General features: G+C 37.7%; 1 long non-coding RNA gene across 3 annotated transcripts; it reads right to left on the reverse strand.

The window, feature by feature from the left end:
- Nucleotides 1–248: 248 nt before the first annotated feature.
- LOC147336230 (uncharacterized) lies at nt 249–61,455 on the reverse strand. Of its 3 annotated transcripts, XR_015128228.1 has the most exons (7): nt 61,368–61,455; nt 61,055–61,135; nt 59,348–59,529; nt 59,152–59,253; nt 58,837–58,997; nt 58,124–58,280; nt 249–2,528 (listed from the first exon to the last, which is right to left on the reverse strand). It is a non-coding gene; the product is annotated as an uncharacterized LOC147336230 (long non-coding RNA). The 3 variants fall into 3 exon arrangements; XR_015128227.1 differs by having other exon boundaries at nt 58,124–58,275; nt 58,837–59,253; XR_015128226.1 differs by having other exon boundaries at nt 58,837–59,253.
- Between the last annotated feature and the right edge of the window lie 82,724 nt (nt 61,456–144,179).

Here is a 144,179-nt window from a genome sequence, read left to right on the forward strand (position 1 = left end):
TGTTACATGCATTTGAATGGGGAACTCGACCGAAACAAAGTATAGGTTTTCATTATGTGTATAACTTGGAAATCTTAGCTCAAACAGCTGCAAATCCTGTTTTCCCAGCACAGGGACCTTGAGTTCTATAAGATAAAGCCATAAACATGTGTATCCGAGTCTTCTAGCAAAAGTTACAGCTATTTATATGAAGTTGTACAAAAACGCTTTCTTTCGCCAAGACAGTGCGTTTCTCACTGTTACATGCATTTGAATGGGGAACTCGCCCGAAACAAAGTACAGGTTTTCATTATGTGTATAACTTGGAAATCTTAGCTCAAACAGCTGCAAAACCTGTTTTCCCAGTGATAGGTTTGTAGCTTGAACCCATCCGCTGGAACGTTGAAGACAATATAATTACACTGCTAAGCAAGACACAAATAGGCAAAGTTCTTCATGTTACTCGTGCACGGGAGAGACCGGACAGAGCGCCGTCCCTTCGCTTGACCCCAGTCGCTCTCGTCCGTCCTCCCGTAACACTGTCCTTTTATTGAGGTTACATGAATATGCATAGGTTCATTAACATACGACGTCTACATACAAACAAAGAGTACCTTGCCTGTGTGTGTTTGTGTGTGTGTGTGTGTGTGTGTGTGTGTGTGTGTGTTGCTGATCAAAGGGTCAAACATCCTTGGTCAGGAAGAGGGTAGACTAGACCCCCCCCGGTGAGGAAGTCCAGCAGTTCATCTAAACAGAAAAGCACTTGGACTAGAACAGACGTAGCTACGTTAATCCTACCATAAAACAATTAAGACAAGGTACGAACTTTCCCATGCTCCCAGGATATAGGTGTGCATTCTAGTGTGGAATACACACCAAGCCTCTGTAGCCTGTTAAAGATCACACAACTTATCACTACACAATTGATTATACACCTCTATGCATCTATGGTTAAATATTTCTAAGCATAAATAACAATCAACAATACAAACTCTAACATTCCCCCGTTTTTGACCTTTATGCTAGAAAGTTCCCAGTTATGCATACCTTATGTCTGACAGTTTCAATGCAAACATTTTTTTTACTCAGCATATGTCAAATCACCCTAAATTACTGTAAAAGTTACACAGTTTAATAAATGTATTAGCAGTTACCCCATTCATTGAGCTCATCTCATGGCAAACTGCATCTTACGAGCAACCAAAGAAATTGTTAATTTAATAGTGAAACTAAGAAAGTAACATTTTCAAAAACATCTCAGCTTGGTGATGCTTCCTCCGGGTGTGCAAATCACATGTCTCTCTGCAGAGTGGTTTGAGTTCTGCAGGGCGTCATGAATGTCTCTTCTAGTTGTTTCGTTGTCCATAGGACCAGAGTCCAAATGTATGTAGAATAAACATTCAAACATACCAGTTAGTTTTGTTGTTTGTCAACATGGGTCTCAGCTATTTCCAAAGCTGCAGACCTCTCAGCACTCTAGTTTTATGGCCTCCCATCACCTCACTTCAGGCCTTCATCCTGCGAGGGGGATATTTATGACTCCTTCATTGTCCACGCTCTGCAGAGAAACACCTCTGTGGAAAGGGTGCAGGGTTCAGTTGTCTTACTGCTGTTATGATCCCAGCAGCCTTCAGAGTGTCATCGTATGCACAGTATAGTGGCACAGCATTAGGTGATGTTCATAGGAAACTGCTGTCATCACCACCATAGCTTCTGGTTCCTGTGCTTTCACAGAATCATGATGTCATCCTCGAACTCCTTCTGCGCTGTCGATGGAGCTTGGCACGCTCCCCTCATCCCACGAGTTTTCATGTTCCAACGCTGCTGAAGGTTTAAGGCAGAGCACGTCGTACACCTTAGTTGTCTTCCTCAGCGTCAATATTGAATCTTTCATTTTATTTAAAATCTCCTGGAAACTCAGTAGCACAGCTCTCTGTGTGATGTCTGCTGTGCTGAAGATGATCTCTGATCCTCCTGAAGCCTCTCTCCTGGCCTCAGCTCCCATCTTGTGGACGATCCTCTCCTCTATTTTGCAGGCAGTTTCATGGTCCTTGCTGTGGCTCCAAGGTCTGATCTCATGATGGGCCCCAACCAGCTTGACCTTTGACCTCAACCACTGCCTGGCTGTCAGCTATGCCTGGAATGGTTCACGCTTCTCACTGGGCCTCTGAAGATTTCTCAGGAGATTACTGCTGCACCTGTATTTCCTTGCTAAGAAGAAAAACTTCTATTTGGAGAGCATGTCAACAATCATCAAACCACATTCTTTAGTTCAGTGAACTTCACTTATAGGCCATCAAAGCCTCATCTGAACATGGGTGCACCACTTGCATAGGTTTAATACTTGTAAATAAACGGCTAATCACACAAATCACTGCAACAATAATAGTAAACATTGTTTAATGTTAATCCTTGCACTCCACCTCTTGACGCATGGACATTCCCATGCGTCAACTCACCAAACCTGGATCCCTGTCTTAAAGAAAAAGATTAGCTAGATCACGTCCCAGGCAACATCAGGGCATCTCCTCTGGAGTAGCTCCGTAACCCTGCAATAAAAGATGTTAGCGTGTGTTGCATATTAAGTTTGCTTAACACCTGGCTCTCCCAGGAGCCTGCATACACACCATCACGGCCTGGAAAGCAAAATCTGGAAGTGAAATCAAACTTCATACCTGTAAACAATTGTATCATAAGAGTAATAAGCATTCAACATCAGCAAGACAAGTGTCATGTGCAGGTTTTCTCAAATCAGTAACTACAACTATTACCCTAATTCACCTCAGACATGGATTATCCCATGTACTCTGTTAACATTAATGTAATCAGTGACTTCTCTTAAGCAAAGTCACTCCACTCATATATTATTATTATGGGTTCAAAAGTGGCCAGCAAATGAGCCCATAATAAACTATTCCATAAATACCGTAATCTCTTATTTGTTTTACTCATGTCACTTGTCCGCTTCAGCTGAATCTTCTAAATGCAGTCTCAGAAAAACAAACATTAGCAATACACATTGACCATCCTGGTGGGCAGGCGTCGGCCATCCACATTCCAGAGGTGCCATAAAACACCATAAAGTTAACACTCGCTGTGGAAAAAGTAACACTGGTCTCATCACAGTATGTCTCAAACTATATTAATTTCTCCATCAACATATAGCCTGTAACTACAGTTTTCGTCACACATAAACCCAGAAATCTTGTAGTAGAGAAACATTAGCCAGTATTCCTATAAATCACATGATCAAACACATGAAGAACCGTAATGCTGTAAAAACGAAAATGCAAATGTTAGCGCTTGCGCAGGCGTATGCATACTTTGTCACAGCTATCTCTGTGAGCACACAAGCTAGTGAATGACGCACACATAGTAAATTCACAGACACAGAAAATGGCATTTAAAATGTTAAATCATCACGCAACCTCGAGTGTTGCTGTCATCTTTCTGCTCCTGTAAAGGGAAGCACACACAGACTCATCTGCACCCCTGCCAGGCGGGGGTCAACTTCACACAGTCGTGTTACATCAGTAAAGTCTTGTCAGCTTTTGTCAGCTTTTACCAGTCAGTCAGTTTGTTTTCCTTTCACTCACTCATTCATGCATTCATTCTTTCTTTCTTTGCTGATAGTGGAACCTATCGTCGCATTTAGTTTCCACTCTCAGCAAAATGACGTCATTTCAAAAAGAAAAAGAAGAACTTTAGTTTGGATTACATCGCTGAATCCTTTTGGACTGGGACTGTCATTTAATAATTGTCCCAAATAAGTGGCTTTCTCCAGAGTCCATTTAAATGTGGAGAACTCACTTGGCACAATTTTCTCGACGACGTGTAGCGCTTTTAATTCCCGACGTGCAGATCTGCTTAAAGAACAGAGATTATCGAACAAAACTTTCAGTGCACTGTGAAAGTATCAAAATAAAAAGGCCTTGCTAAGTCATGACACAAACTCCTCATCAACTTCACAACAGGAGAAGAATCATCAGCTAGATTCACTCCAAACCAACCATCAGCTGCACCACTCACAACATAAGCCTAATGTCTTCTTTAACTTATGAGTTTAATCACCAGGTCTGTGTTCTTCACTCATTTAGGCCACAGATCTATTTTATTCAGTTTTCCTTTTTTCCCTTCATCATAAAACATGTGACATGCTGTCATGCACTTCACAAAAGAAGTTTGTTCTGACGTATTCAGAGTTGTGTATCTAAATACAGGATTCACTCGCACATCAAAGCAGGAAACTCAGTGTTTTAGAGTCTCCACTCAACACACAACAACTCCAACACATCTCATTCACTCATACTAGAATTCAGTCACCTTTCATTAATCTAAAACCGATCAACTAATTTGCATATCAGCTATTAACCCACTAAGTTGACAGGACGACAGAAAAGCATGTTCAAAATAGTATCACAAAAGACAATTTCCCTCATACAGTAAATTACATGTGCTGCCTCAATCAAGCAGGAAGCTTCTCCCAATTTACCATTTTAACAACTAAATTTATTGTCTGATCACTGGTTGGTCAAACCAGGATCTTTTTTCCCCACAAAAGTTAAACTGTTGTCCTGCAACCTGGAGAGTCAATTTTTTGCATTGGATAAATTCAGTATTTAATAACAAGTGTCTGCTAAATTGACACTATTTTAACACTGATGAAAGATAACAAGCTAATTTTCATTGCATGGGTGTTTGTGCCTTTCCTACACATTTCTCTGCTATTATTTAATCATTTCTTAACTAATGTGCTATGAGTCCACTGGTCTTTGCATGAGCTCTCTTGTGTTTGTGTTAGTAGGGTTAATGCATGTTCTGCTTGTGTGTGTGATTTTGTATATGATGTATATGTTTTTTATATTTGCATATATCCAGACTCCTTCTCAATTTTCCAACTTAAGCAGTCAGTTTTCTTTTCCCCAAGTTTGCTAACCCAAATTTTGATTTCCCACATTAAATAATTCCTATGTGTTCTCACCTAGTCTTCTCACTCTGTTGTCCTCTCACTCTTTTGTCCTCTCCCACTTCAACAGTCCAAACAGCCGGCAGTTCTCCTTCAGCTTTGTCCTGTGTTCCACTGTCTCTTCTTGCCATTTTACTCCACAGGTGGCAAATGTCAAACTCCAACTGTTCAGTTCTCCTCAAACGTTTTCTTCACATGCACAGTGAAGTCACAGCCTGTTGTAAACACAGTGCCATCCATCCGATCAGTCAGGATGATGGGTTTGCTCTTCTTCTTTGATGCTGTTTGTCCACATTGCTGCTGCTTTGCTGGGACTCTTTGCTCAGGACTTGCTGCTGTCTTTATCTGCCATGTTATTGCTCTTTGGAGCTGCATTCCTCAGGGAGGAGTGAGCACTTGCTTGTGAGGTTGAGAGACACATGGCGCTGTAAATAAGTCAGCCAGAAACTTGGCCTGCATGTTTCCAATGATGTTAAACTATAACTTTCTTCCGACCGCTGCATGTGGAAAATTGATTCAGGTCTGCTTTTCACCTGAAAGTGACAAACTAAGACATGTTCATTATTATCATCACTGCTTAACCAACACACATCTCTCTCTCTCTCTCTGTTTTTGTGAACAATCCTTTCTTAAAAGCAGAAAATGAAATTATAGTTGTTTTTTTTGGTTGATCAACACAAAACCTTTTTCCTATGATTATTTTTTTTCTACAATATAAATTCTCCCTCTTATTCACTCTTTTTTTTTTAATTTACAATAGCTGGTGACCTGCAAAATCACCGCTGTCACTCACAATCAAAGGCAATTACTCTTGCACAGTGCACAAAAACACTGTGATGTCAGACACATTCACACTCACTTTGTCATCTGCATAAATAAATCACATTTATCAACGTGTCAGAGCACTCCTTACGTTGTGGTACATCTTATCTCCTGTTTATCTCCTGTGCCATGGTGATCCATAGGCATGATCACACGTTTATTTATTTTCAACCCAACAAAACAAATAAACAAAAACATGATGCTGATGCTATGAACACTCCACACACAAGAGTCAAGATTCAGGAAAACTGCTCATGGAAACGCTGCACACTCCAGTTATCACAGTTATCATAGCGTTGTTTCCCTCTCTTAGAGTAGTTCTCAGACAGCTCTCGATCTGATAATGTGTAGCCTGCTCATCAGCTCAGAAGAAAAAAAAAAAACCCGCAACGCAACATCACACAGTAGTTGCTCTGCCCACAGCGGCAAAGTCTTACACTTTCATATTCAACACAGCTTCTCCATCATGTACTTTTAGATGTTTCATACAGGGTTCAGCATAGTTGTTTTCACAGGTGTGCTGTATATCTCAACAATGGTTCATAATAAGACGACAGTCTTCCACACAGGTCAAGTGCCTCTATGCACTTCATTAGTTTAAATATTTATCTATATCACTTCACCTCACATGTCATCGTACTGAATTTGAGCAACCACAAGCGTAATGTAGATGACTTTTAACAACTATCCACCTCAATTACGTCTATGGTCTGGCACACAGGCTGAAGAGTTAACGTTTTGTGTCAGCAAGGGGTGGGGGGACAGCCACCCACCAGAGCATAGCTGCTGATGTGGGCTGGCCTTCTCCACACGCTCTTCAAGGCTGGTGTGTTTTCTGAAAACTTCTAACATTTTAATCTCTTCCATTTTTAAGCCTGCGATTAACCGCACGGCTCAGGTCCGCGTGAAACCCGCGTGACCGCGCTCACGTGAACCCGCGCAGCTGTGGAGCCGTCGCTCCCTCTCTTTTTTACATAAATACTTTGTGCTGCCAGGAGCAAAGTCCAGCACAAACGTCTGTCTCCCTCCGACTCACTCTTGGTTGCCTAGAAACCCATGATAACAACAACAGTCGGTGTCACAGACCACATGTTCTGCTCCGCACACACCCACACAACAACAACAACGACGACGACGACAACAAAAACAACACAAAATAGGCCTATCGTCCAGCACAGTCTGGACCCCGCGGAACTTCTCAACGCCCCACAAAGTGGCGGAGAACTCACCTCTCGCCACACAAAGTAGCGAGGAACCTCTTGCTCCACAAATTAGCAAGGAACCCGGGTATCGCTCCACAAAGTAGCGAACTTCTCAACGCCTCACACAGTGGCGGAGACTGCACAACCACATGGTTATAGAGTCGGGCTCTTCTCAACGCCTCACACAGTGGCGGAGACTGCACAACGACACGGTTATAGAGTCGGCCTCTTTAAACTTACTTGGCATTGCTTAGAGTGTAATATCAGCCCGAATCCCGCCGACCGTCATTCATCGAGGAGAAAAGACAGACCGCGAATCCACAGGAACTTCCTGGCTGACGTCAGTCTTTCAGCGTGCCTCTCCTCCCCTCGGTGAATGCGATTCCAGGGCTCCGGCATCGAAGGACCAATTAATGATAGGTTTGTAGCTTGAACCCATCCGCTGGAACGTTGAAGACAATATAATTACACTGCTAAGCAAGACACAAATAGGCAAAGTTCTTCATGTTACTCGTGCACGGGAGAGACCGGACAGAGCGCCGTCCCTTCGCTTGACCCCAGTCGCTCTCGTCCGTCCTCCCGTAACACTGTCCTTTTATTGAGGTTACATGAATATGCATAGGTTCATTAACATACGACGTCTACATACAAACAAAGAGTACCTTGCCTGTGTGTGTGTGTGTGTGTGTGTGTGTGTGTGTGTGTGTGTGTGTGTGTGTGTGTGTGTGTGTGTGTGTGTGTGTGTTGCTGATCAAAGGGTCAAACATCCTTGGTCAGGAAGAGGGTAGACTAGACCCCCCCCGGTGAGGAAGTCCAGCAGTTCATCTAAACAGAAAAGCACTTAGACTAGAACAGACGTAGCTACGTTAATCCTACCATAAAACAATTAAGACAAGGTACGAACTTTCCCATGCTCCCAGGATATAGGTGTGCATTCTAGTGTGGAATACACACCAAGCCTCTGTAGCCTGTTAAAGATCACACAACTTATCACTACACAATTGATTATACACCTCTATGCATCTATGGTTAAATATTTCTAAGCATAAATAACAATCAACAATACAAACTCTAACACCCAGCACGGGGACCTTGAGTTCTATAAGATAAAGCCATAAACATGTGTATACGAGTCTTCTATCAAAAGTTACAGCGATTTATATGAAGTTGTACAAAAACGCTTTATTTCGCCAAGACAGTGCGTTTCTCACTGTTACATGCATTTGAATGGGGAACTCGACCGAAACTAAGTATAGGTTTTCATTATGTGTATAACTTGGAAATCTTAGCTCAAACAGCTGCAAATCCTGTTTTCCCAGCACAGGGACCTTGAGTTCTATAAGATAAAGCCATAAACATGTTTGTCTGAGTCTTCTATCAAAAGTTACAGCTATTTATATGAAGTTGTACAAAAACGCTTTATTTCGCCAAGACAATGCGTTTCTCACTGTTACATGCATTTGAATGGGGAACTCGACCGAAACAAAGTATAGGTTTTCATTATGTGTATAACTTGAAAATCTTAGCTCAAACAGCTGCAAATCCTGTTTTCCCAGCACGGGGACCTTGAGTTCTATAAGAAAAAGCCATAAACATGTGTATCCGAATCTTCTATCAAAAGTTACAGCTATTTATATGAAGTTGTACAAAAACGCTTTCTTTCGCCAAGACAGTGCGTTTCTCACTGTTACATGCATTTGAATGGGAAACTCGACCGAGACAAAGTATAGGTTTTCATTATGTGTATAACTTGGAAATCTTAGCTCAAACAGCTGCAAAACCTGTTCTCTTTTCCCAGCACGGGGATATTGAGTTTTATAAGATAAAGCCATAAACATGTTTGTCTGAGTCTTCTATCAAAAGTTACAGCGATTTATATGAAGTTGTACGAAAATGCTTTCTTTCGCCAAGACAGTGTTTCTCACTGTTACATGCATTTGAATGGGAAACTCACCTGAAAAAAAGTATAGGTTTTCATTATGTGAATAATTTTAAAATCTTAGCTCAAACGGCTGCAAAACCTGTTTGCCCAGCACGGAGATATTGAGTTTTATAAGATAAAGCCATGAACATGTTTGTCTGAGTCTTCTATCAAAAGTTACAGCGATTTATATGAAGTTGTTCAAAAACGCTTTCTTTCGCCAAGACAATGCGTTTCTCACTGTTACATGCATTTGAATGGGAAACTCACCCGAGACAAAGTATAGGTTTTCATTATGTGAATAATTTTTAAATCTTAGCTCAAACGGCTGCAAAACCTCTTTCTTTCGCCAAGACAATGCGTTTCTCACTGTTACATGCATTTGAATGGGAAACTCGCCCCAGACAAAGTATAGGTTTTCATTATGTGAATAATTTTTAAATCTTAGCTCAAACGGCTGCAAAAACTCTTTCTTTCGCCAAGACAATGCGTTTCTCACTGTTACATGCATTTGAATAGGAAACTCGCCCGAGACAAAGTATAGGTTTTCATTATGTGAATAATTTTAAAATCTTAGCTCAAACGGCTGCAAAACCTGTTTGCCCAGCACGGAGATATTGAGTTTTATAAGATAAAGCCATAAACATGTGTTTCTGAGTCCTCTATCAAAAGTTACAGCGATTTATATGAAGTTGTTCAAAAACGCTTTCTTTCGCCAAGACAATGCGTTTCTCACTGTTACATGCATTTGAATGGGAAACTCGCCCGAGACAAAGTATAGGTTTTCATTATGTGAATAATTTTAAAATCTTAGCTCAAACGGCTTCAAAACCTGTTTGCCCAGCACGGAGATATTGAGTTTTATAAGATAAAGCCATAAACATGTGTTTCTGAGTCCTCTATCAAAAGTTACAGCGATTTATATGAAGTTGTTCAAAAACGCTTTCTTTCGCCAAGACAATGCGTTTCTCACTGTTACATGCATTTGAATGGGAAACTCGACCGAGACAAAGTATAGGTTTTCATTATGTGAATAATTTTAAAATCTTAGCTCAAACGGCTGCAAAACCTGTTTGCCCAGCACGGGGATATTGAGTTCTATAAGATAAAGCCATAAACATGTTTGTCTGAGTCCTCTATCAAAAGTTAGAGCGATTTATATGAAGTTGTTCAAAAACGCTTTCTTTCGCCAAGACAATGCGTTTCTCACGGTTACATGCATTTGAATGGGAAACTCGCCTCAGACAAAGTATAGGTTTTCATTATGTGAATAATTTTAAAATCTTAGCTCAAACGGCTGCAAAACCTGTTTGCCCAGCACGGAGATATTGAGTTTTATAAGATAAAGCCATAAACATGTGTGTCTGAGTCTTCTATCAAAAGTTACAGCGATTTATATGAAGTTGTTCAAAAACGCTTTCTTTCGCCAAGACAATGCGTTTCTCACTGTTACATGCATTTGAATGGGAAACTCACCCGAGACAAAGTATAGGTTTTCATTATGTGAATAATTTTAAAATCTTAGCTCAAACGGCTGCAAAACCTGTTTGCCCAGCACGGAGATATTGAGTTTTATAAGATAAAGCCATAAACATGTGTGTCTGAGTCTTCTATCAAAAGTTACAGCGATTTATATGAAGTTGTTCAAAAACGCTTTCTTTCGCCAAGACAATGCGTTTCTCACTGTTACATGCATTTGAATGGGAAACTCGCCTGAAAAAAAGTATAGGTTTTCATTATGTGAATAATTTTAAAATCTTAGCTCAAAAGGCTGCAAAACCTGTTTGCCCAGCACGGAGATATTGAGTTTTATAAGATAAAGCCATGAACATGTTTGTCTGAGTCTTCTATCAAAAGTTACAGCGATTTATATGAAGTTGTTCAAAAACGCTTTCTTTCGCCAAGACAATGCGTTTCTCACTGTTACATGCATTTGAATGGGAAACTCACCCGAGACAAAGTATAGGTTTTCATTATGTGAATAATTTTTAAATCTTAGCTCAAACGGCTGCAAAACCTCTTTCTTTCGCCAAGACAATGCGTTTCTCACTGTTACATGCATTTGAATGGGAAACTCGCCCCAGACAAAGTATAGGTTTTCATTATGTGAATAATTTTAAAATCTTAGCTCAAACGGCTGCAAAACCTCTTTCTTTCGCCAAGACAATGCGTTTCTCACTGTTACATGCATTTGAATGGGAAACTCGCCCCAGACAAAGTATAGGTTTTCATTATGTGAATAATTTTAAAATCTTAGCTCAAACGGCTGCAAAACCTGTTTGCCCAGCACGGAGATATTGAGTTTTATAAGATAAAGCCATAAACATGTGTGTCTGAGTCTTCTATCAAAAGTTACAGCGATTTATATGAAGTTGTTCAAAAACGCTTTCTTTCGCCAAGACAATGCGTTTCTCACTGTTACATGCATTTGAATGGGAAACTCGCCCGAGACAAAGTATAGGTTTTCATTATGTGAATAATTTTAAAATCTTAGCTCAAATGGCTTCAAAACCTGTTTGCCCAGCACGGAGATATTGAGTTTTATAAGATAAAGCCATAAACATGTGTTTCTGAGTCCTCTATCAAAAGTTACAGCGATTTATATGAAGTTGTTCAAAAACGCTTTCTTTCGCCAAGACAATGCGTTTCTCACTGTTACATGCATTTGAATGGGAAACTCGACCGAGACAAAGTATAGGTTTTCATTATGTGAATAATTTTAAAATCTTAGCTCAAACGGCTGCAAAACCTGTTTGCCCAGCACGGGGATATTGAGTTCTATAAGATAAAGCCATAAACATGTTTGTCTGAGTCCTCTATCAAAAGTTAGAGCGATTTATATGAAGTTGTTCAAAAACGCTTTCTTTCGCCAAGACAATGCGTTTCTCACGGTTACATGCATTTGAATGGGAAACTCGCCTCAGACAAAGTATAGGTTTTCATTATGTGAATAATTTTAAAATCTTAGCTCAAACGGCTGCAAAACCTGTTTGCCCAGCACGGAGATATTGAGTTTTATAAGATAAAGCCATAAACATGTGTGTCTGAGTCTTCTATCAAAAGTTACAGCGATTTATATGAAGTTGTTCAAAAACGCTTTCTTTCGCCAAGACAATGCGTTTCTCACTGTTACATGCATTTGAATGGGAAACTCACCCGAGACAAAGTATAGGTTTTCATTATGTGAATAATTTTAAAATCTTAGCTCAAACGGCTGCAAAACCTGTTTGCCCAGCACGGAGATATTGAGTTTTATAAGATAAAGCCATAAACATGTGTGTCTGAGTCTTCTATCAAAAGTTACAGCGATTTATATGAAGTTGTTCAAAAACGCTTTCTTTCGCCAAGACAATGCGTTTCTCACTGTTACATGCATTTGAATGGGAAACTCGCCTGAAAAAAAGTATAGGTTTTCATTATGTGAATAATTTTAAAATCTTAGCTCAAAAGGCTGCAAAACCTGTTTGCCCAGCACGGAGATATTGAGTTTTATAAGATAAAGCCATGAACATGTTTGTCTGAGTCTTCTATCAAAAGTTACAGCGATTTATATGAAGTTGTTCAAAAACGCTTTCTTTCGCCAAGACAATGCGTTTCTCACTGTTACATGCATTTGAATGGGAAACTCACCCGAGACAAAGTATAGGTTTTCATTATGTGAATAATTTTTAAATCTTAGCTCAAACGGCTGCAAAACCTCTTTCTTTCGCCAAGACAATGCGTTTCTCACTGTTACATGCATTTGAATGGGAAACTCGCCCCAGACAAAGTATAGGTTTTCATTATGTGAATAATTTTAAAATCTTAGCTCAAACGGCTGCAAAACCTCTTTCTTTCGCCAAGACAATGCGTTTCTCACTGTTACATGCATTTGAATGGGAAACTCGCCCGAGACAAAGTATAGGTTTTCATTATGTGAATAATTTTAAAATCTTAGCTCAAACGGCTGCAAAACCTGTTTGCCCAGCACGGAGATATTGAGTTTTATAAGATAAAGCCATAAACATGTGTGTCTGAGTCTTCTATCAAAAGTTACAGCGATTTATATGAAGTTGTTCAAAAACGCTTTCTTTCGCCAAGACAATGCGTTTCTCACTGTTACATGCATTTGAATGGGAAACTCGCCCGAGACAAAGTATAGGTTTTCATTATGTGAATAATTTTAAAATCTTAGCTCAAATGGCTTCAAAACCTGTTTGCCCAGCACGGAGATATTGAGTTTTATAAGATAAAGCCATAAACATGTGTTTCTGAGTCCTCTATCAAAAGTTACAGCAATTTATATGAAGTTGTTCAAAAACGCTTTATTTCGCCAAGACAATGCGTTTCTCACTGTTACATGCATTTGAATGGGAAACTCGCCCGAGACAAAGTATAGGTTTTCATTATGTGAATAATTTTAAAATCTTAGCTCAAACGGCTGCAAAACCTGTTTGCCCAGCACGGGGATATTGAGTTTTATAAGATAAAGCCATAAACATGTTTGTCTGAGTCCTCTATCAAAAGTTACAGCGATTTATATGAAGTTGTTCAAAAACTCTTTCTTTCGCCAAAACAATGCGTTTCTCACGGTTACATGCATTTGAATGGGAAACTCGCCTCAGACAAAGTATAGGTTTTCATTATGTGAATAATTTTAAAATCTTAGCTCAAACGGCTGCAAAACCTGTTTGCCCAGCACGGAGATATTGAGTTTTATAAGATAAAGCCATAAACATGTTTGTCTGAGTCTTCCATCAAAAGTTACAGCGATTTATATGAAGTTGTTCAAAAACGCTTTATTTCGCCAATACAATGCGTTTCTCACTGTTACATGCATTTGAATGGGAAACTCACCCGAGACAAAGTATAGGTTTTCATTATGTGAATAATTTTAAAATCTTAGCTCAAACGGCTGCAAAACCTGTTTGCCCAGCACGGAGATATTGAGTTTTATAAGATAAAGCCATGAACATGTTTGTCTGAGTCTTCTATCAAAAGTTACAGCGATTTATATGAAGTTGTTCAAAAATGCTTTCTTTCGCCAAGACAATGCGTTTCTCACTGTTACATGCATTTGAATGGGAAACTCACCCGAGACAAAGTATAGGTTTTCATTATGTGAATAATTTTAAAATCTTAGCTCAAACGGCTGCAAAACCTGTTTGCCCAGCACGGAGATATTGAGTTTTATAAGATAAAGCCATAAACATGTTTGTCTGAGTCTTCTATCAAAAGTTACAGCGATTTATATGAAGTTGTACAAAAACGCTTTATTTCGCCAAGACAGTGTGTTTCTCACTGTTACATGCATTTGAATGGGAAACTCGCCTGAAACAAAGTATAGGTTTTCATTATGTGAATAATTTTAAAATCTTAGCTCAAACGGCTGCAAAACCTCTTTCTTTCGCCAAGACAATGCGTTTCTCACTGTTACATGCATTTGAATGGTAAACTCGCCCGAGACAAAGTATAGGTTTTCATTATGTGAATAATTTTAAAATCTTAGCTCAAACGGCTGCAAAACCTGTTTGCCCAACACGGAGATATTGAGTTTTATAAGATAAAGCCATAAACATGTTTGTCTGAGTCTTCTATCAAAAGTTACAGCGATTTATATGAAGTTGTTCAAAAACGCTTTCTTTCGCCAAGACAATGCGTTTCTCACTGTTACATGCATTTGAATGGGAAACTCGCCTGAAAAAAAGTATAGGTTTTCATTATGTGAATAATTTTAAAATCTTAGCTCAAACGGCTGCAAAACCTGTTTGCCCAGCACGGAGATATTGAGTTTTATAAGATAAAGCCATAAACATGTTTGTCTGAGTCTTCTATCAAAAGTTACAGCGATTTATATGAAGTTGTTCAAAAACGCTTTCTTTCGCCAAGACAATGCGTTTCTCACTGTTACATGCATTTGAATGGGAAACTCGCCTGAAAAAAAGTATAGGTTTTCATTATGTGAATAATTTTAAAATCTTAGCTCAAACGGCTGCAAAACCTGTTTGCCCAGCACGGAGATATTGAGTTTTATAAGATAAAGCCATAAACATGTGTGTCTGAGTCTTCTATCAAAAGTTACAGCGATTTATATGAAGTTGTTCAAAAACGCTTTCTTTCGCCAAGACAATGCGTTTCTCACTGTTACATGCATTTGAATGGGAAACTCACCCGAGACAAAGTATAGGTTTTCATTATGTGAATAATTTTAAAATCTTAGCTCAAACGGCTGCAAAACCTGTTTGCCCAGCACGGAGATATTGAGTTTTATAAGATAAAGCCATAAACATGTGTGTCTGAGTCTTCTATCAAAAGTTACAGCGATTTATATGAAGTTGTTCAAAAACGCTTTCTTTCGCCAAGACAATGCGTTTCTCACTGTTACATGCATTTGAATGGGAAACTCGCCTGAAAAAAAGTATAGGTTTTCATTATGTGAATAATTTTAAAATCTTAGCTCAAAAGGCTGCAAAACCTGTTTGCCCAGCACGGAGATATTGAGTTTTATAAGATAAAGCCATGAACATGTTTGTCTGAGTCTTCTATCAAAAGTTACAGCGATTTATATGAAGTTGTTCAAAAACGCTTTCTTTCGCCAAGACAATGCGTTTCTCACTGTTACATGCATTTGAATGGGAAACTCACCCGAGACAAAGTATAGGTTTTCATTATGTGAATAATTTTTAAATCTTAGCTCAAACGGCTGCAAAACCTCTTTCTTTCGCCAAGACAATGCGTTTCTCACTGTTACATGCATTTGAATGGGAAACTCGCCCCAGACAAAGTATAGGTTTTCATTATGTGAATAATTTTAAAATCTTAGCTCAAACGGCTGCAAAACCTCTTTCTTTCGCCAAGACAATGCGTTTCTCACTGTTACATGCATTTGAATGGGAAACTCGCCCGAGACAAAGTATAGGTTTTCATTATGTGAATAATTTTAAAATCTTAGCTCAAACGGCTGCAAAACCTGTTTGCCCAGCACGGAGATATTGAGTTTTATAAGATAAAGCCATAAACATGTGTGTCTGAGTCTTCTATCAAAAGTTACAGCGATTTATATGAAGTTGTTCAAAAACGCTTTCTTTCGCCAAGACAATGCGTTTCTCACTGTTACATGCATTTGAATGGGAAACTCGCCCGAGACAAAGTATAGGTTTTCATTATGTGAATAATTTTAAAATCTTAGCTCAAATGGCTTCAAAACCTGTTTGCCCAGCACGGAGATATTGAGTTTTATAAGATAAAGCCATAAACATGTGTTTCTGAGTCCTCTATCAAAAGTTACAGCAATTTATATGAAGTTGTTCAAAAACGCTTTATTTCGCCAAGACAATGCGTTTCTCACTGTTACATGCATTTGAATGGGAAACTCGCCCGAGACAAAGTATAGGTTTTCATTATGTGAATAATTTTAAAATCTTAGCTCAAACGGCTGCAAAACCTGTTTGCCCAGCACGGGGATATTGAGTTCTATAAGATAAAGCCATAAACATGTTTGTCTGAGTCCTCTATCAAAAGTTACAGCGATTTATATGAAGTTGTTCAAAAACTCTTTCTTTCGCCAAAACAATGCGTTTCTCACGGTTACATGCATTTGAATGGGAAACTCGCCTCAGACAAAGTATAGGTTTTCATTATGTGAATAATTTTAAAATCTTAGCTCAAACGGCTGCAAAACCTGTTTGCCCAGCACGGAGATATTGAGTTTTATAAGATAAAGCCATAAACATGTTTGTCTGAGTCTTCCATCAAAAGTTACAGCGATTTATATGAAGTTGTTCAAAAACGCTTTATTTCGCCAATACAATGCGTTTCTCACTGTTACATGCATTTGAATGGGAAACTCACCCGAGACAAAGTATAGGTTTTCATTATGTGAATAATTTTAAAATCTTAGCTCAAACGGCTGCAAAACCTGTTTGCCCAGCACGGAGATATTGAGTTTTATAAGATAAAGCCATGAACATGTTTGTCTGAGTCTTCTATCAAAAGTTACAGCGATTTATATGAAGTTGTTCAAAAACGCTTTCTTTCGCCAAGACAATGCGTTTCTCACTGTTACATGCATTTGAATGGGAAACTCGCCTGAAAAAAAGTATAGGTTTTCATTATGTGAATAATTTTAAAATCTTAGCTCAAACGGCTGCAAAACCTGTTTGCCCAGCACGGAGATATTGAGTTTTATAAGATAAAGCCATAAACATGTGTGTCTGAGTCTTCTATCAAAAGTTACAGCGATTTATATGAAGTTGTTCAAAAACGCTTTCTTTCGCCAAGACAATGCGTTTCTCACTGTTACATGCATTTGAATGGGAAACTCACCCGAGACAAAGTATAGGTTTTCATTATGTGAATAATTTTAAAATCTTAGCTCAAACGGCTGCAAAACCTCTTTCTTTCGCCAAGACAATGCGTTTCTCACTGTTACATGCATTTGAATGGGAAACTCGCCCCAGACAAAGTATAGGTTTTCATTATGTGAATAATTTTAAAATCTTAGCTCAAACGGCTGCAAAACCTGTTTGCCCAGCACGGAGATATTGAGTTTTATAAGATAAAGCCATAAACATGTGTGTCTGAGTCTTCTATCAAAAGTTACAGCGATTTATATGAAGTTGTTCAAAAACGCTTTCTTTCGCCAAGACAATGCGTTTCTCACTGTTACATGCATTTGAATGGGAAACTCACCCGAGACAAAGTATAGGTTTTCATTATGTGAATAATTTTAAAATCTTAGCTCAAACGGCTGCAAAACCTGTTTGCCCAGCACGGAGATATTGAGTTTTATAAGATAAAGCCATAAACATGTGTGTCTGAGTCTTCTATCAAAAGTTACAGCGATTTATATGAAGTTGTTCAAAAACGCTTTCTTTCGCCAAGACAATGCGTTTCTCACTGTTACATGCATTTGAATGGGAAACTCGCCTGAAAAAAAGTATAGGTTTTCATTATGTGAATAATTTTAAAATCTTAGCTCAAAAGGCTGCAAAACCTGTTTGCCCAGCACGGAGATATTGAGTTTTATAAGATAAAGCCATGAACATGTTTGTCTGAGTCTTCTATCAAAAGTTACAGCGATTTATATGAAGTTGTTCAAAAACGCTTTCTTTCGCCAAGACAATGCGTTTCTCACTGTTACATGCATTTGAATGGGAAACTCACCCGAGACAAAGTATAGGTTTTCATTATGTGAATAATTTTTAAATCTTAGCTCAAACGGCTGCAAAACCTCTTTCTTTCGCCAAGACAATGCGTTTCTCACTGTTACATGCATTTGAATGGGAAACTCGCCCCAGACAAAGTATAGGTTTTCATTATGTGAATAATTTTAAAATCTTAGCTCAAACGGCTGCAAAACCTCTTTCTTTCGCCAAGACAATGCGTTTCTCACTGTTACATGCATTTGAATGGGAAACTCGCCCGAGACAAAGTATAGGTTTTCATTATGTGAATAATTTTAAAATCTTAGCTCAAACGGCTGCAAAACCTGTTTGCCCAGCACGGAGATATTGAGTTTTATAAGATAAAGCCATAAACATGTGTGTCTGAGTCTTCTATCAAAAGTTACAGCGATTTATATGAAGTTGTTCAAAAACGCTTTCTTTCGCCAAGACAATGCGTTTCTCACTGTTACATGCATTTGAATGGGAAACTCGCCCGAGACAAAGTATAGGTTTTCATTATGTGAATAATTTTAAAATCTTAGCTCAAATGGCTTCAAAACCTGTTTGCCCAGCACGGAGATATTGAGTTTTATAAGATAAAGCCATAAACATGTGTTTCTGAGTCCTCTATCAAAAGTTACAGCAATTTATATGAAGTTGTTCAAAAACGCTTTATTTCGCCAAGACAATGCGTTTCTCACTGTTACATGCATTTGAATGGGAAACTCGCCCGAGACAAAGTATAGGTTTTCATTATGTGAATAATTTTAAAATCTTAGCTCAAACGGCTGCAAAACCTGTTTGCCCAGCACGGGGATATTGAGTTCTATAAGATAAAGCCATAAACATGTTTGTCTGAGTCCTCTATCAAAAGTTACAGCGATTTATATGAAGTTGTTCAAAAACTCTTTCTTTCGCCAAAACAATGCGTTTCTCACGGTTACATGCATTTGAATGGGAAACTCGCCTCAGACAAAGTATAGGTTTTCATTATGTGAATAATTTTAAAATCTTAGCTCAAACGGCTGCAAAACCTGTTTGCCCAGCACGGAGATATTGAGTTTTATAAGATAAAGCCATAAACATGTTTGTCTGAGTCTTCCATCAAAAGTTACAGCGATTTATATGAAGTTGTTCAAAAACGCTTTATTTCGCCAATACAATGCGTTTCTCACTGTTACATGCATTTGAATGGGAAACTCACCCGAGACAAAGTATAGGTTTTCATTATGTGAATAATTTTAAAATCTTAGCTCAAACGGCTGCAAAACCTGTTTGCCCAGCACGGAGATATTGAGTTTTATAAGATAAAGCCATGAACATGTTTGTCTGAGTCTTCTATCAAAAGTTACAGCGATTTATATGAAGTTGTTCAAAAACGCTTTCTTTCGCCAAGACAATGCGTTTCTCACTGTTACATGCATTTGAATGGGAAACTCGCCTGAAAAAAAGTATAGGTTTTCATTATGTGAATAATTTTAAAATCTTAGCTCAAACGGCTGCAAAACCTGTTTGCCCAGCACGGAGATATTGAGTTTTATAAGATAAAGCCATAAACATGTGTGTCTGAGTCTTCTATCAAAAGTTACAGCGATTTATATGAAGTTGTTCAAAAACGCTTTCTTTCGCCAAGACAATGCGTTTCTCACTGTTACATGCATTTGAATGGGAAACTCACCCGAGACAAAGTATAGGTTTTCATTATGTGAATAATTTTAAAATCTTAGCTCAAACGGCTGCAAAACCTCTTTCTTTCGCCAAGACAATGCGTTTCTCACGGTTACATGCATTTGAATGGGAAACTCGCCCCAGACAAAGTATAGGTTTTCATTATGTGAATAATTTTAAAATCTTAGCTCAAACGGCTGCAAAACCTGTTTGCCCAGCACGGAGATATTGAGTTTTATAAGATAAAGCCATAAACATGTGTGTCTGAGTCTTCTATCAAAAGTTACAGCGATTTATATGAAGTTGTTCAAAAACGCTTTCTTTCGCCAAGACAATGCGTTTCTCACTGTTACATGCATTTGAATGGGAAACTCACCCGAGACAAAGTATAGGTTTTCATTATGTGAATAATTTTAAAATCTTAGCTCAAACGGCTGCAAAACCTGTTTGCCCAGCACGGAGATATTGAGTTTTATAAGATAAAGCCATAAACATGTGTGTCTGAGTCTTCTATCAAAAGTTACAGCGATTTATATGAAGTTGTTCAAAAACGCTTTCTTTCGCCAAGACAATGCGTTTCTCACTGTTACATGCATTTGAATGGGAAACTCGCCTGAAAAAAAGTATAGGTTTTCATTATGTGAATAATTTTAAAATCTTAGCTCAAAAGGCTGCAAAACCTGTTTGCCCAGCACGGAGATATTGAGTTTTATAAGATAAAGCCATGAACATGTTTGTCTGAGTCTTCTATCAAAAGTTACAGCGATTTATATGAAGTTGTTCAAAAACGCTTTCTTTCGCCAAGACAATGCGTTTCTCACTGTTACATGCATTTGAATGGGAAACTCACCCGAGACAAAGTATAGGTTTTCATTATGTGAATAATTTTAAAATCTTAGCTCAAACGGCTGCAAAACCTCTTTCTTTCGCCAAGACAATGCGTTTCTCACTGTTACATGCATTTGAATGGGAAACTCGCCCCAGACAAAGTATAGGTTTTCATTATGTGAATAATTTTAAAATCTTAGCTCAAACGGCTGCAAAACCTCTTTCTTTCGCCAAGACAATGCGTTTCTCACTGTTACATGCATTTGAATGGGAAACTCGCCCGAGACAAAGTATAGGTTTTCATTATGTGAATAATTTTAAAATCTTAGCTCAAACGGCTGCAAAACCTGTTTGCCCAGCACGGAGATATTGAGTTTTATAAGATAAAGCCATAAACATGTGTGTCTGAGTCTTCTATCAAAAGTTACAGCGATTTATATGAAGTTGTTCAAAAACGCTTTCTTTCGCCAAGACAATGCGTTTCTCACTGTTACATGCATTTGAATGGGAAACTCGCCCGAGACAAAGTATAGGTTTTCATTATGTGAATAATTTTAAAATCTTAGCTCAAACGGCTTCAAAACCTGTTTGCCCAGCACGGAGATATTGAGTTTTATAAGATAAAGCCATAAACATGTGTTTCTGAGTCCTCTATCAAAAGTTACAGCGATTTATATGAAGTTGTTCAAAAACGCTTTCTTTCGCCAAGACAATGCGTTTCTCACTGTTACATGCATTTGAATGGGAAACTCGCCCGAGACAAAGTATAGGTTTTCATTATGTGAATAATTTTAAAATCTTAGCTCAAACGGCTGCAAAACCTGTTTGCCCAGCACGGGGATATTGAGTTCTATAAGATAAAGCCATAAACATGTTTCTCTGAGTCTTCTATCAAAAGTTAGAGCGATTTATATGAAGTTGTTCAAAAACGCTTTCTTTCGCCAAGACAATGCGTTTCTCACGGTTACATGCATTTGAATGGGAAACTCGCCTCAGACAAAGTATAGGTTTTCATTATGTGAATAATTTTAAAATCTTAGCTCAATCGGCTGCAAAACCTGTTTGCCCAGCACGGAGATATTGAGTTTTATAAGATAAAGCCATGAACATGTTTGTCTGAGACCTCTATCAAAAGTTACAGCGATTTATATGAAGTTGTTCAAAAACGCTTTATTTCGCCAAGACAGTGTGTTTCTCACTGTTACATGCATTTGAATGGGAAACTCGCCTGAAACAAAGTATAGGTTTTCATTATGTGAATAATTTTAAAATCTTAGCTCAAACGGCTGCAAAACCTCTTTCTTTCGCCAAGACAATGCGTTTCTCACTGTTACATGCATTTGAATGGTAAACTCGCCCGAGACAAAGTATAGGTTTTCATTATGTGAATAATTTTAAAATCTTAGCTCAAACGGCTGCAAAACCTGTTTGCCCAACACGGAGATATTGAGTTTTATAAGATAAAGCCATAAACATGTTTGTCTGAGTCTTCTATCAAAAGTTACAGCGATTTATATGAAGTTGTTCAAAAACGCTTTCTTTCGCCAAGACAATGCGTTTCTCACTGTTACATGCATTTGAATGGGAAACTCGCCTGAAACAAAGTATAGGTTTTCATTATGTGAATAATTTTAAAATCTTAACTCAAACGGCTGCAAAACCTGTTTGCCCAGCACGGAGATATTGAGTTTTATAAGATAAAGCCATAAACATGTTTGTCTGAGTCTTCTATCAAAAGTTACAGCGATTTATATGAAGTTGTACGAAAACGCTTTCTTTCGCCAAGACAATGCGTTTCTCACTGTTACATGCATTTGAATGGGAAACTCGCCCGAGACAAAGTATAGGTTTTCATTATGTGAATAATTTTAAAATCTTAGCTCAAACGGCTGCAAAACCTGTTTGCCCAGCACGGGGATATTGAGTTCTATAAGATAAAGCCATAAACATGTTTGTCTGAGTCCTCTATCAAAAGTTAGAGCGATTTATATGAAGTTGTTCAAAAACGCTTTCTTTCGCCAAGACAATGCGTTTCTCACGGTTACATGCATTTGAATGGGAAACTCGCCTCAGACAAAGTATAGGTTTTCATTATGTGAATAATTTTAAAATCTTAGCTCAAACGGCTGCAAAACCTGTTTGCCCAGCACGGAGATATTGAGTTTTATAAGATAAAGCCATAAACATGTGTGTCTGAGTGTTCTATCAAAAGTTACAGCGATTTATATGAAGTTGTTCAAAAACGCTTTCTTTCGCCAAGACAATGCGTTTCTCACTGTTACATGCATTTGAATGGGAAACTCACCCGAGACAAAGTATAGGTTTTCATTATGTGAATAATTTTAAAATCTTAGCTCAAACGGCTGCAAAACCTGTTTGCCCAGCACGGAGATATTGAGTTTTATAAGATAAAGCCATAAACATGTGTGTCTGAGTCTTCTATCAAAAGTTACAGCGATTTATATGAAGTTGTTCAAAAACGCTTTCTTTCGCCAAGACAATGCGTTTCTCACTGTTACATGCATTTGAATGGGAAACTCGCCTGAAAAAAAGTATAGGTTTTCATTATGTGAATAATTTTAAAATCTTAGCTCAAAAGGCTGCAAAACCTGTTTGCCCAGCACGGAGATATTGAGTTTTATAAGATAAAGCCATGAACATGTTTGTCTGAGTCTTCTATCAAAAGTTACAGCGATTTATATGAAGTTGTTCAAAAACGCTTTCTTTCGCCAAGACAATGCGTTTCTCACTGTTACATGCATTTGAATGGGAAACTCACCCGAGAGAAAGTATAGGTTTTCATTATGTGAATAATTTTTAAATCTTAGCTCAAACGGCTGCAAAACCTCTTTCTTTCGCCAAGACAATGCGTTTCTCACTGTTACATGCATTTGAATGGGAAACTCGCCCCAGACAAAGTATAGGTTTTCATTATGTGAATAATTTTAAAATCTTAGCTCAAACAGCTGCAAAACCTCTTTCTTTCGCCAAGACAATGCGTTTCTCACTGTTACATGCATTTGAATGGGAAACTCGCCCGAGACAAAGTATAGGTTTTCATTATGTGAATAATTTTAAAATCTTAGCTCAAACGGCTGCAAAACCTGTTTGCCCAGCACGGAGATATTGAGTTTTATAAGATAAAGCCATAAACATGTGTGTCTGAGTCTTCTATCAAAAGTTACAGCGATTTATATGAAGTTGTTCAAAAACGCTTTCTTTCGCCAAGACAATGCGTTTCTCACTGTTACATGCATTTGAATGGGAAACTCGCCCGAGACAAAGTATAGGTTTTCATTATGTGAATAATTTTAAAATCTTAGCTCAAATGGCTTCAAAACCTGTTTGCCCAGCACGGAGATATTGAGTTTTATAAGATAAAGCCATAAACATGTTTGTCTGAGTCTTCTATCAAAAGTTACAGCGATTTATATGAAGTTGTTCAAAAACGCTTTCTTTCGCCAAGACAATGCGTTTCTCACTGTTACATGCATTTGAATGGGAAACTCACCCGAGACAAAGTATAGGTTTTCATTATGTGAATAATTTTAAAATCTTAGCTCAAACGGCTGCAAAACCTCTTTCTTTCGCCAAGACAATGCGTTTCTCACTGTTACATGCATTTGAATGGGAAACTCGCCCGAGACAAAGTATAGGTTTTCATTATGTGAATAATTTTAAAATCTTAGCTCAAACGGCTGCAAAACCTGTTTGCCCAGCACGGAGATATTGAGTTTTATAAGATAAAGCCATAAACATGTGTGTCTGAGTCTTCTATCAAAAGTTACAGCGATTTATATGAAGTTGTTCAAAAACGCTTTCTTTCGCCAAGACAATGCGTTTCTCACTGTTACATGCATTTGAATGGGAAACTCGCCCGAGACAAAGTATAGGTTTTCATTATGTGAATAATTTTAAAATCTTAGCTCAAACGGCTGCAAAACCTGTTTGCCCAGCACGGAGATATTGAGTTTTATAAGATAAAGCCATAAACATGTGTGTCTGAGTCTTCTATCAAAAGTTACAGCGATTTATATGAAGTTGTTCAAAAACGCTTTCTTTCGCCAAGACAATGCGTTTCTCACTGTTACATGCATTTGAATGGGAAACTCACCCGAGACAAAGTATAGGTTTTCATTATGTGAATAATTTTAAAATCTTAGCTCAAACGGCTGCAAAACCTGTTTGCCCAGCACGGAGATATTGAGTTTTATAAGATAAAGCCATAAACATGTTTGTCTGAGTCTTCTATCAAAAGTTACAGCGATTTATATGAAGTTGTTCAAAAACGCTTTCTTTCGCCAAGACAATGCGTTTCTCACTGTTACATGCATTTGAATGGGAAACTCGCCCAAGACAAAGTATAGGTTTTCATTATGTGAATAATTTTTAAATCTTAGCTCAATCGGCTGCAAAACCTGTTTGCCCAGCACGGAGATATTGAGTTTTATAAGATAAAGCCATGAACATGTTTGTCTGAGACCTCTATCAAAAGTTACAGCGATTTATATGAAGTTGTTCAAAAACGCTTTATTTCGCCAAGACAGTGTGTTTCTCACTGTTACATGCATTTGAATGGGAAACTCGCCTGAAACAAAGTATAGGTTTTCATTATGTGAATAATTTTAAAATCTTAGCTCAAACGGCTGCAAAACCTCTTTCTTTCGCCAAGACAATGCGTTTCTCACTGTTACATGCATTTGAATGGGAAACTCGCCCGAGACAAAGTATAGGTTTTCATTATGTGAATAATTTTTAAATCTTAGCTCAAACGGCTGCAAAACCTGTTTGCCCAGCACGGAGATATTGAGTTTTATAAGATAAAGCCATAAACATGTTTGTCTGAGTCTTCTATCAAAAGTTACAGCGATTTATATGAAGTTGTACGAAAACGCTTTCTTTCGCCAAGACAATGCGTTTCTCACTGTTACATGCATTTGAATGGGAAACTCACCCGAGACAAAGTATAGGTTTTCATTATGTGAATAATTTTAAAATCTTAGCTCAAACGGCTGCAAAACCTGTTTGCCCAGCACGGAGATATTGAGTTTTATAAGATAAAGCCATAAACATGTTTGTCTGAGTCTTCTATCAAAAGTTACAGCGATTTATATGAAGTTGTTCAAAAACGCTTTCTTTCGCCAAGACAATGCGTTTCTCACTGTTACATGCATTTGAATGGGAAACTCGCCCGAGACAAAGTATAGGTTTTCATTATGTGAATAATTTTAAAATCTTAGCTCAATCGGCTGCAAAACCTGTTTGCCCAGCACGGAGATATTGAGTTTTATAAGATAAAGCCATGAACATATTTGTCTGAGTCTTCTATCAAAAGTTACAGCGATTTATATGAAGTTGTTCAAAAACGCTTTCTTTCGCCAAGACAATGCGTTTCTCACTGTTACATGCATTTGAATGGGAAACTCACCCGAGACAAAGTATAGGTTTTCATTATGTGAATAATTTTAAAATCTTAGCTCAAACGGCTGCAAAACCTGTTTGCCCAGCACGGAGATATTGAGTTTTATAAGATAAAGCCATAAACATGTTTGTCTGAGTCTTCTATCAAAAGTTAGAGCGATTTATATGAAGTTGTTCAAAAACGCTTTCTTTCGCCAAGACAATGCGTTTCTCACTGTTACATGCATTTGAATGGGAAACTCGCCCGAGACAAAGTATAGGTTTTCATTATGTGAATAAATTTTAAATCTTAGCTCAATCGGCTGCAAAACCTGTTTGCCCAGCACGGAGATATTGAGTTTTATAAGATAAAGCCATGAACATGTTTGTCTGAGACCTCTATCAAAAGTTACAGCGATTTATATGAAGTTGTACAAAAACGCTTTATTTCGCCAAGACAGTGTGTTTCTCACTGTTACATGCATTTGAATGGGAAACTCGCCTGAAACAAAGTATAGGTTTTCATTATGTGAATAATTTTAAAATCTTAGCTCAAACGGCTGCAAAACCTCTTTCTTTCGCCAAGACAATGCGTTTCTCACTGTTACATGCATTTGAATGGTAAACTCGCCCGAGACAAAGTATAGGTTTTCATTATGTGAATAATTTTAAAATCTTAGCTCAAACGGCTGCAAAACCTGTTTGCCCAGCACGGAGATATTGAGTTTTATAAGATAAAGCCATGAACATGTTTGTCTGAGTCTTCTATCAAAAGTTACAGCGATTTATATGAAGTTGTTCAAAAACGCTTTATTTCGCCAATACAATGCATTTCTCACTGTTACATGCATTTGAATGGGAAACTCGCCTGAAAAAAAGTATAGGTTTTCATTATGTGAATAATTTTAAAATCTTAGCTCAAAAGGCTGCAAAACCTGTTTGCCCAGCACGGAGATATTGAGTTTTATAAGATAAAGCCATGAACATGTTTGTCTGAGTCTTCTATCAAAAGTTACAGCGATTTATATGAAGTTGTTCAAAAACGCTTTCTTTCGCCAAGACAATGCGTTTCTCACTGTTACATGCATTTGAATGGGAAACTCACCCGAGACAAAGTATAGGTTTTCATTATGTGAATAATTTTTAAATCTTAGCTCAAACGGCTGCAAAACCTCTTTCTTTCGCCAAGACAATGCGTTTCTCACTGTTACATGCATTTGAATGGGAAACTCGCCCCAGACAAAGTATAGGTTTTCATTATGTGAATAATTTTAAAATCTTAGCTCAAACGGCTGCAAAACCTCTTTCTTTCGCCAAGACAATGCGTTTCTCACTGTTACATGCATTTGAATGGGAAACTCGCCCGAGACAAAGTATAGGTTTTCATTATGTGAATAATTTTAAAATCTTAGCTCAAACGGCTGCAAAACCTGTTTGCCCAGCACGGAGATATTGAGTTTTATAAGATAAAGCCATAAACATGTGTGTCTGAGTCTTCTATCAAAAGTTACAGCGATTTATATGAAGTTGTTCAAAAACGCTTTCTTTCGCCAAGACAATGCGTTTCTCACTGTTACATGCATTTGAATGGGAAACTCGCCCGAGACAAAGTATAGGTTTTCATTATGTGAATAATTTTAAAATCTTAGCTCAAACGGCTGCAAAACCTCTTTCTTTCGCCAAGACAATGCGTTTCTCACTGTTACATGCATTTGAATGGTAAACTAGCCCGAGACAAAGTATAGGCTTTCATTATGTGAATAATTTTAAAATCTTAGCTCAAACGGCTGCAAAACCTGTTTGCCCAACACGGAGATATTGAGTTTTATAAGATAAAGCCATAAACATGTTTGTCTGAGTCTTCTATCAAAAGTTACAGCGATTTATATGAAGTTGTTCAAAAACGCTTTCTTTCGCCAAGACAATGCGTTTCTCACTGTTACATGCATTTGAATGGGAAACTCACCCGAGACAAAGTATAGGTTTTCATTATGTGAATAATTTTAAAATCTTAGCTCAAACGGCTGCAAAACCTGTTTGCCCAGCACGGAGATATTGAGTTTTATAAGATAAAGCCATGAACATGTTTGTCTGAGTCTTCTATCAAAAGTTACAGCGATTTATATGAAGTTGTTCAAAAACGCGTTCTTTCGCCAAGACAATGCGTTTCTCACTGTTACATGCATTTGAATGGGAAACTCACCCGAGACAAAGTATAGGTTTTCATTATGTGAATAATTTTAAAATCTTAGCTCAAACGGCTGCAAAACCTCTTTCTTTCGCCAAGACAATGCGTTTCTCACTGTTACATGCATTTGAATGGGAAACTCGCCCCAGACAAAGTATAGGTTTTCATTATGTGAATAATTTTAAAATCTTAGCTCAAACGGTTGCAAAACCTCTTTCTTTCGCCAAGACAATGCGTTTCTCACTGTTACATGCATTTGAATGGGAAACTCGCCCGAGACAAAGTATAGGTTTTCATTATGTGAATAATTTTTAAATCTTAGCTCAAACGGCTGCAAAACCTGTTTGCCCAGCACGGAGATATTGAGTTTTATAAGATAAAGCCATAAACATGTGTGTCTGAGTCTTCTATCAAAAGTTACAGCGATTTATATGAAGTTGTTCAAAAACGCTTTCTTTCGCCAAGACAATGCGTTTCTCACTGTTACATGCATTTGAATGGGAAACTCGCCCGAGACAAAGTATAGGTTTTCATTATGTGAATAATTTTAAAATCTTAGCTCAAACGGCTGCAAAACCTGTTTGCCCAGCACGGGGATATTGAGTTCTATAAGATAAAGCCATAAACATGTTTGTCTGAGTCCTCTATCAAAAGTTACAGCGATTTATATGAAGTTGTTCAAAAACGCTTTCTTTCGCCAAGACAATGCGTTTCTCACGGTTACATGCATTTGAATGGGAAACTCGCCTCAGACAAAGTATAGGTTTTCATTATGTGAATAATTTTAAAATCTTAGCTCAAACGGCTGCAAAACCTGTTTGCCCAGCACGGAGATATTGAGTTTTATAAGATAAAGCCATAAACATGTTTGTCTGAGTCTTCTATCAAAAGTTAGAGCGATTTATATGAAGTTGTTCAAAAACGCTTTCTTTCGCCAAGACAATGCGTTTCTCACTGTTACATGCATTTGAATGGGAAACTCGCCTGAAACAAAGTATAGGTTTTCATTATGTGAATAATTTTAAAATCTTAGCTCAAACGGCTGCAAAACCTGTTTGCCCAGCACGGAGATATTGAGTTTTATAAGATAAAGCCATAAACATGTGTGTCTGAGTCTTCTATCAAAAGTTACAGCGATTTATATGAAGTTGTTCAAAAACGCTTTCTTTCGCCAAGACAATGCGTTTCTCACTGTTACATGCATTTGAATGGGAAACTCGCCTGAAAAAAAGTATAGGTTTTCATTATGTGAATAATTTTAAAATCTTAGCTCAAACGGCTGCAAAACCTGTTTGCCCAGCACGGAGATATTGAGTTTTATAAGATAAAGCCATGAACATGTTTGTCTGAGTCTTCTATCAAAAGTTACAGCGATTTATATGAAGTTGTTCAAAAACGCTTTCTTTCGCCAAGACAATGCGTTTCTCACTGTTACATGCATTTGAATGGGAAACTCACCCGAGAGAAAGTATAGGTTTTCATTATGTGAATAATTTTTAAATCTTAGCTCAAACGGCTGCAAAACCTCTTTCTTTCGCCAAGACAATGCGTTTCTCACTGTTACATGCATTTGAATGGGAAACTCGCCCCAGACAAAGTATAGGTTTTCATTATGTGAATAATTTTAAAATCTTAGCTCAAACGGCTGCAAAACCTGTTTGCCCAGCACGGAGATATTGAGTTTTATAAGATAAAGCCATGAACATGTTTGTCTGAGTCTTCTATCAAAAGTTACAGCGATTTATATGAAGTTGTTCAAAAACGCTTTCTTTCGCCAAGACAATGCGTTTCTCACTGTTACATGCATTTGAATGGGAAACTCACCCGAGACAAAGTATAGGTTTTCATTATGTGAATAATTTTAAAATCTTAGCTCAAACGGCTGCAAAACCTGTTTGCCCAGCACGGAGATATTGAGTTTTATAAGATAAAGCCATAAACATGTTTGTCTGAGTCTTCTATCAAAAGTTACAGCGATTTATATGAAGTTGTTCAAAAACGCTTTCTTTCGCCAAGACAATGCGTTTCTCACTGTTACATGCATTTGAATGGGAAACTCGCCCGAGACAAAGTATAGGTTTTCATTATGTGAATAATTTTTAAATCTTAGCTCAATCGGCTGCAAAACCTGTTTGCCCAGCACGGAGATATTGAGTTTTATAAGATAAAGCCATGAACATGTTTGTCTGAGACCTCTATCAAAAGTTACAGCGATTTATATGAAGTTGTTCAAAAACGCTTTATTTCGCCAAGACAGTGTGTTTCTCACTGTTACATGCATTTGAATGGGAAACTCGCCTGAAACAAAGTATAGGTTTTCATTATGTGAATAATTTTAAAATCTTAGCTCAAACGGCTGCAAAACCTCTTTCTTTCGCCAAGACAATGCGTTTCTCACTGTTACATGCATTTGAATGGTAAACTCGCCCGAGACAAAGTATAGGTTTTCATTATGTGAATAATTTTAAAATCTTAGCTCAAACGGCTGCAAAACCTGTTTGCCCAACACGGAGATATTGAGTTTTATAAGATAAAGCCATAAACATGTTTGTCTGAGTCTTCTATCAAAAGTTACAGCGATTTATATGAAGTTGTACGAAAACGCTTTCTTTCGCCAAGACAATGCGTTTCTCACTGTTACATGCATTTGAATGGGAAACTCACCCGAGACAAAGTATAGGTTTTCATTATGTGAATAATTTTAAAATCTTAGCTCAATCGGCTGCAAAACCTGTTTGCCCAGCACGGAGATATTGAGTTTTATAAGATAAAGCCATAAACATGTTTGTCTGAGTCTTCTATCAAAAGTTACAGCGATTTATATGAAGTTGTTCAAAAACGCTTTCTTTCGCCAAGACAATGCGTTTCTCACTGTTACATGCATTTGAATGGGAAACTCGCCCCAGACAAAGTATAGGTTTTCATTATGTGAATAATTTTAAAATCTTAGCTCAAACGGCTGCAAAACCTGTTTGCCCAGCACGGAGATATTGAGTTTTATAAGATAAAGCCATAAACATGTTTGTCTGAGTCTTCTATCAAAAGTTACAGCGATTTATATGAAGTTGTTCAAAAACGCTTTCTTTCGCCAAGACAATGCGTTTCTCACTGTTACATGCATTTGAATGGGAAACTCGCCCGAGACAAAGTATAGGTTTTCATTATGTGAATAATTTTTAAATCTTAGCTCAATCGGCTGCAAAACCTGTTTGCCCAGCACGGAGATATTGAGTTTTATAAGATAAAGCCATGAACATGTTTGTGTGAGACCTCTATCAAAAGTTACAGCGATTTATATGAAGTTGTTCAAAAACGCTTTATTTCGCCAAGACAGTGTGTTTCTCACTGTTACATGCATTTGAATGGGAAACTCGCCTGAAACAAAGTATAGGTTTTCATTATGTGAATAATTTTAAAATCTTAGCTCAAACGGCTGCAAAACCTCTTTCTTTCGCCAAGACAATGCGTTTCTCACTGTTACATGCATTTGAATGGTAAACTCGCCCGAGACAAAGTATAGGTTTTCATTATGTGAATAATTTTAAAATCTTAGCTCAAACGGCTGCAAAACCTGTTTGCCCAACACGGAGATATTGAGTTTTATAAGATAAAGCCATAAACATGTTTGTCTGAGTCTTCTATCAAAAGTTACAGCGATTTATATGAAGTTGTTCAAAAACGCTTTCTTTCGCCAAGACAATGCGTTTCTCACTGTTACATGCATTTGAATGGGAAACTCACCCGAGACAAAGTATAGGTTTTCATTATGTGAATAATTTTAAAATCTTAGCTCAAACGGCTGCAAAACCTGTTTGCCCAGCACGGAGATATTGAGTTTTATAAGATAAAGCCATAAACATGTTTGTCTGAGTCTTCTATCAAAAGTTACAGCGATTTATATGAAGTTGTACGAAAACGCTTTCTTTCGCCAAGACAATGCGTTTCTCACTGTTACATGCATTTGAATGGGAAACTCACCCGAGACAAAGTATAGGTTTTCATTATGTGAATAATTTTAAAATCTTAGCTCAAACGGCTGCAAAACCTGTTTGCCCAGCACGGAGATATTGAGTTTTATAAGATAAAGCCATAAACATGTTTGTCTGAGTCTTCTATCAAAAGTTACAGCGATTTATATGAAGTTGTTCAAAAACGCTTTCTTTCGCCAAGACAATGCGTTTCTCACTGTTACATGCATTTGAATGGGAAACTCGCCTGAGACAAAGTATAGGTTTTCATTATGTGAATAATTTTTAAATCTTAGCTCAATCGGCTGCAAAACCTGTTTGCCCAGCACGGAGATATTGAGTTTTATAAGATAAAGCCATGAACATGTTTGTCTGAGACCTCTATCAAAAGTTACAGCGATTTATATGAAGTTGTTCAAAAACGCTTTCTTTCGCCAAGACAATGCGTTTCTCACTGTTACATGCATTTGAATGGGAAACTCACCCGAGACAAAGTATAGGTTTTCATTATGTGAATAATTTTAAAATCTTAGCTCAAACGGCTGCAAAACCTGTTTGCCCAGCACGGAGATATTGAGTTTTATAAGATAAAGCCATAAACATGTTTGTCTGAGTCTTCTATCAAAAGTTAGAGCGATTTATATGAAGTTGTTCAAAAACGCTTTCTTTCGCCAAGACAATGCGTTTCTCACTGTTACATGCATTTGAATGGGAAACTCGCCCGAGACAAAGTATAGGTTTTCATTATGTGAATAAATTTTAAATCTTAGCTCAATCGGCTGCAAAACCTGTTTGCCCAGCACGGAGATATTGAGTTTTATAAGATAAAGCCATGAACATGTTTGTCTGAGACCTCTATCAAAAGTTACAGCGATTTATATGAAGTTGTACAAAAACGCTTTATTTCGCCAAGACAGTGTGTTTCTCACTGTTACATGCATTTGAATGGGAAACTCGCCTGAAACAAAGTATAGGTTTTCATTATGTGAATAATTTTAAAATCTTAGCTCAAACGGCTGCAAAACCTCTTTCTTTCGCCAAGACAATGCGTTTCTCACTGTTACATGCATTTGAATGGTAAACTCGCCCGAGACAAAGTATAGGTTTTCATTATGTGAATAATTTTAAAATCTTAGCTCAAACGGCTGCAAAACCTGTTTGCCCAGCACGGAGATATTGAGTTTTATAAGATAAAGCCATGAACATGTTTGTCTGAGTCTTCTATCAAAAGTTACAGCGATTTATATGAAGTTGTTCAAAAACGCTTTATTTCGCCAATACAATGCATTTCTCACTGTTACATGCATTTGAATGGGAAACTCGCCTGAAAAAAAGTATAGGTTTTCATTATGTGAATAATTTTAAAATCTTAGCTCAAAAGGCTGCAAAACCTGTTTGCCCAGCACGGAGATATTGAGTTTTATAAGATAAAGCCATGAACATGTTTGTCTGAGTCTTCTATCAAAAGTTACAGCGATTTATATGAAGTTGTTCAAAAACGCTTTCTTTCGCCAAGACAATGCGTTTCTCACTGTTACATGCATTTGAATGGGAAACTCACCCGAGACAAAGTATAGGTTTTCATTATGTGAATAATTTTTAAATCTTAGCTCAAACGGCTGCAAAACCTCTTTCTTTCGCCAAGACAATGCGTTTCTCACTGTTACATGCATTTGAATGGGAAACTCGCCCCAGACAAAGTATAGGTTTTCATTATGTGAATAATTTTAAAATCTTAGCTCAAACGGCTGCAAAACCTCTTTCTTTCGCCAAGACAATGCGTTTCTCACTGTTACATGCATTTGAATGGGAAACTCGCCCGAGACAAAGTATAGGTTTTCATTATGTGAATAATTTTAAAATCTTAGCTCAAACGGCTGCAAAACCTGTTTGCCCAGCACGGAGATATTGAGTTTTATAAGATAAAGCCATAAACATGTGTGTCTGAGTCTTCTATCAAAAGTTACAGCGATTTATATGAAGTTGTTCAAAAACGCTTTCTTTCGCCAAGACAATGCGTTTCTCACTGTTACATGCATTTGAATGGGAAACTCGCCCGAGACAAAGTATAGGTTTTCATTATGTGAATAATTTTAAAATCTTAGCTCAAACGGCTGCAAAACCTCTTTCTTTCGCCAAGACAATGCGTTTCTCACTGTTACATGCATTTGAATGGTAAACTAGCCCGAGACAAAGTATAGGCTTTCATTATGTGAATAATTTTAAAATCTTAGCTCAAACGGCTGCAAAACCTGTTTGCCCAACACGGAGATATTGAGTTTTATAAGATAAAGCCATAAACATGTTTGTCTGAGTCTTCTATCAAAAGTTACAGCGATTTATATGAAGTTGTTCAAAAACGCTTTCTTTCGCCAAGACAATGCGTTTCTCACTGTTACATGCATTTGAATGGGAAACTCACCCGAGACAAAGTATAGGTTTTCATTATGTGAATAATTTTAAAATCTTAGCTCAAACGGCTGCAAAACCTGTTTGCCCAGCACGGAGATATTGAGTTTTATAAGATAAAGCCATGAACATGTTTGTCTGAGTCTTCTATCAAAAGTTACAGCGATTTATATGAAGTTGTTCAAAAACGCGTTCTTTCGCCAAGACAATGCGTTTCTCACTGTTACATGCATTTGAATGGGAAACTCACCCGAGACAAAGTATAGGTTTTCATTATGTGAATAATTTTAAAATCTTAGCTCAAACGGCTGCAAAACCTCTTTCTTTCGCCAAGACAATGCGTTTCTCACTGTTACATGCATTTGAATGGGAAACTCGCCCCAGACAAAGTATAGGTTTTCATTATGTGAATAATTTTAAAATCTTAGCTCAAACGGTTGCAAAACCTCTTTCTTTCGCCAAGACAATGCGTTTCTCACTGTTACATGCATTTGAATGGGAAACTCGCCCGAGACAAAGTATAGGTTTTCATTATGTGAATAATTTTTAAATCTTAGCTCAAACGGCTGCAAAACCTGTTTGCCCAGCACGGAGATATTGAGTTTTATAAGATAAAGCCATAAACATGTGTGTCTGAGTCTTCTATCAAAAGTTACAGCGATTTATATGAAGTTGTTCAAAAACGCTTTCTTTCGCCAAGACAATGCGTTTCTCACTGTTACATGCATTTGAATGGGAAACTCGCCCGAGACAAAGTATAGGTTTTCATTATGTGAATAATTTTAAAATCTTAGCTCAAACGGCTGCAAAACCTGTTTGCCCAGCACGGGGATATTGAGTTCTATAAGATAAAGCCATAAACATGTTTGTCTGAGTCCTCTATCAAAAGTTACAGCGATTTATATGAAGTTGTTCAAAAACGCTTTCTTTCGCCAAGACAATGCGTTTCTCACGGTTACATGCATTTGAATGGGAAACTCGCCTCAGACAAAGTATAGGTTTTCATTATGTGAATAATTTTAAAATCTTAGCTCAAACGGCTGCAAAACCTGTTTGCCCAGCACGGAGATATTGAGTTTTATAAGATAAAGCCATAAACATGTTTGTCTGAGTCTTCTATCAAAAGTTAGAGCGATTTATATGAAGTTGTTCAAAAACGCTTTCTTTCGCCAAGACAATGCGTTTCTCACTGTTACATGCATTTGAATGGGAAACTCGCCTGAAACAAAGTATAGGTTTTCATTATGTGAATAATTTTAAAATCTTAGCTCAAACGGCTGCAAAACCTGTTTGCCCAGCACGGAGATATTGAGTTTTATAAGATAAAGCCATAAACATGTGTGTCTGAGTCTTCTATCAAAAGTTACAGCGATTTATATGAAGTTGTTCAAAAACGCTTTCTTTCGCCAAGACAATGCGTTTCTCACTGTTACATGCATTTGAATGGGAAACTCGCCTGAAAAAAAGTATAGGTTTTCATTATGTGAATAATTTTAAAATCTTAGCTCAAACGGCTGCAAAACCTGTTTGCCCAGCACGGAGATATTGAGTTTTATAAGATAAAGCCATGAACATGTTTGTCTGAGTCTTCTATCAAAAGTTACAGCGATTTATATGAAGTTGTTCAAAAACGCTTTCTTTCGCCAAGACAATGCGTTTCTCACTGTTACATGCATTTGAATGGGAAACTCACCCGAGACAAAGTATAGGTTTTCATTATGTGAATAATTTTAAAATCTTAGCTCAAACGGCTGCAAAACCTGTTTGCCCAGCACGGAGATATTGAGTTTTATAAGATAAAGCCATAAACATGTTTGTCTGAGTCTTCTATCAAAAGTTACAGCGATTTATATGAAGTTGTTCAAAAACGCTTTCTTTCGCCAAGACAATGCGTTTCTCACTGTTACATGCATTTGAATGGGAAACTCGCCCGAGACAAAGTATAGGTTTTCATTATGTGAATAATTTTTAAATCTTAGCTCAATCGGCTGCAAAACCTGTTTGCCCAGCACGGAGATATTGAGTTTTATAAGATAAAGCCATGAACATGTTTGTCTGAGACCTCTATCAAAAGTTACAGCGATTTATATGAAGTTGTTCAAAAACGCTTTATTTCGCCAAGACAGTGTGTTTCTCACTGTTACATGCATTTGAATGGGAAACTCGCCTGAAACAAAGTATAGGTTTTCATTATGTGAATAATTTTAAAATCTTAGCTCAAACGGCTGCAAAACCTCTTTCTTTCGCCAAGACAATGCGTTTCTCACTGTTACATGCATTTGAATGGTAAACTCGCCCGAGACAAAGTATAGGTTTTCATTATGTGAATAATTTTAAAATCTTAGCTCAAACGGCTGCAAAACCTGTTTGCCCAACACGGAGATATTGAGTTTTATAAGATAAAGCCATAAACATGTTTGTCTGAGTCTTCTATCAAAAGTTACAGCGATTTATATGAAGTTGTACGAAAACGCTTTCTTTCGCCAAGACAATGCGTTTCTCACTGTTACATGCATTTGAATGGGAAACTCACCCGAGACAAAGTATAGGTTTTCATTATGTGAATAATTTTAAAATCTTAGCTCAATCGGCTGCAAAACCTGTTTGCCCAGCACGGAGATATTGAGTTTTATAAGATAAAGCCATAAACATGTTTGTCTGAGTCTTCTATCAAAAGTTACAGCGATTTATATGAAGTTGTTCAAAAACGCTTTCTTTCGCCAAGACAATGCGTTTCTCACTGTTACATGCATTTGAATGGGAAACTCGCCCCAGACAAAGTATAGGTTTTCATTATGTGAATAATTTTAAAATCTTAGCTCAAACGGCTGCAAAACCTGTTTGCCCAGCACGGAGATATTGAGTTTTATAAGATAAAGCCATAAACATGTTTGTCTGAGTCTTCTATCAAAAGTTACAGCGATTTATATGAAGTTGTTCAAAAACGCTTTCTTTCGCCAAGACAATGCGTTTCTCACTGTTACATGCATTTGAATGGGAAACTCGCCCGAGACAAAGTATAGGTTTTCATTATGTGAATAATTTTTAAATCTTAGCTCAATCGGCTGCAAAACCTGTTTGCCCAGCACGGAGATATTGAGTTTTATAAGATAAAGCCATGAACATGTTTGTGTGAGACCTCTATCAAAAGTTACAGCGATTTATATGAAGTTGTTCAAAAACGCTTTATTTCGCCAAGACAGTGTGTTTCTCACTGTTACATGCATTTGAATGGGAAACTCGCCTGAAACAAAGTATAGGTTTTCATTATGTGAATAATTTTAAAATCTTAGCTCAAACGGCTGCAAAACCTCTTTCTTTCGCCAAGACAATGCGTTTCTCACTGTTACATGCATTTGAATGGTAAACTCGCCCGAGACAAAGTATAGGTTTTCATTATGTGAATAATTTTAAAATCTTAGCTCAAACGGCTGCAAAACCTGTTTGCCCAACACGGAGATATTGAGTTTTATAAGATAAAGCCATAAACATGTTTGTCTGAGTCTTCTATCAAAAGTTACAGCGATTTATATGAAGTTGTTCAAAAACGCTTTCTTTCGCCAAGACAATGCGTTTCTCACTGTTACATGCATTTGAATGGGAAACTCGCCTGAAACAAAGTATAGGTTTTCATTATGTGAATAATTTTAAAATCTTAACTCAAACGGCTGCAAAACCTGTTTGCCCAGCACGGAGATATTGAGTTTTATAAGATAAAGCCATAAACATGTTTGTCTGAGTCTTCTATCAAAAGTTACAGCGATTTATATGAAGTTGTACGAAAACGCTTTCTTTCGCCAAGACAATGCGTTTCTCACTGTTACATGCATTTGAATGGGAAACTCACCCGAGACAAAGTATAGGTTTTCATTATGTGAATAATTTTAAAATCTTAGCTCAAACGGCTGCAAAACCTGTTTGCCCAGCACGGAGATATTGAGTTTTATAAGATAAAGCCATAAACATGTTTGTCTGAGTCTTCTATCAAAAGTTACAGCGATTTATATGAAGTTGTTCAAAAACGCTTTCTTTCGCCAAGACAATGCGTTTCTCACTGTTACATGCATTTGAATGGGAAACTCGCCCGAGACAAAGTATAGGTTTTCATTATGTGAATAATTTTTAAATCTTAGCTCAATCGGCTGCAAAACCTGTTTGCCCAGCACGGAGATATTGAGTTTTATAAGATAAAGCCATGAACATGTTTGTCTGAGACCTCTATCAAAAGTTACAGCGATTTATATGAAGTTGTTCAAAAACGCTTTCTTTCACCAAGACAGTGTGTTTCTCACTGTTACATGCATTTGAATGGGAAACTCGCCTGAAACAAAGTATAGGTTTTCATTATGTGAATAATTTTAAAATCTTAGCTCAAACGGCTGCAAAACCTGTTTGCCCAGCACGGAGATATTGAGTTTTATAAGATAAAGCCATGAACATGTTTGTCTGAGTCTTCTATCAAAAGTTACAGCGATTTATATGAAGTTGTTCAAAAATGCTTTCTTTCGCCAAGACAATGCGTTTCTCACTGTTACATGCATTTGAATGGGAAACTCACCCGAGACAAAGTATAGGTTTTCATTATGTGAATAATTTTAAAATCTTAGCTCAAACGGCTGCAAAACCTGTTTGCCCAGCACGGAGATATTGAGTTTTATAAGATAAAGCCATAAACATGTTTGTCTGAGTCTTCTATCAAAAGTTACAGCGATTTATATGAAGTTGTACAAAAACGCTTTATTTCGCCAAGACAGTGTGTTTCTCACTGTTACATGCATTTGAATGGGAAACTCGCCTGAAACAAAGTATAGGTTTTCATTATGTGAATAATTTTAAAATCTTAGCTCAAACGGCTGCAAAACCTCTTTCTTTCGCCAAGACAATGCGTTTCTCACTGTTACATGCATTTGAATGGTAAACTCGCCCGAGACAAAGTATAGGTTTTCATTATGTGAATAATTTTAAAATCTTAGCTCAAACGGCTGCAAAACCTGTTTGCCCAACACGGAGATATTGAGTTTTATAAGATAAAGCCATAAACATGTTTGTCTGAGTCTTCTATCAAAAGTTACAGCGATTTATATGAAGTTGTTCAAAAACGCTTTCTTTCGCCAAGACAATGCGTTTCTCACTGTTACATGCATTTGAATGGGAAACTCGCCTGAAAAAAAGTATAGGTTTTCATTATGTGAATAATTTTAAAATCTTAGCTCAAACGGCTGCAAAACCTGTTTGCCCAGCACGGAGATATTGAGTTTTATAAGATAAAGCCATGAACATGTTTGTCTGAGTCTTCTATCAAAAGTTACAGCGATTTATATGAAGTTGTTCAAAAACGCTTTCTTTCGCCAAGACAATGCGTTTCTCACTGTTACATGCATTTGAATGGGAAACTCACCCGAGACAAAGTATAGGTTTTCATTATGTGAATAATTTTAAAATCTTAGCTCAAACGGCTGCAAAACCTGTTTGCCCAGCACGGAGATATTGAGTTTTATAAGATAAAGCCATAAACATGTTTGTCTGAGTCTTCTATCAAAAGTTACAGCGATTTATATGAAGTTGTACAAAAACGCTTTATTTCGCCAAGACAGTGTGTTTCTCACTGTTACATGCATTTGAATGGGAAACTCGCCTGAAACAAAGTATAGGTTTTCATTATGTGAATAATTTTAAAATCTTAGCTCAAACGGCTGCAAAACCTCTTTCTTTCGCCAAGACAATGCGTTTCTCACTGTTACATGCATTTGAATGGTAAACTCGCCCGAGACAAAGTATAGGTTTTCATTATGTGAATAATTTTAAAATCTTAGCTCAAACGGCTGCAAAACCTGTTTGCCCAACACGGAGATATTGAGTTTTATAAGATAAAGCCATAAACATGTTTGTCTGAGTCTTCTATCAAAAGTTACAGCGATTTATATGAAGTTGTTCAAAAACGCTTTCTTTCGCCAAGACAATGCGTTTCTCACTGTTACATGCATTTGAATGGGAAACTCACCCGAGACAAAGTATAGGTTTTCATTATGTGAATAATTTTAAAATCTTAGCTCAAACGGCTGCAAAACCTGTTTGCCCAGCACGGAGATATTGAGTTTTATAAGATAAAGCCATGAACATGTTTGTCTGAGTCTTCTATCAAAAGTTACAGCGATTTATATGAAGTTGTTCAAAAACGCTTTCTTTCGCCAAGACAATGCGTTTCTCACTGTTACATGCATTTGAATGGGAAACTCACCCGAGACAAAGTATAGGTTTTCATTATGTGAATAATTTTAAAATCTTAGCTCAAACGGCTGCAAAACCTGTTTGCCCAGCACGGAGATATTGAGTTTTATAAGATAAAGCCATAAACATGTTTGTCTGAGTCTTCTATCAAAAGTTACAGCGATTTATATGAAGTTGTTCAAAAACGCTTTCTTTCGCCAAGACAATGCGTTTCTCACTGTTACATGCATTTGAATGGGAAACTCGCCTGAGACAAAGTATAGGTTTTCATTATGTGAATAATTTTTAAATCTTAGCTCAATCGGCTGCAAAACCTGTTTGCCCAGCACGGAGATATTGAGTTTTATAAGATAAAGCCATGAACATGTTTGTCTGAGACCTCTATCAAAAGTTACAGCGATTTATATGAAGTTGTTCAAAAACGCTTTATTTCGCCAAGACAGTGTGTTTCTCACTGTTACATGCATTTGAATGGGAAACTCGCCTGAAACAAAGTATAGGTTTTCATTATGTGAATAATTTTAAAATCTTAGCTCAAACGGCTGCAAAACCTGTTTGCCCAGCACGGAGATATTGAGTTTTATAAGATAAAGCCATAAACATGTTTGTCTGAGTCTTCTATCAAAAGTTACAGCGATTTATATGAAGTTGTTCAAAAACGCTTTCTTTCGCCAAGACAATGCGTTTCTCACTGTTACATGCATTTGAATGGGAAACTCACCCGAGACAAAGTATAGGTTTTCATTATGTGAATAATTTTAAAATCTTAGCTCAAACGGCTGCAAAACCTGCTTGCCCAGCACGGAGATATTGAGTTTTATAAGATAAAGCCATAAACATGTTTGTCTGAGTCTTCTATCAAAAGTTACAGCGATTTATATGAAGTTGTTCAAAAACGCTTTCTTTCGCCAAGACAATGCGTTTCTCACTGTTACATGCATTTGAATGGGAAACTCGCCCGAGACAAAGTATAGGTTTTCATTATGTGAATAATTTTTAAATCTTAGCTCAATCGGCTGCAAAACCTGTTTGCCCAGCACGGAGATATTGAGTTTTATAAGATAAAGCCATGAACATGTTTGTCTGAGACCTCTATCAAAAGTTACAGCGATTTATATGAATTTGTTCAAAAACGCTTTATTTCGCCAAGACAGTGTGTTTCTCACTGTTACATGCATTTGAATGGGAAACTCGCCTGAAACAAAGTATAGGTTTTCATTATGTGAATAATTTTAAAATCTTAGCTCAAACGGCTGCAAAACCTGTTTGCCCAGCACGGAGATATTGAGTTTTATAAGATAAAGCCATGAACATGTTTGTCTGAGTCTTCTATCAAAAGTTACAGCGATTTATATGAAGTTGTTCAAAAACGCTTTCTTTCGCCAAGACAATGCGTTTCTCACTGTTACATGCATTTGAATGGGAAACTCACCCGAGACAAAGTATAGGTTTTCATTATGTGAATAATTTTAAAATCTTAGCTCAAACGGCTGCAAAACCTGTTTGCCCAGCACGGAGATATTGAGTTTTATAAGATAAAGCCATAAACATGTTTGTCTGAGTCTTCTATCAAAAGTTACAGCGATTTATATGAAGTTGTACAAAAACGCTTTATTTCGCCAAGACAGTGTGTTTCTCACTGTTACATGCATTTGAATGGGAAACTCGCCTGAAACAAAGTATAGGTTTTCATTATGTGAATAATTTTAAAATCTTAGCTCAAACGGCTGCAAAACCTCTTTCTTTCGCCAAGACAATGCGTTTCTCACTGTTACATGCATTTGAATGGTAAACTCGCCCGAGACAAAGTATAGGTTTTCATTATGTGAATAATTTTAAAATCTTAGCTCAAACGGCTGCAAAACCTGTTTGCCCAACACGGAGATATTGAGTTTTATAAGATAAAGCCATAAACATGTTTGTCTGAGTCTTCTATCAAAAGTTACAGCGATTTATATGAAGTTGTTCAAAAACGCTTTCTTTCGCCAAGACAATGCGTTTCTCACTGTTACATGCATTTGAATGGGAAACTCGCCTGAAACAAAGTATAGGTTTTCATTATGTGAATAATTTTAAAATCTTAGCTCAAACGGCTGCAAAACCTCTTTCTTTCGCCAAGACAATGCGTTTCTCACTGTTACATGCATTTGAATGGGAAACTCGCCTGAAACAAAGTATAGGTTTTCATTATGTGAATAATTTTAAAATCTTAGCTCAAACGGCTGCAAAACCTGTTTGCCCAACACGGAGATATTGAGTTTTATAAGATAAAGCCATAAACATGTTTGTCTGAGTCTTCTATCAAAAGTTACAGCGATTTATATGAAGTTGTACGAAAACGCTTTCTTTCGCCAAAACAATGCGTTTCTCACTGTTACATGCATTTGAATGGGAAACTCACCCGAGACAAAGTATAGGTTTTCATTATGTGAATAATTTTAAAATCTTAGCTCAAACGGCTGCAAAACCTGTTTGCCCAGCACGGAGATATTGAGTTTTATAAGATAAAGCCATAAACATGTTTGTCTGAGTCTTCTATCAAAAGTTACAGCGATTTATATGAAGTTGTTCAAAAACGCTTTCTTTCGCCAAGACAGTGTGTTTCTCACTGTTACATGCATTTGAATGGGAAACTCGCCTGAAACAAAGTATAGGTTTTCATTATGTGAATAATTTTAAAATCTTAGCTCAAACGGCTGCAAAACCTGTTTGCCCAGCACGGAGATATTGAGTTTTATAAGATAAAGCCATGAACATGTTTGTCTGAGTCTTCTATCAAAAGTTACAGCGATTTATATGAAGTTGTTCAAAAACGCTTTCTTTCGCCAAGACAGTGTGTTTCTCACTGTTACATGCATTTGAATGGGAAACTCGCCTGAAACAAAGTATAGGTTTTCATTATGTGAATAATTTTAAAATCTTAGCTCAAACGGCTGCAAAACCTCTTTCTTTCGCCAAGACAATGCGTTTCTCACTGTTACATGCATTTGAATGGGAAACTCACCCGAGACAAAGTATAGGTTTTCATTATGTGAATAATTTTAAAATCTTAGCTCAAACGGCTGCAAAACCTGTTTGCCCAGCACGGAGATATTGAGTTTTATAAGATAAAGCCATAAACATGTTTGTCTGAGTGTTCTATCAAAAGTTACAGCGATTTATATGAAGTTGTACGAAAATGCTTTCTTTCGCCAAGACAATGCGTTTCTCACTGTTACATGCATTTGAATGGGAAACTCGCCTGAAACAAAGTATAGGTTTTCATTATGTGAATAATTTTAAAATCTTAGCTCAAACGGCTGCAAAACCTGTTTGCCCAGCACGGAGATATTGAGTTTTATAAGATAAAGCCATGAACATGTTTGTCTGAGTCTTCTATCAAAAGTTACAGCGATTTATATGAAGTTGTTCAAAAACGCTTTATTTCGCCAAGACAATGCGTTTCTCACTGTTACATGCATTTGAATGGGAAACTCGCCTGAAACAAAGTATAGGTTTTCATTATGTGAATAATTTTAAAATCTTAGCTCAAACGGCTGCAAAACCTCTTTCTTTCGCCAAGACAATGCGTTTCTCACTGTTACATGCATTTGAATGGGAAACTCGCCTGAAACAAAGTATAGGTTTTCATTATGTGAATAATTTTAAAATCTTAGCTCAAACGGCTGCAAAACCTGTTTGCCCAACACGGAGATATTGAGTTTTATAAGATAAAGCCATAAACATGTTTGTCTGAGTCTTCTATCAAAAGTTACAGCGATTTATATGAAGTTGTACGAAAACGCTTTCTTTCGCCAAAACAATGCGTTTCTCACTGTTACATGCATTTGAATGGGAAACTCACCCGAGACAAAGTATAGGTTTTCATTATGTGAATAATTTTAAAATCTTAGCTCAAACGGCTGCAAAACCTGTTTGCCCAGCACGGAGATATTGAGTTTTATAAGATAAAGCCATAAACATGTTTGTCTGAGTCTTCTATCAAAAGTTACAGCGATTTATATGAAGTTGTTCAAAAACGCTTTCTTTCGCCAAGACAATGCGTTTCTCACTGTTACATGCATTTGAATGGGAAACTCGCCCGAGACAAAGTATAGGTTTTCATTATGTGAATAATTTTTAAATCTTAGCTCAATCGGCTGCAAAACCTGTTTGCCCAGCACGGAGATATTGAGTTTTATAAGATAAAGCCATGAACATGTTTGTCTGAGACCTCTATCAAAAGTTACAGCGATTTATATGAAGTTGTTCAAAAACGCTTTCTTTCGCCAAGACAGTGTGTTTCTCACTGTTACATGCATTTGAATGGGAAACTCGCCCCAGACAAAGTATAGGTTTTCATTATGTGAATAATTTTAAAATCTTAGCTCAAACGGTTGCAAAACCTCTTTCTTTCGCCAAGACAATGCGTTTCTCACTGTTACATGCATTTGAATGGGAAACTCGCCCGAGACAAAGTATAGGTTTTCATTATGTGAATAATTTTAAAATCTTAGCTCAAACGGCTGTAAAACCTGTTTGCCCAGCACGGAGATATTGAGTTTTATAAGATAAAGCCATGAACATGTTTGTCTGAGTCTTCTATCAAAAGTTACAGCGATTTATATGAAGTTGTTCAAAAACGCTTTCTTTCGCCAAGACAATGCGTTTCTCACTGTTACATGCATTTGAATGGGAAACTCACCCGAGACAAAGTATAGGTTTTCATTATGTGAATAATTTTAAAATCTTAGCTCAAACGGCTGCAAAACCTGTTTGCCCAGCACGGAGATATTGAGTTTTATAAGATAAAGCCATAAACATGTTTGTCTGAGTCTTCTATCAAAAGTTACAGCGATTTATATGAAGTTGTACAAAAACGCTTTATTTCGCCAAGACAGTGTGTTTCTCACTGTTACATGCATTTGAATGGGAAACTCGCCTGAAACAAAGTATAGGTTTTCATTATGTGAATAATTTTAAAATCTTAGCTCAAACGGCTGCAAAACCTCTTTCTTTCGCCAAGACAATGCGTTTCTCACTGTTACATGCATTTGAATGGTAAACTCGCCCGAGACAAAGTATAGGTTTTCATTATGTGAATAATTTTAAAATCTTAGCTCAAACGGCTGCAAAACCTGTTTGCCCAACACGGAGATATTGAGTTTTATAAGATAAAGCCATAAACATGTTTGTCTGAGTCTTCTATCAAAAGTTACAGCGATTTATATGAAGTTGTTCAAAAACGCTTTCTTTCGCCAAGACAATGCGTTTCTCACTGTTACATGCATTTGAATGGGAAACTCGCCTGAAACAAAGTATAGGTTTTCATTATGTGAATAATTTTAAAATCTTAGCTCAAACGGCTGCAAAACCTCTTTCTTTCGCCAAGACAATGCGTTTCTCACTGTTACATGCATTTGAATGGGAAACTCGCCTGAAACAAAGTATAGGTTTTCATTATGTGAATAATTTTAAAATCTTAGCTCAAACGGCTGCAAAACCTGTTTGCCCAACACGGAGATATTGAGTTTTATAAGATAAAGCCATAAACATGTTTGTCTGAGTCTTCTATCAAAAGTTACAGCGATTTATATGAAGTTGTACGAAAACGCTTTCTTTCGCCAAAACAATGCGTTTCTCACTGTTACATGCATTTGAATGGGAAACTCACCCGAGACAAAGTATAGGTTTTCATTATGTGAATAATTTTAAAATCTTAGCTCAAACGGCTGCAAAACCTGTTTGCCCAGCACGGAGATATTGAGTTTTATAAGATAAAGCCATAAACATGTTTGTCTGAGTCTTCTATCAAAAGTTACAGCGATTTATATGAAGTTGTTCAAAAACGCTTTCTTTCGCCAAGACAATGCGTTTCTCACTGTTACATGCATTTGAATGGGAAACTCGCCCGAGACAAAGTATAGGTTTTCATTATGTGAATAATTTTTAAATCTTAGCTCAATCGGCTGCAAAACCTGTTTGCCCAGCACGGAGATATTGAGTTTTATAAGATAAAGCCATGAACATGTTTGTCTGAGACCTCTATCAAAAGTTACAGCGATTTATATGAAGTTGTTCAAAAACGCTTTCTTTCGCCAAGACAGTGTGTTTCTCACTGTTACATGCATTTGAATGGGAAACTCGCCTGAAACAAAGTATAGGTTTTCATTATGTGAATAATTTTAAAATCTTAGCTCAAACGGCTGCAAAACCTGTTTGCCCAGCACGGAGATATTGAGTTTTATAAGATAAAGCCATGAACATGTTTGTCTGAGTCTTCTATCAAAAGTTACAGCGATTTATATGAAGTTGTTCAAAAACGCTTTATTTCGCCAAGACAATGCGTTTCTCACTGTTACATGCATTTGAATGGGAAACTCGCCTGAAACAAAGTATAGGTTTTCATTATGTGAATAATTTTAAAATCTTAGCTCAAACGGCTGCAAAACCTCTTTCTTTCGCCAAGACAATGCGTTTCTCACTGTTACATGCATTTGAATGGGAAACTCACCCGAGACAAAGTATAGGTTTTCATTATGTGAATAATTTTAAAATCTTAGCTCAAACGGCTGCAAAACCTGTTTGCCCAGCACGGAGATATTGAGTTTTATAAGATAAAGCCATAAACATGTTTGTCTGAGTGTTCTATCAAAAGTTACAGCGATTTATATGAAGTTGTACGAAAATGCTTTCTTTCGCCAAGACAATGCGTTTCTCACTGTTACATGCATTTGAATGGGAAACTCGCCTGAAACAAAGTATAGGTTTTCATTATGTGAATAATTTTAAAATCTTAGCTCAAACGGCTGCAAAACCTGTTTGCCCAGCACGGAGATATTGAGTTTTATAAGATAAAGCCATGAACATGTTTGTCTGAGTCTTCTATCAAAAGTTACAGCGATTTATATGAAGTTGTTCAAAAACGCTTTATTTCGCCAAGACAATGCGTTTCTCACAGTTACATGCATTTGAATGGGAAACTCGCCTGAGACAAAGTATAGGTTTTCATTATGTGAATAATTTTAAAATCTTAGCTCAAACGGCTGCAAAACCTGTTTGCCCAGCACGGGGATATTGAGTTCTATAAGATGAAGCCATAAACATGTTTGTCTGAGTCCTCTATCAAAAGTTACAGCGATTTATATGAAGTTGTTCAAAAACGCTTTCTTTCGCCAAGACAATGCGTTTCTCACTGTTACATGCATTTGAATGGGAAACTCGCCTGAGACAAAGTATAGGTTTTCATTATGTGAATAATTTTAAAATCTTAGCTCAAACGGCTGCAAAACCTGTTTGCCCAGCACGGGGATATTGACTTCTATAAGATAAAGCCATAAACATGTGTGTCTGAGTCCTCTATCAAAAGTTACAGCGATTTATATGAAGTTGTTCAAAAACGCTTTATTTCGCCAAGACAATGCGTTTCTCACTGTTACATGCATTTGAATGGGAAACTCGCCTGAGACAAAGTATAGGTTTTCATTATGTGAATAATTTTAAAATCTTAGCTCAAACGGCTGCAAAACCTGTTTGCCCAGCACGGAGATATTGAGTTCTATAAGATAAAGCCATAAACATGTTTGTCTGAGACCTCTATCAAAAGTTACAGCGATTTATATGAAGTTGTTCAAAAACGCTTTCTTTCGCCAAGACAGTGTGTTTCTCACTGTTACATGCATTTGAATGGGAAACTCGCCTCAGACAAAGTATAGGTTTTCATTATGTGAATAATTTTAAAATCTTAGCTCAAACGGCTGCCCAGCACGGGGATATTGAGTTCTATAAGATAAAGCCATGAACATGTTTGTCTGAGTCTTCTATCAAAAGTTACAGCGATTTATATGAAGTTGTACAAAAACGCTTTCTTTCGCCAAGACAGTGTGTTTCTCACTGTTACATGCATTTGAATGGGAAACTCGCCTGAAACAAAGTATAGGTTTTCATTATGTGAATAATTTTAAAATCTTAGCTCAAACGGCTGCAAAACCTGTTTGCCCAGCACGGAGATATTGAGTTTTATAAGATAAAGCCATAAACATGTGTGTCTGAGACCTCTATCAAAAGTTACAGCGATTTATATGAAGTTGTTCAAAAACGCTTTCTTTCGCCAAGACAATGCGTTTCTCACTGTTACATGCATTTGAATGGGAAACTCGCCTGAAACAAAGTATAGGTTTTCATTATGTGAATAATTTTAAAATCTTAGCTCAAACGGCTGCAAAACCTCTTTCTTTCGCCAAGACAATGCGTTTCTCACTGTTACATGCATTTGAATGGGAAACTCACCCGAGACAAAGTATAGGTTTTCATTATGTGAATAATTTTAAAATCTTAGCTCAAAAGGCTGCAAAACCTGTTTGCCCAGCACGGAGATATTGAGTTTTATAAGATAAAGCCATGAACATGTTTGTCTGAGTCTTCTATCAAAAGTTACAGCGATTTATATGAAGTTGTTCAAAAACGCTTTCTTTCGCCAAGACAATGCGTTTCTCACTGTTACATGCATTTGAATGGGAAACTCACCCGAGACAAAGTATAGGTTTTCATTATGTGAATAATTTTAAAATCTTAGCTCAAACGGCTGCAAAACCTGTTTGCCCAGCACGGAGATATTGAGTTTTATAAGATAAAGCCATAAACATGTTTGTCTGAGTCTTCTATCAAAAGTTACAGCGATTTATATGAAGTTGTTCAAAAACGCTTTCTTTCGCCAAGACAATGCGTTTCTCACTGTTACATGCATTTGAATGGGAAACTCGCCTGAGACAAAGTATAGGTTTTCATTATGTGAATAATTTTTAAATCTTAGCTCAATCGGCTGCAAAACCTGTTTGCCCAGCACGGAGATATTGAGTTTTATAAGATAAAGCCATGAACATGTTTGTCTGAGACCTCTATCAAAAGTTACAGCGATTTATATGAAGTTGTTCAAAAACGCTTTATTTCGCCAAGACAGTGTGTTTCTCACTGTTACATGCATTTGAATGGGAAACTCGCCTGAAACAAAGTATAGGTTTTCATTATGTGAATAATTTTAAAATCTTAGCTCAAACGGCTGCAAAACCTGTTTGCCCAGCACGGAGATATTGAGTTTTATAAGATAAAGCCATAAACATGTTTGTCTGAGTCTTCTATCAAAAGTTACAGCGATTTATATGAAGTTGTTCAAAAACGCTTTCTTTCGCCAAGACAATGCGTTTCTCACTGTTACATGCATTTGAATGGGAAACTCACCCGAGACAAAGTATAGGTTTTCATTATGTGAATAATTTTAAAATCTTAGCTCAAACGGCTGCAAAACCTGTTTGCCCAGCACGGAGATATTGAGTTTTATAAGATAAAGCCATAAACATGTTTGTCTGAGTCTTCTATCAAAAGTTACAGCGATTTATATGAAGTTGTTCAAAAACGCTTTCTTTCGCCAAGACAATGCGTTTCTCACTGTTACATGCATTTGAATGGGAAACTCGCCTGAGACAAAGTATAGGTTTTCATTATGTGAATAATTTTTAAATCTTAGCTCAATCGGCTGCAAAACCTGTTTGCCCAGCACGGAGATATTGAGTTTTATAAGATAAAGCCATGAACATGTTTGTCTGAGACCTCTATCAAAAGTTACAGCGATTTATATGAAGTTGTTCAAAAACGCTTTATTTCGCCAAGACAGTGTGTTTCTCACTGTTACATGCATTTGAATGGGAAACTCGCCTGAAACAAAGTATAGGTTTTCATTATGTGAATAATTTTAAAATCTTAGCTCAAACGGCTGCAAAACCTGTTTGCCCAGCACGGAGATATTGAGTTTTATAAGATAAAGCCATAAACATGTTTGTCTGAGTCTTCTATCAAAAGTTACAGCGATTTATATGAAGTTGTTCAAAAACGCTTTCTTTCGCCAAGACAATGCGTTTCTCACTGTTACATGCATTTGAATGGGAAACTCGCCCGAGACAAAGTATAGGTTTTCATTATGTGAATAATTTTTAAATCTTAGCTCAATCGGCTGCAAAACCTGTTTGCCCAGCACGGAGATATTGAGTTTTATAAGATAAAGCCATGAACATGTTTGTCTGAGACCTCTATCAAAAGTTACAGCGATTTATATAAATTTGTTCAAAAACGCTTTCTTTCGCCAAGACAGTGTGTTTCTCACTGTTACATGCATTTGAATGGGAAACTCGCCTGAAACAAAGTATAGGTTTTCATTATGTGAATAATTTTAAAATCTTAGCTCAAACGGCTGCAAAACCTGTTTGCCCAGCACGGAGATATTGAGTTTTATAAGATAAAGCCATGAACATGTTTGTCTGAGTCTTCTATCAAAAGTTACAGCGATTTATATGAAGTTGTTCAAAAACGCTTTCTTTCGCCAAGACAATGCGTTTCTCACTGTTACATGCATTTGAATGGGAAACTCACCCGAGACAAAGTATAGGTTTTCATTATGTGAATAATTTTAAAATCTTAGCTCAAACGGCTGCAAAACCTGTTTGCCCAGCACGGAGATATTGAGTTTTATAAGATAAAGCCATAAACATGTTTGTCTGAGTCTTCTATCAAAAGTTACAGCGATTTATATGAAGTTGTTCAAAAACGCTTTCTTTCGCCAAGACAATGCGTTTCTCACTGTTACATGCATTTGAATGGGAAACTCACCCGAGACAAAGTATAGGTTTTCATTATGTGAATAATTTTAAAATCTTAGCTCAAACGGCTGCAAAACCTGTTTGCCCAGCACGGAGATATTGAGTTTTATAAGATAAAGCCATAAACATGTTTGTCTGAGTCTTCTATCAAAAGTTACAGCGATTTATATGAAGTTGTACAAAAACGCTTTATTTCGCCAAGACAGTGTGTTTCTCACTGTTACATGCATTTGAATGGGAAACTCGCCTGAAACAAAGTATAGGTTTTCATTATGTGAATAATTTTAAAATCTTAGCTCAAACGGCTGCAAAACCTCTTTCTTTCGCCAAGACAATGCGTTTCTCACTGTTACATGCATTTGAATGGGAAACTCGCCTGAAACAAAGTATAGGTTTTCATTATGTGAATAATTTTAAAATCTTAGCTCAAACGGCTGCAAAACCTGTTTGCCCAACACGGAGATATTGAGTTTTATAAGATAAAGCCATAAACATGTTTGTCTGAGTCTTCTATCAAAAGTTACAGCGATTTATATGAAGTTGTACGAAAACGCTTTCTTTCGCCAAAACAATGCGTTTCTCACTGTTACATGCATTTGAATGGGAAACTCACCCGAGACAAAGTATAGGTTTTCATTATGTGAATAATTTTAAAATCTTAGCTCAAACGGCTGCAAAACCTGTTTGCCCAGCACGGAGATATTGAGTTTTATAAGATAAAGCCATAAACATGTTTGTCTGAGTCTTCTATCAAAAGTTACAGCGATTTATATGAAGTTGTTCAAAAACGCTTTCTTTCGCCAAGACAATGCGTTTCTCACTGTTACATGCATTTGAATGGGAAACTCGCCCGAGACAAAGTATAGGTTTTCATTATGTGAATAATTTTTAAATCTTAGCTCAATCGGCTGCAAAACCTGTTTGCCCAACACGGAGATATTGAGTTTTATAAGATAAAGCCATGAACATGTTTGTCTGAGACCTCTATCAAAAGTTACAGCGATTTATATGAAGTTGTTCAAAAACGCTTTCTTTCGCCAAGACAGTGTGTTTCTCACTGTTACATGCATTTGAATGGGAAACTCGCCTGAAACAAAGTATAGGTTTTCATTATGTGAATAATTTTAAAATCTTAGCTCAAACGGCTGCAAAACCTGTTTGCCCAGCACGGAGATATTGAGTTTTATAAGATAAAGCCATGAACATGTTTGTCTGAGTCTTCTATCAAAAGTTACAGCGATTTATATGAAGTTGTTCAAAAACGCTTTCTTTCGCCAAGACAATGCGTTTCTCACTGTTACATGCATTTGAATGGGAAACTCACCCGAGACAAAGTATAGGTTTTCATTATGTGAATAATTTTAAAATCTTAGCTCAAACGGCTGCAAAACCTGTTTGCCCAGCACGGAGATATTGAGTTTTATAAGATAAAGCCATAAACATGTTTGTCTGAGTCTTCTATCAAAAGTTACAGCGATTTATATGAAGTTGTACAAAAACGCTTTATTTCGCCAAGACAGTGTGTTTCTCACTGTTACATGCATTTGAATGGGAAACTCGCCTGAAACAAAGTATAGGTTTTCATTATGTGAATAATTTTAAAATCTTAGCTCAAACGGCTGCAAAACCTCTTTCTTTCGCCAAGACAATGCGTTTCTCACTGTTACATGCATTTGAATGGTAAACTCGCCCGAGACAAAGTATAGGTTTTCATTATGTGAATAATTTTAAAATCTTAGCTCAAACGGCTGCAAAACCTGTTTGCCCAACACGGAGATATTGAGTTTTATAAGATAAAGCCATAAACATGTTTGTCTGAGTCTTCTATCAAAAGTTACAGCGATTTATATGAAGTTGTTCAAAAACGCTTTCTTTCGCCAAGACAATGCGTTTCTCACTGTTACATGCATTTGAATGGGAAACTCACCCGAGACAAAGTATAGGTTTTCATTATGTGAATAATTTTAAAATCTTAGCTCAAACGGCTGCAAAACCTGTTTGCCCAGCACGGAGATATTGAGTTTTATAAGATAAAGCCATAAACATGTTTGTCTGAGTCTTCTATCAAAAGTTACAGCGATTTATATGAAGTTGTACAAAAACGCTTTATTTCGCCAAGACAGTGTGTTTCTCACTGTTACATGCATTTGAATGGGAAACTCGCCTGAAACAAAGTATAGGTTTTCATTATGTGAATAATTTTAAAATCTTAGCTCAAACGGCTGCAAAACCTCTTTCTTTCGCCAAGACAATGCGTTTCTCACTGTTACATGCATTTGAATGGGAAACTCACCCGAGACAAAGTATAGGTTTTCATTATGTGAATAATTTTAAAATCTTAGCTCAAACGGCTGCAAAACCTGTTTGCCCAGCACGGAGATATTGAGTTTTATAAGATAAAGCCATAAACATGTTTGTCTGAGTGTTCTATCAAAAGTTACAGCGATTTATATGAAGTTGTACGAAAATGCTTTCTTTCGCCAAGACAATGCGTTTCTCACTGTTACATGCATTTGAATGGGAAACTCGCCTGAAACAAAGTATAGGTTTTCATTATGTGAATAATTTTAAAATCTTAGCTCAAACGGCTGCAAAACCTGTTTGCCCAGCACGGAGATATTGAGTTTTATAAGATAAAGCCATGAACATGTTTGTCTGAGTCTTCTATCAAAAGTTACAGCGATTTATATGAAGTTGTTCAAAAACGCTTTATTTCGCCAAGACAATGCGTTTCTCACAGTTACATGCATTTGAATGAGAAACTCGCCTGAGACAAAGTATAGGTTTTCATTATGTGAATAATTTTAAAATCTTAGCTCAAACGGCTGCAAAACCTGTTTGCCCAACACGGAGATATTGAGTTTTATAAGATAAAGCCATAAACATGTTTGTCTGAGTCTTCTATCAAAAGTTACAGCGATTTATATGAAGTTGTACGAAAACGCTTTCTTTCGCCAAAACAATGCGTTTCTCACTGTTACATGCATTTGAATGGGAAACTCACCCGAGACAAAGTATAGGTTTTCATTATGTGAATAATTTTAAAATCTTAGCTCAAACGGCTGCAAAACCTGTTTGCCCAGCACGGAGATATTGAGTTTTATAAGATAAAGCCATGAACATGTTTGTCTGAGTCTTCTATCAAAAGTTACAGCGATTTATATGAAGTTGTTCAAAAACGCTTTCTTTCGCCAAGACAATGCGTTTCTCACTGTTACATGCATTTGAATGGGAAACTCACCCGAGACAAAGTATAGGTTTTCATTATGTGAATAATTTTAAAATCTTAGCTCAAACGGCTGCAAAACCTGTTTGCCCAGCACGGAGATATTGAGTTTTATAAGATAAAGCCATAAACATGTTTGTCTGAGTCTTCTATCAAAAGTTACAGCGATTTATATGAAGTTGTACAAAAACGCTTTATTTCGCCAAGACAGTGTGTTTCTCACTGTTACATGCATTTGAATGGGAAACTCACCCGAGACAAAGTATAGGTTTTCATTATGTGAATAATTTTAAAATCTTAGCTCAAACGGCTGCAAAACCTGTTTGCCCAGCACGGAGATATTGAGTTTTATAAGATAAAGCCATAAACATGTTTGTCTGAGTCTTCTATCAAAAGTTACAGCGATTTATATGAAGTTGTACAAAAACGCTTTATTTCGCCAAGACAGTGTGTTTCTCACTGTTACATGCATTTGAATGGGAAACTCGCCTGAAACAAAGTATAGGTTTTCATTATGTGAATAATTTTAAAATCTTAGCTCAAACGGCTGCAAAACCTCTTTCTTTCGCCAAGACAATGCGTTTCTCACTGTTACATGCATTTGATTGGTAAACTCGCCCGAGACAAAGTATAGGTTTTCATTATGTGAATAATTTTAAAATCTTAGCTCAAACGGCTGCAAAACCTGTTTGCCCAACACGGAGATATTGAGTTTTATAAGATAAAGCCATAAACATGTTTGTCTGAGTCTTCTATCAAAAGTTACAGCGATTTATATGAAGTTGTTCAAAAACGCTTTCTTTCGCCAAGACAATGCGTTTCTCACTGTTACATGCATTTGAATGGGAAACTCGCCTGAAAAAAAGTATAGGTTTTCATTATGTGAATAATTTTAAAATCTTAGCTCAAACGGCTGCAAAACCTGTTTGCCCAGCACGGAGATATTGAGTTTTATAAGATAAAGCCATGAACATGTTTGTCTGAGTCTTCTATCAAAAGTTACAGCGATTTATATGAAGTTGTTCAAAAACGCTTTCTTTCGCCAAGACAATGCGTTTCTCACTGTTACATGCATTTGAATGGGAAACTCACCCGAGACAAAGTATAGGTTTTCATTATGTGAATAATTTTAAAATCTTAGCTCAAACGGCTGCAAAACCTGTTTGCCCAGCACGGAGTTATTGAGTTTTATAAGATAAAGCCATAAACATGTTTGTCTGAGTCTTCTATCAAAAGTTACATGTTGTTAAAATCTTAGCTCAAACGGCTGCAAAACCTCTTTCTTTCGCCAAGACAATGCGTTTCTCACTGTTACATGCATTTGAATGGGAAACTCACCCGAGACAAAGTATAGGTTTTCATTATGTGAATAATTTTAAAATCTTAGCTCAAACGGCTGCAAAACCTGTTTGCCCAGCACGGAGATATTGAGTTTTATAAGATAAAGCCATAAACATGTTTGTCTGAGTGTTCTATCAAAAGTTACAGCGATTTATATGAAGTTGTACGAAAATGCTTTCTTTCGCCAAGACAATGCGTTTCTCACTGTTACATGCATTTGAATGGGAAACTCGCCTGAAACAAAGTATAGGTTTTCATTATGTGAATAATTTTAAAATCTTAGCTCAAACGGCTGCAAAACCTGTTTGCCCAGCACGGAGATATTGAGTTTTATAAGATAAAGCCATGAACATGTTTGTCTGAGTCTTCTATCAAAAGTTACAGCGATTTATATGAAGTTGTTCAAAAACGCTTTATTTCGCCAAGACAATGCGTTTCTCACAGTTACATGCATTTGAATGGGAAACTCGCCTGAGACAAAGTATAGGTTTTCATTATGTGAATAATTTTAAAATCTTAGCTCAAACGGCTGCAAAACCTGTTTGCCCAGCACGGGGATATTGAGTTCTATAAGATGAAGCCATAAACATGTTTGTCTGAGTCCTCTATCAAAAGTTACAGCGATTTATATGAAGTTGTTCAAAAACGCTTTCTTTCGCCAAGACAATGCGTTTCTCACTGTTACATGCATTTGAATGGGAAACTCGCCTGAGACAAAGTATAGGTTTTCATTATGTGAATAATTTTAAAATCTTAGCTCAATCGGCTGCAAAACCTGTTTGCCCAGCACGGGGATATTGAGTTCTATAAGATAAAGCCATGAACATGTTTGTCTGAGTCCTCTATCAAAAGTTACAGCAATTTATATGAAGGTTTTGAAAAACGCTTTATTTCGCCAAGACAATGCGTTTCTCACTGTTACATGCATTTGAATGGGAAACTCGCCTGAGACAAAGTATAGGTTTTCATTATGTGAATAATTTTAAAATCTTAGCTCAAACGGCTGCAAAACCTGTTTGCCCAGCACGGGGATATTGAGTTCTATAAGATAAAGCCATAAACATGTTTGTCTGAGTCTTCTATCAAAAGTTACAGCTATTTATATGAAGGTTTTGAAAAACGCTTTCTTTCGCCAAGACAATGCGTTTCTCACAGTTACATGCATTTGAATGGGAAACTCACCAGAGACAAAGTATAGGTTTTCATTATGTGAATAATTTTAAAATCTTAGCTCAAACGGCTGCAAAACCTGTTTGCCCAGCACGGGGATATTGACTTCTATAAGATAAAGCCATAAACATGTGTGTCTGAGTCCTCTATCAAAAGTTACAGCGATTTATATGAAGTTGTTCAAAAACGCTTTATTTCGCCAAGACAATGCGTTTCTCACTGTTACATGCATTTGAATGGGAAACTCGCCTGAGACAAAGTATAGGTTTTCATTATGTGAATAATTTTAAAATCTTAGCTCAAACGGCTGCAAAACCTGTTTGCCCAGCACGGAGATATTGAGTTCTATAAGATAAAGCCATAAACATGTTTGTCTGAGACCTCTATCAAAAGTTACAGCGATTTATATGAAGTTGTTCAAAAACGCTTTCTTTCGCCAAGACAGTGTGTTTCTCACTGTTACATGCATTTGAATGGGAAACTCGCCTCAGACAAAGTATAGGTTTTCATTATGTGAATAATTTTAAAATCTTAGCTCAAACGGCTGCCCAGCACGGGGATATTGAGTTTTATAAGATAAAGCCATGAACATGTTTGTCTGAGTCTTCTATCAAAAGTTACAGCGATTTATATGAAGTTGTACAAAAACGCTTTCTTTCGCCAAGACAGTGTGTTTCTCACTGTTACATGCATTTGAATGGGAAACTCGCCTGAAACAAAGTATAGGTTTTCATTATGTGAATAATTTTAAAATCTTAGCTCAAACGGCTGCAAAACCTGTTTGCCCAGCACGGAGATATTGAGTTTTATAAGATAAAGCCATAAACATGTGTGTCTGAGACCTCTATCAAAAGTTACAGCGATTTATATGAAGTTGTTCAAAAACGCTTTATTTCGCCAAGACAATGCGTTTCTCACTGTTACAAGCACATATTTTCTCTGCTTTGTCTAACCTCTGCAGAGCCTCTGTCAAGAAAAACATATCTGTAAGCATAAAACAAATATACATTTCATAACACGTCACTGGACAAACCTCGGTCAGTTGATTTCCTCTGTGCAGTGCAGACGAACATCAGTCAGCAAGTCAAGGCTGTGAGATGGACTGGTGTCCTTTGTGACTCTGCTGGTTCTTCTGAGGAAACACCACCGTCTCTCCACACCGTCACCATCTGTGAGCACAAACTGCTGCTCTGCCAGCATGTAGGAATCACATATCACACACACAGGGGTGAAGAAACATTAGAGCTCAACTTTGGATACTTTAGATCTAAACAGATCAAACTAGCTCTTAGTTTCAACAATCAGTGAGCAGACAAACAATGATACCATACTGATTCTATATGAATACAATATGGTATTTTCAATACAGGTGTCAAATTAATTTATTAAAACTAATACAGATATATGTATATATTTTTTTTTGTTGATAAATTCGTTTGCTAAATTATAAGAATATATATATATTTTTTTTCATTTAACTATTGCAACTGAAAGAAATTAAATATTGAACAAAAATATATTGTCACATTCTGAGCATGCTCAGCATGCTGAAAGACTTGAAGTTGCTACAGATTTTAAGAAGTGATAATTATAGGGAAAAAACTTCTCTTTTTCTTCTGTTTAATCAAACATTTGATGCCTTAGATGTCTCAGTCCTATAGCATTCTGCAACTACAACTAAGCTGAAGCTTGGATTTGGCTGCAGGTGCCCCTGTACATCCTTCTCAGCAGCACACATGTGGGTACCATTTAATCACACTTCTTCCTGAGCTTTGCTTCATCACAAGACCAAAGGTGGCATCCCGTGTCACAGTCTTATCATCATCCAGAAGAAACATTTGAAGAAACATCATGGAGAAGAAACATTTACGCGCCTCCTGGTTTTGCTTTCTGATCCTGCAAAAAGACTGAGGACAACAAAGCCCAGAGAACACGAGATACACAACATCCAACATTCAGACTCAACAGCCTCCATAAATGAAGAGCACCAGGTTGGTTCAGTTATAGTAGATATGAGCATACTTCACATTACTGGGTATGAATAATAATCAAGAGACAAACTTTGAAGATGCAGAGCATGATGTCCCATCATCAGACTGTAAACAAACATCCACCAGGCTTCTTTGTTGGATCTCCTATCAGGGATCAGTAGCGTGTATTAACCTGTGGATCAGCAGTCACTGAAATATTACTGTTTCAGATAAGAAATCTAGCACATAAAAGCCAGGGTAGGAGGGATCTCTGCAAACTGACTTACCTCTGCAAGTGTGAAGCTCAACAAAAATCTGACTCTCCAGTCACTGACAAATAAAAACCTCCAGCTGGGAGATAGAAAACGCTGTCTGGGTCTTGCTGGATGTTGCTGGTCAGAGTCCACACATTAGCAGAGTGCTTCTTGGTCCCACTGACCCATGTGGACAGTGACTGTGGAGAACTGTTCTGGAAAACATAAAAGAGAATTAAAATAACAAAAAGCCAAAGAGGATTTCCACAAAGACTATCTTGGAATCAGCAATAAAAAAAAACACTGGTTCATATTTCAATTAAATATGAACAGATTCCTTAAATGTACGCAGTTCAGATCTGATTTAATTTAATTTCCTTCACACAGCACATTCGTCCAGGCTGACAGGTAAACATAGAATTAATCTCAGGTAACATGACTCATAGTAGAGATTCAGTAAGAAAGATTGCAGGCTCTAATATTATTACCACACAATCCAAGGACACACCAACAGCTCAGATTTCTAGAACTATTTAAACAAATGTCTTTTGAATATTCAATTCAGTGGGGTGGGGGGTGTCGTGGAATTTTTTTAATAAAGTCTGCAACACAGAAAGAGCTGTGATCAAGCTATTTATTACTGCGCACAGGAGAGCAAACACACATCAAACATTACAGTTCAGTCATGTCAGCTCTGCCACAGAAGTTGTGCTCCTACTCCTTTATGCATTCCAAGGAAGAGGGAGGAAGTTACAAACTGATCCTACCACACTTCACGTGTCTCGCTATGAAACCTAACGGATCAGTGGTTATGCTGTTTTGTGCCCTTGGCCTTATCAGCACCTGTAAAGGGAGTTGTTTTCTCAAACTGCTGAAGTAAGTTCATCTAGTTTTAGAACCTTTCACTGAACAGTCTATAACAGTGTCATAAGCACTTAAATACTTTAAATGAGAATAACAGAAAATTTCTATTACAGGAGCTAGAGCCTGTCCCAGTAGTCATAGGTAGAGCACACCTGGACAGGTCACCAGTCTGTCAGAGGACTAACACAGATGCAGCCTGACTCAATCCTAAATGTTCAGCACACAGAGACACAGAGGTGCTGTTTAAAGTTTAGTGTTAACTTGAGTCACTGATCATTTGCAGTATTACAGAGTCTGGCAGTCTTTGCATGATGTCCACGTCACTGTACGTTTCTAGCTGACTCTCAGGTGTGACAGGTGTGCCAGCAGGAAAGAGTAATAATAGCCTGCATCCTGAGGTTTTTCATGCAGGATTAAAGGAGCCAGGCTTTGTTCACACAGCTAGGATTGTATTTTACATTGACCCTGGGTCAGTATAAGTATCATACAGTTTAAACGAAGCACTGAAACTTGCACATATTTATTACAGATGCACTGAAGCTAATCGAGATATTTGCTGTCAATCTGTGGCTGCGATTAAACAGTTTACTGGAAACTTTATTAACTAGTAACTTCGTCAGTCATAACAGAAGCTAATATTTCTGTGCTAACATCGTTTAAACAGTAACAGCTTTACTCCAATATAAGCTAACGTTTACACCGTAACTTTAAGCTAGCACCATAAAGACGGTAAAACACGTAATAACATCTACAAATGCATCTTAAAGCTGTTATATTAGCACTCGGTGTATTACTAACATAAGCACATTAACATTATTGACACTCGCTGACTTTTAATAGTCGTTCTATAAATGCTGTCCGTTTAAACGGTCTTACCTGTAAACACTGCTGTATCCACCGGATTCCAGCCAGAGTGAATTCTGGAGTCTTCCCACGCTCCTGTTAGTGATCCTCCATCTGGATGGATGATAACAACCTTCTGAACAATCTAGCAGGAGCTGGTCCATATCTATGGGACTGATTTGTGCTAATAACGCCCAATTGTATGGACTGATAACAGCCGAAGCGGGTGAATAAAGTCACCCAGTCGCTAGCTGTGCCATTACCCAACATACACCAGCACAATATTAGGCACAGCACCACGATAGACATTTTCAGTGGTTTTGAATGCAGGACATGGTTATCTTACCTTGTAAAATGCATGACAATAAAACAGCTAACCACCATAAAATGGTATTGTGTGTGTATGTGCATGTGTGTGCGTGTGTGTGTGTGTGTGAGAGAGAGAGAGGGGGGGGGGGGGGGGGGGGAGAGATCAAAGGCGTGCGTTTATGTTTTTTCTTGATCAAGAGTGTGCCTCCTCTCTCTTATTGGATATGGTGTAGCATGTTTATTCAGGTGCACCTTTGAAGTCTATGAGAATACTTTGCAGCCTGGTCTGAGTGGTCATTTCTGCACAGACACAATGAAGCGTGCACTCAGTTTAGAGGAGGCTGTTGCTGCAGTTTTGCACTCTCCACAAGCAGTGGAGATACTTCTGACAGCGAAGAAGAATTTTTGCCAGGCACCGAGGAGCTTTGCAGCTCATGTGCGGAGGAGGAGAAGGAGAAGGAGGAAGAAGAGCAGGAGGAAGAGACAAGACTGGAGGATGGCCAGTGGAGATCTAAAAATGGAGAAATCATGTGGCAACCCACACATGAAGAGGTCCTGCCATTTTTTCCTCCTCCCATTTTAACCCCAGGACCAACCCATTATGCAATTCATAGGATCAGCAGCCCTGTGTGCACTTTCCATCTTTTTTTTGCAGAGGACATTATGCAGCTAATCCTGCATTTCACCAACCTGCAGGGCAACAGGTCAGTAAAAGACTGGAAGGACATAGATGAGGAGGAGTTGCAGGCTTACATGGGGCTTGTGATGCTGGCTGGCCTGTACAGGTCTCACATGAAACGACAACAAGCCTGTGGGATGGGGAGACAGGGCTCTTCTGTTTCCTGCTACCATGTCAAAAAAAAAGATTTGAGCAAATTAATCGGGCAGTAAGATTCGATAATCGTCTCTCCCGTCCAGGTCGCTACAAGGGGGATATGGCTGTGGTTTCCTACATCCCCAAGCAAAGAAAAAATGTTGTCTTATTGGGCACCAGGCACCGTGAGCTACAAGTCCAGGACTCTGGGAAGAGAAAGCCCCACATCATCCTGGATTATAACAAATCCAAAGGGGCTGTGGATCATCTGGACCAGGTAAGAACAATTATAAGTCATTTATTTGCCAAATTGTTTATCGTTTCTCATTGTCATAACTGATAAAGTCAGATAATGTTATTATGATAGTTTTGATATGAGATGATAGTTTTAGAATATGAGAGTTTTGATAGTTACAGATAGGAGGGGGCCCACAGGCGGAAGGATCTATGAAGTTAATGAAAAAACTCTTTATTTCACCATGTTAGTGCGTTACTCGCTATTACATGCATTTGAATGGAGTTCTCGCCAGACGCAAAGTATAAGTTTTCATTATGTGAATAACTTGAAAATCTTAGCTCAAACAGCTTTAAAACCTGTTTGCCCAGCACGGGGATATTGAGTTCTATAAGATAAAGCCATAAACATGCGCGAAAGAAAGCGTTTTTCATCAACTTCATAGATCTTGCTGTAACTTTTGATAGAAGACTCACAAACACATATTTATGGCTTTATCTTATACACTTCAATATCCCCATGCTGGGAAAACAGGTTTTGCAGCCGTTTGAGCTAAGATTTTCAACTTATTCACATAATGAAAACCTATACTTTGTTTCGGTTGAGTTCCCCATTCAAATGCAAGTAACAGTGAGAAATGCACTGTCTTGGCGAAAGAAAGCGTTTTTGTACAACTTCATATAAATCGCTGTAACTTTTGATCGAAGACTCGGATACACGTGTTTATGGCTTTATCTTATAGAACTCAATGTCCCCGTGCTGTTTGAGCTAAGATTTCCAAGTTATTCACATAATGAAAACCTATACTTTGTTTCGGGCGAGTTCCCCATTCAAATGCATGTAACAGTGAGAAACGCATTGTCTTGGCAAAAGAAAGCGTTTTTGTACAACTTCATATAAATAGCTGTAACTTTTGATAGAAGACTCAGAAACACATGTTTATGGCTTTATCTTATAGAACTCAATATCCCCGTGCTGGGCAAACAGGTTTTGCAGCCGTTTGAGCTAAGATTTCCAAGTTATTCACATAATGAAAACCTATACTTTGTTTCGGGCGAGTTCCCCATTCAAATGCATGTAACAGTGAGAAACGCATTGTCTTGGCAAAAGAAAGCGTTTTTGTACAACTTCATATAAATAGCTGTAACTTTTGATAGAAGACTCAGAAACACATGTTTATGGCTTTATCTTATAGAACTCAATATCCCCGTGCTGGGCAAACAGGTTTTGCAGCCGTTTGAGCTAAGATTTCCAAGTTATTCACATAATGAAAACCTATACTTTGTTTCGGGCGAGTTCCCCATTCAAATGCATGTAACAGTGAGAAACGCATTGTCTTGGCAAAAGAAAGCGTTTTTGTACAACTTCATATAAATAGCTGTAACTTTTGATAGAAGACTCAGAAACACATGTTTATGGCTTTATCTTATAGAACTCAATATCCCCGTGCTGGGCAAACAGGTTTTGCAGCCGTTTGAGCTAAGATTTCCAAGTTATTCACATAATGAAAACCTATACTTTGTCTCGGTCGAGTTCCCCATTCAAATGCATGTAACAGTGAGAAACGCACTGTCTTGGCGAAAGAAAGCGTTTTTGTACAACTTCATATAAATCAATGTAACTTTTGATAGAAGACTCAGAAACACATGTTTATGGCTTTATCTTATAGAACTCAATATCCCCGTGCTGGGCAAACAGGTTTTGCAGCCGTTTGAGCTAAGATTTCCAAGTTATTCACATAATGAAAACCTATACTTTGTTTCAGGCGAGTTTCCCATTCAAATGCATGTAACTGTGAGAAACACACTGTCTTGGCGAAATAAAGCGTTTTCGTACAACTTCATAGATCTTGCTGTAACTTTTGATAGAAGACTCAGAAACACATGTTTATGGCTTTATCTTATAGAACTCAATATCCCCGTGCTGGGCAAACAGGTTTTGCAGCCGTTTGAGCTAAGATTTTAAAATTATTCACATAATGAAAACCTATACTTTGTCTCAGGCGAGTTTCTCATTCAAATGCATGTAGCTGTGAGAAACACAGTCTTGGCGAAATAAAGCGTTTTCGTACAACGTCATATAAATAGCTGTAACTTTTGATAGAAGACTCGGATACTCATGTTTATGGCTTTAACATATAGAACTCAAGGTCCCCGTGCTGGGAAAAAAGGTTTTGCAGCTGTTTGAGCTAAGATTTTCAAGTTATACAGATAATGAAAACCTATACTTTGTTTCGGTCGAGTTCCCCATTCAAATGCATGTAACAGTGAGAAACGCATTGTCTTGGCGAAATAAAGCGTTTTTGTACAACTTCATATAAATCGCTGTAACTTTTGATAGAGGACTCAGAAACACATGTTTATGGCTTTATCTTATAAAACTCAATATCTCCGTGCTGGGCAAACAGGTTTTGCAGCCGTTTGAGCTAAGATTTTAAAATTATTCACATAATGAAAACCTATACTTTGTCTGAGGCGAGTTTCCCATTCAAATGCATGTAACCGTGAGAAACGCATTGTCTTGGCGAAAGAAAGCGTTTTTGAACAACTTCATATAAATCGCTGTAACTTTTGATAGAGGACTCAGAAACACATGTTTATGGCTTTATCTTATAAAACTCAATATCTCCGTGCTGGGCAAACAGGTTTTGAAGCCATTTGAGCTAAGATTTTAAAATTATTCACATAATGAAAACCTATACTTTGTTTCGGTCGAGTTCCCCATTCAAATGCATGTAACAGTGAGAAACGCATTGTCTTGGCGAAATAAAGCGTTTTTGTACAACTTCATATAAATCGCTGTAACTTTTGATAGAGGACTCAGAAACACATGTTTATGGCTTTATCTTATAAAACTCAATATCTCCGTGCTGGGCAAACAGGTTTTGCAGCCGTTTGAGCTAAGATTTTAAAATTATTCACATAATGAAAACCTATACTTTGTCTCGGGCGAGTTTCCCATTCAAATGCATGTAACCGTGAGAAACGCATTGTCTTGGCGAAAGAAAGAGGTTTTGCAGCCGTTTGAGCTAAGATTTTAAAATTATTCACATAATGAAAACCTATACTTTGTATCGGGTGAGTTTCCCATTCAAATGCATGTAACAGTGAGAAACGCATTGTCTTGGCGAAAGAAAGAGGTTTTGCAGCCGTTTGAGCTAAGATTTTAAAATTATTCACATAATGAAAACCTATACTTTGTATCGGGTGAGTTTCCCATTCAAATGCATGTAACAGTGAGAAACGCATTGTCTTGGCGAAAGAAAGCGTTTTTGAACAACTTCATATAAATCGCTGTAACTTTTGATAGAAGACTCAGACAAACATGTTTATGGCTTTATCTTATAGAACTCAAGGTCCCTGTGCTGGGAAAACAGGATTTGCAGCTGTTTGAGCTAAGATTTCCAAGTTATACACATAATGAAAACCTATACTTTGTTTCGGTCGAGTTCCCCATTCAAATGCAAGTAACAGTGAGAAACGCACTGTCTTGGCGAAAGAAAGCGTTTTTGTACAACTTCATATAAATCGCTGTAACTTTTGATAGAGGACTCAGAAACACATGTTTATGGCTTTATCTTATAAAACTCAATATCTCCGTGCTGGGCAAACAGGTTTTGCACCCGTTTGAGCTAAGATTTTAAAATTATTCACATAATGAAAACCTATACTTTGTCTGAGGCGAGTTTCCCATTCAAATGCATGTAACCGTGAGAAACGCATTGTCTTGGCGAAAGAAAGCGTTTTTGAACAACTTCATATAAATCGCTGTAACTTTTGATAGAGGACTCAGAAACACATGTTTATGGCTTTATCTTATAAAACTCAATATCTCCGTGCTGGGCAAACAGGTTTTGAAGCCATTTGAGCTAAGATTTTAAAATTATTCACATAATGAAAACCTATACTTTGTTTCGGTCGAGTTCCCCATTCAAATGCATGTAACAGTGAGAAACGCATTGTCTTGGCGAAAGAAAGCGTTTTTGTACAACTTCATATAAATCAATGTAACTTTTGATAGAGGACTCAGAAACACATGTTTATGGCTTTATCTTATAAAACTCAATATCTCCGTGCTGGGCAAACAGGTTTTGCAGCCGTTTGAGCTAAGATTTTAAAATTATTCACATAATGAAAACCTATACTTTGTCTCAGGCGAGTTTCTCATTCAAATGCATGTAACTGTGAGAAACACAGTCTTGGCGAAATAAAGCGTTTTCGTACAACGTCATATAAATAGCTGTAACTTTTGATAGAAGACTCGGATACTCATGTTTATGGCTTTAACATATAGAACTCAAGGTCCCCGTGCTGGGAAAAAAGGTTTTGCAGCTGTTTGAGCTAAGATTTTCAAGTTATACAGATAATGAAAACCTATACTTTGTTTCGGTCGAGTTCCCCATTCAAATGCATGTAACAGTGAGAAACGCATTGTCTTGGCGAAATAAAGCGTTTTTGTACAACTTCATATAAATCAATGTAACTTTTGATAGAGGACTCAGAAACACATGTTTATGGCTTTATCTTATAAAACTCAATATCTCCGTGCTGGGCAAACAGGTTTTGCAGCCGTTTGAGCTAAGATTTTAAAATTATTCATATAATGAAAACCTATACTTTGTCTGAGGCGAGTTTCCCATTCAAATGCATGTAACCGTGAGAAACGCATTGTCTTGGCGAAAGAAAGCGTTTTTGAACAACTTCATATAAATCGCTGTAACTTTTGATAGAGGACTCAGAAACACATGTTTATGGCTTTATCTTATAAAACTCAATATCTCCGTGCTGGGCAAACAGGTTTTGAAGCCATTTGAGCTAAGATTTTAAAATTATTCACATAATGAAAACCTATACTTTGTTTCGGTCGAGTTCCCCATTCAAATGCATGTAACAGTGAGAAACGCATTGTCTTGGCGAAATAAAGCGTTTTTGTACAACTTCATATAAATCGCTGTAACTTTTGATAGAGGACTCAGAAACACATGTTTATGGCTTTATCTTATAAAACTCAATATCTCCGTGCTGGGCAAACAGGTTTTGCAGCCGTTTGAGCTAAGATTTTAAAATTATTCACATAATGAAAACCTATACTTTGTCTCGGGCGAGTTTCCCATTCAAATGCATGTAACCGTGAGAAACGCATTGTCTTGGCGAAAGAAAGAGGTTTTGCAGCCGTTTGAGCTAAGATTTTAAAATTATTCACATAATGAAAACCTATACTTTGTCTCGGGTGAGTTTCCCATTCAAATGCATGTAACAGTGAGAAACGCATTGTCTTGGCGAAAGAAAGAGGTTTTGCAGCCGTTTGAGCTAAGATTTTAAAATTATTCACATAATGAAAACCTATACTTTGTCTCGGGCGAGTTTCCCATTCAAATGCATGTAACCGTGAGAAACGCACTGTCTTGGCGAAAGAAAGAGGTTTTGCAGCCGTTTGAGCTAAGATTTTAAAATTATTCACATAATGAAAACCTATACTTTGTCTCGGGTGAGTTTCCCATTCAAATGCATGTAACAGTGAGAAACGCATTGTCTTGGCGAAAGAAAGAGGTTTTGCAGCCGTTTGAGCTAAGATTTTAAAATTATTCACATAATGAAAACCTATACTTTGTCTCGGGTGAGTTTCCCATTCAAATGCATGTAACAGTGAGAAACGCATTGTCTTGGCGAAAGAAAGCGTTTTTGAACAACTTCATATAAATCGCTGTAACTTTTGATAGAAGACTCAGACAAACATGTTTATGGCTTTATCTTATAGAACTCAAGGTCCCTGTGCTGGGCAAACAGGTTTTGCAGCCGTTTGAGCTAAGATTTTAAAATTATTCACATAATGAAAACCTATACTTTGTCTGAGGCGAGTTTCCCATTCAAATGCATGTAACCGTGAGAAACGCATTGTCTTGGCGAAAGAAAGCGTTTTTGAACAACTTCATATAAACCGCTGTAACTTTTGATAGAGGACTCAGAAACACATGTTTATGGCTTTATCTTATAAAACTCAATATCTCCGTGCTGGGCAAACAGGTTTTGAAGCCATTTGAGCTAAGATTTTAAAATTATTCACATAATGAAAACCTATACTTTGTTTCGGTCGAGTTCCCCATTCAAATGCATGTAACAGTGAGAAACGCATTGTCTTGGCGAAAGAAAGCGTTTTTGTACAACTTCATATAAATCAATGTAACTTTTGATAGGAGACTCGGATACACATGTTTATGGCTTTATCTTATAGAACTCAAGGTCCCCGTGCTGGGAACACAGGTTTTGCAGCTGTTTGAGCTAAGATTTCCAAGTTATTCACATAATGAAAACCTATACTTTGTTTCGGTCGAGTTCCCCATTCAAATGCATGTAACAGTGAGAAACGCACTGTCTTGGCGAAAGAAAGCGTTTTTGTACAACTTCATATAAATCAATGTAACTTTTGATAGGAGACTCGGATACACATGTTTATGGCTGTATCTTATAGAACTCAAAGTCCCCGTGCTGGGAAAAAGGGTTTTGCAACTGTTTGACCTAAGATTTTCAATTTATTCACATAATGAAAACCTATACTTTGTTTCGGTCGAGTTCCCCATTCAAATGCATGTAACAGTGAGAAACGCACTGTCTTGGCGAAAGAAAGCGTTTTTGTACAACTTCATATAAATCACTGTAACTTTTGATAGGAGACTCGGATACACATGTTTATGGCTTTATCTTATAGAACTCAAGGTTCCCGTGCTGGGAAAAAGGGTTTTGCAGCTGTTTGAGCTAAGATTTCCAAGTTATTCACATAATGAAAACCTATACTTTGTCTGAGGCGAGTTTCCCATTCAAATGCATGTAACCGTGAGAAACGCATTGTCTTGGCGAAAGAAAGCGTTTTTGAACAACTTCATATAAATCGCTGTAACTTTTGATAGAGGACTCAGAAACACATGTTTATGGCTTTATCTTATAAAACTCAATATCTCCGTGCTGGGCAAACAGGTTTTGAAGCCATTTGAGCTAAGATTTTAAAATTATTCACATAATGAAAACCTATACTTTGTTTCGGTCGAGTTCCCCATTCAAATGCATGTAACAGTGAGAAACGCATTGTCTTGGCGAAAGAAAGCGTTTTTGTACAACTTCATATAAATCAATGTAACTTTTGATAGGAGACTCGGATACACATGTTTATGGCTTTATCTTATAGAACTCAAGGTCCCCGTGCTGGGAACACAGGTTTTGCAGCTGTTTGAGCTAAGATTTCCAAGTTATTCACATAATGAAAACCTATACTTTGTGTCGGTCGAGTTCCCCATTCAAATGCATGTAACAGTGAGAAACACACTGTCTTGGCGAAAGAAAGCGTTTTTGTACAACTTCATATAAATCAATGTAACTTTTGATAGGAGACTCGGATACACATGTTTATGGCTTTATCTTATAGAACTCAAGGTTCCCGTGCTGGGAAAAAGGGTTTTGCAGCTGTTTGAGCTAAGATTTCCAAGTTATTCACATAATGAAAACCTATACTTTGTTTCGGTCGAGTTCCCCATTCAAATGCATGTAACAGTGAGAAACGCACTGTCTTGGCGAAAGAAAGCGTTTTTGTACAACTTCATATAAATCACTGTAACTTTTGATAGGAGACTCGGATACACATGTTTATGGCTTTATCTTATAGAACTCAAGGTTCCCGTGCTGGGAAAAAGGGTTTTGCAGCTGTTTGAGCTAAGATTTCCAAGTTATTCACATAATGAAAACCTATACTTTGTTTCGGTCGAGTTCCCCATTCAAATGCATGTAACAGTGAGAAACGCACTGTCTTGGCGAAAGAAAGCGTTTTTGTACAACTTCATATGAATAGCTGTAACCTTTGATAGAAGACTTAGACAAACATGTTTATGGCTTTATCTTATAAAACTCAATATCTCCGTGCTGGGCAAACAGGTTTTGAAGCCATTTGAGCTAAGATTTTAAAATTATTCACATAATGAAAACCTATACTTTGTTTCGGTCGAGTTCCCCATTCAAATGCATGTAACAGTGAGAAACGCATTGTCTTGGCGAAATAAAGCGTTTTTGTACAACTTCATATAAATCGCTGTAACTTTTGATAGAGGACTCAGAAACACATGTTTATGGCTTTATCTTATAAAACTCAATATCTCCGTGCTGGGCAAACAGGTTTTGCAGCCGTTTGAGCTAAGATTTTAAAATTATTCACATAATGAAAACCTATACTTTGTCTGAGGCGAGTTTCCCATTCAAATGCATGTAACCGTGAGAAACGCATTGTCTTGGCGAAAGAAAGCGTTTTTGAACAACTTCATATAAATCGCTGTAACTTTTGATAGAGGACTCAGAAACACATGTTTATGGCTTTATCTTATAAAACTCAATATCTCCGTGCTGGGCAAACAGGTTTTGAAGCCATTTGAGCTAAGATTTTAAAATTATTCACATAATGAAAACCTATACTTAGTTTCGGTCGAGTTCCCCATTCAAATGCATGTAACAGTGAGAAACGCATTGTCTTGGCGAAATAAAGCGTTTTTGTACAACTTCATATAAATCGCTGTAACTTTTGATAGAGGACTCAGAAACACATGTTTATGGCTTTATCTTATAGAACTCAAGGTCCCCGTGCTGGGAACACAGGTTTTGCAGCTGTTTGAGCTAAGATTTCCAAGTTATTCACATAATGAAAACCTATACTTTGTTTCGGTCGAGTTCCCCATTCAAATGCATGTAACAGTGAGAAACGCACTGTCTTGGCGAAAGAAAGCGTTTTTGTACAACTTCATATAAATCAATGTAACTTTTGATAGGAGACTCGGATACACATGTTTATGGCTTTAACTTATAGAACTCAAGGTCCCCGTGCTGGGAAAAAAGGTTTTGCAACTGTTTGAGCTAAGATTTCCAAGTTATTCACATAATGAAAACCTATACTTTGTGTCGGTCGAGTTCCCCATTCAAATGCATGTAACAGTGAGAAACGCACTGTCTTGGCGAAAGAAAGCGTTTTTGTACAACTTCATATAAATCAATGTAACTTTTGATAGGAGACTCGGATACACATGTTTGTGGCTTTATCTTATAGAACTCAAGGTCCCCGTGCTGGGAACACAGGTTTTGCAGCTGTTTGAGCTAAGATTTCCAAGTTATTCACATAATGAAAACCTATACTTTGTTTCGGTCGAGTTCCCCATTCAAATGCATGTAACAGTGAGAAACGCACTGTCTTGGCGAAAGAAAGCGTTTTTGTACAACTTCATATAAATCAATGTAACTTTTGATAGGAGACTCGGATACACATGTTTATGGCTTTAACTTATAGAACTCAAGGTCCCCGTGCTGGGAAAAAAGGTTTTGCAACTGTTTGAGCTAAGATTTCCAAGTTATTCACATAATGAAAACCTATACTTTGTGTCGGTCGAGTTCCCCATTCAAATGCATGTAACAGTGAGAAACGCACTGTCTTGGCGAAAGAAAGCGTTTTTGTACAACTTCATATAAATCAATGTAACTTTTGATAGGAGACTCGGATACACATGTTTGTGGCTTTATCTTATAGAACTCAAGGTCCCCGTGCTGGGAACACAGGATTTGCAGCTGTTTGAGCTAAGATTTCCAAGTTATTCACATAATGAAAACCTATACTTTGTTTCGGTCGAGTTCCCCATTCAAATGCATGTAACAGTGAGAAACGCACTGTCTTGGCGAAAGAAAGCGTTTTTGTACAACTTCATATAAATCAATGTAACTTTTGATAGGAGACTCGGATACACATGTTTATGGCTTTAACTTATAGAACTCAAGGTCCCCGTGTTGGGAAAAAAGGTTTTGCAACTGTTTGAGCTAAGATTTCCAAGTTATTCACATAATGAAAACCTATACTTTGTTTCGGTCGAGTTCCCCATTCAAATGCATGTAACAGTGAGAAACGCATTGTCTTGGCGAAAGAAAGCGTTTTTGTACAACTTCATATGAATAGCTGTAACCTTTGATAGAAGACTCAGACAAACATGTTTATGGCTTTAACTTATAGAACTCAAGGTCCCCATGCTGGGAAAACAGGTTTTGCAGCTGTTTGAGCTAAGATTTCCAAGTTATTCACATATTGAAAACCTATACTTTGTTTCGGTCGAGTTCCCCATTCAAATGCATGTAACAGTGAGAAACGCACTGTCTTGGCGAAAGAAAGCGTTTTTGTACAACTTCATATGAATAGCTGTAACCTTTGATAGAAGACTTAGACAAACATGTTTATGGCTTTAACTTATAGAACTCAAGGTCCCCGTGCTGGGAAAACAGGTTTTGCAGCTGTTTGAGCTAAGATTTCCAAGTTATTCACATAATGAAAACCTATACTTTGTTTCGGTCGAGTTCCCCATTCAAATGCATGTAACAGTGAGAAACGCACTGTCTTGGCGAAAGAAAGCGTTTTTGTACAACTTCATATAAATCAATGTAACTTTTGATAGGAGACTCGGATACACATGTTTATGGCTGTATCTTATAGAACTCAAAGTCCCCGTGCTGGGAAAAAGGGTTTTGCAACTGTTTGACCTAAGATTTTCAATTTATTCACATAATGAAAACCTATACTTTGTTTCGGTCGAGTTCCCCATTCAAATGCATGTAACAGTGAGAAACGCACTGTCTTGGCGAAAGAAAGCGTTTTTGTGCAACTTCATATAAATCAATGTAACTTTTGATAGGAGACTCGGATACACATGTTTATGGCTTTAACTTATAGAACTCAAGGTCCCCGTGCTGGGAAAAAGGGTTTTGCAGCTGTTTGAGCTAAGATTTCCAAGTTATTCACATAATGAAAACCTATACTTTGTTTCGGTCGAGTTCCCCATTCAAATGCATGTAACAGTGAGAAACGCACTGTCTTGGCGAAAGAAAGCGTTTTTGTACAACTTCATATAAATCAATGTAACTTTTGATAGGAGACTCGGATACACATGTTTATGGCTGTATCTTATAGAACTCAAAGTCCCCGTGCTGGGAAAAAGGGTTTTGCAACTGTTTGACCTAAGATTTTCAATTTATTCACATAATGAAAACCTATACTTTGTTTCGGTCGAGTTCCCCATTCAAATGCATGTAACAGTGAGAAACGCACTGTCTTGGCGAAAGAAAGCGTTTTTGTACAACTTCATATAAATCACTGTAACTTTTGATAGGAGACTCGGATACACATGTTTATGGCTTTATCTTATAGAACTCAAGGTTCCCGTGCTGGGAAAAAGGGTTTTGCAGCTGTTTGAGCTAAGATTTCCAAGTTATTCACATAATGAAAACCTATACTTTGTTTCGGTCGAGTTCCCCATTCAAATGCATGTAACAGTGAGAAACGCACTGTCTTGGCGAAAGAAAGCGTTTTTGTACAACTTCATATGAATAGCTGTAACCTTTGATAGAAGACTTAGACAAACATGTTTATGGCTTTATCTTATAAAACTCAATATCTCCGTGCTGGGCAAACAGGTTTTGAAGCCATTTGAGCTAAGATTTTAAAATTATTCACATAATGAAAACCTATACTTTGTTTCGGTCGAGTTCCCCATTCAAATGCATGTAACAGTGAGAAACGCATTGTCTTGGCGAAATAAAGCGTTTTTGTACAACTTCATATAAATCGCTGTAACTTTTGATAGAGGACTCAGAAACACATGTTTATGGCTTTATCTTATAGAACTCAAGGTCCCCGTGCTGGGAACACAGGTTTTGCAGCTGTTTGAGCTAAGATTTCCAAGTTATTCACATAATGAAAACCTATACTTTGTTTCGGTCGAGTTCCCCATTCAAATGCATGTAACAGTGAGAAACGCACTGTCTTGGCGAAAGAAAGCGTTTTTGTACAACTTCATATAAATCAATGTAACTTTTGATAGGAGACTCGGATACACATGTTTATGGCTTTAACTTATAGAACTCAAGGTCCCCGTGCTGGGAAAAAAGGTTTTGCAACTGTTTGAGCTAAGATTTCCAAGTTATTCACATAATGAAAACCTATACTTTGTGTCGGTCGAGTTCCCCATTCAAATGCATGTAACAGTGAGAAACGCACTGTCTTGGCGAAAGAAAGCGTTTTTGTACAACTTCATATAAATCAATGTAACTTTTGATAGGAGACTCGGATACACATGTTTGTGGCTTTATCTTATAGAACTCAAGGTCCCCGTGCTGGGAACACAGGTTTTGCAGCTGTTTGAGCTAAGATTTCCAAGTTATTCACATAATGAAAACCTATACTTTGTTTCGGTCGAGTTCCCCATTCAAATGCATGTAACAGTGAGAAACGCACTGTCTTGTCGAAAGAAAGCGTTTTTGTACAACTTCATATAAATCAATGTAACTTTTGATAGGAGACTCGGATACACATGTTTATGGCTTTAACTTATAGAACTCAAGGTCCCCGTGTTGGGAAAAAAGGTTTTGCAACTGTTTGAGCTAAGATTTCCAAGTTATTCACATAATGAAAACCTATACTTTGTTTCGGTCGAGTTCCCCATTCAAATGCATGTAACAGTGAGAAACGCATTGTCTTGGCGAAAGAAAGCGTTTTTGTACAACTTCATATGAATAGCTGTAACCTTTGATAGAAGACTCAGACAAACATGTTTATGGCTTTAACTTATAGAACTCAAGGTCCCCATGCTGGGAAAACAGGTTTTGCAGCTGTTTGAGCTAAGATTTCCAAGTTATTCACATAATGAAAACCTATACTTTGTGTCGGTCGAGTTCCCCATTCAAATGCATGTAACAGTGAGAAACGCACTGTCTTGGCGAAAGAAAGCGTTTTTGTACAACTTCATATAAATCACTGTAACTTTTGATAGGAGACTCGGATACACATGTTTATGGCTTTATCTTATAGAACTCAAGGTTCCCGTGCTGGGAAAAAGGGTTTTGCAGCTGTTTGAGCTAAGATTTCCAAGTTATTCACATATTGAAAACCTATACTTTGTTTCGGTCGAGTTCCCCATTCAAATGCATGTAACAGTGAGAAACGCACTGTCTTGGCGAAAGAAAGCGTTTTTGTACAACTTCATATGAATAGCTGTAACCTTTGATAGAAGACTTAGACAAACATGTTTATGGCTTTAACTTATAGAACTCAAGGTCCCCGTGCTGGGAAAACAGGTTTTGCAGCTGTTTGAGCTAAGATTTCCAAGTTATTCACATAATGAAAACCTATACTTTGTTTCGGTCGAGTTCCCCATTCAAATGCATGTAACAGTGAGAAACGCACTGTCTTGGCGAAAGAAAGCGTTTTTGTACAACTTCATATAAATCAATGTAACTTTTGATAGGAGACTCGGATACACATGTTTATGGCTGTATCTTATAGAACTCAAGGTTCCCGTGCTGGGAAAAAGGGTTTTGCAGCTGTTTGAGCTAAGATTTCCAAGTTATTCACATATTGAAAACCTATACTTTGTTTCGGTCGAGTTCCCCATTCAAATGCATGTAACAGTGAGAAACGCACTGTCTTGGCGAAAGAAAGCGTTTTTGTACAACTTCATATGAATAGCTGTAACCTTTGATAGAAGACTTAGACAAACATGTTTATGGCTTTAACTTATAGAACTCAAGGTCCCCGTGCTGGGAAAAAGGGTTTTGCAGCTGTTTGAGCTAAGATTTCCAAGTTATTCACATAATGAAAACCTATACTTTGTTTCGGTCGAGTTCCCCATTCAAATGCATGTAACAGTGAGAAACGCACTGTCTTGGCGAAAGAAAGCGTTTTTGTACAACTTCATATAAATCAATGTAACTTTTGATAGGAGACTCGGATACACATGTTTATGGCTGTATCTTATAGAACTCAAAGTCCCCGTGCTGGGAAAAAGGGTTTTGCAACTGTTTGACCTAAGATTTTCAATTTATTCACATAATGAAAACCTATACTTTGTTTCGGTCGAGTTCCCCATTCAAATGCATGTAACAGTGAGAAACGCACTGTCTTGGCGAAAGAAAGCGTTTTTGTACAACTTCATATAAATCACTGTAACTTTTGATAGGAGACTCGGATACACATGTTTATGGCTTTATCTTATAGAACTCAAGGTTCCCGTGCTGGGAAAAAGGGTTTTGCAGCTGTTTGAGCTAAGATTTCCAAGTTATTCACATAATGAAAACCTATACTTTGTTTCGGTCGAGTTCCCCATTCAAATGCATGTAACAGTGAGAAACGCACTGTCTTGGCGAAAGAAAGCGTTTTTGTACAACTTCATATGAATAGCTGTAACCTTTGATAGAAGACTTAGACAAACATGTTTATGGCTTTATCTTATAAAACTCAATATCTCCGTGCTGGGCAAACAGGTTTTGAAGCCATTTGAGCTAAGATTTTAAAATTATTCACATAATGAAAACCTATACTTTGTTTCGGTCGAGTTCCCCATTCAAATGCATGTAACAGTGAGAAACGCATTGTCTTGGCGAAAGAAAGCGTTTTTGTACAACTTCATATAAATCGCTGTAACTTTTGATAGAGGACTCAGAAACACATGTTTATGGCTTTATCTTATAAAACTCAATATCTCCGTGCTGGGCAAACAGGTTTTGCAGCCGTTTGAGCTAAGATTTTAAAATTATTCACATAATGAAAACCTATACTTTGTCTGAGGCGAGTTTCCCATTCAAATGCATGTAACCGTGAGAAACGCATTGTCTTGGCGAAAGAAAGCGTTTTTGAACAACTTCATATAAATCGCTGTAACTTTTGATAGAGGACTCAGAAACACATGTTTATGGCTTTATCTTATAAAACTCAATATCTCCGTGCTGGGCAAACAGGTTTTGAAGCCATTTGAGCTAAGATTTTAAAATTATTCACATAATGAAAACCTATACTTTGTGTCGGTCGAGTTCCCCATTCAAATGCATGTAACAGTGAGAAACGCACTGTCTTGGCGAAAGAAAGCGTTTTTGTACAACTTCATATAAATCAATGTAACTTTTGATAGGAGACTCGGATACACATGTTTGTGGCTTTATCTTATAGAACTCAAGGTCCCCGTGCTGGGAACACAGGTTTTGCAGCTGTTTGAGCTAAGATTTCCAAGTTATTCACATAATGAAAACCTATACTTTGTTTCGGTCGAGTTCCCCATTCAAATGCATGTAACAGTGAGAAACGCACTGTCTTGGCGAAAGAAAGCGTTTTTGTACAACTTCATATAAATCAATGTAACTTTTGATAGGAGACTCGGATACACATTGTTTATGGCTTTAACTTATAGAACTCAAGGTCCCCGTGCTGGGAACACAGGTTTTGCAGCTGTTTGAGCTAAGATTTCCAAGTTATTCACATAATGAAAACCTATACTTTGTGTCGGTCGAGTTCCCCATTCAAATGCATGTAACAGTGAGAAACGCATTGTCTTGGCGAAAGAAAGCGTTTTTGTACAACTTCATATAAATCAATGTAACTTTTGATAGGAGACTCGGATACACATGTTTATGGCTTTATCTTATAGAACTCAAGGTCCCCGTGCTGGGAACACAGGTTTTGCAGCTGTTTGAGCTAAGATTTCCAAGTTATTCACATAATGAAAACCTATACTTTGTTTCGGTCGAGTTCCCCATTCAAATGCATGTAACAGTGAGAAACGCACTGTCTTGGCGAAAGAAAGCGTTTTTGTACAACTTCATATAAATCAATGTAACTTTTGATAGGAGACTCGGATACACATGTTTATGGCTTTAACTTATAGAACTCAAGGTCCCCGTGCTGGGAAAAAAGGTTTTGCAACTGTTTGAGCTAAGATTTCCAAGTTATTCACATAATGAAAACCTATACTTTGTGTCGGTCGAGTTCCCCATTCAAATGCATGTAACAGTGAGAAACGCACTGTCTTGGCGAAAGAAAGCGTTTTTGTACAACTTCATATAAATCAATGTAACTTTTGATAGGAGACTCGGATACACATGTTTGTGGCTTTATCTTATAGAACTCAAGGTCCCCGTGCTGGGAACACAGGATTTGCAGCTGTTTGAGCTAAGATTTCCAAGTTATTCACATAATGAAAACCTATACTTTGTTTCGGTCGAGTTCCCCATTCAAATGCATGTAACAGTGAGAAACGCACTGTCTTGGCGAAAGAAAGCGTTTTTGTACAACTTCATATAAATCAATGTAACTTTTGATAGGAGACTCGGATACACATGTTTATGGCTTTAACTTATAGAACTCAAGGTCCCCGTGTTGGGAAAAAAGGTTTTGCAACTGTTTGAGCTAAGATTTCCAAGTTATTCACATATTGAAAACCTATACTTTGTTTCGGTCGAGTTCCCCATTCAAATGCATGTAACAGTGAGAAACGCACTGTCTTGGCGAAAGAAAGCGTTTTTGTACAACTTCATATAAATCAATGTAACTTTTGATAGGAGACTCGGATACACATGTTTGTGGCTTTATCTTATAGAACTCAAGGTCCCCGTGCTGGGAACACAGGATTTGCAGCTGTTTGAGCTAAGATTTCCAAGTTATTCACATAATGAAAACCTATACTTTGTTTCGGTCGAGTTCCCCATTCAAATGCATGTAACAGTGAGAAACGCACTGTCTTGGCGAAAGAAAGCGTTTTTGTACAACTTCATATAAATCAATGTAACTTTTGATAGGAGACTCAGACAAACATGTTTATGGCTTTAACTTATAGAACTCAAGGTCCCCATGCTGGGAAAACAGGTTTTGCAGCTGTTTGAGCTAAGATTTCCAAGTTATTCACATATTGAAAACCTATACTTTGTTTCGGTCGAGTTCCCCATTCAAATGCATGTAACAGTGAGAAACGCACTGTCTTGGCGAAAGAAAGCGTTTTTGTACAACTTCATATGAATAGCTGTAACCTTTGATAGAAGACTTAGACAAACATGTTTATGGCTTTAACTTATAGAACTCAAGGTCCCCGTGCTGGGAAAACAGGTTTTGCAGCTGTTTGAGCTAAGATTTCCAAGTTATTCACATAATGAAAACCTATACTTTGTTTCGGTCGAGTTCCCCATTCAAATGCATGTAACAGTGAGAAACGCACTGTCTTGGCGAAAGAAAGCGTTTTTGTACAACTTCATATAAATCAATGTAACTTTTGATAGGAGACTCGGATACACATGTTTATGGCTGTATCTTATAGAACTCAAAGTCCCCGTGCTGGGAAAAAGGGTTTTGCAACTGTTTGACCTAAGATTTTCAATTTATTCACATAATGAAAACCTATACTTTGTTTCGGTCGAGTTCCCCATTCAAATGCATGTAACAGTGAGAAACGCACTGTCTTGGCGAAAGAAAGCGTTTTTGTGCAACTTCATATAAATCAATGTAACTTTTGATAGGAGACTCGGATACACATGTTTATGGCTTTAACTTATAGAACTCAAGGTCCCCGTGCTGGGAAAAAGGGTTTTGCAGCTGTTTGAGCTAAGATTTCCAAGTTATTCACATAATGAAAACCTATACTTTGTTTCGGTCGAGTTCCCCATTCAAATGCATGTAACAGTGAGAAACGCACTGTCTTGGCGAAAGAAAGCGTTTTTGTACAACTTCATATAAATCAATGTAACTTTTGATAGGAGACTCGGATACACATGTTTATGGCTGTATCTTATAGAACTCAAAGTCCCCGTGCTGGGAAAAAGGGTTTTGCAACTGTTTGACCTAAGATTTTCAATTTATTCACATAATGAAAACCTATACTTTGTTTCGGTCGAGTTCCCCATTCAAATGCATGTAACAGTGAGAAACGCACTGTCTTGGCGAAAGAAAGCGTTTTTGTACAACTTCATATAAATCACTGTAACTTTTGATAGGAGACTCGGATACACATGTTTATGGCTTTATCTTATAGAACTCAAGGTTCCCGTGCTGGGAAAAAGGGTTTTGCAGCTGTTTGAGCTAAGATTTCCAAGTTATTCACATAATGAAAACCTATACTTTGTTTCGGTCGAGTTCCCCATTCAAATGCATGTAACAGTGAGAAACGCACTGTCTTGGCGAAAGAAAGCGTTTTTGTACAACTTCATATGAATAGCTGTAACCTTTGATAGAAGACTTAGACAAACATGTTTATGGCTTTATCTTATAAAACTCAATATCTCCGTGCTGGGCAAACAGGTTTTGAAGCCATTTGAGCTAAGATTTTAAAATTATTCACATAATGAAAACCTATACTTTGTTTCGGTCGAGTTCCCCATTCAAATGCATGTAACAGTGAGAAACGCATTGTCTTGGCGAAAGAAAGCGTTTTTGTACAACTTCATATAAATCGCTGTAACTTTTGATAGAGGACTCAGAAACACATGTTTATGGCTTTATCTTATAAAACTCAATATCTCCGTGCTGGGCAAACAGGTTTTGCAGCCGTTTGAGCTAAGATTTTAAAATTATTCACATAATGAAAACCTATACTTTGTCTGAGGCGAGTTTCCCATTCAAATGCATGTAACCGTGAGAAACGCATTGTCTTGGCGAAAGAAAGCGTTTTTGAACAACTTCATATAAATCGCTGTAACTTTTGATAGAGGACTCAGAAACACATGTTTATGGCTTTATCTTATAAAACTCAATATCTCCGTGCTGGGCAAACAGGTTTTGAAGCCATTTGAGCTAAGATTTTAAAATTATTCACATAATGAAAACCTATACTTTGTTTCGGTCGAGTTCCCCATTCAAATGCATGTAACAGTGAGAAACGCACTGTCTTGGCGAAAGAAAGCGTTTTTGTACAACTTCATATAAATCAATGTAACTTTTGATAGGAGACTCGGATACACATTGTTTATGGCTTTAACTTATAGAACTCAAGGTCCCCGTGCTGGGAAAAAAGGTTTTGCAACTGTTTGAGCTAAGATTTCCAAGTTATTCACATAATGAAAACCTATACTTTGTTTCGGTCGAGTTCCCCATTCAAATGCATGTAACAGTGAGAAACGCACTGTCTTGGCGAAAGAAAGCGTTTTTGTGCAACTTCATATAAATCAATGTAACTTTTGATAGGAGACTCGGATACACATGTTTATGGCTTTAACTTATAGAACTCAAGGTCCCCGTGCTGGGAAAAAGGGTTTTGCAGCTGTTTGAGCTAAGATTTCCAAGTTATTCACATAATGAAAACCTATACTTTGTTTCGGTCGAGTTCCCCATTCAAATGCATGTAACAGTGAGAAACGCACTGTCTTGGCGAAAGAAAGCGTTTTTGTACAACTTCATATAAATCAATGTAACTTTTGATAGGAGACTCGGATACACATGTTTATGGCTGTATCTTATAGAACTCAAAGTCCCCGTGCTGGGAAAAAGGGTTTTGCAACTGTTTGACCTAAGATTTTCAATTTATTCACATAATGAAAACCTATACTTTGTTTCGGTCGAGTTCCCCATTCAAATGCATGTAACAGTGAGAAACGCACTGTCTTGGCGAAAGAAAGCGTTTTTGTACAACTTCATATAAATCACTGTAACTTTTGATAGGAGACTCGGATACACATGTTTATGGCTTTATCTTATAGAACTCAAGGTTCCCGTGCTGGGAAAAAGGGTTTTGCAGCTGTTTGAGCTAAGATTTCCAAGTTATTCACATAATGAAAACCTATACTTTGTTTCGGTCGAGTTCCCCATTCAAATGCATGTAACAGTGAGAAACGCACTGTCTTGGCGAAAGAAAGCGTTTTTGTACAACTTCATATGAATAGCTGTAACCTTTGATAGAAGACTTAGACAAACATGTTTATGGCTTTATCTTATAAAACTCAATATCTCCGTGCTGGGCAAACAGGTTTTGAAGCCATTTGAGCTAAGATTTTAAAATTATTCACATAATGAAAACCTATACTTTGTTTCGGTCGAGTTCCCCATTCAAATGCATGTAACAGTGAGAAACGCATTGTCTTGGCGAAAGAAAGCGTTTTTGTACAACTTCATATAAATCGCTGTAACTTTTGATAGAGGACTCAGAAACACATGTTTATGGCTTTATCTTATAAAACTCAATATCTCCGTGCTGGGCAAACAGGTTTTGCAGCCGTTTGAGCTAAGATTTTAAAATTATTCACATAATGAAAACCTATACTTTGTCTGAGGCGAGTTTCCCATTCAAATGCATGTAACCGTGAGAAACGCATTGTCTTGGCGAAAGAAAGCGTTTTTGAACAACTTCATATAAATCGCTGTAACTTTTGATAGAGGACTCAGAAACACATGTTTATGGCTTTATCTTATAAAACTCAATATCTCCGTGCTGGGCAAACAGGTTTTGAAGCCATTTGAGCTAAGATTTTAAAATTATTCACATAATGAAAACCTATACTTTGTTTCGGTCGAGTTCCCCATTCAAATGCATGTAACAGTGAGAAACGCATTGTCTTGGCGAAATAAAGCGTTTTTGTACAACTTCATATAAATCGCTGTAACTTTTGATAGAGGACTCAGAAACACATGTTTATGGCTTTATCTTATAAAACTCAATATCTCCGTGCTGGGCAAACAGGTTTTGCAGCCGTTTGAGCTAAGATTTTAAAATTATTCACATAATGAAAACCTATACTTTGTCTGAGGCGAGTTTCCCATTCAAATGCATGTAACCGTGAGAAACGCATTGTCTTGGCGAAAGAAAGCGTTTTTGAACAACTTCATATAAATCGCTGTAACTTTTGATAGAGGACTCAGAAACACATGTTTATGGCTTTATCTTATAAAACTCAATATCTCCGTGCTGGGCAAACAGGTTTTGAAGCCATTTGAGCTAAGATTTTAAAATTATTCACATAATGAAAACCTATACTTTGTTTCGGTCGAGTTCCCCATTCCAATGCATGTAACAGTGAGAAACGCACTGTCTTGGCGAAAGAAAGCGTTTTTGTACAACTTCATATAAATCAATGTAACTTTTGATAGGAGACTCGGATACACATGTTTATGGCTTTAACTTATAGAACTCAAGGTCCCCGTGCTGGGAAAAAAGGTTTTGCAACTGTTTGAGCTAAGATTTCCAAGTTATTCACATAATGAAAACCTATACTTTGTGTCGGTCGAGTTCCCCATTCAAATGCATGTAACAGTGAGAAACGCACTGTCTTGGCGAAAGAAAGCGTTTTTGTACAACTTCATATAAATCAATGTAACTTTTGATAGGAGACTCGGATACACATGTTTGTGGCTTTATCTTATAGAACTCAAGGTCCCCGTGCTGGGAACACAGGTTTTGCAGCTGTTTGAGCTAAGATTTCCAAGTTATTCACATAATGAAAACCTATACTTTGTTTCGGTCGAGTTCCCCATTCAAATGCATGTAACAGTGAGAAACGCACTGTCTTGGCGAAAGAAAGCGTTTTTGTACAACTTCATATAAATCAATGTAACTTTTGATAGGAGACTCGGATACACATTGTTTATGGCTTTAACTTATAGAACTCAAGGTCCCCGTGCTGGGAAAAAAGGTTTTGCAACTGTTTGAGCTAAGATTTCCAAGTTATTCACATAATGAAAACCTATACTTTGTGTCGGTCGAGTTCCCCATTCAAATGCATGTAACAGTGAGAAACGCACTGTCTTGGCGAAAGAAAGCGTTTTTGTACAACTTCATATAAATCAATGTAACTTTTGATAGGAGACTCGGATACACATGTTTGTGGCTTTATCTTATAGAACTCAAGGTCCCCGTGCTGGGAACACAGGTTTTGCAGCTGTTTGAGCTAAGATTTCCAAGTTATTCACATAATGAAAACCTATACTTTGTTTCGGTCGAGTTCCCCATTCAAATGCATGTAACAGTGAGAAACGCACTGTCTTGGCGAAAGAAAGCGTTTTTGTACAACTTCATATAAATCAATGTAACTTTTGATAGGAGACTCGGATACACATGTTTATGGCTTTAACTTATAGAACTCAAGGTCCCCGTGTTGGGAAAAAAGGTTTTGCAACTGTTTGAGCTAAGATTTCCAAGTTATTCACATAATGAAAACCTATACTTTGTTTCGGTCGAGTTCCCCATTCAAATGCATGTAACAGTGAGAAACGCATTGTCTTGGCGAAATAAAGCGTTTTTGTACAACTTCATATAAATCGCTGTAACTTTTGATAGAGGACTCAGAAACACATGTTTATGGCTTTATCTTATAGAACTCAAGGTCCCCGTGCTGGGAACACAGGTTTTGCAGCTGTTTGAGCTAAGATTTCCAAGTTATTCACATAATGAAAACCTATACTTTGTTTCGGTCGAGTTCCCCATTCAAATGCATGTAACAGTGAGAAACGCACTGTCTTGGCGAAAGAAAGCGTTTTTGTACAACTTCATATAAATCAATGTAACTTTTGATAGGAGACTCGGATACACATGTTTATGGCTTTAACTTATAGAACTCAAGGTCCCCGTGCTGGGAAAAAAGGTTTTGCAACTGTTTGAGCTAAGATTTCCAAGTTATTCACATAATGAAAACCTATACTTTGTGTCGGTCGAGTTCCCCATTCAAATGCATGTAACAGTGAGAAACGCACTGTCTTGGCGAAAGAAAGCGTTTTTGTACAACTTCATATAAATCAATGTAACTTTTGATAGGAGACTCGGATACACATGTTTGTGGCTTTATCTTATAGAACTCAAGGTCCCCGTGCTGGGAACACAGGTTTTGCAGCTGTTTGAGCTAAGATTTCCAAGTTATTCACATAATGAAAACCTATACTTTGTTTCGGTCGAGTTCCCCATTCAAATGCATGTAACAGTGAGAAACGCACTGTCTTGGCGAAAGAAAGCGTTTTTGTACAACTTCATATAAATCAATGTAACTTTTGATAGGAGACTCGGATACACATTGTTTATGGCTTTAACTTATAGAACTCAAGGTCCCCGTGCTGGGAAAAAAGGTTTTGCAACTGTTTGAGCTAAGATTTCCAAGTTATTCACATAATGAAAACCTATACTTTGTGTCGGTCGAGTTCCCCATTCAAATGCATGTAACAGTGAGAAACGCACTGTCTTGGCGAAAGAAAGCGTTTTTGTACAACTTCATATAAATCAATGTAACTTTTGATAGGAGACTCGGATACACATGTTTGTGGCTTTATCTTATAGAACTCAAGGTCCCCGTGCTGGGAACACAGGTTTTGCAGCTGTTTGAGCTAAGATTTCCAAGTTATTCACATAATGAAAACCTATACTTTGTTTCGGTCGAGTTCCCCATTCAAATGCATGTAACAGTGAGAAACGCACTGTCTTGGCGAAAGAAAGCGTTTTTGTACAACTTCATATAAATCAATGTAACTTTTGATAGGAGACTCGGATACACATGTTTATGGCTTTAACTTATAGAACTCAAGGTCCCCGTGTTGGGAAAAAAGGTTTTGCAACTGTTTGAGCTAAGATTTCCAAGTTATTCACATAATGAAAACCTATACTTTGTTTCGGTCGAGTTCCCCATTCAAATGCATGTAACAGTGAGAAACGCATTGTCTTGGCGAAAGAAAGCGTTTTTGTACAACTTCATATGAATAGCTGTAACCTTTGATAGAAGACTCAGACAAACATGTTTATGGCTTTATCTTATAGAACTCAAGGTCCCCATGCTGGGAAAACAGGTTTTGCAGCTGTTTGAGCTAAGATTTCCAAGTTATTCACATAATGAAAACCTATACTTTGTTTCGGTCGAGTTCCCCATTCAAATGCATGTAACAGTGAGAAACGCACTGTCTTGGCGAAATAAAGCGTTTTTGTACAACTTCATATAAATCAATGTAACTTTTGATAGGAAACTCGGATACACATGTTTATGGCTTTATCTTATAGAACTCAAGGTCCCCGTGCTGGGAAAACAGGTTTTGCAGCTGTTTGAGCTAAGATTTCCAAGTTATTCACATAATGAAAACCTATACTTTGTGTCGGTCGAGTTCCCCATTCAAATGCATGTAACAGTGAGAAACGCACTGTCTTGGCGAAAGAAAGCGTTTTTGTACAACTTCATATAAATCACTGTAACTTTTGATAGGAGACTCGGATACACATGTTTATGGCTTTATCTTATAGAACTCAAGGTTCCCGTGCTGGGAAAAAGGGTTTTGCAGCTGTTTGAGCTAAGATTTCCAAGTTATTCACATATTGAAAACCTATACTTTGTTTCGGTCGAGTTCCCCATTCAAATGCATGTAACAGTGAGAAACGCACTGTCTTGGCGAAAGAAAGCGTTTTTGTACAACTTCATATGAATAGCTGTAACCTTTGATAGAAGACTTAGACAAACATGTTTATGGCTTTAACTTATAGAACTCAAGGTCCCCGTGCTGGGAAAACAGGTTTTGCAGCCGTTTGAGCTAAGATTTCCAAGTTATTCACATAATGAAAACCTATACTTTGTTTCGGTCGAGTTCCCCATTCAAATGCATGTAACAGTGAGAAACGCACTGTCTTGGCGAAAGAAAGCGTTTTTGTACAACTTCATATAAATCAATGTAACTTTTGATAGGAGACTCGGATACACATGTTTATGGCTGTATCTTATAGAACTCAAAGTCCCCGTGCTGGGAAAAAGGGTTTTGCAACTGTTTGACCTAAGATTTTCAATTTATTCACATAATGAAAACCTATACTTTGTTTCGGTCGAGTTCCCCATTCAAATGCATGTAACAGTGAGAAACGCACTGTCTTGGCGAAAGAAAGCGTTTTTGTGCAACTTCATATAAATCAATGTAACTTTTGATAGGAGACTCGGATACACATGTTTATGGCTTTAACTTATAGAACTCAAGGTCCCCGTGCTGGGAAAAAGGGTTTTGCAGCTGTTTGAGCTAAGATTTCCAAGTTATTCACATAATGAAAACCTATACTTTGTTTCGGTCGAGTTCCCCATTCAAATGCATGTAACAGTGAGAAACGCACTGTCTTGGCGAAAGAAAGCGTTTTTGTACAACTTCATATAAATCACTGTAACTTTTGATAGAAGACTCGGATACACATGTTTATGGCTTTATCTTATAGAACTCAAGGTTCCCGTGCTGGGAAAAAGGGTTTTGCAACTGTTTGACCTAAGATTTTCAATTTATTCACATAATGAAAACCTATACTTTGTTTCGGGCGAGTTCCCCATTCAAATGCATGTAACAGTGAGAAACGCACTGTCTTGGCGAAAGAAAGCGTTTTTGTACAACTTCATATGAATAGCTGTAACTTTTGATAGAAGACTCAGACAAACATGTTTATGGCTTTAACTTATAGAACTCAAGATCCCCGTGTTGGGAAAAAAGGTTTTGCAACTGTTTGAGCTAAGATTTCCAAGTTATTCACATAATGAAAACCTATACTTTGTTTCGGTCGAGTTCCCCATTCAAATGCATGTAACAGTGAGAAACGCACTGTCTTGGCGAAAGAAAGCGTTTTTGTACAACTTCATATAAATCAATGTAACTTTTGATAGGAGACTCGGATACACATGTTTATGGCTTTTTCTTATAGAACTCAAGGTCCCCGTGCTGGGAACACAGGTTTTGCAGCCTTTTGAGCTAAGATTTCAAGGTTATTCACATAATGAAAACCTATACTTTGTTTCGGTCGAGTTCCCCATTCAAATGCATGTAACCGTGAGAAACGCACTGTCTTGGCGAAAGAAAGCGTTTTTGTACAACTTCATATAAATCACTGTAACTTTTGATAGGAGACTCGGATACACATGTTTATGGCTTTATCTTATAGAACTCAAGGTTCCCGTGCTGGGAAAAAGGGTTTTGCAACTGTTTGACCTAAGATTTTCAATTTATTCACATAATGAAAACCTATACTTTGTTTCGGGCGAGTTTACCATTCAAATGCATGTAACAGTGAGAAACGCACTGTCTTGGCGAAAGAAAGCGTTTTTGTACAACTTCATATGAATAGCTGTAACTTTTGATAGAAGACTCAGACAAACATGTTTATGGCTTTAACTTATAGAACTCAAGGTCCCCGTGCTGGGAAAAAGGGTTTTGCAGCTGTTTGAGCTAAGATTTCCAAGTTATTCACATAATGAAAACCTATACTTTGTTTCGGTCGAGTTCCCCATTCAAATGCATGTAACAGTGAGAAACGCATTGTCTTGGCGAAAGAAAGCGTTTTTGTACAACTTCATATAAATCAATGTAACTTTTGATAGGAGACTCGGATACACATGTTTATGGCTTTATCTTATAGAACTCAAGGTCCCCGTGCTGGGAACACAGGTTTTGCAGCTGTTTGAGCTAAGATTTCCAAGTTATTCACATAATGAAAACCTATACTTTGTTTCGGTCGAGTTCCCCATTCAAATGCATGTAACAGTGAGAAACGCACTGTCTTGGCGAAAGAAAGCGTTTTTGTACAACTTCATATGAATAGCTGTAACCTTTGATAGAAGACTTAGACAAACATGTTTATGGCTTTAACTTATAGAACTCAAGGTCCCCGTGCTGGGAAAACAGGTTTTGCAGCTGTTTGAGCTAAGATTTCCAAGTTATTCACATAATGAAAACCTATACTTTGTGTCGGTCGAGTTCCCCATTCAAATGCATGTAACAGTGAGAAACGCACTGTCTTGGCGAAAGAAAGCGTTTTTGTACAACTTCATATAAATCACTGTAACTTTTGATAGAAGACTCGGATACACATGTTTATGGCTTTATCTTATAGAACTCAAGGTCCCCGTGCTGGGAACACAGGTTTTGCAGCCTTTTGAGCTAAGATTTCAAGGTTATTCACATAATGAAAACCTATACTTTGTTTCGGTCGAGTTCCCCATTCAAATGCATGTAACCGTGAGAAACGCACTGTCTTGGCGAAAGAAAGCGTTTTTGTACAACTTCATATAAATCACTGTAACTTTTGATAGGAGACTCGGATACACATGTTTATGGCTTTATCTTATAGAACTCAAGGTTCCCGTGCTGGGAAAAAGGGTTTTGCAACTGTTTGACCTAAGATTTTCAATTTATTCACATAATGAAAACCTATACTTTGTTTCGGGCGAGTTTACCATTCAAATGCATGTAACAGTGAGAAACGCACTGTCTTGGCGAAAGAAAGCGTTTTTGTACAACTTCATATGAATAGCTGTAACTTTTGATAGAAGACTCAGACAAACATGTTTATGGCTTTAACTTATAGAACTCAAGATCCCCGTGCTGGGAAAAAAGGTTTTGCAGCTGTTTGAGCTAAGATTTCAAGGTTATTCACATAATGAAAACCTATACTTTATTTCGGTCGAGTTCCCGATTCAAATGCATGTAACTGTGAGAAACGCACTGTCTTGGCGAAAGAAAGCGTTTTTGTACAACTTCATATGAATAGCTGTAACCTTTGATAGAAGACTTAGACAAACATGTTTATGGCTTTAACTTATAGAACTCAAGGTCCCCGTGCTGGGAAAACAGGTTTTGCAGCTGTTTGAGCTAAGATTTCCAAGTTATTCACATAATGAAAACCTATACTTTGTGTCGGTCGAGTTCCCCATTCAAATGCATGTAACAGTGAGAAACGCACTGTCTTGGCGAAAGAAAGCGTTTTTGTACAACTTCATATAAATCACTGTAACTTTTGATAGGAGACTCGGATACACATGTTTATGGCTTTATCTTATAGAACTCAAGGTTCCCGTGCTGGGAAAAAGGGTTTTGCAGCTGTTTGAGCTAAGATTTCCAAGTTATTCACATATTGAAAACCTATACTTTGTTTCGGTCGAGTTCCCCATTCAAATGCATGTAACAGTGAGAAACGCACTGTCTTGGCGAAAGAAAGCGTTTTTGTACAACTTCATATGAATAGCTGTAACCTTTGATAGAAGACTTAGACAAACATGTTTATGGCTTTAACTTATAGAACTCAAGGTCCCCGTGCTGGGAAAACAGGTTTTGCAGCCGTTTGAGCTAAGATTTCCAAGTTATTCACATAATGAAAACCTATACTTTGTTTCGGTCGAGTTCCCCATTCAAATGCATGTAACAGTGAGAAACGCACTGTCTTGGCGAAAGAAAGCGTTTTTGTACAACTTCATATAAATCAATGTAACTTTTGATAGGAGACTCGGATACACATGTTTATGGCTGTATCTTATAGAACTCAAAGTCCCCGTGCTGGGAAAAAGGGTTTTGCAACTGTTTGACCTAAGATTTTCAATTTATTCACATAATGAAAACCTATACTTTGTTTCGGTCGAGTTCCCCATTCAAATGCATGTAACAGTGAGAAACGCACTGTCTTGGCGAAAGAAAGCGTTTTTGTGCAACTTCATATAAATCAATGTAACTTTTGATAGGAGACTCGGATACACATGTTTATGGCTTTAACTTATAGAACTCAAGGTCCCCGTGCTGGGAAAAAGGGTTTTGCAGCTGTTTGAGCTAAGATTTCCAAGTTATTCACATAATGAAAACCTATACTTTGTTTCGGTCGAGTTCCCCATTCAAATGCATGTAACAGTGAGAAACGCACTGTCTTGGCGAAAGAAAGCGTTTTTGTACAACTTCATATAAATCACTGTAACTTTTGATAGAAGACTCGGATACACATGTTTATGGCTTTATCTTATAGAACTCAAGGTTCCCGTGCTGGGAAAAAGGGTTTTGCAACTGTTTGACCTAAGATTTTCAATTTATTCACATAATGAAAACCTATACTTTGTTTCGGGCGAGTTCCCCATTCAAATGCATGTAACAGTGAGAAACGCACTGTCTTGGCGAAAGAAAGCGTTTTTGTACAACTTCATATGAATAGCTGTAACTTTTGATAGAAGACTCAGACAAACATGTTTATGGCTTTAACTTATAGAACTCAAGATCCCCGTGTTGGGAAAAAAGGTTTTGCAACTGTTTGAGCTAAGATTTCCAAGTTATTCACATAATGAAAACCTATACTTTGTTTCGGTCGAGTTCCCCATTCAAATGCATGTAACAGTGAGAAACGCACTGTCTTGGCGAAAGAAAGCGTTTTTGTACAACTTCATATAAATCAATGTAACTTTTGATAGGAGACTCGGATACACATGTTTATGGCTTTTTCTTATAGAACTCAAGGTCCCCGTGCTGGGAACACAGGTTTTGCAGCCTTTTGAGCTAAGATTTCAAGGTTATTCACATAATGAAAACCTATACTTTGTTTCGGTCGAGTTCCCCATTCAAATGCATGTAACCGTGAGAAACGCACTGTCTTGGCGAAAGAAAGCGTTTTTGTACAACTTCATATAAATCACTGTAACTTTTGATAGGAGACTCGGATACACATGTTTATGGCTTTATCTTATAGAACTCAAGGTTCCCGTGCTGGGAAAAAGGGTTTTGCAACTGTTTGACCTAAGATTTTCAATTTATTCACATAATGAAAACCTATACTTTGTTTCGGGCGAGTTTACCATTCAAATGCATGTAACAGTGAGAAACGCACTGTCTTGGCGAAAGAAAGCGTTTTTGTACAACTTCATATGAATAGCTGTAACTTTTGATAGAAGACTCAGACAAACATGTTTATGGCTTTAACTTATAGAACTCAAGGTCCCCGTGCTGGGAAAAAGGGTTTTGCAGCTGTTTGAGCTAAGATTTCCAAGTTATTCACATAATGAAAACCTATACTTTGTTTCGGTCGAGTTCCCCATTCAAATGCATGTAACAGTGAGAAACGCATTGTCTTGGCGAAAGAAAGCGTTTTTGTACAACTTCATATAAATCAATGTAACTTTTGATAGGAGACTCGGATACACATGTTTATGGCTTTATCTTATAGAACTCAAGGTCCCCGTGCTGGGAACACAGGTTTTGCAGCTGTTTGAGCTAAGATTTCCAAGTTATTCACATAATGAAAACCTATACTTTGTTTCGGTCGAGTTCCCCATTCAAATGCATGTAACAGTGAGAAACGCACTGTCTTGGCGAAAGAAAGCGTTTTTGTACAACTTCATATGAATAGCTGTAACCTTTGATAGGAGACTCGGATACACATGTTTATGGCTTTATCTTATAGAACTCAAGGTTCCCGTGCTGGGAAAAAGGGTTTTGCAACTGTTTGACCTAAGATTTTCAATTTATTCACATAATGAAAACCTATACTTTGTTTCGGGCGAGTTTACCATTCAAATGCATGTAACAGTGAGAAACGCACTGTCTTGGCGAAAGAAAGCGTTTTTGTACAACTTCATATGAATAGCTGTAACTTTTGATAGAAGACTCAGACAAACATGTTTATGGCTTTAACTTATAGAACTCAAGATCCCCGTGCTGGGAAAAAAGGTTTTGCAGCTGTTTGAGCTAAGATTTCAAGGTTATTCACATAATGAAAACCTATACTTTATTTCGGTCGAGTTCCCGATTCAAATGCATGTAACTGTGAGAAACGCACTGTCTTGGCGAAAGAAAGCGTTTTTGTACAACTTCATATGAATAGCTGTAACCTTTGATAGAAGACTTAGACAAACATGTTTATGGCTTTAACTTATAGAACTCAAGGTCCCCGTGCTGGGAAAACAGGTTTTGCAGCTGTTTGAGCTAAGATTTCCAAGTTATTCACATAATGAAAACCTATACTTTGTGTCGGTCGAGTTCCCCATTCAAATGCATGTAACAGTGAGAAACGCACTGTCTTGGCGAAAGAAAGCGTTTTTGTACAACTTCATATAAATCACTGTAACTTTTGATAGAAGACTCGGATACACATGTTTATGGCTTTATCTTATAGAACTCAAGGTCCCCGTGCTGGGAACACAGGTTTTGCAGCCTTTTGAGCTAAGATTTCAAGGTTATTCACATAATGAAAACCTATACTTTGTTTCGGTCGAGTTCCCCATTCAAATGCATGTAACCGTGAGAAACGCACTGTCTTGGCGAAAGAAAGCGTTTTTGTACAACTTCATATAAATCACTGTAACTTTTGATAGGAGACTCGGATACACATGTTTATGGCTTTATCTTATAGAACTCAAGGTTCCCGTGCTGGGAAAAAGGGTTTTGCAACTGTTTGACCTAAGATTTTCAATTTATTCACATAATGAAAACCTATACTTTGTTTCGGGCGAGTTTACCATTCAAATGCATGTAACAGTGAGAAACGCACTGTCTTGGCGAAAGAAAGCGTTTTTGTACAACTTCATATGAATAGCTGTAACTTTTGATAGAAGACTCAGACAAACATGTTTATGGCTTTAACTTATAGAACTCAAGATCCCCGTGCTGGGAACACAGGTTTTGCAGCCTTTTGAGCTAAGATTTCAAGGTTATTCACATAATGAAAACCTATACTTTGTTTCGGTCGAGTTCCCCATTCAAATGCATGTAACAGTGAGAAACGCACTGTCTTGGCGAAAGAAAGCGTTTTTGTACAACTTCATATAAATCAATGTAACTTTTGATAGGAGACTCGGATACACATGTTTATGGCTTTATCTTATAGAACTCAAGGTCCCCGTGCTGGGAAAAAGGGTTTTGCAACTGTTTGACCTAAGATTTTCAATTTATTCACATAATGAAAACCTATACTTTGTTTCGGTCGAGTTCCCCATTCAAATGCATGTAACAGTGAGAAACGCACTGTCTTGGCGAAAGAAAGCGTTTTTGTACAACTTCATATAAATCACTGTAACTTTTGATAGGAGACTCGGATACACATGTTTATGGCTTTATCTTATAGAACTCAAGGTCCCCGTGCTGGGAAAAAGGGTTTTGCAGCTGTTTGAGCTAAGATTTCCAAGTTATTCACATAATGAAAACCTATACTTTGTTTCGGTCGAGTTCCCCATTCAAATGCATGTAACAGTGAGAAACGCACTGTCTTGGCGAAAGAAAGCGTTTTTGTACAACTTCATATAAATCAATGTAACTTTTGATAGGAGACTCGGATACACATGTTTATGGCTTTAACTTATAGAACTCAAGGTCCCCGTGCTGGGAAAAAAGGTTTTGCAGCTGTTTGAGCTAAGATTTCAAGGTTATTCACATAATGAAAACCTATACTTTGTTTCGGTCGAGTTCCCCATTCAAATGCATGTAACAGTGAGAAACGCACTGTCTTGGCGAAAGAAAGCGTTTTTGTACAACTTCATATGAATAGCTGTAACCTTTGATAGAAGACTTAGACAAACATGTTTATGGCTTTAACTTATAGAACTCAAGGTCCCCGTGCTGGGAAAACAGGTTTTGCAGCTGTTTGAGCTAAGATTTCCAAGTTATTCACATAATGAAAACCTATACTTTGTTTCGGTCGAGTTCCCCATTCAAATGCATGTAACAGTGAGAAACGCACTGTCTTGGCGAAAGAAAGCGTTTTTGTACAACTTCATATAAATCCATGTAACTTTTGATAGAAGACTCGGATACACATGTTTATGGCTTTATCTTATAGAACTCAAGGTCCCCGTGCTGGGAACACAGGTTTTGCAGCCTTTGGAGCTAAGATTTCAAGGTTATTCACATAATGAAAACCTATACTTTGTTTCGGTCGAGTTCCCCATTCAAATGCATGTAACCGTGAGAAACGCACTGTCTTGGCGAAAGAAAGCGTTTTTGTACAACTTCATATAAATCAATGTAACTTTTGATAGGAGACTCGGATACACATGTTTATGGCTTTTTCTTATAGAACTCAAGGTCCCCGTGCTGGGAACACAGGTTTTGCAGCTGTTTGAGCTAAGATTTTCAATTTATTCACATAATGAAAACCTATACTTTGTTTCGGTCGAGTTCCCCATTCAAATGCATGTAACAGTGAGAAACGCATTGTCTTGGCGAAAGAAAGCGTTTTTGTACAACTTTCATATGAATAGCTGTAACCTTTGATAGAAGACTCAGACAAACATGTTTATGGCTTTAACTTATAGAACTCAAGGTCCCCGAGCTGGAAAAACAGGTTTTGTAGCTGTTTGAGCTAAGATTTCCAAGTTATTCACATAATGAAAACCTATACTTTGTTTCGGTCGAGTTCCCCATTCAAATGCATGTAACAGTGAGAAACGCACTGTCTTGGCGAAAGAAAGCGTTTTTGTACAACTTCATATAAATCAATGTAACTTTTGATAGGAGACTCGGATACACATGTTTATGGCTTTTTCTTATAGAACTCAAGGTCCCCGTGCTGGGAACACAGGTTTTGCAGCTGTTTGAGCTAAGATTTCCAAGTTATTCACATAATGAAAACCTATACTTTGTGTCGGTCGAGTTCCCCATTCAAATGCATGTAACAGTGAGAAACGCACTGTCTTGGCGAAAGAAAGCGTTTTTGTACAACTTCATATAAATCCATGTAACTTTTGATAGAAGACTCGGATACACATGTTTATGGCTTTATCTTATAGAACTCAAGGTCCCCGTGCTGGGAACACAGGTTTTGCAGCCCTTTGAGCTAAGATTTCAAGGTTATTCACATAATGAAAACCTATACTTTGTTTCGGTCGAGTTCCCCATTCAAATGCATGTAACCGTGAGAAACGCACTGTCTTGGCGAAAGAAAGCGTTTTTGTACAACTTCATATAAATCAATGTAACTTTTGATAGGAGACTCGGATACACATGTTTATGGCTTTATCTTATAGAACTCAAGGTCCCCGTGCTGGGAACACAGGTTTTGCAGCCTTTTGAGCTAAGATTTCAAGGTTATTCACATAATGAAAACCTATACTTTGTTTCGGTCGAGTGCCCCATTCAAATGCATGTAACCGTGAGAAACGCACTGTCTTGGCGAAAGAAAGCGTTTTTGTACAACTTCATATAAATCAATGTAACTTTTGATAGGAGACTCGGATACACATGTTTATGGCTTTATCTTATAGAACTCAAGGTCCCCGTGCTGGGAACACAGGTTTTGCAACTGTTTGACCTAAGATTTCAAGGTTATTCACATAATGAAAACCTATACTTTGTTTCGGTCGAGTTCCCCATTCAAATGCATGTAACAGTGAGAAACGCACTGTCTTGGCGAAAGAAAGCGTTTTTGTACAACTTCATATAAATCACTGTAACTTTTGATAGGAGACTCGGATACACATGTTTATGGCTTTATCTTATAGAACTCAAGGTCCCCGTGCTGGGAAAAAGGGTTTTGCAGCTGTTTGAGCTAAGATTTCCAAGTTATTCACATAATGAAAACCTATACTTTGTTTCGGTCGAGTTCCCCATTCAAATGCATGTAACAGTGAGAAACGCACTGTCTTGGCGAAAGAAAGCGTTTTTGTACAACTTCATATAAATCAATGTAACTTTTGATAGGAGACTCGGATACACATGTTTATGGCTTTAACTTATAGAACTCAAGGTCCCCGTGCTGGGAAAAAAGGTTTTGCAACTGTTTGAGCTAAGATTTCCAAGTTATTCACATAATGAAAACCTATACTTTGTTTCGGTCGAGTTCCCCATTCAAATGCATGTAACAGTGAGAAACGCACTGTCTTGGCGAAAGAAAGCGTTTTTGTACAACTTCATATAAATAGCTGTAACTTTTGATGGAAGACTCGGATACACATGTTTATGGCTTTAACTTATAGAACTCAAGGTCCCCGTGCTGGGAAAAAAGGTTTTGCAACTGTTTGAGCTAAGATTTCCAAGTTATTCACATAATGAAAACCTATACTTTGTTTCGGTCGAGTTCCCCATTCAAATGCATGTAACAGTGAGAAACGCACTGTCTTGGCGAAAGAAAGCGTTTTTGTACAACTTTATATGAATAGCTGTAACTTTTGATAGAAGACTCAGACAAACATGTTTATGGCTTTATCTTATAGAACTCAAGGTCCCCGTGCTGGGAAAACAGGTTTTGCAGCTGTTTGAGCTAAGATTTCCAAGTTATTCACATAATGAAAACCTATACTTTGTTTCGGTCGAGTTCCCCATTCAAATGCATGTAACAGTGAGAAACGCACTGTCTTGGCGAAAGAAAGCGTTTTTGTACAACTTCATATAAATAGCTGTAACTTTTGATGGAAGACTCGGATACACATGTTTATGGCTTTAACTTATAGAACTCAAGGTCCCCGTGCTGGGAAAAAAGGTTTTGCAACTGTTTGAGCTAAGATTTCCAAGTTATTCACATAATGAAAACCTATACTTTGTTTCGGTCGAGTTCCCCATTCAAATGCATGTAACAGTGAGAAACGCACTGTCTTGGCGAAAGAAAGCGTTTTTGTACAACTTCATATAAATCAATGTAACTTTTGATAGGAGACTCGGATACACATGTTTATGGCTTTATCTTATAGAACTCAATATCCCCGTGGTGGGAACACAGGTTTTGCAGCTGTTTGAGCTAAGATTTCCAAGTTATTCACATAATGAAAACCTATACTTTGTGTCGGTCGAGTTCCCCATTCAAATGCATGTAACAGTGAGAAACGCATTGTCTTGGCGAAAGAAAGCGTTTTTGTACAACTTCATATAAATCACTGTAACTTTTGATAGAAGACTCGGATACACATGTTTATGGCTTTATCTTATAGAACTCAAGGTCCCCGTGCTGGGAACACAGGTTTTGCAGCCTTTTGAGCTAAGATTTCAAGGTTATTCACATAATGAAAACCTATACTTTGTTTCGGTCGAGTTCCCCATTCAAATGCATGTAACAGTGAGAAACGCACTGTCTTGGCGAAAGAAAGCGTTTTTGTACAACTTCATATAAATCAATGTAACTTTTGATAGGAGACTTGGATACACATGTTTATGGCTTTATCTTATAGAACTCAAGGTCCCCGTGCTGGGAACGCAGGTTTTGCAGCTGTTTGAGCTAAGATTTCCAAGTTATTCACATAATGAAAACCTATACTTTGTTTCGGTCGAGTTCCCCATTCAAATGCATGTAACAGTGAGAAACGCACTGTCTTGGCGAAAGAAAGCGTTTTTGTACAACTTCATATAAATCAATGTAACTTTTGATAGGAGACTCGGATACACATGTTTATGGCTTTATCTTATAGAACTCAAGGTCCCCGTGCTGGGAAAACAGGTTTTGCAGCTGTTTGAGCTAAGATTTCAAGGTTATTCACATAATGAAAACCTATACTTTGTTTCGGTCGAGTTCCCCATTCAAATGCATGTAACAGTGAGAAACGCACTGTCTTGGCGAAAGAAAGCGTTTTTGTACAACTTCATATAAATCAATGTAACTTTTGATAGGAGACTCGGATACACATGTTTATGGCTTTATCTTATAGAACTCAAGGTCCCCGTGCTGGGAACGCAGGTTTTGCAGCTGTTTGAGCTAAGATTTCCAAGTTATTCACATAATGAAAACCTATACTTTGTTTCGGTCGAGTTCCCCATTCAAATGCATGTAACAGTGAGAAACGCACTGTCTTGGCGAAAGAAAGCGTTTTTGTACAACTTCATATAAATCAATGTAACTTTTGATAGGAGACTCGGATACACATGTTTATGGCTTTATCTTATAGAACTCAAAGTCCCCGTGCTGGGAAAAAGGGTTTTGCAACTGTTTGACCTAAGATTTTCAATTTATTCACATAATGAAAACCTATACTTTGTTTCGGTCGAGTTCCCCATTCAAATGCATGTAACAGTGAGAAACGCACTGTCTTGGCGAAAGAAAGCGTTTTTGTACAACTTCATATAAATCAATGTAACTTTTGATAGGAGACTCGGATACACATGTTTATGGCTTTATCTTATAGAACTCAAGGTCCCCGTGCTGGGAACGCAGGTTTTGCAGCTGTTTGAGCTAAGATTTCCAAGTTATTCACATAATGAAAACCTATACTTTGTTTCGGTCGAGTTCCCCATTCAAATGCATGTAACAGTGAGAAACGCACTGTCTTGGCGAAAGAAAGCGTTTTTGTACAACTTCATATAAATCAATGTAACTTTTGATAGGAGACTCGGATACACATGTTTATGGCTTTATCTTATAGAACTCAAAGTCCCCGTGCTGGGAAAAAGGGTTTTGCAACTGTTTGACCTAAGATTTTCAATTTATTCACATAATGAAAACCTATACTTTGTTTCGGTCGAGTTCCCCATTCAAATGCATGTAACAGTGAGAAACGCACTGTCTTGGCGAAAGAAAGCGTTTTTGTACAACTTCATATAAATCAATGTAACTTTTGATAGGAGACTCGGATACACATGTTTATGGCTTTATCTTATAGAACTCAAAGTCCCCGTGCTGGGAAAAAGGGTTTTGCAACTGTTTGACCTAAGATTTTCAATTTATTCACATAATGAAAACCTATACTTTGTTTCGGTCGAGTTCCCCATTCAAATGCATGTAACAGTGAGAAACGCACTGTCTTGGCGAAAGAAAGCGTTTTTGTACAACTTCATATAAATCAATGTAACTTTTGATAGGAGACTCGGATACACATGTTTATGGCTTTATCTTATAGAACTCAAGGTCCCCGTGCTGGGAAAACAGGTTTTGCAGCTGTTTGAGCTAAGATTTCCAAGTTATTCACATAATGAAAACCTATACTTTGTTTCGGTCGAGTTCCCCATTCAAATGCATGTAACAGTGAGAAACGCACTGTCTTGGCGAAAGAAAGCGTTTTTGTACAACTTCATATAAATCAATGTAACTTTTGATAGGAGACTCGGATACACATGTTTATGGCTTTATCTTATAGAACTCAAGGTCCCCGTGCTGGGAACACAGGTTTTGCAGCCTTTTGAGCTAAGATTTCAAGGTTATTCACATAATGAAAACCTATACTTTGTTTCGGTCGAGTTCCCCATTCAAATGCATGTAACAGTGAGAAACGCACTGTCTTGGCGAAAGAAAGCGTTTTTGTACAACTTCATATGAATAGCTGTAACCTTTGATAGAAGACTTAGACAAACATGTTTATGGCTTTAACTTATAGAACTCAAGGTCCCCGTGCTGGGAAAACAGGTTTTGCAGCTGTTTGAGCTAAGATTTCCAAGTTATTCACATAATGAAAACCTATACTTTGTTTCGGTCGAGTTCCCCATTCAAATGCATGTAACAGTGAGAAACGCACTGTCTTGGCGAAAGAAAGCGTTTTTGTACAACTTCATATAAATAGCTGTAACTTTTGATGGAAGACTCGGATACACATGTTTATGGCTTTAACTTATAGAACTCAAGGTCCCCGTGCTGGGAAAAAAGGTTTTGCAACTGTTTGAGCTAAGATTTCCAAGTTATTCACATAATGAAAACCTATACTTTGTTTCGGTCGAGTTCCCCATTCAAATGCATGTAACAGTGAGAAACGCACTGTCTTGGCGAAAGAAAGCGTTTTTGTACAACTTTATATGAATAGCTGTAACTTTTGATAGAAGACTCAGACAAACATGTTTATGGCTTTATCTTATAGAACTCAAGGTCCCCGTGCTGGGAAAACAGGTTTTGCAGCTGTTTGAGCTAAGATTTCCAAGTTATTCACATAATGAAAACCTATACTTTGTTTCGGTCGAGTTCCCCATTCAAATGCATGTAACAGTGAGAAACGCACTGTCTTGGCGAAAGAAAGCGTTTTTGTACAACTTCATATAAATAGCTGTAACTTTTGATGGAAGACTCGGATACACATGTTTATGGCTTTAACTTATAGAACTCAAGGTCCCCGTGCTGGGAAAAAAGGTTTTGCAACTGTTTGAGCTAAGATTTCCAAGTTATTCACATAATGAAAACCTATACTTTGTTTCGGTCGAGTTCCCCATTCAAATGCATGTAACAGTGAGAAACGCATTGTCTTGGCGAAAGAAAGCGTTTTTGTACAACTTCATATAAATCACTGTAACTTTTGATAGAAGACTCGGATACACATGTTTATGGCTTTAACTTATAGAACTCAAGGTCCCCGTGCTGGGAAAACAGGTTTTGCAGCTGTTTGAGCTAAGATTTCCAAGTTATTCACATAATGAAAACCTATACTTTGTTTCGGTCGAGTTCCCCATTCAAATGCATGTAACAGTGAGAAACGCACTGTCTTGGCGAAAGAAAGCGTTTTTGTACAACTTCATATAAATCAATGTAACTTTTGATAGGAGACTCGGATACACATGTTTATGGCTTTATCTTATAGAACTCAAGGTCCCCGTGCTGGGAAAAAGGGTTTTGCAACTGTTTGACCTAAGATTTTCAATTTATTCACATAATGAAAACCTATACTTTGTTTCGGTCGAGTTCCCCATTCAAATGCATGTAACAGTGAGAAACGCACTGTCTTGGCGAAAGAAAGCGTTTTTGTACAACTTCATATAAATCACTGTAACCTTTGATAGGAGACTCGGATACACATGTTTATGGCTTTATCTTATAGAACTCAAGGTTCCCGTGCTGGGAAAAGGGGTTTTGCAACTGTTTGACCTAAGATTTTCAATTTATTCACATAATGAAAACCTATACTTTGTTTCGGGCGAGTTCCCCATTCAAATGCATGTAACCGTGAGAAACGCACTGTCTTGGCGAAAGAAAGCGTTTTTGTACAACTTCATATAAATCAATGTAACTTTTGATAGGAGACTCGGATACACATGTTTATGGCTTTATCTTATAGAACTCAAAGTCCCCGTGCTGGGAAAAAGGGTTTTGCAACTGTTTGACCTAAGATTTTCAATTTATTCACATAATGAAAACCTATACTTTGTTTCGGTCGAGTTCCCCATTCAAATGCATGTAACAGTGAGAAACGCACTGTCTTGGCGAAAGAAAGCGTTTTTGTACAACTTCATATAAATCACTGTAACTTTTGATAGGAGACTCGGATACACATGTTTATGGCTTTATCTTATAGAACTCAAGGTTCCCGTGCTGGGAAAAAGGGTTTTGCAACTGTTTGACCTAAGATTTTCAATTTATTCACATAATGAAAACCTATACTTTGTTTCGGGCGAGTTTACCATTCAAATGCATGTAACAGTGAGAAACGCACTGTCTTGGCGAAAGAAAGCGTTTTTGTACAACTTCATATGAATAGCTGTAACTTTTGATAGAAGACTCAGACAAACATGTTTATGGCTTTAACTTATAGAACTCAAGATCCCCGTGCTGGGAACACAGGTTTTGCAGCTGTTTGAGCTAAGATTTCCAAGTTATACACATAATGAAAACCTATACTTTGTGTCGGTCGAGTTCCCCATTCAAATGCATGTAACAGTGAGAAACGCACTGTCTTGGCGAAAGAAAGCGTTTTTGTACAACTTCATATAAATCAATGTAACTTTTGATAGGAGACTCGGACAAACATGTTTATGGCTTTATCTTATAGAACTCAAGGTCCCCGTGCTGGGAACACAGGTTTTGCAGCTGTTTGAGCTAAGATTTCCAAGTTATTCACATAATGAAAACCTATACTTTGTGTCGGTCGAGTTCCCCATTCAAATGCATGTAACAGTGAGAAACGCATTGTCTTGGCGAAAGAAAGCGTTTTTGGACAACTTCATATAAATAGCTGTAACTTTTGATAGAAGACTCGGATACACATGTTTAAGGCTTTAACTTATAGAACTCAAGGTCCCCGTGCTGGGAAAAAAGGTTTTGCAGCTGTTTGAGCTAAGATTTCCAAGTTATTCACATAATGAAAACCTATACTTTGTTTCGGTCAAGTTCCCCATTCAAATGCATGTAACAGTAAGAAACGCACTGTCTTGGCGAAAGAAAGCGTTTTTGGACAACTTCATATAAATCGCTGTAACTTTTGATAGAAGACTCGGATACACATGTTTATGGCTTTCACTTATAGAACTCAAGGTCCCCGTGCTGGGAAAAATGGTTTTGCAACTGTTTGACCTAAGATTTTCAATTTATTCATATAATGAAAACCTATACTTTGTTAAATCCATAAACATGTTTGTCTGAGTCTTCTATCAAAAGTTATAGCTATTTATATGAAGTTGTCCAAAAACGCTTTCTTTCGCCAAGACAATGCGTTTCTCACTGTTAACTTGGAAATCTTAGCTCAAACAGCTGCAAAACCTGTTTTCCCAGCACGGGGACCTTGAGTTCTATAAGTTAAAGCCATAAACATGTGTATCCGAGTCTTCCATCAAAAGTTACAGCTATTTATATGAAGTTGTACAAAACCTCTTTCTTTCGCCAACACAATGCGTTTCTCACTGTTACATGCATTTGAATGGGAAACTCGCCCGAGACAAAGTATAGGATTTCATTATGTGAATAACTTGGAAATCTTAGCTCAAACAGCTGCAAAACCTGTTTTCCCAGCACGGGGACCTTGAGTTCTATAAGTTAAAGCCATAAACATGTGTATCCGAGTCTTCCATCAAAAGTTACAGCTATTTATATGAAGTTGTACAAAACCTCTTTCTTTCGCCAACACAATGCGTTTCTCACTGTTACATGCATTTGAATGGGAAACTCGCCCGAGACAAAGTATAGGATTTCATTATGTGAATAACTTGGAAATCTTAGCTCAAACAGCTGCAAAACCTGTTTGCCCAGCACGGGGACCTTGAGTTCTATAAGATAAAGCCATAAACATGTGTATCTGAGTCTTCTATCAAAAGTTACAGCTATTCATATGAATTTGTACAAAAACGCTTTCTTTCGCCAAGACAGTGCGTTTCTCACTGTTACATGCATTTGAATGGGTAACTCGACCGAAACAAAGTATAGGTTTTCATTATGTGAATAACTTGGAAATCTTAGCTCAAACAGTTGCAAAACCTTTTTTCCCAGCACGGGGACCTTGAGTTCTATAAGTTAAAGCCATAAACATGTGTATCCGAGTCTTCCATCAAAAGTTACAGCTATTTATATGAAGTTGTACAAAAACGCTTTCTTTCGCCAAGACAGTGCGTTTCTCACTGTTACATGCATTTGAATGGGGAACTCGCCCGAAACAAAGTATAGGTTTTCATTATGTGAATAACTTGGAAATCTTAGCTCAAACAGTTGCAAAACCTTTTTTCCCAGCACGGGGACCTTGAGTTCTATAAGTTAAAGCCATAAACATGTGTATCCGAGTCTTCCATCAAAAGTTACAGCTATTTATATGAAGTTGTACAAAAACGCTTTCTTTCGCCAAGACAGTGCGTTTCTCACTGTTACATGCATTTGAATGGGGAACTCGCCCGAAACAAAGTATAGGTTTTCATTATGTGAATAACTTGGAAATCTTAGCTCAAACAGCTGCAAAACCTGTTTTCCCAGCACGGGGACCTTGAGTTCTATAAGTTAAAGCCATAAACATGTGTATCCGAGTCTTCCATCAAAAGTTACAGCTATTTATATGAAGTTGTACAAAAACGCTTTCTTTCGCCAACACAATGCGTTTCTCACAATGCGTTTGAATGGGAAACTCGCCCGAGACAAAGTATAGGTTTTCATTATGTGAATAACTTGGAATTCTTAGCTCAAACAGCTGCAAAACCTGTTTTCCCAGCACGGGGACCTTGAGTTCTATAAGATAAAGCCATAAACATGTGTATCTGAGTCTTCTATCAAAAGTTACAGCTATTTATATGAAGTTGTACAAAAACGCTTTCTTTCGCCAAGACAGTGCGTTTCTCACTGTTACATGCATTTGAATGGGGAACTCGACCGAAACAAAGTATAGGTTTTCATTATGTGAATAACTTGGAAATCTTAGCTCAAACAGCTGCAAAACATGTTTTCCCAGCACGGGGACCTTGAGTTCTATAAGATAAAGCCATAAACATGTGTATCTGAGTCTTCTATCAAAAGTTACAGCTATTCATATGAAGTTGTACAAAAACGCTTTCTTTCGCCAAGACAGTGCGTTTCTCACTGTTACATGCATTTGAATGGGGAACTCGACCGAAACAAAGTATAGGTTTTCATTATGTGAATAACTTGGAAATCTTAGCTCAAACAGTTGCAAAACCTTTTTTCACAGCACGGGGACCTTGAGTTCTATAAGTTAAAGCCATAAACATGTGTATCCGAGTCTTCCATCAAAAGTTACAGCTATTTATATGAAGTTGTACAAAAACGCTTTCTTTCGCCAAGACAGTGCGTTTCTCACTGTTACATGCATTTGAATGGGGAACTCGACCGAAACAAAGTATAGGTTTTCATTATGTGAATAACTTGGAAATCTTAGCTCAAACAGTTGCAAAACCTTTTTTCCCAGCACGGGGACCTTGAGTTCTATAAGTTAAAGCCATAAACATGTGTATCCGAGTCTTCCATCAAAAGTTACAGCTATTTATATGAAGTTGTACAAAAACGCTTTCTTTCGCCAAGACAGTGCGTTTCTCACTGTTACATGCATTTGAATGGGGGGCTCGACCGAAACAAAGTATAGGTTTTCATTATGTGAATAACTTGGAAATCTTAGCTCAAACAGTTGCAAAACCTTTTTTCCCAGCACGGGGACCTTGAGTTCTATAAGTTAAAGCCATAAACATGTGTATCCGAGTCTTCCATCAAAAGTTACAGCTATTTATATGAAGTTGTACAAAAACGCTTTCTTTCGCCAAGACAGTGCGTTTCTCACTGTTACATGCATTTGAATGGGGAACTCGACCGAAACAAAGTATAGGTTTTCATTATGTGAATAACTTGGAAATCTTAGCTCAAACAGTTGCAAAACCTTTTTTCCCAGCACGGGGACCTTGAGTTCTATAAGTTAAAGCCATAAACATGTGTATCCGAGTCTTCCATCAAAAGTTACAGCTATTTATATGAAGTTGTACAAAAACGCTTTCTTTCGCCAAGACAGTGCGTTTCTCACTGTTACATGCATTTGAATGGGGAACTCGACCGAAACAAAGTATAGGTTTTCATTATGTGAATAACTTGGAAATCTTAGCTCAAACAGTTGCAAAACCTTTTTTCCCAGCACGGGGACCTTGAGTTCTATAAGTTAAAGCCATAAACATGTGTATCCGAGTCTTCCATCAAAAGTTACAGCTATTTATATGAAGTTGTACAAAAACGCTTTCTTTCGCCAACACAATGCGTTTCTCACTGTTACATGCATTTGAATGGGAAACTCGCCCGAGACAAAGTATAGGTTTTCATTATGTGAATAACTTGGAAATCTTAGCTCAAACAGTTGCAAAACCTTTTTTCCCAGCACAGGGACCTTGAGTTCTATAAGTTAAAGCCATAAACATGTGTATCCGAGTCTTCCATCAAAAGTTACAGCTATTTATATGAAGTTGTACAAAAACGCTTTCTTTCGCCAACACAATGCGTTTCTCACTGTTACATGCATTTGAATGGGAAACTCGCCCGAGACAAAGTATAGGTTTTCATTATGTGAATAATTTTAAAATCTTAGCTCAAACGGCTGCAAAACCTGTTTGCCCAGCACGGGGATATTGAGTTTTATAAGATAAAGCCATGAACATGTGTATCTGAGTCTTCTATCAAAAGTTACAGCTATTCATATGAAGTTGTACAAAAACGCTTTCTTTCGCCAAGACAGTGCGTTTCTCACTGTTACATGCATTTGAATGGGGAACTCGCCCGAAACAAAGTATAGGTTTTCATTATGTGAATAACTTGGAAATCTTAGCTCAAACAGCTGCAAAACCTGTTTTCCCAGCACGGGGACCTTGAGTTCTATAAGTTAAAGCCATAAACATGTGTATCCGAGTCTTCCATCAAAAGTTACAGCTATTTATATGAAGTTGTACAAAAACGCTTTCTTTCGCCAAGACAGTGCGTTTCTCACTGTTACATGCATTTGAATGGGGAACTCGCCCGAAACAAAGTATAGGTTTTCATTATGTGAATAACTTGGAAATCTTAGCTCAAACAGCTGCAAAACCTGTTTTCCCAGCACGGGGACCTTGAGTTCTATAAGTTAAAGCCATAAACATGTGTATCCGAGTCTTCCATCAAAAGTTACAGCTATTTATATGAAGTTGTACAAAAACGCTTTCTTTCGCCAACACAATGCGTTTCTCACAATGCGTTTGAATGGGAAACTCGCCCGAGACAAAGTATAGGTTTTCATTATGTGAATAACTTGGAAATCTTAGCTCAAACAGCTGCAAAACATGTTTTCCCAGCACGGGGACCTTGAGTTCTATAAGATAAAGCCATAAAGATGTGTATCTGAGTCTTCTATCAAAAGTTACAGCTATTCATATGAAGTTGTACAAAAACGCTTTCTTTCGCCAAGACAGTGCGTTTCTCACTGTTACATGCATTTGAATGGGGAACTCGACCGAAACAAAGTATAGGTTTTCATTATGTGAATAACTTGGAAATCTTAGCTCAAACAGTTGCAAAACCTTTTTTCCCAGCACGGGGACCTTGAGTTCTATAAGTTAAAGCCATAAACATGTGTATCCGAGTCTTCCATCAAAAGTTACAGCTATTTATATGAAGTTGTACAAAAACGCTTTCTTTCGCCAAGACAATGCGTTTCTCACTGTTACATGCATTTGAATGGGGAACTCGCCCGAAACAAAGTATAGGTTTTCATTATGTGAATAACTTGGAATTCTTAGCTCAAACAGCTGCAAAACCTGTTTTCCCAGCACGGGGACCTTGAGTTCTATAAGATAAAGCCATAAACATGTGTATCTGAGTCTTCCATCAAAAGTTACAGCTATTTATATGAAGTTGTACAAAAACGCTTTCTTTCGCCAAGACAGTGCGTTTCTCACTGTTACATGCATTTGAATGGGGAACTCGACCGAAACAAAGTATAGGTTTTCATTATGTGAATAACTTGGAAATCTTAGCTCAAACAGCTGCAAAACATGTTTTCCCAGCACGGGGACCTTGAGTTCTATAAGATAAAGCCATAAACATGTGTATCTGAGTCTTCTATCAAAAGTTACAGCTATTCATATGAAGTTGTACAAAAACGCTTTCTTTCGCCAAGACAGTGCGTTTCTCACTGTTACATGCATTTGAATGGGGAACTCGACCGAAACAAAGTATAGGTTTTCATTATGTGAATAACTTGGAAATCTTAGCTCAAACAGTTGCAAAACCTTTTTTCACAGCACGGGGACCTTGAGTTCTATAAGTTAAAGCCATAAACATGTGTATCCGAGTCTTCCATCAAAAGTTACAGCTATTTATATGAAGTTGTACAAAAACGCTTTCTTTCGCCAAGACAGTGCGTTTCTCACTGTTACATGCATTTGAATGGGGAGCTCGACCGAAACAAAGTATAGGTTTTCATTATGTGAATAACTTGGAAATCTTAGCTCAAACAGTTGCAAAACCTTTTTTCCCAGCACGGGGACCTTGAGTTCTATAAGTTAAAGCCATAAACATGTGTATCCGAGTCTTCCATCAAAAGTTACAGCTATTTATATGAAGTTGTACAAAAACGCTTTCTTTCGCCAAGACAGTGCGTTTCTCACTGTTACATGCATTTGAATGGGGAACTCGACCGAAACAAAGTATAGGTTTTCATTATGTGAATAACTTGGAAATCTTAGCTCAAACAGTTGCAAAACCTTTTTTCCCAGCACGGGGACCTTGAGTTCTATAAGTTAAAGCCATAAACATGTGTATCCGAGTCTTCCATCAAAAGTTACAGCTATTTATATGAAGTTGTACAAAAACGCTTTCTTTCGCCAAGACAGTGCGTTTCTCACTGTTACATGCATTTGAATGGGGAACTCGACCGAAACAAAGTATAGGTTTTCATTATGTGAATAACTTGGAAATCTTAGCTCAAACAGTTGCAAAACCTTTTTTCCCAGCACGGGGACCTTGAGTTCTATAAGTTAAAGCCATAAACATGTGTATCCGAGTCTTCCATCAAAAGTTACAGCTATTTATATGAAGTTGTACAAAAACGCTTTCTTTCGCCAACACAATGCGTTTCTCACTGTTACATGCATTTGAATGGGAAACTCGCCCGAGACAAAGTATAGGTTTTCATTATGTGAATAATTTTAAAATCTTAGCTCAAACGGCTGCAAAACCTGTTTGCCCAGCACGGGGATATTGAGTTTTATAAGATAAAGCCATGAACATGTGTATCTGAGTCTTCTATCAAAAGTTACAGCTATTCATATGAAGTTGTACAAAAACGCTTTCTTTCGCCAAGACAGTGCGTTTCTCACTGTTACATGCATTTGAATGGGGAACTCGCCCGAAACAAAGTATAGGTTTTCATTATGTGAATAACTTGGAAATCTTAGCTCAAACAGCTGCAAAACCTGTTTTCCCAGCACGGGGACCTTGAGTTCTATAAGTTAAAGCCATAATCATGTGTATCCGAGTCTTCCATCAAAAGTTACAGCTATTTATATGAAGTTGTACAAAAACGCTTTCTTTCGCCAAGACAGTGCGTTTCTCACTGTTACATGCATTTGAATGGGGAACTCGCCCGAAACAAAGTATAGGTTTTCATTATGTGAATAACTTGGAAATCTTAGCTCAAACAGCTGCAAAACCTGTTTTCCCAGCACGGGGACCTTGAGTTCTATAAGTTAAAGCCATAAACATGTGTATCCGAGTCTTCCATCAAAAGTTACAGCTATTTATATGAAGTTGTACAAAAACGCTTTCTTTCGCCAACACAATGCGTTTCTCACAATGCGTTTGAATGGGAAACTCGCCCGAGACAAAGTATAGGTTTTCATTATGTGAATAACTTGGAAATCTTAGCTCAAACAGCTGCAAAACATGTTTTCCCAGCACGGGGACCTTGAGTTCTATAAGATAAAGCCATAAACATGTGTATCTGAGTCTTCTATCAAAAGTTACAGCTATTCATATGAAGTTGTACAAAAACGCTTTCTTTCGCCAAGACAGTGCGTTTCTCACTGTTACATGCATTTGAATGGGGAACTCGACCGAAACAAAGTATAGGTTTTCATTATGTGAATAACTTGGAAATCTTAGCTCAAACAGTTGCAAAACCTTTTTTCACAGCACGGGGACCTTGAGTTCTATAAGATAAAGCCATAAACATGTGTATCCGAGTCTTCCATCAAAAGTTACAGCTATTTATATGAAGTTGTACAAAAACGCTTTCTTTCGCCAAGACAGTGCGTTTCTCACTGTTACATGCATTTGAATGGGGAGCTCGACCGAAACAAAGTATAGGTTTTCATTATGTGAATAACTTGGAAATCTTAGCTCAAACAGTTGCAAAACCTTTTTTCCCAGCACGGGGACCTTGAGTTCTATAAGTTAAAGCCATAAACATGTGTATCCGAGTCTTCCTTCAAAAGTTACAGCTATTTATATGAAGTTGTACAAAAACGCTTTCTTTCGCCAAGACAGTGCGTTTCTCACTGTTACATGCATTTGAATGGGGAACTCGACCGAAACAAAGTATAGGTTTTCATTATGTGAATAACTTGGAAATCTTAGCTCAAACAGTTGCAAAACCTTTTTTCCCAGCACGGGGACCTTGAGTTCTATAAGTTAAAGCCATAAACATGTGTATCCGAGTCTTCCATCAAAAGTTACAGCTATTTATATGAAGTTGTACAAAAACGCTTTCTTTCGCCAAGACAGTGCGTTTCTCACTGTTACATGCATTTGAATGGGGAACTCGACCGAAACAAAGTATAGGTTTTCATTATGTGAATAACTTGGAAATCTTAGCTCAAACAGTTGCAAAACCTTTTTTCCCAGCACGGGGACCTTGAGTTCTATAAGTTAAAGCCATAAACATGTGTATCCGAGTCTTCCATCAAAAGTTACAGCTATTTATATGAAGTTGTACAAAAACGCTTTCTTTCGCCAAGACAGTGCGTTTCTCACTGTTACATGCATTTGAATGGGGAACTCGACCGAAACAAAGTATAGGTTTTCATTATGTGAATAACTTGGAAATCTTAGCTCAAACTGTTGCAAAACCTTTTTTCCCAGCACGGGGACCTTGAGTTCTATAAGTTAAAGCCATAAACATGTGTATCCGAGTCTTCCATCAAAAGTTACAGCTATTTATATGAAGTTGTACAAAAACGCTTTCTTTCGCCAAGACAGTGCGTTTCTCACTGTTACATGCATTTGAATGGGGAACTCGACCGAAACAAAGTATAGGTTTTCATTATGTGAATAACTTGGAAATCTTAGCTCAAACAGTTGCAAAACCTTTTTTCCCAGCACGGGGACCTTGAGTTCTATAAGATAAAGCCATAAACATGTTTGTCTGAGTCTTCTATCAAAAGTTACAGCTATTCATATGAAGTTGTACAAAAACGCTTTCTTTCGCCAAGACAGTGCGTTTCTCACTGTTACATGCATTTGAATGGGGAACTCGCCCGAAACAAAGTATAGGTTTTCATTATGTGAATAACTTGGAAATCTTAGCTCAAACAGCTGCAAAACCTGTTTTCCCAGCACGGGGATATTGAGTTCTATAAGATAAAGCCATAAACATGTGTATCTGAGTCTTCTATCAAAAGTTACAGCTATTTATATGAAGTTGTACAAAAACGCTTTCTTTCGCCAAGACAGTGCGTTTCTCACTGTTACATGCATTTGAATGGGGAACTCGACCGAAACAAAGTATAGGTTTTCATTATGTGAATAACTTGGAAATCTTAGCTCAAACAGTTGCAAAACCTTTTTTCCCAGCACGGGGACCCTGAGTTCTATAAGATAAAGCCATAAACATGTGTATCTGAGTCTTCTATCAAAAGTTACAGCTATTCATATGAAGTTGTACAAAAACGCTTTCTTTCGCCAAGACAGTGCGTTTCTCACTGTTACATGCATTTGAATGGGGAACTCGACCGAAACAAAGTATAGGTTTTCATTATGTGGATAACTTGGAAATCTTAGCTCAAACAGTTGCAAAACCTTTTTTCCCAGCACGGGGACCTTGAGTTCTATAAGATAAAGCCATAAACATGTTTGTCTGAGTCTTCTATCAAAAGTTACAGCTATTCATATAAAGTTGTACAAAAACGCTTTCTTTCGCCAAGACAGTGCGTTTCTCACTGTTACATGCATTTGAATGGGGAACTCGCCCGAAACAAAGTATAGGTTTTCATTATGTGAATAACTTGGAAATCTTAGCTCAAACAGCTGCAAAACCTGTTTTCCCAGCACGGGGACCTTGAGTTCTATAAGTTAAAGCCATAAACATGTGTATCCGAGTCTTCCATCAAAAGTTACAGCTATTTATATGAAGTTGTACAAAAACGCTTTCTTTCGCCAAGACAGTGCGTTTCTCACTGTTACATGCATTTGAATGGGGAACTCGCCCGAAACAAAGTATAGGTTTTCATTATGTGAATAACTTGGAATTCTTAGCTCAAACAGCTGCAAAACCTGTTTTCCCAGCACGGGGACCTTGAGTTCTATAAGATAAAGCCATAAACATGTGTATCTGAGTCTTCTATCAAAAGTTACAGCTATTTATATGAAGTTGTACAAAAACGCTTTCTTTCGCCAAGACAGTGCGTTTCTCACTGTTACATGCATTTGAATGGGGAACTCGACCGAAACAAAGTATAGGTTTTCATTATGTGAATAACTTGGAAATCTTAGCTCAAACAGTTGCAAAACCTTTTTTCCCAGCACGGGGACCTTGAGTTCTATAAGATAAAGCCATAAACATGTGTATCTGAGTCCTCTATCAAAACTTACAGCTATTCATATGAAGTTGTACAAAAACGCTTTCTTTCGCCAAGACAGTGCGTTTCTCACTGTTACATGCATTTGAATGGGGAACTCGCCCGAAACAAAGTATAGGTTTTCATTATGTGAATAACTTGGAAATCTTAGCTCAAACAGCTGCAAAACCTGTTTTCCCAGCACGGGGACCTTGAGTTCTATAAGTTAAAGCCATAAACATGTGTATCCGAGTCTTCCTTCAAAAGTTACAGCTATTTATATGAAGTTGTACAAAAACGCTTTCTTTCGCCAAGACAGTGCGTTTCTCACTGTTACATGCATTTGAATGGGGAACTCGACCGAAACAAAGTATAGGTTTTCATTATGTGAATAACTTGGAAATCTTAGCTCAAACAGTTGCAAAACCTTTTTTCCCAGCACGGGGACCTTGAGTTCTATAAGTTAAAGCCATAAACATGTGTATCCGAGTCTTCCATCAAAAGTTACAGCTATTTATATGAAGTTGTACAAAAACGCTTTCTTTCGCCAAGACAGTGCGTTTCTCACTGTTACATGCATTTGAATGGGGAACTCGACCGAAACAAAGTATAGGTTTTCATTATGTGAATAACTTGGAAATCTTAGCTCAAACAGTTGCAAAACCTTTTTTCCCAGCACGGGGACCTTGAGTTCTATAAGTTAAAGCCATAAACATGTGTATCCGAGTCTTCCATCAAAAGTTACAGCTATTTATATGAAGTTGTACAAAAACGCTTTCTTTCGCCAAGACAGTGCGTTTCTCACTGTTACATGCATTTGAATGGGGAACTCGACCGAAACAAAGTATAGGTTTTCATTATGTGAATAACTTGGAAATCTTAGCTCAAACTGTTGCAAAACCTTTTTTCCCAGCACGGGGACCTTGAGTTCTATAAGTTAAAGCCATAAACATGTGTATCCGAGTCTTCCATCAAAAGTTACAGCTATTTATATGAAGTTGTACAAAAACGCTTTCTTTCGCCAAGACAGTGCGTTTCTCACTGTTACATGCATTTGAATGGGGAACTCGACCGAAACAAAGTATAGGTTTTCATTATGTGAATAACTTGGAAATCTTAGCTCAAACAGTTGCAAAACCTTTTTTCCCAGCACGGGGACCTTGAGTTCTATAAGATAAAGCCATAAACATGTTTGTCTGAGTCTTCTATCAAAAGTTACAGCTATTCATATGAAGTTGTACAAAAACGCTTTCTTTCGCCAAGACAGTGCGTTTCTCACTGTTACATGCATTTGAATGGGGAACTCGCCCGAAACAAAGTATAGGTTTTCATTATGTGAATAACTTGGAAATCTTAGCTCAAACAGCTGCAAAACCTGTTTTCCCAGCACGGGGATATTGAGTTCTATAAGATAAAGCCATAAACATGTGTATCTGAGTCTTCTATCAAAAGTTACAGCTATTTATATGAAGTTGTACAAAAACGCTTTCTTTCGCCAAGACAGTGCGTTTCTCACTGTTACATGCATTTGAATGGGGAACTCGACCGAAACAAAGTATAGGTTTTCATTATGTGAATAACTTGGAAATCTTAGCTCAAACAGTTGCAAAACCTTTTTTCCCAGCACGGGGACCCTGAGTTCTATAAGATAAAGCCATAAACATGTGTATCTGAGTCTTCTATCAAAAGTTACAGCTATTCATATGAAGTTGTACAAAAACGCTTTCTTTCGCCAAGACAGTGCGTTTCTCACTGTTACATGCATTTGAATGGGGAACTCGACCGAAACAAAGTATAGGTTTTCATTATGTGGATAACTTGGAAATCTTAGCTCAAACAGTTGCAAAACCTTTTTCCCAGCACGGGGACCTTGAGTTCTATAAGATAAAGCCATAAACATGTTTGTCTGAGTCTTCTATCAAAAGTTACAGCTATTCATATAAAGTTGTACAAAAACGCTTTCTTTCGCCAAGACAGTGCGTTTCTCACTGTTACATGCATTTGAATGGGGAACTCGCCCGAAACAAAGTATAGGTTTTCATTATGTGAATAACTTGGAAATCTTAGCTCAAACAGCTGCAAAACCTGTTTTCCCAGCACGGGGACCTTGAGTTCTATAAGTTAAAGCCATAAACATGTGTATCCGAGTCTTCCATCAAAAGTTACAGCTATTTATATGAAGTTGTACAAAAACGCTTTCTTTCGCCAAGACAGTGCGTTTCTCACTGTTACATGCATTTGAATGGGGAACTCGCCCGAAACAAAGTATAGGTTTTCATTATGTGAATAACTTGGAATTCTTAGCTCAAACAGCTGCAAAACCTGTTTTCCCAGCACGGGGACCTTGAGTTCTATAAGATAAAGCCATAAACATGTGTATCTGAGTCTTCTATCAAAAGTTACAGCTATTTATATGAAGTTGTACAAAAACGCTTTCTTTCGCCAAGACAGTGCGTTTCTCACTGTTACATGCATTTGAATGGGGAACTCGACCGAAACAAAGTATAGGTTTTCATTATGTGAATAACTTGGAAATCTTAGCTCAAACAGTTGCAAAACCTTTTTTCCCAGCACGGGGACCTTGAGTTCTATAAGATAAAGCCATAAACATGTGTATCTGAGTCCTCTATCAAAACTTACAGCTATTCATATGAAGTTGTACAAAAACGCTTTCTTTCGCCAAGACAGTGCGTTTCTCACTGTTACATGCATTTGAATGGGAAACTCGACCGAAACAAAGTATAGGTTTTCATTATGTGAATAACTTGGAAATCTTAGCTCAAACAGTTGCAAAACCTTTTTTCCCAGCACGGGGACCTTGAGTTCTATAAGTTAAAGCCATAAACATGTGTATCCGAGTCTTCCATCAAAAGTTACAGCTATTTATATGAAGTTGTACAAAAACGCTTTCTTTCGCCAAGACAGTGTGTTTCTCACTGTTACATGCATTTGAATGGGGAGCTCGACCGAAACAAAGTATAGGTTTTCATTATGTGAATAACTTGGAAATCTTAGCTCAAACAGTTGCAAAACCTTTTTTCCCAGCACGGGGACCTTGAGTTCTATAAGTTAAAGCCATAAACATGTGTATCCGAGTCTTCCATCAAAAGTTACAGCTATTTATATGAAGTTGTACAAAAACGCTTTCTTTCGCCAAGACAGTGCGTTTCTCACTGTTACATGCATTTGAATGGGGAACTCGACCGAAACAAAGTATAGGTTTTCATTATGTGAATAACTTGGAAATCTTAGCTCAAACAGTTGCAAAACCTTTTTTCCCAGCACGGGGACCTTGAGTTCTATAAGTTAAAGCCATAAACATGTGTATCCGAGTCTTCCATCAAAAGTTACAGCTATTTATATGAAGTTGTACAAAAACGCTTTCTTTCGCCAAGACCGTGCGTTTCTCACTGTTACATGCATTTGAATGGGGAACTCGACCGAAACAAAGTATAGGTTTTCATTATGTGAATAACTTGGAAATCTTAGCTCAAACAGTTGCAAAACCTTTTTTCCCAGCACGGGGACCTTGAGTTCTATAAGTGAAAGCCATAAACATGTGTATCCGAGTCTTCCATCAAAAGTTACAGCTATTTATATGAAGTTGTACAAAAACGCTTTCTTTCGCCAACACAATGCGTTTCTCACTGTTACATGCATTTGAATGGGAAACTCGCCCGAGACAAAGTATAGGTTTTCATTATGTGAATAATTTTAAAATCTTAGCTCAAACGGCTGCAAAACCTGTTTGCCCAGCACGGGGATATTGAGTTTTATAAGATAAAGCCATGAACATGTGTATCTGAGTCTTCTATCAAAAGTTACAGCTATTCATATGAAGTTGTACAAAAACGCTTTCTTTCGCCAAGACAGTGCGTTTCTCACTGTTACATGCATTTGAATGGGGAACTCGCCCGAAACAAAGTATAGGTTTTCATTATGTGAATAACTTGGAAATCTTAGCTCAAACAGCTGCAAAACCTGTTTTCCCAGCACGGGGACCTTGAGTTCTATAAGTTAAAGCCATAATCATGTGTATCCGAGTCTTCCATCAAAAGTTACAGCTATTTATATGAAGTTGTACAAAAACGCTTTCTTTCGCCAAGACAGTGCGTTTCTCACTGTTACATGCATTTGAATGGGGAACTCGCCCGAAACAAAGTATAGGTTTTCATTATGTGAATAACTTGGAAATCTTAGCTCAAACAGCTGCAAAACCTGTTTTCCCAGCACGGGGACCTTGAGTTCTATAAGTTAAAGCCATAAACATGTGTATCCGAGTCTTCCATCAAAAGTTACAGCTATTTATATGAAGTTGTACAAAAACGCTTTCTTTCGCCAAGACAGTGCGTTTCTCACTGTTACATGCATTTGAATGGGGAACTCGACCGAAACAAAGTATAGGTTTTCATTATGTGAATAACTTGGAAATCTTAGCTCAAACAGTTGCAAAACCTGTTTTCCCAGCACGGGGACCTTGAGTTCTATAAGATAAAGCCATAAACATGTGTATCTGAGTCTTCTATCAAAAGTTACAGCTATTTATATGAAGTTGTACAAAAACGCTTTCTTTCGCCAAGACAGTGCGTTTCTCACTGTTACATGCATTTGAATGGGGAACTCGACCGAAACAAAGTATAGGTTTTCATTATGTGAATAACTTGGAAATCTTAGCTCAAACAGCTGCAAAACCTGTTTTCCCAGCACGGGGACCTTGAGTTCTATAAGATAAAGCCATAAACATGTGTATCTGAGTCTTCTATCAAAAGTTACAGCTATTTATATGAAGTTGTACAAAAACGCTTTCTTTCGCCAAGACAGTGCGTTTCTCACTGTTACATGCATTTGAATGGGGAACTCGACCGAAACAAAGTATAGGTTTTCATTATGTGAATAACTTGGAAATCTTAGCTCAAACAGCTGCAAAACATGTTTTCCCAGCACGGGGACCTTGAGTTCTATAAGACAAAGCCATAAACATGTGTATCTGAGTCTTCTATCAAAAGTTACAGCTATTCATATGAAGTTGTACAAAAACGCTTTCTTTCGCCAAGACAGTGCGTTTCTCACTGTTACATGCATTTGAATGGGGAACTCGACCGAAACAAAGTATAGGTTTTCATTATGTGAATAACTTGGAAATCTTAGCTCAAACAGTTGCAAAACCTTTTTTCACAGCACGGGGACCTTGAGTTCTATAAGATAAAGCCATAAACATGTGTATCCGAGTCTTCCATCAAAAGTTACAGCTATTTATATGAAGTTGTACAAAAACGCTTTCTTTCGCCAAGACAGTGCGTTTCTCACTGTTACATGCATTTGAATGGGGAGCTCGACCGAAACAAAGTATAGGTTTTCATTATGTGAATAACTTGGAAATCTTAGCTCAAACAGTTGCAAAACCTTTTTTCCCAGCACGGGGACCTTGAGTTCTATAAGTTAAAGCCATAAACATGTGTATCCGAGTCTTCCATCAAAAGTTACAGCTATTTATATGAAGTTGTACAAAAACGCTTTCTTTCGCCAAGACAGTGCGTTTCTCACTGTTAAATGCATTTGAATGGGGAACTCGACCGAAACAAAGTATAGGTTTTCATTATGTGAATAACTTGGAAATCTTAGCTCAAACAGTTGCAAAACCTTTTTTCCCAGCACGGGGACCTTGAGTTCTATAAGTTAAAGCCATAAACATGTGTATCCGAGTCTTCCATCAAAAGTTACAGCTATTTATATGAAGTTGTACAAAAACGCTTTCTTTCGCCAAGACAGTGCGTTTCTCACTGTTACATGCATTTGAATGGGGAACTCGACCGAAACAAAGTATAGGTTTTCATTATGTGAATAACTTGGAAATCTTAGCTCAAACTGTTGCAAAACCTTTTTTCCCAGCACGGGGACCTTGAGTTCTATAAGTTAAAGCCATAAACATGTGTATCCGAGTCTTCCATCAAAAGTTACAGCTATTTATATGAAGTTGTACAAAAACGCTTTCTTTCGCCAAGACAGTGCGTTTCTCACTGTTACATGCATTTGAATGGGGAACTCGACCGAAACAAAGTATAGGTTTTCATTATGTGAATAACTTGGAAATCTTAGCTCAAACAGTTGCAAAACCTTTTTTCCCAGCACGGGGACCTTGAGTTCTATAAGATAAAGCCATAAACATGTTTGTCTGAGTCTTCTATCAAAAGTTACAGCTATTCATATGAAGTTGTACAAAAACGCTTTCTTTCGCCAAGACAGTGCGTTTCTCACTGTTACATGCATTTGAATGGGGAACTCGCCCGAAACAAAGTATAGGTTTTCATTATGTGAATAACTTGGAAATCTTAGCTCAAACTGTTGCAAAACCTTTTTTCCCAGCACGGGGACCTTGAGTTCTATAAGATAAAGCCATAAACATGTGTATCTGAGTCTTCTATCAAAAGTTACAGCTATTTATATGAAGTTGTACAAAAACGCTTTCTTTCGCCAAGACAGTGCGTTTCTCACTGTTACATGCATTTGAATGGGGAACTCGACCGAAACAAAGTATAGGTTTTCATTATGTGAATAACTTGGAATTCTTAGCTCAAACAGCTGCAAAACCTGTTTTCCCAGCACGGGGACCTTGAGTTCTATAAGATAAAGCCATAAACATGTGTATCTGAGTCTTCTATCAAAAGTTACAGCTATTTATATGAAGTTGTACAAAAACGCTTTCTTTCGCCAAGACAGTGCGTTTCTCACTGTTACATGCATTTGAATGGGAAACTCGACCGAAACAAAGTATAGGTTTTCATTATGTGAATAACTTGGAAATCTTAGCTCAAACAGTTGCAAAACCTTTTTTCCCAGCACGGGGACCTTGAGTTCTACAAGTTAAAGCCATAAACATGTGTATCCGAGTCTTCCATCAAAAGTTACAGCTATTTATATGAAGTTGTACAAAAACGCTTTCTTTCGCCAAGACAGTGCGTTTCTCACTGTTACATGCATTTGAATGGGGAACTCGACCGAAACAAAGTATAGGTTTTCATTATGTGAATAACTTGGAAATCTTAGCTCAAACAGTTGCAAAACCTTTTTTCCCAGCACGGGGACCTTGAGTTCTATAAGTTAAAGCCATAAACATGTGTATCCGAGTCTTCCATCAAAAGTTACAGCTATTTATATGAAGTTGTACAAAAACGCTTTCTTTCGCCAAGACAGTGCGTTTCTCACTGTTACATGCATTTGAATGGGGAACTCGCCCGAAACAAAGTATAGGTTTTCATTATGTGAATAACTTGGAAATCTTAGCTCAAACAGTTGCAAAACCTTTTTTCCCAGCACGGGGACCTTGAGTTCTATAAGATAAAGCCATAAACATGTGTATCTGAGTCTTCTATCAAAAGTTACAGCTATTTATATGAAGTTGTACAAAAACGCTTTCTTTCGCCAAGACAGTGCGTTTCTCACTGTTACATGCATTTGAATGGGGAACTCGACCGAAACAAAGTATAGGTTTTCATTATGTGAATAACTTGGAAATCTTAGCTCAAACTGTTGCAAAACCTTTTTTCCCAGCACGGGGACCTTGAGTTCTATAAGTTAAAGCCATAAACATGTGTATCCGAGTCTTCCATCAAAAGTTACAGCTATTTATATGAAGTTGTACAAAAACGCTTTCTTTCGCCAAGACAGTGCGTTTCTCACTGTTACATGCATTTGAATGGGGAACTCGACCGAAACAAAGTATAGGTTTTCATTATGTGAATAACTTGGAAATCTTAGCTCAAACAGTTGCAAAACCTTTTTTCCCAGCACGGGGACCTTGAGTTCTATAAGATAAAGCCATAAACATGTTTGTCTGAGTCTTCTATCAAAAGTTACAGCTATTCATATGAAGTTGTACAAAAACGCTTTCTTTCGCCAAGACAGTGCGTTTCTCACTGTTACATGCATTTGAATGGGGAACTCGCCCGAAACAAAGTATAGGTTTTCATTATGTGAATAACTTGGAAATCTTAGCTCAAACAGCTGCAAAACCTGTTTTCCCAGCACGGGGATATTGAGTTCTATAAGATAAAGCCATAAACATGTGTATCTGAGTCTTCTATCAAAAGTTACAGCTATTTATATGAAGTTGTACAAAAACGCTTTCTTTCGCCAAGACAGTGCGTTTCTCACTGTTACATGCATTTGAATGGGGAACTCGACCGAAACAAAGTATAGGTTTTCATTATGTGAATAACTTGGAAATCTTAGCTCAAACAGTTGCAAAACCTTTTTTCCCAGCACGGGGACCCTGAGTTCTATAAGATAAAGCCATAAACATGTGTATCTGAGTCTTCTATCAAAAGTTACAGCTATTCATATGAAGTTGTACAAAAACGCTTTCTTTCGCCAAGACAGTGCGTTTCTCACTGTTACATGCATTTGAATGGGGAACTCGACCGAAACAAAGTATAGGTTTTCATTATGTGGATAACTTGGAAATCTTAGCTCAAACAGTTGCAAAACCTTTTTTCCCAGCACGGGGACCTTGAGTTCTATAAGATAAAGCCATAAACATGTTTGTCTGAGTCTTCTATCAAAAGTTACAGCTATTCATATAAAGTTGTACAAAAACGCTTTCTTTCGCCAAGACAGTGCGTTTCTCACTGTTACATGCATTTGAATGGGGAACTCGACCGAAACAAAGTATAGGTTTTCATTATGTGAATAACTTGGAAATCTTAGCTCAAACAGCTGCAAAACCTGTTTTCCCAGCACGGGGACCTTGAGTTCTATAAGTTAAAGCCATAAACATGTGTATCCGAGTCTTCCATCAAAAGTTACAGCTATTTATATGAAGTTGTACAAAAACGCTTTCTTTCGCCAAGACAGTGCGTTTCTCACTGTTACATGCATTTGAATGGGGAACTCGCCCGAAACAAAGTATAGGTTTTCATTATGTGAATAACTTGGAATTCTTAGCTCAAACAGCTGCAAAACCTGTTTTCCCAGCACGGGGACCTTGAGTTCTATAAGATAAAGCCATAAACATGTGTATCTGAGTCTTCTATCAAAAGTTACAGCTATTTATATGAAGTTGTACAAAAACGCTTTCTTTCGCCAAGACAGTGCGTTTCTCACTGTTACATGCATTTGAATGGGGAACTCGACCGAAACAAAGTATAGGTTTTCATTATGTGAATAACTTGGAAATCTTAGCTCAAACAGTTGCAAAACCTTTTTTCCCAGCACGGGGACCTTGAGTTCTATAAGATAAAGCCATAAACATGTGTATCTGAGTCTTCTATCAAAAGTTACAGCTATTCATATGAAGTTGTACAAAAACGCTTTCTTTCGCCAAGACAGTGCGTTTCTCACTGTTACATGCATTTGAATGGGGAACTCGACCGAAACAAAGTATAGGTTTTCATTATGTGAATAACTTGGAAATCTTAGCTCAAACAGTTGCAAAACCTTTTTTCCCAGCACGGGGACCTTGAGTTCTATAAGATAAAGCCATAAACATGTGTATCTGAGTCTTCTATCAAAAGTTACAGCTATTTATATGAAGTTGTACAAAAACGCTTTCTTTCGCCAAGACAGTGCGTTTCTCACTGTTACATGCATTTGAATGGGGAACTCGACCGAAACAAAGTATAGGTTTTCATTATGTGAATAACTTGGAAATCTTAGCTCAAACAGTTGCAAAACCTTTTTTCCCAGCACGGGGACCTTGAGTTCTATAAGATAAAGCCATAAACATGTGTATCTGAGTCCTCTATCAAAAGTTACAGCTATTCATATGAAGTTGTACAAAAACGCTTTCTTTCGCCAAGACAGTGCGTTTCTCACTGTTACATGCATTTGAATGGGAAACTCGACCGAAACAAAGTATAGGTTTTCATTATGTGAATAACTTGGAAATCTTAGCTCAAACAGTTGCAAAACCTTTTTTCCCAGCACGGGGACCTTGAGTTCTATAAGTTAAAGCCATAAACATGTGTATCCGAGTCTTCCATCAAAAGTTACAGCTATTTATATGAAGTTGTACAAAAACGCTTTCTTTCGCCAAGACAGTGCGTTTCTCACTGTTACATGCATTTGAATGGGGAACTCGACCGAAACAAAGTATAGGTTTTCATTATGTGAATAACTTGGAAATCTTAGCTCAAACAGCTGCAAAACCTGTTTTCCCAGCACGGGGACCTTGAGTTCTATAAGTTAAAGCCATAAACATGTGTATCTGAGTCTTCTATCAAAAGTTACAGCTATTCATATGAAGTTGTACAAAAACGCTTTCTTTCGCCAAGACAGTGCGTTTCTCACTGTTACATGCATTTGAATGGGGAACTCGCCCGAAACAAAGTATAGGTTTTCATTATGTGAATAACTTGGAAATCTTAGCTCAAACAGCTGCAAAACCTGTTTTCCCAGCACGGGGACCTTGAGTTCTATAAGTTAAAGCCATAAACATGTGTATCCGAGTCTTCCATCAAAAGTTACAGCTATTTATATGAAGTTGTACAAAACCTCTTTCTTTCGCCAACACAATGCGTTTCTCACAATGCGTTTGAATGGGAAACTCGCCCGAGACAAAGTATAGGTTTTCATTATGTGAATAACTTGGAAATCTTAGCTCAAACAGCTGCAAAACATGGTTTCCCAGCACGGGGACCTTGAGTTCTATAAGATAAAGCCATAAACATGTGTATCTGAGTCTTCTATCAAAAGTTACAGCTATTTATATGAAGTTGTACAAAAACGCTTTCTTTCGCCAAGACAGTGCGTTTCTCACTGTTACATGCATTTGAATGGGGAACTCGACCGAAACAAAGTATAGGTTTTCATTATGTGAATAACTTGGAAATCTTAGCTCAAACAGTTGCAAAACCTTTTTTCCCAGCACGGGGACCTTGAGTTCTATAAGTTAAAGCCATAAACATGTGTATCCGAGTCTTCCATCAAAAGTTACAGCTATTTATATGAAGTTGTACAAAAACGCTTTCTTTCGCCAAGACAGTGCGTTTCTCACTGTTACATGCATTTGAATGGGGAACTCGACCGAAACAAAGTATAGGTTTTCATTATGTGAATAACTTGGAAATCTTAGCTCAAACAGCTGCAAAACCTGTTTTCCCAGCACGGGGATATTGAGTTCTATAAGTTAAAGCCATAAACATGTGTATCTGAGTCTTCTATCAAAAGTTACAGCTATTCATATGAAGTTGTACAAAAACGCTTTCTTTCGCCAAGACAGTGCGTTTCTCACTGTTACATGCATTTGAATGGGGAACTCGCCCGAAACAAAGTATAGGTTTTCATTATGTGAATAACTTGGAAATCTTAGCTCAAACAGCTGCAAAACCTGTTTTCCCAGCACGGGGACCTTGAGTTCTATAAGTTAAAGCCATAAACATGTGTATCCGAGTCTTCCATCAAAAGTTACAGCTATTTATATGAAGTTGTACAAAACCTCTTTCTTTCGCCAACACAATGCGTTTCTCACAATGCGTTTGAATGGGAAACTCGCCCGAGACAAAGTATAGGTTTTCATTATGTGAATAACTTGGAAATCTTAGCTCAAACAGCTGCAAAACATGTTTTCCCAGCACGGGGACCTTGAGTTCTATAAGATAAAGCCATAAACATGTGTATCTGAGTCTTCTATCAAAAGTTACAGCTATTCATATGAAGTTGTACAAAAACGCTTTCTTTCGCCAAGACAGTGCGTTTCTCACTGTTACATGCATTTGAATGGGAAACTCGCCCGAGACAAAGTATAGGTTTTCATTATGTGAATAACTTGGAAATCTTAGCTCAAACAGTTGCAAAACCTTTTTTCCCAGCACGGGGACCTTGAGTTCTATAAGTTAAAGCCATAAACATGTGTATCCGAGTCTTCCATCAAAAGTTACAGCTATTTATATGAAGTTGTACAAAAACGCTTTCTTTCGCCAAGACAGTGCGTTTCTCACTGTTACATGCATTTGAATGGGGAACTCGCCCGAAACAAAGTATAGGTTTTCATTATGTGAATAACTTGGAATTCTTAGCTCAAACAGCTGCAAAACCTGTTTTCCCAGCACGGGGACCTTGAGTTCTATAAGTTAAAGCCATAAACATGTGTATCCGAGTCTTCTATCAAAAGTTACAGCTATTCATATGAAGTTGTACAAAAACGCTTTCTTTCGCCAAGACAGTGCGTTTCTCACTGTTACATGCATTTGAATGGGAAACTCGCCCGAGACAAAGTATAGGTTTTCATTATGTGAATAACTTGGAAATCTTAGCTCAAACAGTTGCAAAACCTTTTTTCCCAGCACGGGGACCTTGAGTTCTATAAGTTAAAGCCATAAACATGTGTATCCGAGTCTTCCATCAAAAGTTACAGCTATTTATATGAAGTTGTACAAAAACGCTTTCTTTCGCCAAGACAGTGCGTTTCTCACTGTTACATGCATTTGAATGGGGAACTCGACCGAAACAAAGTATAGGTTTTCATTATGTGAATAACTTGGAAATCTTAGCTCAAACAGCTGCAAAACCTGTTTTCCCAGCACGGGGACCTTGAGTTCTATAAGTTAAAGCCATAAACATGTGTATCTGAGTCTTCTATCAAAAGTTACAGCTATTCATATGAAGTTGTACAAAAACGCTTTCTTTCGCCAAGACAGTGCGTTTCTCACTGTTACATGCATTTGAATGGGGAACTCGCCCGAAACAAAGTATAGGTTTTCATTATGTGAATAACTTGGAAATCTTAGCTCAAACAGCTGCAAAACCTGTTTTCCCAGCACGGGGACCTTGAGTTCTATAAGATAAAGCCATAAACATGTTTGTCTGAGTCTTCTATCAAAAGTTACAGCTATTCATATGAAGTTGTACAAAAACGCTTTCTTTCGCCAAGACAGTGCGTTTCTCACTGTTACATGCATTTGAATGGGGAACTCGCCCGAAACAAAGTATAGGTTTTCATTATGTGAATAACTTGGAAATCTTAGCTCAAACAGTTGCAAAACCTTTTTTCCCAGCACGGGGACCTTGAGTTCTATAAGATAAAGCCATAAACATGTTTGTCTGAGTCTTCTATCAAAAGTTACAGCTATTCATATGAAGTTGTACAAAAACGCTTTCTTTCGCCAAGACAGTGCGTTTCTCACTGTTACATGCATTTGAATGGGGAACTCGCCCGAAACAAAGTATAGGTTTTCATTATGTGAATAACTTGGAAATCTTAGCTCAAACAGCTGCAAAACCTGTTTTCCCAGCACGGGGATATTGAGTTCTATAAGATAAAGCCATAAACATGTGTATCTGAGTCTTCTATCAAAAGTTACAGCTATTTATATGAAGTTGTACAAAAACGCTTTCTTTCGCCAAGACAGTGCGTTTCTCACTGTTACATGCATTTGAATGGGGAACTCGACCGAAACAAAGTATAGGTTTTCATTATGTGAATAACTTGGAAATCTTAGCTCAAACAGTTGCAAAACCTTTTTTCCCAGCACGGGGACCCTGAGTTCTATAAGATAAAGCCATAAACATGTGTATCTGAGTCTTCTATCAAAAGTTACAGCTATTCATATGAAGTTGTACAAAAACGCTTTCTTTCGCCAAGACAGTGCGTTTCTCACTGTTACATGCATTTGAATGGGGAACTCGACCGAAACAAAGTATAGGTTTTCATTATGTGGATAACTTGGAAATCTTAGCTCAAACAGTTGCAAAACCTTTTTTCCCAGCACGGGGACCTTGAGTTCTATAAGATAAAGCCATAAACATGTTTGTCTGAGTCTTCTATCAAAAGTTACAGCTATTCATATAAAGTTGTACAAAAACGCTTTCTTTCGCCAAGACAGTGCGTTTCTCACTGTTACATGCATTTGAATGGGGAACTCGACCGAAACAAAGTATAGGTTTTCATTATGTGAATAACTTGGAAATCTTAGCTCAAACAGTTGCAAAACCTTTTTTCCCAGCACGGGGACCTTGAGTTCTATAAGATAAAGCCATAAACATGTGTATCTGAGTCTTCTATCAAAAGTTACAGCTATTTATATGAAGTTGTACAAAAACGCTTTCTTTCGCCAAGACAGTGCGTTTCTCACTGTTACATGCATTTGAATGGGGAACTCGACCGAAACAAAGTATAGGTTTTCATTATGTGAATAACTTGGAAATCTTAGCTCAAACAGTTGCAAAACCTTTTTTCCCAGCACGGGGACCTTGAGTTCTATAAGATAAAGCCATAAACATGTGTATCTGAGTCCTCTATCAAAAGTTACAGCTATTCATATGAAGTTGTACAAAAACGCTTTCTTTCGCCAAGACAGTGCGTTTCTCACTGTTACATGCATTTGAATGGGAAACTCGACCGAAACAAAGTATAGGTTTTCATTATGTGAATAACTTGGAAATCTTAGCTCAAACAGTTGCAAAACCTTTTTTCCCAGCACGGGGACCTTGAGTTCTATAAGTTAAAGCCATAAACATGTGTATCCGAGTCTTCCATCAAAAGTTACAGCTATTTATATGAAGTTGTACAAAAACGCTTTCTTTCGCCAAGACAGTGCGTTTCTCACTGTTACATGCATTTGAATGGGGAACTCGACCGAAACAAAGTATAGGTTTTCATTATGTGAATAACTTGGAAATCTTAGCTCAAACAGCTGCAAAACCTGTTTTCCCAGCACGGGGACCTTGAGTTCTATAAGTTAAAGCCATAAACATGTGTATCTGAGTCTTCTATCAAAAGTTACAGCTATTCATATGAAGTTGTACAAAAACGCTTTCTTTCGCCAAGACAGTGCGTTTCTCACTGTTACATGCATTTGAATGGGGAACTCGCCCGAAACAAAGTATAGGTTTTCATTATGTGAATAACTTGGAAATCTTAGCTCAAACAGCTGCAAAACCTGTTTTCCCAGCACGGGGACCTTGAGTTCTATAAGTTAAAGCCATAAACATGTGTATCCGAGTCTTCCATCAAAAGTTACAGCTATTTATATGAAGTTGTACAAAACCTCTTTCTTTCGCCAACACAATGCGTTTCTCACAATGCGTTTGAATGGGAAACTCGCCCGAGACAAAGTATAGGTTTTCATTATGTGAATAACTTGGAAATCTTAGCTCAAACAGCTGCAAAACATGGTTTCCCAGCACGGGGACCTTGAGTTCTATAAGATAAAGCCATAAACATGTGTATCTGAGTCTTCTATCAAAAGTTACAGCTATTTATATGAAGTTGTACAAAAACGCTTTCTTTCGCCAAGACAGTGCGTTTCTCACTGTTACATGCATTTGAATGGGGAACTCGACCGAAACAAAGTATAGGTTTTCATTATGTGAATAACTTGGAAATCTTAGCTCAAACAGTTGCAAAACCTTTTTTCCCAGCACGGGGACCTTGAGTTCTATAAGTTAAAGCCATAAACATGTGTATCCGAGTCTTCCATCAAAAGTTACAGCTATTTATATGAAGTTGTAAAAAAACGCTTTCTTTCGCCAAGACAGTGCGTTTCTCACTGTTACATGCATTTGAATGGGGAACTCGCCCGAAACAAAGTATAGGTTTTCATTATGTGAATAACTTGGAAATCTTAGCTCAAACAGCTGCAAAACCTGTTTTCCCAGCACGGGGACCTTGAGTTCTATAAGTTAAAGCCATAAACATGTGTATCCGAGTCTTCCATCAAAAGTTACAGCTATTTATATGAAGTTGTACAAAACCTCTTTCTTTCGCCAACACAATGCGTTTCTCACAATGCGTTTGAATGGGAAACTCGCCCGAGACAAAGTATAGGTTTTCATTATGTGAATAACTTGGAAATCTTAGCTCAAACAGCTGCAAAACATGTTTTCCCAGCACGGGGACCTTGAGTTCTATAAGATAAAGCCATAAACATGTGTATCTGAGTCTTCTATCAAAAGTAACAGCTATTCATATGAAGTTGTACAAAAACGCTTTCTTTCGCCAAGACAGTGCGTTTCTCACTGTTACATGCATTTGAATGGGAAACTCGCCCGAGACAAAGTATAGGTTTTCATTATGTGAATAACTTGGAAATCTTAGCTCAAACAGTTGCAAAACCTTTTTTCCCAGCACGGGGACCTTGAGTTCTATAAGTTAAAGCCATAAACATGTGTATCCGAGTCTTCCATCAAAAGTTACAGCTATTTATATGAAGTTGTACAAAAACGCTTTCTTTCGCCAAGACAGTGCGTTTCTCACTGTTACATGCATTTGAATGGGGAACTCGCCCGAAACAAAGTATAGGTTTTCATTATGTGAATAACTTGGAATTCTTAGCTCAAACAGCTGCAAAACCTGTTTTCCCAGCACGGGGACCTTGAGTTCTATAAGTTAAAGCCATAAACATGTGTATCCGAGTCTTCTATCAAAAGTTACAGCTATTCATATGAAGTTGTACAAAAACGCTTTCTTTCGCCAAGACAGTGCGTTTCTCACTGTTACATGCATTTGAATGGGAAACTCGCCCGAGACAAAGTATAGGTTTTCATTATGTGAATAACTTGGAAATCTTAGCTCAAACAGTTGCAAAACCTTTTTTCCCAGCACGGGGACCTTGAGTTCTATAAGTTAAAGCCATAAACATGTGTATCCGAGTCTTCCATCAAAAGTTACAGCTATTTATATGAAGTTGTACAAAAACGCTTTCTTTCGCCAAGACAGTGCGTTTCTCACTGTTACATGCATTTGAATGGGGAACTCGACCGAAACAAAGTATAGGTTTTCATTATGTGAATAACTTGGAAATCTTAGCTCAAACAGCTGCAAAACCTGTTTTCCCAGCACGGGGACCTTGAGTTCTATAAGTTAAAGCCATAAACATGTGTATCTGAGTCTTCTATCAAAAGTTACAGCTATTCATATGAAGTTGTACAAAAACGCTTTCTTTCGCCAAGACAGTGCGTTTCTCACTGTTACATGCATTTGAATGGGGAACTCGCCCGAAACAAAGTATAGGTTTTCATTATGTGAATAACTTGGAAATCTTAGCTCAAACAGCTGCAAAACCTGTTTTCCCAGCACGGGGACCTTGAGTTCTATAAGTTAAAGCCATAAACATGTGTATCCGAGTCTTCCATCAAAAGTTACAGCTATTTATATGAAGTTGTACAAAACCTCTTTCTTTCGCCAACACAATGCGTTTCTCACAATGCGTTTGAAAGGGAAACTCGCCCGAGACAAAGTATAGGTTTTCATTATGTGAATAACTTGGAAATCTTAGCTCAAACAGCTGCAAAACATGTTTTCCCAGCACGGGGACCTTGAGTTCTATAAGATAAAGCCATAAACATGTGTATCTGAGTCTTCTATCAAAAGTTACAGCTATTCATATGAAGTTGTACAAAAACGCTTTCTTTCGCCAAGACAGTGCGTTTCTCACTGTTACATGCATTTGAATGGGGAACTCGCCCGAAACAAAGTATAGGTTTTCATTATGTGAATAACTTGGAATTCTTAGCTCAAACAGCTGCAAAACCTGTTTTCCCAGCACGGGGACCTTGAGTTCTATAAGATAAAGCCATAAACATGTGTATCTGAGTCTTCTATCAAAAGTTACAGCTATTTATATGAAGTTGTACAAAAACGCTTTCTTTCGCCAACACAGTGCGTTTCTCACTGTTACATGCATTTGAATGGGGAACTCGACCGAAACAAAGTATAGGTTTTCATTATGTGAATAACTTGGAAATCTTAGCTCAAACAGTTGCAAAACCTTTTTTCCCAGCACGGGGACCTTGAGTTCTATAAGATAAAGCCATAAACATGTGTATCTGAGTCTTCTATCAAAAGTTACAGCTATTCATATGAAGTTGTACAAAAACGCTTTCTTTCGCCAAGACAGTGCGTTTCTCACTGTTACATGCATTTGAATGGGAAACTCGACCGAAACAAAGTATAGGTTTTCATTATGTGAATAACTTGGAAATCTTAGCTCAAACAGTTGCAAAACCTTTTTTCCCAGCACGGGGACCTTGAGTTCTATAAGTTAAAGCCATAAACATGTGTATCCGAGTCTTCCATCAAAAGTTACAGCTATTTATATGAAGTTGTACAAAAACGCTTTCTTTCGCCAAGACAGTGCGTTTCTCACTGTTACATGCATTTGAATGGGGAACTCGACCGAAACAAAGTATAGGTTTTCATTATGTGAATAACTTGGAAATCTTAGCTCAAACAGCTGCAAAACCTGTTTTCCCAGCACGGGGATATTGAGTTCTATAAGTTAAAGCCATAAACATGTGTATCTGAGTCTTCTATCAAAAGTTACAGCTATTCATATGAAGTTGTACAAAAACGCTTTCTTTCGCCAAGACAGTGCGTTTCTCACTGTTACATGCATTTGAATGGGGAACTCGCCCGAAACAAAGTATAGGTTTTCATTATGTGAATAACTTGGAAATCTTAGCTCAAACAGCTGCAAAACCTGTTTTCCCAGCACGGGGACCTTGAGTTCTATAAGTTAAAGCCATAAACATGTGTATCCGAGTCTTCCATCAAAAGTTACAGCTATTTATATGAAGTTGTACAAAACCTCTTTCTTTCGCCAACACAATGCGTTTCTCACAATGCATTTGAATGGGAAACTCGCCCGAGACAAAGTATAGGTTTTCATTATGTGAATAACTTGGAAATCTTAGCTCAAACAGTTGCAAAACCTTTTTTCCCAGCACGGGGACCTTGAGTTCTATAAGTTAAAGCCATAAACATGTGTATCCGAGTCTTCCATCAAAAGTTACAGCTATTTATATGAAGTTGTACAAAAACGCTTTCTTTCGCCAAGACAGTGCGTTTCTCACTGTTACATGCATTTGAATGGGGAACTCGACCGAAACAAAGTATAGGTTTTCATTATGTGAATAACTTGGAAATCGTAGCTCAAACAGTTGCAAAACCTTTTTTCCCAGCACGGGGACCTTGAGTTCTATAAGATAAAGCCATAAACATGTGTATCCGAGTCTTCCATCAAAAGTTACAGCTATTTATATGAAGTTGTACAAAAACGCTTTCTTTCGCCAAGACAGTGCGTTTCTCACTGTTACATGCATTTGAATGGGAAACTCGCCCGAGACAAAGTATAGGTTTTCATTATGTGAATAACTTGGAAATCTTAGCTCAAACAGCTGCAAAACCTGTTTTCCCAGCACGGGGACCTTGAGTTCTATAAGTTAAAGCCATAAACATGTGTATCCGAGTCTTCCATCAAAAGTTACAGCTATTTATATGAAGTTGTACAAAAACGCTTTCTTTCGCCAAGACAGTGCGTTTCTCACTGTTACATGCATTTGAATGGGGAACTCGACCGAAACAAAGTATAGGTTTTCATTATGTGAATAACTTGGAAATCTTAGCTCAAACAGTTGCAAAACCTTTTTTCTCAGCACGGGGACCTTGAGTTCTATAAGTTAAAGCCATAAACATGTGTATCCGAGTCTTCCATCAAAAGTTACAGCTATTTATATGAAGTTGTACAAAACCTCTTTCTTTCGCCAACACAATGCGTTTCTCACAATGCGTTTGAATGGGAAACTCGCCCGAGACAAAGTATAGGTTTTCATTATGTGAATAACTTGGAAATCTTAGCTCAAACAGCTGCAAAACATGTTTTCCCAGCACGGGGACCTTGAGTTCTATAAGATAAAGCCATAAACATGTGTATCTGAGTCTTCTATCAAAAGTTACAGCTATTCATATGAAGTTGTACAAAAACGCTTTCTTTCGCCAAGACAGTGCGTTTCTCACTGTTACATGCATTTGAATGGGAAACTCGCCCGAGACAAAGTATAGGTTTTCATTATGTGAATAACTTGGAAATCTTAGCTCAAACAGTTGCAAAACCTTTTTTCCCAGCACGGGGACCTTGAGTTCTATAAGTTAAAGCCATAAACATGTGTATCCGAGTCTTCCATCAAAAGTTACAGCTATTTATATGAAGTTGTACAAAAACGCTTTCTTTCGCCAAGACAGTGCGTTTCTCACTGTTACATGCATTTGAATGGGGAACTCGACCGAAACAAAGTATAGGTTTTCATTATGTGAATAACTTGGAAATCTTAGCTCAAACAGTTGCAAAACCTGTTTTCCCAGCACGGGGACCTTGAGTTCTATAAGATAAAGCCATAAACATGTGTATCTGAGTCTTCTATCAAAAGTTACAGCTATTCATATGAAGTTGTACAAAAACGCTTTCTTTCGCCAACACAGTGCGTTTCTCACTGTTACATGCATTTGAATGGGAAACTCGACCGAAACAAAGTATAGGTTTTCATTATGTGAATAACTTGGAAATCTTAGCTCAAACAGTTGCAAAACCTTTTTTCCCAGCACGGGGACCTTGAGTTCTATAAGTTAAAGCCATAAACATGTGTATCCGAGTCTTCCATCAAAAGTTACAGCTATTTATATGAAGTTGTACAAAAACGCTTTCTTTCGCCAAGACAGTGCGTTTCTCACTGTTACATGCATTTGAATGGGGAACTCGACCGAAACAAAGTATAGGTTTTCATTATGTGAATAACTTGGAAATCTTAGCTCAAACAGTTGCAAAACCTTTTTTCCCAGCACGGGGACTTTGAGTTCTATAAGTTAAAGCCATAAACATGTGTATCCGAGTCTTCCATCAAAAGTTACAGCTATTTATATGAAGTTGTACAAAAACGCTTTCTTTCGCCAAGACAGTGCGTTTCTCACTGTTACATGCATTTGAATGGGGAACTCGACCGAAACAAAGTATAGGTTTTCATTATGTGAATAACTTGGAAATCTTAGCTCAAACAGCTGCAAAACCTGTTTTCCCAGCACGGGGACCTTGAGTTCTATAAGTTAAAGCCATAAACATGTGTATCTGAGTCTTCTATCAAAAGTTACAGCTATTCATATGAAGTTGTACAAAAACGCTTTCTTTCGCCAAGACAGTGCGTTTCTCACTGTTACATGCATTTGAATGGGGAACTCGCCCGAAACAAAGTATAGGTTTTCATTATGTGAATAACTTGGAAATCTTAGCTCAAACAGCTGCAAAACCTGTTTTCCCAGCACGGGGACCTTGAGTTCTATAAGTTAAAGCCATAAACATGTGTATCCGAGTCTTCCATCAAAAGTTACAGCTATTTATATGAAGTTGTACAAAACCTCTTTCTTTCGCCAACACAATGCGTTTCTCACAATGCGTTTGAATGGGAAACTCGCCCGAGACAAAGTATAGGTTTTCATTATGTGAATAACTTGGAAATCTTAGCTCAAACAGCTGCAAAACATGTTTTCCCAGCACGGGGACCTTGAGTTCTATAAGATAAAGCCATAAACATGTGTATCTGAGTCTTCTATCAAAAGTTACAGCTATTCATATGAAGTTGTACAAAAACGCTTTCTTTCGCCAAGACAGTGCGTTTCTCACTGTTACATGCATTTGAATGGGGAACTCGACCGAAACAAAGTATAGGTTTTCATTATGTGAATAACTTGGAAATCGTAGCTCAAACAGTTGCAAAACCTTTTTTCCCAGCACGGGGACCTTGAGTTCTATAAGATAAAGCCATAAACATGTGTATCCGAGTCTTCCATCAAAAGTTACAGCTATTTATATGAAGTTGTACAAAAACGCTTTCTTTCGCCAAGACAGTGCGTTTCTCACTGTTACATGCATTTGAATGGGAAACTCGCCCGAGACAAAGTATAGGTTTTCATTATGTGAATAACTTGGAAATCTTAGCTCAAACAGCTGCAAAACCTGTTTTCCCAGCACGGGGACCTTGAGTTCTATAAGTTAAAGCCATAAACATGTGTATCCGAGTCTTCCATCAAAAGTTACAGCTATTTATATGAAGTTGTACAAAAACGCTTTCTTTCGCCAAGACAGTGCGTTTCTCACTGTTACATGCATTTGAATGGGGAACTCGCCCGAAACAAAGTATAGGTTTTCATTATGTGAATAACTTGGAATTCTTAGCTCAAACAGCTGCAAAACCTGTTTTCCCAGCACGGGGACCTTGAGTTCTATAAGATAAAGCCATAAACATGTGTATCTGAGTCTTCTATCAAAAGTTACAGCTATTTATATGAAGTTGTACAAAAACGCTTTCTTTCGCCAACACAGTGCGTTTCTCACTGTTACATGCATTTGAATGGGGAACTCGACCGAAACAAAGTATAGGTTTTCATTATGTGAATAACTTGGAAATCTTAGCTCAAACAGTTGCAAAACCTTTTTTCCCAGCACGGGGACCTTGAGTTCTATAAGATAAAGCCATAAACATGTGTATCTGAGTCTTCTATCAAAAGTTACAGCTATTTATATGAAGTTGTACAAAAACGCTTTCTTTCGCCAAGACAGTGCGTTTCTCACTGTTACATGCATTTGAATGGGGAACTCGACCGAAACAAAGTATAGGTTTTCATTATGTGAATAACTTGGAAATCTTAGCTCAAACAGTTGCAAAACCTTTTTTCCCAGCACGGGGACCTTGAGTTCTATAAGATAAAGCCATAAACATGTGTATCTGAGTCCTCTATCAAAAGTTACAGCTATTCATATGAAGTTGTACAAAAACGCTTTCTTTCGCCAAGACAGTGCGTTTCTCACTGTTACATGCATTTGAATGGGAAACTCGACCGAAACAAAGTATAGGTTTTCATTATGTGAATAACTTGGAAATCTTAGCTCAAACAGTTGCAAAACCTTTTTTCCCAGCACGGGGACCTTGAGTTCTATAAGTTAAAGCCATAAACATGTGTATCCGAGTCTTCCATCAAAAGTTACAGCTATTTATATGAAGTTGTACAAAAACGCTTTCTTTCGCCAAGACAGTGCGTTTCTCACTGTTACATGCATTTGAATGGGGAACTCGACCGAAACAAAGTATAGGTTTTCATTATGTGAATAACTTGGAAATCTTAGCTCAAACAGCTGCAAAACCTGTTTTCCCAGCACGGGGACCTTGAGTTCTATAAGTTAAAGCCATAAACATGTGTATCTGAGTCTTCTATCAAAAGTTACAGCTATTCATATGAAGTTGTACAAAAACGCTTTCTTTCGCCAAGACAGTGCGTTTCTCACTGTTACATGCATTTGAATGGGGAACTCGCCCGAAACAAAGTATAGGTTTTCATTATGTGAATAACTTGGAAATCTTAGCTCAAACAGCTGCAAAACCTGTTTTCCCAGCACGGGGACCTTGAGTTCTATAAGTTAAAGCCATAAACATGTGTATCCGAGTCTTCCATCAAAAGTTACAGCTATTTATATGAAGTTGTACAAAACCTCTTTCTTTCGCCAACACAATGCGTTTCTCACAATGCGTTTGAATGGGAAACTCGCCCGAGACAAAGTATAGGTTTTCATTATGTGAATAACTTGGAAATCTTAGCTCAAACAGCTGCAAAACATGGTTTCCCAGCACGGGGACCTTGAGTTCTATAAGATAAAGCCATAAACATGTGTATCTGAGTCTTCTATCAAAAGTTACAGCTATTTATATGAAGTTGTACAAAAACGCTTTCTTTCGCCAAGACAGTGCGTTTCTCACTGTTACATGCATTTGAATGGGGAACTCGACCGAAACAAAGTATAGGTTTTCATTATGTGAATAACTTGGAAATCTTAGCTCAAACAGTTGCAAAACCTTTTTTCCCAGCACGGGGACCTTGAGTTCTATAAGTTAAAGCCATAAACATGTGTATCCGAGTCTTCCATCAAAAGTTACAGCTATTTATATGAAGTTGTACAAAAACGCTTTCTTTCGCCAAGACAGTGCGTTTCTCACTGTTACATGCATTTGAATGGGGAACTCGACCGAAACAAAGTATAGGTTTTCATTATGTGAATAACTTGGAAATCTTAGCTCAAACAGCTGCAAAACCTGTTTTCCCAGCACGGGGATATTGAGTTCTATAAGTTAAAGCCATAAACATGTGTATCTGAGTCTTCTATCAAAAGTTACAGCTATTCATATGAAGTTGTACAAAAACGCTTTCTTTCGCCAAGACAGTGCGTTTCTCACTGTTACATGCATTTGAATGGGGAACTCGCCCGAAACAAAGTATAGGTTTTCATTATGTGAATAACTTGGAAATCTTAGCTCAAACAGCTGCAAAACCTGTTTTCCCAGCACGGGGACCTTGAGTTCTATAAGTTAAAGCCATAAACATGTGTATCCGAGTCTTCCATCAAAAGTTACAGCTATTTATATGAAGTTGTACAAAACCTCTTTCTTTCGCCAACACAATGCGTTTCTCACAATGCGTTTGAATGGGAAACTCGCCCGAGACAAAGTATAGGTTTTCATTATGTGAATAACTTGGAAATCTTAGCTCAAACAGCTGCAAAACATGTTTTCCCAGCACGGGGACCTTGAGTTCTATAAGATAAAGCCATAAACATGTGTATCTGAGTCTTCTATCAAAAGTTACAGCTATTCATATGAAGTTGTACAAAAACGCTTTCTTTCGCCAAGACAGTGCGTTTCTCACTGTTACATGCATTTGAATGGGAAACTCGCCCGAGACAAAGTATAGGTTTTCATTATGTGAATAACTTGGAAATCTTAGCTCAAACAGTTGCAAAACCTTTTTTCCCAGCACGGGGACCTTGAGTTCTATAAGTTAAAGCCATAAACATGTGTATCCGAGTCTTCCATCAAAAGTTACAGCTATTTATATGAAGTTGTACAAAAACGCTTTCTTTCGCCAAGACAGTGCGTTTCTCACTGTTACATGCATTTGAATGGGGAACTCGCCCGAAACAAAGTATAGGTTTTCATTATGTGAATAACTTGGAATTCTTAGCTCAAACAGCTGCAAAACCTGTTTTCCCAGCACGGGGACCTTGAGTTCTATAAGTTAAAGCCATAAACATGTGTATCCGAGTCTTCTATCAAAAGTTACAGCTATTCATATGAAGTTGTACAAAAACGCTTTCTTTCGCCAAGACAGTGCGTTTCTCACTGTTACATGCATTTGAATGGGAAACTCGCCCGAGACAAAGTATAGGTTTTCATTATGTGAATAACTTGGAAATCTTAGCTCAAACAGTTGCAAAACCTTTTTTCCCAGCACGGGGACCTTGAGTTCTATAAGTTAAAGCCATAAACATGTGTATCCGAGTCTTCCATCAAAAGTTACAGCTATTTATATGAAGTTGTACAAAAACGCTTTCTTTCGCCAAGACAGTGCGTTTCTCACTGTTACATGCATTTGAATGGGGAACTCGACCGAAACAAAGTATAGGTTTTCATTATGTGAATAACTTGGAAATCTTAGCTCAAACAGCTGCAAAACCTGTTTTCCCAGCACGGGGACCTTGAGTTCTATAAGTTAAAGCCATAAACATGTGTATCTGAGTCTTCTATCAAAAGTTACAGCTATTCATATGAAGTTGTACAAAAACGCTTTCTTTCGCCAAGACAGTGCGTTTCTCACTGTTACATGCATTTGAATGGGGAACTCGCCCGAAACAAAGTATAGGTTTTCATTATGTGAATAACTTGGAAATCTTAGCTCAAACAGCTGCAAAACCTGTTTTCCCAGCACGGGGACCTTGAGTTCTATAAGATAAAGCCATAAACATGTTTGTCTGAGTCTTCTATCAAAAGTTACAGCTATTCATATGAAGTTGTACAAAAACGCTTTCTTTCGCCAAGACAGTGCGTTTCTCACTGTTACATGCATTTGAATGGGGAACTCGCCCGAAACAAAGTATAGGTTTTCATTATGTGAATAACTTGGAAATCTTAGCTCAAACAGTTGCAAAACCTTTTTTCCCAGCACGGGGACCTTGAGTTCTATAAGATAAAGCCATAAACATGTTTGTCTGAGTCTTCTATCAAAAGTTACAGCTATTCATATGAAGTTGTACAAAAACGCTTTCTTTCGCCAAGACAGTGCGTTTCTCACTGTTACATGCATTTGAATGGGGAACTCGCCCGAAACAAAGTATAGGTTTTCATTATGTGAATAACTTGGAAATCTTAGCTCAAACAGCTGCAAAACCTGTTTTCCCAGCACGGGGATATTGAGTTCTATAAGATAAAGCCATAAACATGTGTATCTGAGTCTTCTATCAAAAGTTACAGCTATTTATATGAAGTTGTACAAAAACGCTTTCTTTCGCCAAGACAGTGCGTTTCTCACTGTTACATGCATTTGAATGGGGAACTCGACCGAAACAAAGTATAGGTTTTCATTATGTGAATAACTTGGAAATCTTAGCTCAAACAGTTGCAAAACCTTTTTTCCCAGCACGGGGACCCTGAGTTCTATAAGATAAAGCCATAAACATGTGTATCTGAGTCTTCTATCAAAAGTTACAGCTATTCATATGAAGTTGTACAAAAACGCTTTCTTTCGCCAAGACAGTGCGTTTCTCACTGTTACATGCATTTGAATGGGGAACTCGACCGAAACAAAGTATAGGTTTTCATTATGTGGATAACTTGGAAATCTTAGCTCAAACAGTTGCAAAACCTTTTTTCCCAGCACGGGGACCTTGAGTTCTATAAGATAAAGCCATAAACATGTTTGTCTGAGTCTTCTATCAAAAGTTACAGCTATTCATATAAAGTTGTACAAAAACGCTTTCTTTCGCCAAGACAGTGCGTTTCTCACTGTTACATGCATTTGAATGGGGAACTCGACCGAAACAAAGTATAGGTTTTCATTATGTGAATAACTTGGAAATCTTAGCTCAAACAGTTGCAAAACCTTTTTTCCCAGCACGGGGACCTTGAGTTCTATAAGATAAAGCCATAAACATGTGTATCTGAGTCTTCTATCAAAAGTTACAGCTATTTATATGAAGTTGTACAAAAACGCTTTCTTTCGCCAAGACAGTGCGTTTCTCACTGTTACATGCATTTGAATGGGGAACTCGACCGAAACAAAGTATAGGTTTTCATTATGTGAATAACTTGGAAATCTTAGCTCAAACAGTTGCAAAACCTTTTTTCCCAGCACGGGGACCTTGAGTTCTATAAGATAAAGCCATAAACATGTGTATCTGAGTCCTCTATCAAAAGTTACAGCTATTCATATGAAGTTGTACAAAAACGCTTTCTTTCGCCAAGACAGTGCGTTTCTCACTGTTACATGCATTTGAATGGGAAACTCGACCGAAACAAAGTATAGGTTTTCATTATGTGAATAACTTGGAAATCTTAGCTCAAACAGTTGCAAAACCTTTTTTCCCAGCACGGGGACCTTGAGTTCTATAAGTTAAAGCCATAAACATGTGTATCCGAGTCTTCCATCAAAAGTTACAGCTATTTATATGAAGTTGTACAAAAACGCTTTCTTTCGCCAAGACAGTGCGTTTCTCACTGTTACATGCATTTGAATGGGGAACTCGACCGAAACAAAGTATAGGTTTTCATTATGTGAATAACTTGGAAATCTTAGCTCAAACAGCTGCAAAACCTGTTTTCCCAGCACGGGGACCTTGAGTTCTATAAGTTAAAGCCATAAACATGTGTATCTGAGTCTTCTATCAAAAGTTACAGCTATTCATATGAAGTTGTACAAAAACGCTTTCTTTCGCCAAGACAGTGCGTTTCTCACTGTTACATGCATTTGAATGGGGAACTCGCCCGAAACAAAGTATAGGTTTTCATTATGTGAATAACTTGGAAATCTTAGCTCAAACAGCTGCAAAACCTGTTTTCCCAGCACGGGGACCTTGAGTTCTATAAGTTAAAGCCATAAACATGTGTATCCGAGTCTTCCATCAAAAGTTACAGCTATTTATATGAAGTTGTACAAAACCTCTTTCTTTCGCCAACACAATGCGTTTCTCACAATGCGTTTGAATGGGAAACTCGCCCGAGACAAAGTATAGGTTTTCATTATGTGAATAACTTGGAAATCTTAGCTCAAACAGCTGCAAAACATGGTTTCCCAGCACGGGGACCTTGAGTTCTATAAGATAAAGCCATAAACATGTGTATCTGAGTCTTCTATCAAAAGTTACAGCTATTTATATGAAGTTGTACAAAAACGCTTTCTTTCGCCAAGACAGTGCGTTTCTCACTGTTACATGCATTTGAATGGGGAACTCGACCGAAACAAAGTATAGGTTTTCATTATGTGAATAACTTGGAAATCTTAGCTCAAACAGTTGCAAAACCTTTTTTCCCAGCACGGGGACCTTGAGTTCTATAAGTTAAAGCCATAAACATGTGTATCCGAGTCTTCCATCAAAAGTTACAGCTATTTATATGAAGTTGTAAAAAAACGCTTTCTTTCGCCAAGACAGTGCGTTTCTCACTGTTACATGCATTTGAATGGGGAACTCGCCCGAAACAAAGTATAGGTTTTCATTATGTGAATAACTTGGAAATCTTAGCTCAAACAGCTGCAAAACCTGTTTTCCCAGCACGGGGACCTTGAGTTCTATAAGTTAAAGCCATAAACATGTGTATCCGAGTCTTCCATCAAAAGTTACAGCTATTTATATGAAGTTGTACAAAACCTCTTTCTTTCGCCAACACAATGCGTTTCTCACAATGCGTTTGAATGGGAAACTCGCCCGAGACAAAGTATAGGTTTTCATTATGTGAATAACTTGGAAATCTTAGCTCAAACAGCTGCAAAACATGTTTTCCCAGCACGGGGACCTTGAGTTCTATAAGATAAAGCCATAAACATGTGTATCTGAGTCTTCTATCAAAAGTAACAGCTATTCATATGAAGTTGTACAAAAACGCTTTCTTTCGCCAAGACAGTGCGTTTCTCACTGTTACATGCATTTGAATGGGAAACTCGCCCGAGACAAAGTATAGGTTTTCATTATGTGAATAACTTGGAAATCTTAGTTCAAACAGTTGCAAAACCTTTTTTCCCAGCACGGGGACCTTGAGTTCTATAAGTTAAAGCCATAAACATGTGTATCCGAGTCTTCTATCAAAAGTTACAGCTATTCATATGAAGTTGTACAAAAACGCTTTCTTTCGCCAAGACAGTGCGTTTCTCACTGTTACATGCATTTGAATGGGAAACTCGCCCGAGACAAAGTATAGGTTTTCATTATGTGAATAACTTGGAAATCTTAGCTCAAACAGTTGCAAAACCTTTTTTCCCAGCACGGGGACCTTGAGTTCTATAAGTTAAAGCCATAAACATGTGTATCCGAGTCTTCCATCAAAAGTTACAGCTATTTATATGAAGTTGTACAAAAACGCTTTCTTTCGCCAAGACAGTGCGTTTCTCACTGTTACATGCATTTGAATGGGGAACTCGACCGAAACAAAGTATAGGTTTTCATTATGTGAATAACTTGGAAATCTTAGCTCAAACAGCTGCAAAACCTGTTTTCCCAGCACGGGGACCTTGAGTTCTATAAGTTAAAGCCATAAACATGTGTATCTGAGTCTTCTATCAAAAGTTACAGCTATTCATATGAAGTTGTACAAAAACGCTTTCTTTCGCCAAGACAGTGCGTTTCTCACTGTTACATGCATTTGAATGGGGAACTCGCCCGAAACAAAGTATAGGTTTTCATTATGTGAATAACTTGGAAATCTTAGCTCAAACAGCTGCAAAACCTGTTTTCCCAGCACGGGGACCTTGAGTTCTATAAGATAAAGCCATAAACATGTTTGTCTGAGTCTTCTATCAAAAGTTACAGCTATTCATATGAAGTTGTACAAAAACGCTTTCTTTCGCCAAGACAGTGCGTTTCTCACTGTTACATGCATTTGAATGGGGAACTCGCCCGAAACAAAGTATAGGTTTTCATTATGTGAATAACTTGGAAATCTTAGCTCAAACAGTTGCAAAACCTTTTTTCCCAGCACGGGGACCTTGAGTTCTATAAGATAAAGCCATAAACATGTTTGTCTGAGTCTTCTATCAAAAGTTACAGCTATTCATATGAAGTTGTACAAAAACGCTTTCTTTCGCCAAGACAGTGCGTTTCTCACTGTTACATGCATTTGAATGGGGAACTCGCCCGAAACAAAGTATAGGTTTTCATTATGTGAATAACTTGGAAATCTTAGCTCAAACAGCTGCAAAACCTGTTTTCCCAGCACGGGGATATTGAGTTCTATAAGATAAAGCCATAAACATGTGTATCTGAGTCTTCTATCAAAAGTTACAGCTATTTATATGAAGTTGTACAAAAACGCTTTCTTTCGCCAAGACAGTGCGTTTCTCACTGTTACATGCATTTGAATGGGGAACTCGACCGAAACAAAGTATAGGTTTTCATTATGTGAATAACTTGGAAATCTTAGCTCAAACAGTTGCAAAACCTTTTTTCCCAGCACGGGGACCCTGAGTTCTATAAGATAAAGCCATAAACATGTGTATCTGAGTCTTCTATCAAAAGTTACAGCTATTCATATGAAGTTGTACAAAAACGCTTTCTTTCGCCAAGACAGTGCGTTTCTCACTGTTACATGCATTTGAATGGGGAACTCGACCGAAACAAAGTATAGGTTTTCATTATGTGGATAACTTGGAAATCTTAGCTCAAACAGTTGCAAAACCTTTTTTCCCAGCACGGGGACCTTGAGTTCTATAAGATAAAGCCATAAACATGTTTGTCTGAGTCTTCTATCAAAAGTTACAGCTATTCATATAAAGTTGTACAAAAACGCTTTCTTTCGCCAAGACAGTGCGTTTCTCACTGTTACATGCATTTGAATGGGGAACTCGACCGAAACAAAGTATAGGTTTTCATTATGTGAATAACTTGGAAATCTTAGCTCAAACAGTTGCAAAACCTTTTTTCCCAGCACGGGGACCTTGAGTTCTATAAGATAAAGCCATAAACATGTGTATCTGAGTCTTCTATCAAAAGTTACAGCTATTTATATGAAGTTGTACAAAAACGCTTTCTTTCGCCAAGACAGTGCGTTTCTCACTGTTACATGCATTTGAATGGGGAACTCGACCGAAACAAAGTATAGGTTTTCATTATGTGAATAACTTGGAAATCTTAGCTCAAACAGTTGCAAAACCTTTTTTCCCAGCACGGGGACCTTGAGTTCTATAAGATAAAGCCATAAACATGTGTATCTGAGTCCTCTATCAAAAGTTACAGCTATTCATATGAAGTTGTACAAAAACGCTTTCTTTCGCCAAGACAGTGCGTTTCTCACTGTTACATGCATTTGAATGGGAAACTCGACCGAAACAAAGTATAGGTTTTCATTATGTGAATAACTTGGAAATCTTAGCTCAAACAGTTGCAAAACCTTTTTTCCCAGCACGGGGACCTTGAGTTCTATAAGTTAAAGCCATAAACATGTGTATCCGAGTCTTCCATCAAAAGTTACAGCTATTTATATGAAGTTGTACAAAAACGCTTTCTTTCGCCAAGACAGTGCGTTTCTCACTGTTACATGCATTTGAATGGGGAACTCGACCGAAACAAAGTATAGGTTTTCATTATGTGAATAACTTGGAAATCTTAGCTCAAACAGCTGCAAAACCTGTTTTCCCAGCACGGGGACCTTGAGTTCTATAAGTTAAA

This window comes from Aulonocara sp. 'chitande type north' Nkhata Bay, linkage group LG3, assembly GCF_057382095.1.
Source record: "Aulonocara sp. 'chitande type north' Nkhata Bay isolate Kocher_YH1m ecotype deep benthic linkage group LG3, A_spYH_male_GT1.1, whole genome shotgun sequence".
NCBI classification, from domain to species: Eukaryota; Metazoa; Chordata; class Actinopteri; order Cichliformes; family Cichlidae; genus Aulonocara; species Aulonocara sp. 'chitande type north' Nkhata Bay.